The sequence below is a fragment of the Lemur catta genome, chromosome 15 (assembly GCF_020740605.2).
Source record: "Lemur catta isolate mLemCat1 chromosome 15, mLemCat1.pri, whole genome shotgun sequence".
Taxonomy (NCBI): domain Eukaryota; kingdom Metazoa; phylum Chordata; class Mammalia; order Primates; family Lemuridae; genus Lemur; species Lemur catta.
Window position 1 is genome coordinate 23,391,927 of NC_059142.1, and position 121,896 is coordinate 23,513,822.

Here is a 121,896-nt window from a genome sequence, read left to right on the forward strand (position 1 = left end):
ATTGTATTCACAGAGTTGTGCAAACTATCACTACAGTTTCAAAGCATTTTCATCACCCAAAAAAAGAAACTCCATTCCCTTTAGTTAGCACCCCCACCACCAACAACCTTTTCATCCATCCAGTCCTAGATAACCGCTGATCTACTTTATGTCTCCAAGATCTGCCGACTCCGAACATTTCACACAAGTGGAATCATGCAACATGTGATCTTTCGTGACTGGCTTCTTTCACTTAGCATGAAGTTTTCAGGGCTCAACCATGTTGTAGCATGTATCAGTTTGGCCAAATAATATTTCATTGTACAGCTGTACCACATCTTGCTTACCCATTTCATCAGTTGATGGGCATTTGGGTTGTTTCCATCTTTTGGCTATTGTGAATAATGCTGCTATGAACATTTGTGTATAAGCTTCTTTGTGGATGTATATCTTCATTATTTTTGAGTTACATTAATAGGAGTGGAATTGCTGGGTCATATGGTAACCCCATGTTTAACTTTCGAGAAACTGCCAGACTGGTTTCCAAAGTGGCTGCACCATTTTACATTCTCCCCAGCAGTGTATGAGGGTTTCAGTTTCTCCATGTCCTCCCAACACTTGTTATTATCTGTCTTTTTTACACAGCCATCCTACTGGGTGTGAAGTGGTATCCCATTGTGGTTTTGATTTGCATTTCCCTGATGGCTAATGACATTGAACATCTTTTCATGTGCTTGTTGGCCATTTGTATGCCTTCTTTGAAGGAACATCTATTCCAATTCTTTGCCCATTTTTAGATTGGTTTATAAGAGTTCTCTATATATTCTAAATATAAGTCCTTTATTAGATATATGATTTAAAATATTTTCTCCCACTCAGTGGGTTGTCTTTTCACTTTCGTGATAATATCCTTTGAAGCACAAAAGTTTTAATTTTGATGATGTTTAATTTATCAATTTTTTCTTTTGTTGTTTGTAATTATCCTGTTTTATATATCAAAAAAGTGAAGCAGAGAGATTTAGGAACTTACCTGAGAACAAATAATAGTAACTTACATTGGGAGGCTAAGGTGGGAGGATCGCTTGAGACTAGGAGTTTGAGACCAGTCTGGACAACATAGAGAGACCCCATCACTACAAAAATTATAAAAATTACCTGGGCATGGTGGTGTGTGCCTGTGGTACCAGCTAATTGAGAGTCTGAGGTGGGAGAATCACTTGAGCCCAGGAGTTTGAGGCTGCAGTGGGCTATGATCGTGCCACTACACTCTAGCCTGGGTGACAGAGAAAGACTCTGTCTCAAAAAAAAAAAAGTAACTTATAGAACCAAGATTCAAAGATTCAGGTCTGCAGACCCCAAAGCATTTTTCAAGGGTCTGAGGAAGTCTCCTTGAGCAGGGACTGTTTCCCAGGGTCATGACTGAAGTGTCCTTACCAGAACCCCCCAGCCCTGGGGGAAAGTCTACCACTGCCCCTGCCCATGGAGGTCAGGAACGGCCACAGCATCAGGCCCTGGCAATAAAATGGTGCTACCCTGTGCCACCCAGATGCAGGACTTGAACCACCGCCGAGCAAGTCTGCCCCTAAGGGCCACAAAGCACACAAGAGACATTCTCCCTTCTGGAAAGTTCTACACAGTGTGGCCTGGGGCAGGCGATGGATAAAAGTAATCTCTCAACCTATGGCCCATCAACTCACCAGAGGCTGGACGCTCACACAATAAATAATTTTGAGATATTCTTACAAAGTCCTTCATGCTCCAGTTTAATAGTTCCCATACACCACCTCATTTTTCTCAGTAAATAGTCATTCCCTCAAAAACTGTCTATCAGGTGCCCATTCGATGCAAAGCACTAAGTAGAGAAATTGTGAAAGGCACCGTGTTTTTCTCTTTAGATCACCCAGGGAAGGGGGAGGAACTAATGTCTCCAGCTTAGAGATGAGGACTTGGGGGCCCCAGAATATTTCATGACTTGATCAACATGACAAAACCAGACAGTGGGGACCTCACAGAGTACACATCTCTGGGTCCACACCATGCTGACACCTAGTCAATGGGGTCAAAGTCAAGGTTATCCCTGCCTCTGTTTCCTCATCTATTAATAAGAATGGGACTTGCCCGTTAGAGAAATATTACCAAGCCCAGAACACAGGGGCAGAAGCGAATGGGTCTCCCCACAACCCTTCTGTCCACCTCATCTGCTGAGACACAATGGTAACTCCACAGCTTCAGAAAGAAGCTACTGCTGGGTGCTGACTCAGCAACCCAGCTTCCTGCCTCGGAAGATCAGGCCCAAATCTATCTTTTGATTATTATTATTTTATGACTAATTTTCCAGGCAAATCTTTTATTTGTGCAAAAGCCCATCCAGCCTTGAGCGTATTCTTCTTGTCTTTGAATTTTATCTGTCTTTTTAATTAAAAAAAAAAAAACACTCACATAACGAGACACAAATTAGGTCACCATCAAAGACTTCTCTTGGAGCAGCCCTCAGACATTAACCCTGGCACTGCCACTGGCTCAGGGGCTGACCATCCCAGTCGCTTCGCCTCTCTAGGCTCAGTTTGGGGAGTTTTTTTTTTTCTCTCTACAACAAATGTTTTGGGCCCCCCTATCCCAAGGCCCTATCCACCCTTAACACTCCAGGGTCCTCATTTCTAGGCCCGAGTCACAATAACACAACTCCTATACTGAAGACGGATGGTAGCCAGGTTGCGCCATGACCTCAAATGCAAGCCAAGCACACACTCCACTCTCCGTTCTGGAGGACGATGGCCCCATTTGGCGAGCACCTGTTGTGTGCCAGAAAATTCATCTTTAACCTTTGGTCACCATTGTGAGGGAGAAGCCAGAGAAATTATTTTTAAATATAAGTCAGATCGTATCATTTCTCTGCTCGAACATTCCAAGGCTTCCGTTTCACTTGAGTCAAAACCAGAATCCTAACCATGACCTTCAAGGCCCTACAGTCTACGGTCTCCCCATCCCTCCCTTCTCCCACTGTCTACACTCACTCCAGCCAGCCCACCCAGGTCCGCACTGTCCCCTGGCACACCGGGCATGTTCCTGCCTCTGCGGCTTTGCTCTGGTGGTCTCCCCCACCTGGGATTACCTGCCCCCAGACAAGTAGTTCTCAACCAGGGGGCAATGTTACCCGCCAAGGGACATCTGACATATTTGGCTGTCACAACTGGGGAGAGGGTGCTACTGCATCTAAGGGGTAGAGACCAGGGATGCTGCTAAACCCTAAAATGCACAGGACAGGCCCCCACCACAAAGAATGATCCAATCCAGAACGTCTTTAGTGCCAAGGTTGCTAAACCTTCACCTAGATGGGCTCCTGGCTCGCTTCCTCAGCCCCTTCAGGCTCCTGCTCTGCCCTCTTTATACAGAATACAAAACTGCCTATCTCCATAGAGCGTATACCCTCCGACTCCAGTCATTTCTCTTTTCCAGCTAGCACCTAAGTAGAGGCTTTGTTTTGTTCGTGACCATATTCCCCAGCACCTCAAAGAGGCGCTGAACAAATAAATCAATTGTCTCCATTTCACAAGTGGAAGTTGAGGCTCCGTGAAGCTAAGCGCCTCACTCAAGGTCAGGTGGTGGACGCCGAGGTGTGCCGCCCGGGGTCCCCTTCAGGGCCGAGGCTCTCACTCCCCCAGTGCCAGGGCTGAGTCCCTCTCCAGGCACTGCCCTCAGCCAAAAGCTGCCTTGCCCGGGGGAATGCCCCTTCCCTGGAAAGCCCACCCCCAATGACTGGGCAGTGGGGGCTACAAAGGTCCAGCCCCCCTGCCTCAGTCCGGGACAAGGCTCAAGTGCCATTAACTCCCCATGGGACAGCCTGAGGCCTCTGTTGCAAAGGCAGCACGATTCAACTTCTCCCTCCGCCCCATCCTGCTTGCCTCACTCACCCCTGTAAACCTCCTACGTACCCGTTCAGTTCACAGAAGCTGTTTCTAGGAGAAACTGGCCTACACCAGTCACACAGCTTCGACGTGGCGGAAGTGGGATTCTAACTCAAACATGATCGACGTGAACACCCTTACTCTTTCTGCTCTTCCACAACGCCTCTGCCTTGGCTTGGATCAATCACAGGTGGGCCAGGTCTGGAGATACCCAGAATGTGACATGGTCCTCGCCTTTGAGACATCACAGTCCTCCGGGAGAGGCAATTCCCCCAACCAACCTACCGGTGGGAACAGACTGCCAAAGGCAAAGGGGACGAGACACTGGAGGAAGCCATAGCAGCCACACTGGGATACACTGTCTTGGGATCTAGACCACAGCGATGCCTCCTGCCAAAGGTCACCGAGACCTGTCCCCTCCTCCAGGCTCAGCACAGACCCTGCAACCTCCAGAGAGGATCCGAGCCAGCAGGGCCTACAGCAGCCACTGCTACACGGCTCCCTTGGGGTGTCTTGTTTCATGGAAAAGGACCTAGAATTCCCGGTCCCCGGCTGGGGTGTCTCCAGGGTCGGCCTGGCTCTCAGCACAGTGAGGACCCAGGCCCTCCTAAACTCCCCTCCCCCCGCTCTCCTGAGGCTCGGCTCTGATCTCATGAGCACCCTCACCTTTCTGCAGTTTCTCTCCTGTGCCCCCCCAGTTCCCGGGTGTCTCAAGCATTGCCAGTCCCACCTCCCGGTCCTGACATTTGCCACTATACCGTGCCTCTCAGATGCTCAACACATGCCAGGAGAGGAGGGGAGAAAGAAAGGCAGGCAGGGCAGGGCAGGGCAGTTGTTGAGGAAAATGGGAAGAAGAAAGATCAAATGAAAGCTCCTGGTAGTGATGCCCAGTATTTATCCATGCTAACATCTCGGGCCTCCAAAGCATCATCTAGATTTTCTCCGCCGCTCTGAGAACCTCCCAGGCAGGTCCCTCCTTCACTTTACAGTTAGAAACACAGAGGCTCAAGAAAAGGGAGAAAGCTTTCCAGAGTACATTTACAGGCAGTAGCCAGAGATTCGGATCTTGGGCGCCCTAATTGCCTGGCAATGCTGAGACCCTGGGTGAGAAACACTAATGGGCAGATTCCACCCACTCAGTGATCTGGGAGCAGCGAACAGATGCTCACGGATCAGAGCCACACGAGCAGGGGCGGGAGCCACTGGGGCATTCCTACGCCCCCTGCCGGCTTCAGGTAAGGGCCACTGGGCCCCAGGGTAGGTGCAGTTTCTGGGGGAGACATAGTCCCGGTGCCCTCAGGCCGTGCACTCTGTGTCCACGCCCTGCCCCCCAGCACCGGCTTCAGAGGCTAAAGGGCTGAGGCCGAGCTCCAGCTCTGTCTCCTACTGCTCTGTAGCCTCGGCCATCCCTTTTCTAGCCTCAGTTTCCCTACCCGTAAAATGCGAAGTCTGGATGTGACGGTTTCTGAGGGACCTTTCCAGAAGGAAGACCTCCAGGGTGTAAGGCCTGCCAGGTAAGAAACACACATTGAGACTCACCCCCACCCAGTGCCCTCATGGGACTGAACACTGGCCTCCTCTAACCAATCAATTAACGCAGCTGGAGCCCCTCAGGGTGCCTGGCCCACGTCCCAGCCTCCCTTGCTTTCCTCTGGGTCTCTGCATCTCAACTCCTGGTTCTGGGGCTGGGCCCTGAGCCTCTCACAGCTGGAGAGGAAGAAGAGAAAGCCCAACACTGGCTAAGCACCTCCTCTGGGCCAGGCACAGAACCAGAGACTCTTCCAGTGAGTAGACTTATCTCCTCCTAAGAAATCTAAGGCTCAGAGAAGTCAAGTAACTTGCCCAACATCACACAGCTCCTGGTTGGCTAGGTCAGAATTCCAGCCTGGAACAGCACATGTTGCCTTTGCATCCTCAGAGAAGTCACTTGCGGTGAGAGCCCATCCCCTCCCTCTCCCAGCCGGAGAATAGCCCCATGCATTTTGGAAGAGGAAGACAGCATGTGGCTCTGAGAAGCCAGGCTTCAGGGCTCATGATGAGAGGCAGCCAGACATAATGGAAGAAACCCAGAATGTAGGGGCAGCAGTCTTGAGATGGGATCCTGACTCTCCACTTGCTAACTGGGGGAAACCTGAGCAAGTTAGAACCTTAGTTGTCTCATCTGGAATGAAAGGTATTAATATCTACCTCATGGAGTTGTTGCAATAACTGAACCTGACAATGGATATAAAAATATCTCTCATAGAATATGTGTTGGATAAACACAAGCCTCCTTCCCTTTCCACACAGCCCAGCTTCTCTTAGGCTCAAGTCCTGACTCTCTTTCAGATGTTAAGCCCCGAGAGATGGGCATGGGTATGTTGACCTTAGGAAACGTCTCAACCCTAAAGGCAAGCTCAGGAAAGTGGTTTTCCTCCTCTGCCTGTGCCCACAGAGCCTCCTGAAGGAGACACAGTGCAGGCGGCGGCTGCGGCAGCTGAGCCGGCCACTGCAGGCTTTGCCTGCCTCCCCCCAGCCTGGGAGCTTGCCATGGCCACGCGTTCCCTTCAAACTGGAAGTTGGCACACAGGCGCCACAAGCCAGATGTTTGAGTTTTGTTAAGAGCAGCTTAAATAAAGCCTTTAGAACAATAATTCTCAGCCATCAAAGGGACATTTCTCTTCTGGCTTCATCTCCCTGACACACGAGAGATTTTTTAAAAGAAGAAAACAGGAGAGAAAAACAGCCCCTCTACAAAGCAGGAACATTTAAAAAAGCACAGAAAATTTGCCACCATGCTCTGGCCTTTCTGATATCTCCAATGAAAGAGAAAAGGGAATTTGGGGGAACAGCCAATTTTCCCCAGCCCTTGGCACACACCTGCAGCTCCAGAAGGTGTCTGGGGGTCCTGAACAGGCGGTGGCCATCTGATCAAGCCCCCTAAGGCAGAGTTTAAAGAGACACACACATGAACGACACTGGCGAGTTGAGGAGTCTGCCCCCTTCTCCCTCCTGACACCCCTTCTTCTCCCAGGATAGACTTTGCCAAGGGTGTGCTTGAGAGAGGGACAAAGCCCTCCACCTCCATGCATGAGGGCCCCTGGGAGGGTGACCTGAGCCTGGATGCCCCTGCGGTCTAGAGCTCCCCTTCCCAAGGAAGGTGACATTGAAGGGAACCCACATGGGAGGCAGCACCGCCCAGGAGGTTGTCATGGACACGGTTGCACAACGCTTCCAAGGGCCAGTTACAATACATCATTGTCCTAGGATAAATACCTACTATCAAGGGTTGAAGACCAGATTCCTAAAGACTCTGCTGGGCTTAGTATATCTTCAAGAACAGACCCTGCCTGGCAGGAGCCATAGAGAAACCACCTGTTCGAAAGTGAAACGAGGCTTTCAATAACCATCATACTTGACCTGTCCTCCCTCAGATAACAACTAAAAACCCCAGATAAAATATTTTAAAGCTACCTAAAGGTACTGGTAAAAACAAAATGAGGCAGAAATTGACACTTGGAACAACAGCAATGGGTGTATTTCATGTTTTTAAGGCTTTTCTCCCAAGGGCTGTTCACAGTCAGTGTCATACAAGGTGGCTAAATTTACAGGAACCCGCAGCCTTAGTTGCTTGAAGAATCAGAGACAGTGTGAGTGAACCCATCAGCTGGGAAGTGATGTGAGAAATCCTATAAACCAGAGAGCCACAGAGATTAAGCCCCGACCTCTATGTATAAACTGCCCAAATCTCTGGCTGATCCTTCAACTTACATGCACAGGGAAGACTCCAAACAGCCCAGCTATGATTAAAATAACCGAACTGAGATTTTGGCTGCTGCCCACCAGAGGGGAGACAGAATTTAAAGTTTGAGCTTAAACGAATTAAAAAAAAAAAATTAACACTCTTTAGAGGAATATAATAGAATCCAGAATCTCTCCAATATGTCATTCACAATGTTCAGGATACAATCCAAAATTACTAGATATATGATGAAACAGGAATATGTGACCATACTCAAGAGAAAAGGCAATCAATGGACCAATGGTGAGATGATATTGTGACTTTTATGGACATAGAAGTGAGCCTGGAATAAGAAATGTCTTTGCAAGGGAAGCCAGAACACGGAGGTCAGTTAGGCCTGGGTTTATATCCCATCTCCACCCCCCCACAGCTGTGTGACATTGGACAATTAGTTCCTCTATTTCTCTGAGCCTCAGTATTCTCATCTGCCAAAAGAGAATGACTGCCTTTTTTCCATGGTTATTATGGAACCAAGTGAAATAATGAATATAAAAGTACCTGGAACAGCATTTGGTATATAATATGAGATCAATAACCATTTGTTGACTCTAAGTAATGATTTCCAAGTCAATAGTGCATCCCCACCCCTACCTCAAGAGTCTTTAAGCCCCTTGACATTCTACCCCCTTCAGTTCTTAAAATGGAGATATTTTGCATCAAATGCCCTGAGTTCTAGAGAAATCTCTCTAATTCAATCTAGGGACAGCCCCTGCCATCTGTGCTTAGTCATTAAAAAGCATACAAAGAGATGAAAAGTCAATAAATAGAAAGGCCCCCTACATAGAAATCATTTTTGTTAAAAGGCTGTCTGAACTAAGCCCTGCCTCCCCCAAACCCTGGATCCTGGAAGCCCCACGCTCAACTGGGAACATGTTGATCAGGAACTGAGATACCAAGATAGTCCTAGGATCAGATGTTATTCAGAATGGAAGGTGACTGAGAGTTGACTTGGCCTAATCTCTTCCTTTCAGACATGGGGAATCTGAAGCCCACAGAGGAGTGACAATCGTGATAGATTGCCATGTTGCTCCCCCATTTTTGAAATGAGAAAATTGAGACCCTAAGAGGTCCGTGTCACCCTGACAAGCAATGTCTACTGGGAACTCATCCCAGGTCTCTCAATCTCTGATCTTCGGGCATAGACACTTCAGGCATTAGATCATGCACCTGAGAATGCTCTTCTTGGAGTCCACCCCAAGCAGAGGCAACTGGATAGAAGGAGGGACTATCCCAGGAGGATCCATGTTGGGGAGGTGGCAGGGACCAACCTCTGCTGGTTAGCCATTGGCGCAAAGCCAGTCGGAGTCCCACCCAACCTCGGCTGGGCCCATAATCTGTGGGGTCTTGACCTTGGGGAGGGCCTTTGGGATGTCCCTCTTGGCTTCTGAGGTTGGATTTATGTGGAATATCTCACCACCCTCAGCCTGACAGTCTCTCCCCACCCCCCAGGAGACTGGAAAAGCCTCAGGAAGAAACCTGTTGGACACGGTCTCTCTCTCTCTCTCTCTCTCTCTCTCTCTCTCTCTCTCTCTCTCTCTCTCTCTCTCTCTCACACACACACACACACATACCCTGAAGAAGGGCTGTGTTTGCCTCACAGAATCACGTTCTAGAAGGCCAGCTAAGCCACTTGTTTCTGGCCTAATGCCCCCAATACCTGGAGAATGTGCCCCTTCCCTCTGCCCTCACCTCCCTTCTCCTCGGTATCCAGCCAAGGCAGAGTCCACAGGGAGCCTGACCAGGATTTGTGGGGCAGCCCCTCCCTCACTGGGCCCACTTGCCCCGTTTGTCCAGCTCAGACGCCTCCCCACAAAGCCAGGGGTCTGGGTGCCAAGGCCCAGGCCCCTACACCCTCCGCAGCCCCGCCCCCACCCCGGCCTCCCCCAGCTGTGCCCCAGCCCTTCAGACCAGCCCTCCACCCCTTCCCTATCCCCACATGCTGCTATTCTGAGGGGCTCATAAATTGCCAAGTTTGACTCATTTTTCTTCATAAATCCAGAGCTTCTGGCCTCCTATTTGATTTGTGTTCCTGAATTATCCATGAAATTTTCAATGGCTCAGTGAGCAGCCAAGCGGAGTTCCCCCTCAGCCCCTAAGGGAAGCCACCGAGGACGAGTGATGGCGGGGTCACCGGAGTGGGGGGCTCCAGCCTCTGGAGAGGGGACCCACTTCGGGGCATGGCAGGACACTACGGAAAGCAGTGGGGGGGGGGGACACTACGGAAAGCATGGCAGGACACTACTGGCCAGGTCTGGAGAAACCCCTCTCTGCCACCAAGGGAGGTGGAATCAGAGAGGGAAAGGGACTTAGCCTGGCACACAGGCTGTCCCTGGAACGATGACAAGACCCCTCACATGTCTCTGCACCCAGGATCATCAATCTCCAGAGCACGAAGGCTGGAAGGAGACTTCAGATTCACCTGATTTTTTTAGAGGTTTCTTTTTCATTGTGGTAAAACACACTCATAACATAAAATTTGCCATTTTCACCCTTTTTAATTGTACAGATCAGCAGCATTAAGGACATCCACATGGCTGCGCAGCCATCACCACCCTCCATCTCCAGAGCCTCACCTGATTCTACAGACGGAAAACCCAGGTACAGAAAGACGGAAGCACCGGCTGGGGGCTGCACGTTCTGGCAGAGGCCGGCTGAGAATCCGTCCAGCCAAGAGTCCTGTGGCCCAGAGTGGGGACGTGCTGGTGTGTGCTTCAGGGGACAGAGGGCTCCCCCAACCAGTCTTCCCCATCGAGGGGCCCCACCTGGCAGGGATCCCTCCCCTCCCTCCCCCTGCGTCACCTCCCTCCCACCCCCTGCCACCGTCCACACCTGCCCATCCCCTTCCTCCACAAACTTGGACATGGCCCGGCCTTGTCTGAGCCTGGTGGCCTTGTCTGAGCCTGGTGGCAGGGTCGAGGCCCCCAGCAGGTTCATGGAAGCCATCCATCCCCGGCTGAGAGCTTCAATACATCTACATAATAAGCTCGCCTCGACCCACCGCTCCCTCCATTGCTCATAAAACCTCATTGAGGGGCTGAGTCTTTTTCTTTTTTCTTTTTTTTTTTAATCAAAGACATCAATCGACACAGAGCAGGCCGGAAACCTCCTGCTTCCATCGACAACCCCTCCCCTCCCCCACCAAGTGGCAGGGGAGGAGTGGGGCTCTGCTTGGACCTGGGACTCTGGTGTGACACAGGCTGGATCGGACCCTGGGAGGGGGATCGTGCATCTCCCTGCCCAACACACACACACACACACCATACACACCATGTGCACGTCAGCGGGAGCATGTAATTGCCGTGGGAAATCACTTCCTGACAATAAACGCCCCCCCATCCCTCTCCGTCTCTCTGCTCTTGCCAGACGACTTTTACTGGAATATTTGTCCCCATAATGAGCCCTGAGCCTCTACCTGAATAATTCATACCTGGGTAGGACCAGGTCTTTGGGATGAAACGGAGGCGCCAGGGAAAGCCCCCCGGGGCTGACAGAGGTGGGGCTCAGGCCAGTGTAGCAGAGGAGGGAGGGGAAGGCATCCCTCTGAGAAGATGACATTTAAGGTGACAACTGAACATTTTAAAAGACCCCATCATGGTGAGGGGCAGGGGAGAGCATTTCCGCCAGAAGGGGCCACAGGTCTCAGGCCACCCCTCTCCTCGCTTTGCCCAAGCCTATCTCTTCTGGGGACCAGGGGTCGGGGGTGTCCCTCTGTCCCACTCACCACTACCTCCTGTCTGTGAGCAACGCAGTCATCCTGTGACATGGACCAAGCAGACATTTTAGGGATGAGGAAAGTGCAGCTTAGAGACCCTGAGGGACTTGCTTGAGGACATAGTAGTCTGGGACAAGCCAGCCTTCCTCCCTGCAGAGCCGGTTCTCCTTGCTTCCCCCCTCCCCACCCAGGCCCCAAAGAAGCTGCATGGGACAGCTGAGGCCAGCAGACGTCCCTATCCTGCAGGGCAGCCCCGTGGGAAAGGTCCTTCCTCCTCCAGCCAGCATGGGTCCCCTCTCCAAGCCTCAACCTTCTCATCTGTAAATGAGGTCAGCAACGTTCCCTACTTGATAAGGTGGCTCTATAAACACTTGGCACATAATAAAAAAATAAAGACCTAAATCAGAGTAGTATTCCCCAGGTTCAGGCACAAGACAAGCTTGTGTTTCTTCATGGGCCTTAAAAACGAAACACACACAGTCCAACCCTCACAGCACACAGTTCTCATATAAACCAACACTCTCCATCCTATTCTGCTTACTCCCCGCCGCCCATGAATGGCCAGAGCTACTGATCGCTGCCCCCGTGGGAAGAACACACCAGGGTGCTGGGATGGTCATTAAGACACACGCAGAGTGGCTTTGCGCAGCGGAAGGAGCTGCACTAACGGTCTCCGTAATTAACATGCTCTTGAAGCACCAACCTCATTATCTGATGCTCCTGAGCCCTGACAGTCCCTGTACTTTTATTTTTTGTTTGGGAGCAAGCAGCCGTACAGCCGCACCCTAAGTCGTGAACAGACTCCGTGTTGTAATCGAATGAAACAAAGCTAATCAGCCCCACAAGGGTTTTGTGTGTTACGATCATTCTGCTAGTTGGAGATAAGCTCTCAGTAGTAAGCAACGGCTCAGATAAAACACAGGTTTATGTTGTTCTCCTTTGTTGGTTCTTCTGAATCCTTAAATGGCGATCGTGTTAGATTTAAGCCATGTTACAAACACATACACGGAAACTCATTCTCAGGAAGTTCCAAAGGCCCTGGGTCTGCCAGCCAGGGGTCCCTGACGCCCCCACCCCATCCAGCCACACCCAGGTTAAGGTTCCCTGGGCCTTGGAGTGTGTCCCTTCCATTCCTCCCATCATAAGGATGTCCAGAACACTAGCGCATCCATCGGTCTCAGGGAGGCGTGATAGAAAGATCACGGACTTCCAAGTTAGAGTGTCTGGCATTCACATCCTGGCTCTGCCACTCACTAGCTCATGACCTGAAGGGTCACACTAATCTTCTCAAAACCTTGTTTTGCCTGACCACGGTGGCTCGTGCCTGTAATTCCAGCACTTTGGGAGGCTAAGGTGGAAGGACTGCTTGAGGTCAGGAATTCGAGACCAGCCTGGGCAATATAATGAGACCCCCATCTCTACCAAAAAAAGGTAGCTTTTTTTTTTTTTAATTAGCCAGGTGTGGTGGCACATGCCTGTAGTCCCAGCTACTGGGTAGGCTAAGGCAGGAGGATGGCTGAAGTCCAGGAGTTGGAGGTTACAGTGAGCTATGATCGTGCCACTGCACTCCAGCCTAGGTGACACAGTGAGACCCTGTCTCTAAAAAAAAAATTATGTTTCCCCATCTGTGTATGGGGTCTATGTAAAGATAAATGAAAGAGCATAGCATATATTTTAGCAAAGTGGCACACTGTGCACTGCTTCAATTCAAATCCCAGCTCAGCTACTGGTAGCCTGTGTGGCCTCGGACAAGTCATTTGACTTCTCTGAGCTTCAGTCCTCACTTGTAAAATCAGAATAGGAATAGTACCTATCCCACAGGTGGTCGTGGGGATTCATAGGGACATTACATGTAAAGTGCTTAGAAGAATGCCTGACACAGACAGAGCACAAAACGCATTGTTGGAGTGGTTGTTAGCGCTATCTCTTGTCCTGTGCTGGGCACATTTTAAGCACGCTTCTCAAACATGTAGGTTCCCTGCTCCTGCCTGGGACAGAAACCCGGAGTCCTGGACAAGGATAGCCTCGGACCCCACAGCCACAGGTGCATGGTCAGAAGATGCTAGCACTGACCCTGGGCTTCATCTGGGGTCAGGGTGGGGGTGGGGAAGTAGAATCCAGATAGGGTTAGGGCAGGGAGGAAATCAGATTGGTGGGAGGCCAGAGCTTAGGCAAGGCAGGCTCCAGATCTTAGGGCTGTGACTTAAGGGAGCTGATATGCCCAAAAATGTGGGCCTTCACCCTTGGCAATTCTGAGAAGAGATGCCCAGCAGCCTTGACTTTGAAATGTGTTCCATTCAGTTGCAAATGAATAATTTACAGTCTTTGATCTTATATTGCTGAGAAGGAGGGGGAGAAGACCACGAGGGCACTGGGAAGGAGAAGATGAGAAAGTAGGAGAGGAAATAACTTAACCCCCTCTGGCCTATCTGAACTTTCAAGCCTCCCTCAGAGATGATGCTCAGAGTCTGGGCTCGGGAAGGCCGGCTGATTCCTTCCTCGTCGGGGGCCCATGCACCCCAGATATCAACAGCCACGTGAACGTGTTTGGACTAGTGCATCAGTAAGACCAGCGGGAAAGAGAAAGCAGTTGTCAGCGTGTGAGTCATAAAGTTGTGCAGCCTTTATCAGCAGTCCCAAATGACTTCAGTCCCCCCCACTTACGTCCCATCTCTTCTGTTGACAAATCACTCTCTTTATTCATTCAGAAAACACTGATACAGCCCTTTCTTCACCAGCCTGTGGGTGTGAATGGCACTAACAACACCCAAATATTGCAAGCTCCAAGCACCTATCTGCCTACTCGGGGGATTCAATCCTTTGCAAACCGCCCCACTCCCACTTCTGGAAGGCCCAGGAGGTATCTCACCTTGAATCAGTCTTGGTTTCCACTCACTGGATTGCTCTCCACCTGGCTTTGTTCTCCCAAGACCCCTGCAAATTGGAAATGCAAAAATTACTCACTAAATGAGCTTTTTAAAAATTGTAGTATTACTTTATCTGAGTATTTTTGAGCACCTACTTTGCAGCGGTGGCTGTGCTAAGGACTCGGCATTCTCCTCCAAGTTAGGAAGGAGAAGTTTCCCTCAATCCATGCTGTGTCCAAGTGCTGGAAGGAGACCCGCCGCAGTGTTGCTTGGGTGGGCATCAAAAACATAGAGAGTTGATGAAACAAACCTTTCAGTCCACATACGGAGTTTTGTCTCTCTGGGGACACGTGAGCCACCAAAGTCATTGGGTCAGCAGGGATTTTATGACCAATCACACACCCATTCCCAGGACAACTACTCCTCTGGTCCTCAGGCATTCTGCAGCAGCCAGACCCCAAGACCACGCCTCTTCAGCCTCCCATGATGAATTCTCTCTCAGGGACCCCACCGTCCCCCAGCATCCTAGCTTTCACAGTCCCTCCATCTGGTCCAGCAGACACAACTCTAAATACCTAACACCATTCGTAGACAGAGTTAAGTATTTGCCCCCCACCCAAAGTTGTGCTCTCCCATGAAGCAATGAATGCAAGCAGGTCCTTGGGGTAAGAAGGGTCATTACTGCACACACTGGCTCCATCAGAGGCTTGGCTCTTGCCTGGCCGGGCCTGGAGGCTGCTGTCTCCCTCCCCACCAGGGGCTCTGTCCCAACCCACAGCCCTGGGTGGCAAAAAGCCACTGAGGCCCAAGGCTGGGAGGCAAGGCCACCTCGCTGACATTGCCTCCCCTCCCAGAGCTGAGCCTGCTCATTTCTGAGCCTGACCATGCAGGAGCTCAGTGTGGAGGTACCTGGGATGCAGGTGTTCCTGGCATGGCCACCTTGATCTGGCCCTTCTGGGTGAAACTCAAAGTGAGCAGGAAAATGTGCTGAGAAGAGACTGAAGGGGTGGGGTGCGGGTCATGGTAAGCCACAGACAAGCCCTACATTCTTCACACTGGACAACCCAGTCCTGCATCCCGAGGCTAGACAACCCATCCAGGCCTTCGCCTGACCTAGAGGTTCCAACTTTGACCTGGACCCAGGTTCCAACCAACGGTTTCTGTGGCCTCCTGCCTCCTTCCTGAGGCCAAGTCCCACTTTAGGCTCCCATTCCAATACCTGCCACCAAGTTCTTGGGCCTGAGACCCTGCCTTAATAGTAAACTAATAATAATTTAAAAATCAATTAATAATAGCTAACATTATTAAGCACTATGAGCCAGACACTGTTACCTATAATTCTTTTAATCTTCACCCAGTTTTATGAAGTAAGAACTATCGTTAACTCCATTTTGCAGATTTTAAAACTAAGACATATATCCCAAGAGCCAACGACCTTCCTTACCTGGTAACCCATCCACCTGCTAACAGATCTCCCCTCACCTGACACCTCTCTCCCAGCGTGACATCATCTGGGCCAGCTCATGTCAAAGCTGAAGACTAGACTCTGTCAGCCTGTGCTAACTGCCTCATACACATCTTATTTCATCCTTAAAACAACTCCATTACTGCCCCATTTTTCAGATTCTAATACTAAGGCTCAGAGGCTTAAAGGATATTCCCAGATTTGTACAGCTGGTAAGTGGCAAAGCTAGTAAGCCCGACCTCGTGCTTCCTCCCACCCAAATCCTTTTTTAGTACCCATTAGGTAGCTTTTTGCCCATCCCGTCCTGCTTGATTTCCATTGAGTTTTACCTCCATTGAATTTTACTTCCCTCTGTGCACATGTGTGCTCATCCATTTGTTCCAATTTAACAGTGAGTACATGCGGTATTTGTTTTTCCATTCTTTAGATACTTCACTTAAGATAATGGTCTCCAGTTCCATCCAAATTGTTGCAAAAGGCATTAAGTCATCCTTCTTCGTGGCTGCGTAGTATTCCATGGTATACATATACCACATTTTGTTAATCCACTCATGAATTGATGGGTATTTGGGTTGATTCCACATCTTTGCAATTGTAAATTGTGCTGTGATAAACATTTGAGTGCAGGTGTCTTTTTGATAAAATGACTTCTTTTCCTTTGGGTAAATACCCAGTAGTGGGATTGCTGGATCAAATGGTAGGTTGACTTTTAGTTCTTTGAGGAATCTCCATACTGTTTTTCACAGAGGTTGAACTAATTTGCAGTCCCACCAACAGTGTGTAAGCGTTCCTTTCTCTCTGCATTCACACCAACATCTATTGCTTTTGGACTTTTTAATAAAGGCCATTCTCACTGGGTTAAGGTGAAATTTCATTGTGGTTTTAATTTGCATTTCCCTGATGATTAGTGATGTTGAGCATTTTTTCATATGTTTATTGGCCATTTGTCTATCTTCTTTTGAAAAGCTTCTGTTCATGTCTTTTGCCCACTTTTTAATGGGGCTGTTGGATTTTTCTTGCTGGTTTGTTTGAGTTCTTTATAGATTCTGGTTATTAGTCCTTTATCGGATATATAGCATGCAAATCTTTTCTCTCATTCTGTAGGTTGTCTATTTGCTCTGTTAATTATTTCCTCAGCTGTGCAGAAGCTTTTTAATTTAATCAAATCCCATTTATTTATTTTTGTTATTGCTGCGATTGCCATTGGTGTCTTTTTCATAGATTCTTTGCTTAGGCCAATATCTAAAAGAGTTTTTCCAACATTTTCTTCCAGAATTCTTATGGTTTCATGCCTTACATTTAAGTCCTTTATCCATCTTGAACTAATTTTTGTGAGTGGTGGGAGATATGGAACCTGTTTCATTCTTCTGCATGTGGCTATCCAGTTTTCCCAGCACCATTTATTGAATAGGGATTCTTTCCCCTAGTGTAGATTGTTGTCTGTTTTGTCAAAGATCAGGTGGCTGTAAGTGGATGGTTTTATATCTGGGTTTTCTGTTCTGTTCCATTGGTCTATGTCTCTATTTTTGTGCCAATACCATGCTGATTTCGTTACTATAGCCTTGTAGTATAGTTTGAAATCTGGTAATGTGATGTCTCCCAATTCGTTCCTTTTGCTTAAGATTGCTTTGGCTATTTGGGCTCTTTTCTGATTCCACACAAAGCATAGAGTTATTTTTTCTAGATCTGTGAAATATGACGTTGGTATTTTGATGGGGATTGCATTGAATCTGTAAATCACTTTGGGTAGTATGGACACTTTAACAATGTTGAGTCTACCGATCCATGAGCATGATATGTTTCCAACATCCCTTTTACACACACATCCAACATCCGTAGTTGCAGGCAGGCACACCGTCTTTCCCTCTGCTCCCTCCCCAGCTCTGATCCTGGGGTCTCTGTTCTGGGGGAGACACGAGGCAAGAGGAAAAAGCAGGCCCCAGAAAATCCTTCAGGGATGAGGATTTGGGGAAATTCTCTGAACAGCTGAACCCTTTGCCCCTCTACCCCCTCCTTCCCTGGTAAATCTTGGGGAGGAGAAACATTTGGAGGTGGAGGCCTCTTGTAGAACTAATTAAAAGGCCCTCCACACTCCACGAGTGGGTCCTTCACTTCCCTGAACACCAGGCTCCCACCAGGCTCAGGTTGGCAGGTGTCCCTCTGTCACCTGGGAGGAGTGTCTCTTAGCATCTTGCCCACCCTTCTCCCCAGGGCCACAGCCCCAACCAGAGGTGAGGGGTGGGTGGTGCCTGTTAGCCCTCACCCCCGACCCAACACAGGAGGAGGAAGAAGAGAGCACAAGGCCATCTTGTCTTGTCCTCTACCCCCACCTTCCACAGTGTTTTGTTCAAATAAACCTCCTTTTGCCAGGCAGAAGCTCCACCTCCCAAGCTCCCCAGTCCTGTTGCCAATCTTGTCAATCCTCGCCTCCCATTGCCTCTTATAAGAAGCCTTCCCCGAACAGCCCCATGTTACTCTGTGCCTGCAGCCCGGGACGTGTACCTTTGCTCTAGTTGGAGCCTTCCTGAGTGTTCTTGGAAGACTCTCTGCCTCCAAGCCTTTGCAGATGCTGTTTCCTTTGCAGGAAAGCCATTCCACCCACCCTGACCCCAAATCTTCCTTATTCTGCAGTGCACGGTGCAAATGTCACCTCCTCTGTGAAGCCATCAACAATCACCCCCAGGGTTCATCATTCCCTACTCAATGCCCATGAAAATGTACCCCTTTTCTCATTCCCACCACAGAGGGATGAGAATGTGACATACTTGTGGCCCTAGAGACTGAGACAGCAGGGTAGGGTCTCACTCAGCTTGGCACCCACAGCATCTGCACATAGTAGGTCCTCGATAAATACTGGGTAGAGAACTCATTTGCCCTTCCTCTGGGGTGGGAGTCCACAGGCAGGGTGGCTCACAAACCTTTGCAGATCTAGCCCTGACATGGGGCCAAGGGCACAATCTACCTGGAGCTGGGCCCCACATGGGCACGCAGGGAGCACCACACTCATAGCTGATGGAAAGCCAACATCTTTTAATAATTGGGCACTTACAGGGGTGTTGGGTGCTGAGCTAATTGTGTGTACTCTTCACAATAACCATGTTACGTGGATACCATTAGCCCCATTTTCCAATGCGGAAATGGAAGATCAGAGGGGTTAATTAAGCTGACCATGGTGACACAGCCGCTAAGTGGCAGGGCTGGAACTCAGATCAGGTCTGTCTGACCCTGGAGTGCGGGCTCCTCACTGCCATCCACACCACACCTCCACCCACAGCGCCCCTCTTGTTGTTTGGATTTGAGCCCCAAAAGGACTCAAAGCCGAAAGGACCAGAGGCTCAGCTGAGCGGGAGAGTGCCCGCTCCTCCCCACCCCTGCCAGGACTCAGACTGCCGGGGGACACCATCAAAGGCAAAACACCCTGGTCAATTACTGAGTGATTCTCCGCTAGGGGAGATAAGCCTCACCTGTAGTCAGATGAAAGTCCTTACCTGGGGCACCCAGACACCTGCAAATGCTCATTAGACAGAAGTGCAGAAGCCGCTGAAACCCCCTACTCAGCCCCGTGGGCTCAGCTCTCCCCACCCTCCCCTTGCTCCGGCCACCCAGGCCCCCAGCCCCCTTCCTGATCTGGGAACCCTGAACCTGCCTCCCTTGTTTCACCAAAGCCCCTGCACCAACGGCCCTGCCCCAGCCCACCTGGAGGGAGAGAAGCCGCCCTCGCTGGCCCAGTGCTGATGTCAGGTGGGCACTCTGGGCCTGGCTCGCTGGAGGTCCCAGGCTGGGGGCCAACAGGGAGGCTCTCAGGTCCAGGCACATGCTGAAAAGAACTTAAGGGTCACTTTGAAAACAAGGGGAGGGTATGATCCTGAGCAAGTCACTTCACCTCATCTTCTGAGTCTCTGTGTGCTCATCTGTAAAATGGGTAGGACTCCTGGTGGGACTGTCTCTGAGGCTGCTCTGGGGAATTCAAGCAGCTCACTTAGGGGAAAACTTGGGAAGGAGCCCAGGGTTGTGCAGATGTATGGGAACGTGACAGTTAATAGTGACAACACATGGGCGGGCACTGTTCTAAATGCTTTACGTATATTAACTCATCTCACCCTCAGGACACCCCCCTGAAGTGTGAACTCTTATTACTCCACGTCACAGAGCCACGTGAGGTAGAGGGAGGTCAAATCTATTGCCCGAGGATGCACAGCAGGTATGGGCTGCGCCAGGCTGGTACCCGGGCATCTGGCCCCAGGCTGTGTCCTAGCCATCGGGCCTTGCTGCCTCTCTGGAGCTGTGGTTTGTGGGAGGCCGCCTGTCTGGACAAGGTGGCCAGAGGGAGCTGTCCCTGGGCAAACACCTACCACATGCCAAGCACCTCCCTCGCCTTCTTGTTTAATTCGGCAGCCGGGGGTCAGAAAGCCCAAGCAAGGTCTCTGATTCCCCTTTCCCTGTCGCTCCCGCTGCTCCCCAGCCTTGTCTTCCTGAACCCAGATCCCCTCCCACTCCCATGCCTTTCTGGGCACTGGTGACCAGACACCCTGTGGGTGGACAGCGAGGTGACCCCAGGCCGGACAGGGCTCTGCCGAGGGGGCCTAGTGTGGCCATAGACTGTCACTAGAGAGCTTCAGAATGTGGGGGAGGACCTCCCCCCTGCAGCAGCCTGAGGGGTTCTCAGAATCCCCAGGTGCCCACCCACATACCCGCACCCTAGCTGCACCCCCGGCCACCCTCAGGCCACAGTCTTCCCTCATGGCCCCTCCGACAGGGCTGGAGAAGAGAGGAGGGGTCCAGCCCTTCTCCCTCTTTCCCCTGCAGCCCCCACCTGACACTTACTGCAACTGGCCGCCACGGGGCTCTGCAGAGGGTGCATGGGGTAAGGCTGCCCTCAACAGGCAGTCGGAGGAGGAGGCTGCTGTGCTCAGAAAATCTGAACTCCCTTTGCCAGAATGGAGGAGGGGGCCCAGGGCTGGGGTCTCCAGTCTCTTTGCTGGACTGTCTCCAAGACCCGGAACCTTACCCCGACTCTGAGGCTGGCAGAAATCCATTTAAAAGGGTATCAGAAACAGACTCAGTATGGGTCGTGGGGTAGGGGTGGAGGGGTTCCTAGTCCAGCATATGGACTCAGGGGGCAGAGATAACTCCTGAGCCACATCCTGCCCCTAGCACAGGGTCAGAGGGCATGTGCCCACCTCCCCCGTCCACACCCCCTTCACTGTCCCTCCTGCCAGCTCTGAGCCTTAAGAACTCCCCTCCCACCTCCACCTGCCACCCTCCCACAGCCCCGCATTGTGTGGAAGTACTTCCTGGGATCCAACCAGAATCCTTCCTGCTGCAACTGAAGCCCAGGTCCAAATGCTCCAGTCCCGGTTGGTTCAGGGTAGGGGAATATGAGTAAGTGGCCACAGCGTCGTGCCCTCGGGGCAGCCTGGAGTGGAGAAGTGCAGCAAAGCAAGTATTGGACAGGAGCCAGTGGGGCGGGGAAAGCCCCAGAGGGGAGCTGCTGCAGGCCAAGGGCAGCGAAGTGGAGAGCAGAGCATCTCCTTAAGACAAATGTCTGCACTTCCTTCACCCAAAGCCGCATTTCCATAAAGACATTATGTTCACTGCTCTTTCGCTTAATTAGAACATGTCTGTAGCAAGGAGCACGTGCCCGCACCTACCAGGAAAACTGCTAACCAGCACGTAAAAGCTAGCAGAAGCAGGGGCTGGAGTCTGCTCTCCCCTTGCCGGCAGCCCAGCCCAGCCCAGGGTCTTGGCGACGCAGAGTCTTCTTGGCTTTGACCTGGGTTTGAATCCCAGCCCCTTCACTTCCTCCCTGAGCCACCTCAGAATTTCCTCCTCTGTAAAGAAGAGAGAATAGGCCAGGTGGGCGCGGTGGCTCACACCTGTAATCCTAGCACCCTGGGAGGCCGAGAAGGGAGCATCCCTTCAGCTAAGGAGTTTAAGACCAACCTGAGCAAGAGCAAGACTCCTGTCTCTACTAAAAAGAGAAAAATTAGCTGGATGCATGTGCCTTAGTCCCAGCTACTTGGGAGGCTGAGGCAGGAGGATCGCTTGAGCCCAGGAGTTTGAGGCTGCAGTGAGCTAAGATGACACCACTGAACTCTACCCACGGTGACAGAGCGAGACTCTGTCTCAAAAAAAAAAGGAAGGGAAATAATTCTTGCCTCATTTGGTGTTTTCTTTCCTCTGAAGAACACTTACTTTGCTGTCTTAATGTACAAACTAATAAAAAATAGGCAGAGGGAATCTAGACCACTTAGAATTGAGGCATCTCCATACAAAAGTGAAGATGGTACGAGGATGTGACTTCAAAGGAAATGACTAAAACATAATTTCACAAGTATCATCATGTTTGTAATGTAACAATATATTAATGCACAAAATATCAACAATACAAAGTCTGGATTTTTCCTCATAGGTTTATAATAAACTACCAAACTTCTGATTAATGCATTTACTTTTACAAGCCTTCTCTGCTTAGCAGAATATGATATACAAGTACACACATGCTGGTATTTTACCATGAGAATTATAGTTCTCATCTCCAACTAGAGACTTGCCTTTTTGCCCATATTTGTATAGATTTCATTCCATCATAATTTGTGTAATACCTTTTTAGTGGTACATTTTAATCAACATATCGCATTTTTCTAAATCTTGATTTTTAAATAAATCTTTTTAGTGATAGAACATGATGGTTTTAATTTAAGAGTTAAGGCACAATATGGCAACTCTTGTACTATTTAGACTAATTCACAGCTGTAGGGAAATGTTTGACTTTTAAAATATAACCAAGATGAGATTGGACAGTTATAAACGTGAAATACTAGAAGACAGTGAATGACTAAATGAGATGACAATAAGATGATTTTTCAACAGTGGCCATTCATTATTTTGCTTTTAGGAACCTGGAAGAAATGGTCTTCTTTGAGTTTCAAATGTTCTGATAAAATCTAGTCATCTCTTAGCTACCTCAATATCACCTTGAATCACTGAAATAAGTGACTCTAAACAAAGTTCTTGTGTGGTCTGAGGGTGCCAGAGAAGGTCACACTGAGGATTTGCCCATGGAAGTCATCTGAAGGTATGCACGGTACGAGTTTCCATGGACTCTTTCGTAGCCTTATAGCATGGGTTCCATCCTACGTTCCCCACCACCTTAAGGACATCTCCACTTCCAACACTGGCCCAACCGCAACACATGCCAGTGGATACGTCAGCTGGAAGATTATCTGCTACTCATTCAGGAGAGTTAGCTATGGGGATGCCCAGCTGCTTGGAGCCATGGCCAAAGCCCCGCACCACCTGGCCCAGGCAGAAGTATGGCATGTGCCTACCGCTGTCCACTCAGGGCATGTGTTGGTGCCTGGACCCTAGGACCAGCCAAGGGGACACGGGCGTGAGCTCTGCCACGGGCCAGGTGCACCAGGGCCCAGGCAATGCCACGGTGGATGCCTCGTGCCACTGACCCGGCAGAAGCTGCCCAGGGACTCGGGGGCTGCGTCTCCCTCATTTGATGTTTTTAAAGATTCAAATGGGATATTGCTTCTGAAGGTTTTAACACAAGCCCGGCAGACACCACAAGGCCAGGCACACACGCAGTGCTCCACACGTATGCAAAAGCAAGCCCTTCTAGGGGTGGATTTGACCGAGTTCCGCACCTATCTCAGCCCATTTATGCAATGATACTTGGATTGTGTGTGAAGCTCCTGACACACAGTAGGTCTGTGCTGAGCCAGAATCGTTGGTAACCAGATGTCACCCAGAGCGGGGAACCCCAACATCGCAGAGGGAATTCTGCAGCCAGCTGAGGGATTTCCTGCCGGCCCCTCCGATGTGGAGAGTCCCCCATCCATGCAGCCAAACTCATCATGTTTCAGGGCCCTGCATTCCAGGGTCAGAGCCCCTGACCCCTCAGCAGGAGAAGCAGCAAGAAGCCATCCCCCGGATCGATGATAGGGACCACGGGCTCACCTGGTGTCGTGCAGACAAGTCAGCTCCCCGTCTGCATCCCAGACACCTCACCACAGTGTGGGGCTCGCCCCAAGTTCCAGCTCTGAGACCCCTGCGTTAACCACACTCTAATCCGTCTGCTTGAGCCCGGAAACCACCAAGTGGACAAGAGGAGTGGATTTCATCCTGGCTCTGTGGGGACCCTGAGAGCTGGCCTGCCCTTGGCTAGGGAGGTCCTTTGGGCCCCCCTGTCTACAGGAGTCAGGCTACGGCTGGGGACGTGGACCCCTTCCTAGGAAAAACCATGGAGCATCAGCTCGACGGACCATGCACAGGTTAGGACAGGGAGGCCCAGAGAAGATGAGGACCTGGCTAGGGTCAAAGAGAGGGTCATCGTGACACACTTGAGACCAGACCTCAGGCTGCTGAGTCCTAGGCCAGGGCACTGGCCCTGCACCCACCTTTCTCCCGTGGCTGGGCATGGCTTCACCAAGCGAGGGAGCCCCTGCCTCCACAGGTGGTCCTCAGTGCTGAAGTGCGCAGGCCCACCTGAGTTCAAACGCCCAGTCTCCCACTTCCAGGCTGGAGCACCTCAGACAAGCCCCCTTAGCTCTCTGAGCCTCTGTTTTTTATCTGTAAAAGGGGCACGATTGCTTACCTGCCAGGGTGGCTGTGAGCATGCAGGGAGAGGATGGAGATGAGTTACATAAAAGGACATAGCTCGTGCCTGGCACGTGCCTCGCATGCAACAGGGGGAAGCAGTCAGCACAGCCACCCCTCTGTGAGCAGTCTTCTTATACTCACACACATGCATGTGCACACACACGCGTGTGCACACGCACAAACACGCCCACTCACACACACACACATGCATACTGCAAATACTAGTGAAAGGGAAGAAAATAAAAACCTCAAGCCAACAACCTAGGACTTTGTCTCATCCCTGCACACACCCGGTCTCGATGACACTAAGAGGGGAGACAAGGAAAAGGGAGAAGAGAGGGCAGAACAGGACCCTCGGGGGCCAGGAACTCACCCAGAAACTAGCACAAAAAGGGACGGGGTTTTCCAACGCAGTCCTGCTTCACTTCTCCCACCCGGCCCCTGCTGGTCACCTAGCAACAAGCATCTCTCCCAAATCCTTCAGAAATCACCAAGAGCACCCATGGTTCTTGCCTGGAAATCCACACCTCACACATGGTCGAGGGCCAGGAGAACCGTGGGAGGCATTGTTGGGAGCCTCGATGACAACGCGCTCGGGTGTGCAGACAGCGGGGTGTTCCCTGTGGAAAGGAGGGCAGCTGGCTTGGGCTGGGCAGGACCAGGGCATAGGAAGGGGCCACAACCCTGTCCTGAGAAGGGAAAAGGGACAGTGGCTACTCAAAGCCATCCAGGCAGGGTCTAGAGCCGTCTGAGATCACTTTAAAGAAGGCACAGCTTAAAAACCCAGAGTTCTTTAATCCCAGGGACCAATGTTTGGGAAAAGCCAGCAGCAAGCTGAGAAAAGAATTGAAGAGGAATCATTTGCTGAGCCTGAACTGCGTGCTGAGCATTTTATCCGTGATGCTTCAATCTGAAACCCAGTGAGGCTTCCAGGACTGTGAGCTCCATTTTACCAATAAAGCAGCCGAAGCCCAGAGGAGAGAGGGCCTTTGCCCGTGGTCAGAGACAGTATTGCAGCAGCCCTAGGACGGGCCTCAGATCTGCCTGACCCCAGGGCACTGTAATGTCAGGGCTGGTGCCAGGAGCCCATAAGACAAAGCCTGCTCAAAGGCAGGCCTTAGCAGCCAGCCCAGCACCCACAGGGCCGCTGTCACATGAAAAGCCCCTGCCTGGACCAGGGCACATAGCTGTCAGCTCGGGTCCTCTCCCTCCCCTGGGGCTCCTGCTTCTGTCTCCCATAGCCTGGGCTCTGGGCTGCCACGGAGAGTCACTGGGCCCCCTCCAAGTTTCCCCCAAGCCCCAGGGTCTCTGACAGGCCATTAGACAGGCCCCACCCACCCCATGAGGCTTCCATGCCTTCCTGGCAGCCCTGAGCCACCTCTGAGTGCCACGGGCTCTTTATGGCTGATCCAGCGCTGTTCCAAGCAATGGGCTCTGCACACAGCTGGCAGCGTGGCTAACGGCTCCACGGAGAGGCAGTGATGGGAAAAGGAGTATTGGCTGAATCCGTGCCCCTTACCCAGGTGGCTAGCACCCCAGGACGGGTGCGGGGCATGGGGTGGGCTGCCCACAGGGAGGGTTGCTGCCCAGGACAGCTGGGCCCTGGGTTGCGGGGTGTGCCTGAGCGCCCCCACTCTGCAGCCCTCTTAGCTCTCCCTGCTTCATCCATCTGTCCACTGCTGCACGGCCCCTGCCGTCTGGCCTGCAGCCCTGGGCACACCATCCTCCCCGCCACCTTCATGCCATCCCTTGTCTCAGCTCTCTCCTCCCGCCCCACCTGCCTGGAATGCCTGCTCCTCCATTCTCTGACTCAGCAGTTCCCACATTAGAATCAGCAGGGAGATTCCAATCCAGTGGGACTGGGTGGCCCCGGCATCAGTATTTTTTGAAAGCCCCCCAGGAGATTCTACCAAGCAAACTTGAAGACTTCTGGTGGAACAGCTGCTTCTCATAATGCCCCAGCCCAGAAGTCCCCTCTCCTAGGAAGCCTTCGTTAGCCGTCCCTCTGCCCCCGACCTGGGCTACATGCCCCTGCTCTGTGGTCCTAGGGCCCCAGGACCTCCAGCTTACAAGTCTGTCTTGTGAAGACTGAGCAACCCCAGGGCAGTTCATTTCTGCAGCCCCAGCACCCGCACAGGGCCTGCCGTGAAGGCAGAGCCTCAGAAATGTCTGCACCAAACCCAGGTGCCAGCATTCTGCCCACTGACGCCCCTTCCTCTTCCTCCTCACACAAACCCCTAGACTGCTGAGCTGCCCGGGGTCCCCTCTGCCTCATCATCCCTGTCCAGCTTCCCAGCCTTTGCTGTGCAGGATCACACGCCTGGTATGCCCCATACCAACCTGGCTAAACCTCATGGATTATTCTAACTGCTCCAGGAAGTCCCCAGGATTAACAGGATGGACCCCAACAATTCTCTTTGATTCAGGACCCCCTGGTTACCTTCCCACCACGCTTTCCCTCACACCTGGTCTTGGAGGGTCGGCGCACAACCGACCTCACAGATGAGACTTAGGAACAAATCTGGGACTAAGAGTCAAGAGGCTTGAGTTCCTGCACCAACTTCCTGTGTGATCATGAGCCAGTCACTTAACCTCTCTGTGCCTCAGATTTCCCATGTATAAAATGGGGAAAATAATCCTCAAAGAGTTGCTGTGGGGAGCAAATGAGCTGTAGACCTAAGGCACTGCGTAAGTGCTATTAGGGAAGCGTTCACTGGCTACCCTTCTCTAGCAGCCGAGAGGAGCCTAAACCACTGGGTTTGGGCCTTTCCAGCCTGATGCATTATTTCGCTCCATTCTCTGCCCAAGCTGCACCCATGGGCAAGGCCACCAGTGAGGGACAGTGACAGCCCCCGGGTCTGAGTCTGGTGATGTTTCCGTGAACACAGCCACGTGCTCAGGCCTGCCCCCAGCCACGACCAAGGCTGAAGGACGGCCCCACAGGACAGACCCCCCCACCAGGACGGGGAGAGAGCCCTTTCTCAGCCGCTTGCTTGTTTGCTTTTCCGGCTCCACTTTCAGCCCCCACTTTCCGCTCGCTGAGGCCCAGTTTGGTTCCCTCTGCTTACTCCCCCCTCCCCTAGAACAGACGGGAGCATCAAAGCACAAAAACATTGAAATTGCCAAATGCAATTTCTCTCCGGAGACAACAAATTTGCTGCAATTTGTATTTCCAAACAGGAGCTGCAGCTCCCAGGCAGGCAGGATTCCTGCCTCCACCTACCCTCCTCTGGGCAGGGTGCTCCTCCCCCGCCCGCTCCCCTGCAGAGGAGGCAGTGCCCACCCCCATCTGTGCTCTAGGGGTAGGGGTGAGACTGGGTGGTGGGGGAGTCAGAGCAGGGCAGGAGGCAGAGAAGAGAAACAACCACACCTGTCTGCTGAGGTCAGGCAGAGCACCAGCAGTGACCAGCTTCCAAGCCCAGCTCCGCCTGTCACAAACACTAACGACGACAAAGCCCTCTCTGCTGCACAAGCTGTGACAGTCTCATCCCTTCAAAAACCCCACTCCTTGCACTACCCTGAGAGTTGGGTGATCTTCTCCCCATTTTACCTGAGGTAACATGCCTGAGAGGGGCCGTGGGGCTGGACCAAGTCACACAGTTAGTAGGACATAACATTGAACTTGAACTTCCCTGACTCCAAAGCTCAAATTCTTCCCAACCACCACCTGTGACCTTGGGCATTTCTTTAGATCTCAGTTTTCTCATCTGCAAATTGAATAAATTAGACCAATGTTTCTGTTTGGTTTTCTTTTTCTTTTTCTTTTTCTTTTTTTTAGAGAGTCTCACTCCGTTGCCCTGACTAGAGTGCTGTGGCGTCAGCCTAGCTCACAGCAACCTCAAACTCCTGGGCTCAAGCGATCCTCCTGCCTCAGCCTCCCAAGTAGCTGGGACTACAGGCATCCACCACCATGCCCGGCTAATTTTTTCTATATATTTTTAATTGTCCACCTAATTTCTTTCTATTTTTGGTAGAGACGAGGTCTCGCTCTTGTTCAGGCTGGTCTTGAACTCCTGACCTCAAGTGATCCTCCCCCCTCGGCCTCCCAGAGTACTAGGATTACAGACATGAGCCACCGTGCCCGACCTGGACCAATGTTTCTTAACCTTTTTTTTAAAATATATGCCCCTTAAACAGAGTATGATGGTTATTTTATGTATCACCTTGACTGGGCCACAGGGTGCCCAGATATGTGATCAAACATTAGTCTGGGTGGTTCTGTAAGGGCATTTTTGGATGAGATTACCATTTAAATCAGCAGACTGAGCAAAGCAGATTGCCCTGCATAATGTGGAGGGGTCTCATTCAGTCAGTTGAAGGCCTGAGTAGAACAGGAAGGTTGACCCTCTCCCAAGTAAGAGAGGATCCTTCCTGCCTGGCTGCCTTTGAATTGGGACCTGGGCTTTCTCCTGCCTTTGTACTCCAGGGAAACACTGGCTGTTCCTGGGTCTCCAGCCTGCCAGGCTTCAGGTGAAAATTACACCGTGGGCTCTCCGGTTCTTAGGCCTTCAGACTCAGGCTAGAACTACACCTTCGGCTCTCCTGGGGCTCCAGCTTTTGGATTCACCCTGTAGATCTTGGGACTTGCCTCCAGAATTGCGTGAGCCAATTCCTTATAGTAAATTTAAACACACACACACACACACACACACACACACACACACACATGCCCTAGTGGTCTGTCCCTCTGATTAATGCTGATGAATACACAGGGGTGACATTAAAATCTCATACCCCCTAAGGCTGTGGTCTATATTAGGAAAAACATAGAGGATGTTTTTTTGTTTGTTTTCCAAAGGCAAGAGTCATTTCCGAAGATCAAAACACCAAATGTGCTTTGTCACGTGCTAAATCGTCCCTGCCCCAGGAGATTGAGACGTGCCCCAGCCGGAGGACAGGGACTCCACCGCTCCGCCCGCCCCACCACACCTGTTGAGAAGCTCGGGTCTGTCTCGCGGGGGCTGTCGTTGCTCACCGTCTATGAGAGGCAGGAGAACCAAGGAGCGCCCCCTCCACAGCGGGAGCCTGGGCAAAGCACCTCTCTCCAAACCTCCATGTGAAATGCGGGAATTCTGCAGACCTGTCTGCTTACTGCAGCCTCTCACTGCTCAGGGTCATGGAGGATTCCTGCGGGTCCTAGGATCTGTGTGAACCCCTACAAGTCACAGCCTCTCTCCAGGCTTTTGTCTCCTTGTATTTGAGGAACTAGCCATCTGGGAAAAAATTTTAAGTTAGATCTTTACCTCACTCCATACACCAAAATAAATTCCAGATGGATCTCAAATTTAAATATAAACAATGAAACCATAAGTGTACTAAAAAAGAGATAAATCTTAAAGTGAACAAAACACCTTTCTAAGTAGGACACAAACCACAAAACCCAGGAAAAAAAAGAAAAGAAAAGATAGATACATGTAGCCACATAAAACTGTTTAACTTAGCCTGAAAAAAATTATAAACAAAATTAAAAGACAAGTGATAAGTTGACTTTTTAATTCATATTTCAGAAAAAGTACTAATTTCTTAAAGGAGAACTGAAATTTATTGAGAAAATACCAAAGACCCAGTTTGAAAAATGAATAAAGAACATGATCAGATGATTCTCAGAAAAGGAAACAGGAATGGCCCTGAGACATGTAAGATGCTCAATCTCATTAGCAAGGAAACAGACACCTGTGGCTTTTCATCTATCATTTTTTAAAAACTTTGTTTGATAACATTCTGTTGAGGAAACAGGAAGTCTCATACTTTGTTGGTAGGGATGTAAATTGATAAAATCAATTTTATTGATTGCCCCCAAATAGTTGGGGGCAATTTGGCAAAATTTGACCATAGCACTTCCACTTCTATCTAGGACAGGGATCTTTCCACGTGTGCAGTATGTACAAGGATAGCGTTGCTGTACAGTAACTCCCATACCAGTGAGCATAATTAACCAAATGTAGGGTGTTGGGCCAAGTTACTTACTTTCTCTGGGCCTCAGTTTCCTCATCCATAAAACGGGGATAACAACAGAACTGACCCAGAGCTTCTTGTGTCATATATGCATGTAAAGCCCCTAGAACAGTGGCCGGGTGTGTAGTAAGTGTTCAACAAGTGCTACTGTTCATGTCATTATTATAATTAATCTGATCATCAGGGACCCAGCCCAGAGACTGACTCTGACCACAGAGTGAGGAGTGAGGAGGGGAATCCACGCAGCAAGACGAGATTGCAACTGTAACTAAGTGGCAACTCTGCCACTGTGATATGTCTGACGTGTGCAGGCATTTGGTCAGCGGTGGAGACAGAAGCAAATCTTGACGGTGCCCACCCCACCTCTCACCCTGGAAGAGAGCATTTTGGCTAATGAGACTGGACCATTCCTCCTGTCTTGGCAGATCTACCCAAGCGATAGGTGAAAACCCTGCTTAATTAAGACCCTGCTTAATTGTTGCTAATAATCACAGTAACAGCTAACATTGTGCGATGTGTTTTCTAAATTCCAGCCAGCACTGAGCACTCGACGTACAAGAGTTCATTATTCCGCCCAACAGCCCTATCAAGCAGGTATCATTATTTTTCCCATTTTACAGAATAGAAAATTGAGGCTCCAACTCACAGGGATTCACACAGCAGGTAAGAGGCAGAGCCCACATTTGGACCTGGGTCTCTGTTGCATCGCCTGGCCAAGGTGGGCACTCCGTCCTCCCTGCAGTTACTTCTCTGCATGAAGCACAGGGCAGCCTTCTGGCTTGTGTGCATCTGCCTCCTGCAGGTATCTGTCGATGTGCACCAGCCCCAAAGGCAGGGCCTCTCTGAGTGCAAGGACAAAATTGGGTTTTCGGGCCTCTCAGGCCTCAGGCCAAGTCATGGGACCCAGCCAGCCCTTGTGAGTCATGCATCTCTGTCCTTACCCCTTTCTCCAGAAAGGGAAACAGAGGCTGAAGGTGGCTCACCCAGCAATAGCAGAGCCAGGTCTCCGGAGCCGTGTCCTTCCCACTGCATCTCTCCCAGCCACCTCCATGCCTAAGAAACCTAGGCCAGGGCTGCAATGGCTGGGAGGAATTTAGATGAGGCTGTGACCCAGGGTGAAGTGGGATCCCCTGCGTGCTCCTACAGTAAGAGAAGCCCCTGAGCAGAATCAGAATTCCATTCAAAGCCATCTCCTCCAGCACGAGGGTGGGCGCATGTGGACTGCCAGCTGTCCCAGCTAATTACCTCCCCGATAAAGGAGGGCTCGCCACTGGTGGATAGGTGTGCAGTGAGTGAGTGCCCGGCTTCCCGGAATCCTCGTAGTCCCTTTAGCACAAGATAAATTGTTGCCTCTGATTCAATTTCTTCCTCCCTCACCCCCGCCCCGCTCGGTTTCCTAAAACAATAAGAAAACACATTTCTCATCCCTGCATTTAATCCTTCAGACAGGGAGTGGGAGCTACCGGAGCTGGGAATCTGGTTCCAAGCATGAAATGAGGAGGGAGGGAGCCGGCCATCGAGGGGCAGTGGGCGGGAGGTGGGCTCCAGGGAGGAACCTGGAGGGAAGACAGCCCAAGATGAAATTCTTGGGGGGATAGGTGAGCCCGCTTTGCTATGCTTTTAGTGAGTTAATCATCCCCACACTCAACTAGCATCTGTGCCGGCGGGCCGATGGCGTATCGGGGAAACAGCAATGAGAAAGTCCAGGGTCCCCGTGTATTAATAGGTGCTGGGGAGCTGACCTGTGAACCACGCCCTGGACCACAGCACCACGCACACTCCCAGGGGGGTGTCCTGCGGGAAGACTTTGCTCCAGCTGTGGAAGGTTTGGCAGTAGCATTTGCGTTGCCTCTCAGAAATTTGCCAGGTAGGTGACCTGGGGAGGAAAAATGTCATTGCCATATCGGCATTCTAACACTGCAATGGTCCCTACAGAGAACATGTGTACAGGGTTTACAGTTTGCAAAGTGCTGTTGTACACATCACCTTATTTGCTCTTCCCATCATGCCTGTGAAGCAGAGATGGTTCTATCGTACCCATTCTGCAGATGGGGGAAGAGAAGCCCAGGGGGTAAATGTCTTGCCTGGGTTTCCATAGCCAGTCAGTGGCAGAGCTGGAATTCAAACTCAGGTTTGTCTGCCTCTAAAACCTGCGCTCTTTCTATGCCCCTAAGCTGCTGTCCCCCAGGAGAAGGGTGCTGCAGGGGAGCAGTGAGGGCGGAGTGGGCCCACCGTGGGGTTCAGGTGGGCTGGTGGACAGATGGCTGTGGCTCCCTAAGCCGGCCAGCTGCCACCCCCAAGACCTTGTCCAATCCACACACATCATGAGGTCTGTCCTCACCCAGCCACAGAAAGGGACACCTGTTATGTTGGCTTGGATGTGCCCTATAATTATGGACTTATGGATATATAGAGAGACCGTCCCCCACTTACGATGGTTTGACTTACAATTTTTCTGCTTTACAATGGTGCGGAAGTGATGCATGTTCAGTAGAAACTGTACTTCAGATTTTGAATCTTAAACTTTTCCTGGGCTAGTGATACACCACACCATACTCTCTCACGATGCTTGGCAGCGGCCACGAACCATTCTGTTTTTCACTTTCAGTATAGTATTCAATAAATTACATGAAATATTCAATACTTTATTATCAAATAGGCTTTGTGTTAGGCAATTTTGCCCAACTGCAGGCTAATGTAAGTGTTCTAAACACGTTTAATGTAGGCGAGGCTAAGCTATGATGTTTGGTAGGCTACGTATATTAAATACATTTTTGACTTACAATATTTTCAGCTTAGGATGGGTTTATGGGAACATAGCCCCTTTGTAAGTTGAGAAGCATCTGTGTCTGTGTGTGTGTGTGTGTGTGTCTGTGTGTGTGTGTGTGTGTGTGTCTGTAATCGGCTGCTATTTTGAAAGTAGACTGAAGGAACAAGAACATGACCTTCTGTAGCACTAACAATGTGTTGGGTGCTATGCTGTGTTATCCGTCTCATCAGTTCCTCCTGACAACCCTGTCCAGGGAAATACTAAAATACTACAGTTCCCATTATACAGATGAGGAAACTGAGTCTCACAGAGGTGAAGCTACTTGCCCAAGGTCTCTGAGCTGAGCCAATGCTCTTTCCCATCCACCATAAATGTCAGAGAAAAAGCAAAGGCACCCGGGACTTGAGGAGCCTGAGGGTCACTGTGTGGCATTCTCCTATGCCCCAGGGGTCTCCAGAGAGTCCCCTCACCTTCATTTTAAGATGTCAGTAATAATAAGTATTAGTGTTGACATTTATTTATCAGAGCATGTCCACATATATGGTTGCGACCACAAAGTTAAACCAAACCCTGAGAGAGAACTAGAATTCCAAAGGATGGGATGGTAATATCTAGGGAAGTACGACTCGAGGAAAGAGAAAGAATACAAACAGGACTGCAGTATCCCCACCAAGTCAAAGGTTTCTGGAGCCTGGAGACAGGAGGATATTTAAATACCTCAAGAAACCAACAAATGCAAAATCCAAGCCTGCACTGTGATGGGCCGGGGCGGGGTGGGGGCGGGGGCCGGTTCCTGTGAGCAGACTGAAGAACCGAGAAATGAAGGGACTGGAATACTGGGGTGTGAACACCCCCTTCCTTAATTTATGGAGTCCCTGACAGAGCATCAAAGACAGAGCTCAGCGGGTTCCATCAATGCCACTGATAAGAATCCAGGCAGAGTCGTGGCCAGTAACTCTGATTATTATGCAACTTCAGCCATCCAGAAGGTGACCCCCAAAACTACTTGGGAAGGTATAATTATCTCCTTAGTGGTAAGGCTCTTTCATCCTTAAATAGAGAAATGTTTGAGATTCTCAAACCCACAGGATGAATATTTTTAGATGTGAAAGAGTCTGGGCACATTTGGTACTGTAAGTACTTGTGCTGTTTGAGAACTTGGCCTATTTGAGTAACAGGTCAGCCTTTAATTCCAGTCTAAAATACAATTTAGTAATGGAGTTAAATCTGTGATTTTAAGTTAAAAAATCACATTAAATTTATATACACTTAAGTTTATCTTAGATTTAGAGGAATTAATTACTTGTAAAGATGTATCAGTCACATAGTATAGTACTTAAAAATGAAATATGTTAAATTTACAAAATAATATTTTAAATATTTAAAGGTGTTTGATTAACTTTGTAATGGAGCAAACACCATCCAAAAGCCCCTTAAAAATGACTACAAAAATTTGGTAGACTTATGAATAGAATAATAAAAATTAAAGAGCAAGATCCCATCTCTACAAAAAATAGAAAAAATTAGCCAGCATGGTGAAGCGTGCCCTTAGTCCCAGCTACTCGGGAGGCTGAGGCAGGAGGATCCCCTGAGCCCAGGAGTTTGAGGTTGCTGTGAGCTATGAAGGCACCACAGCACTCTAGTCTGGGCAACAGATCGAGACTCTGTCTCAAAAAAAAAAAAAAAAGCAGAAGAAGAAGAAAAATTACATGCTAAATTTTAAAATGTGAAGAAAAACTAGATTTTTATGAAACATATAACTTTAATAAATTAAACATTCCTTTCAAAAACCTGAGTATCTTCTGAATATCTTTCCTGTGCATTAAAACTGTCTTTGAGGACTGAATAAACCTCATACCGACATAGAGCACTTCCTACATGCTCAGAGCTAATGCTTTAAATAAATGATCTCATTTAATCCTCACATCAGTTCTATAAAGTAGATACTATTATTATCTCCATTTTCTGGGGACCGAATGCTGGAGGCAGCTGGAGTTTCAGTCATCTGTCTGAACCCCTGGTCCACAGTTTGCATGTGAGAAAGTGCCCCCACGGGGCTGGCTCGGAGCACTGGTGGACAGCCTGCTGGCTGGCCTTGTCTTCCTGTGCTCACTGGTGTTTGGGCCACAGCTCCCGTCCTCGTATCTGGACTGACTTCTACAGCTCTGCAACTCACTGTGTGCTCTAAGAACTCGCAACGTGGGTGTCACTAGGGGTTTGTTAGAAATGCAGAGTCTCAGGCCCCACCCCAGCCTGTCGGAGTCAGGGGCCCAGAGGAGGTGGCTGCCCACCAGAGTGTGAGAAGCCCTGCTCGGCAGTGTTACCTTGGATAGGTGTCGCCCAAGCTGGCAAAACAAGGTGCTGAGTTGCTGCTCCATTCTTCCTCTCCCCAGAAGACCCCAGCCCCCTGGGAGCCAGCAGAGTGTTAACAAGGGGCAGCAAAGCCACCTGGCCCAGCCCTTCGTGAGTGCAGGAGTGCGAGGTTCTTCCACAACTCAAGGTTCTTCCAAAACCAGCTGCTGAGAAAGGTAAATTTTGTTGAAGTGCCCAAAGCCATGCTAATCTTTAATTATCCCGTTAATGTCTGTCTGCCCCCCAGGTAGCCATTCTACTGGCAGTTACTGCCAGTGCCCTGACTTTAAACAGCTTGCAGATTTCCTGATGGTATTAATGGAAGTTTTGCAAATTGATTTGGGGAGATTAGGTGGGGAGAGGCTGGCCTGACTTGCTGCAAAGCCCATCCTAAGTGCTCACATCCTCCTGTCCTTGATCCTTGCCCAGGGCAAGAGGATAGAGCTCTACCGAAGTGGGCTGTGACCTTGGGCCTGCCACTTCCTCACTGTGCCTCCTCTTCAAAATGAGCAGCTTGAACTAATCTAGACTCGTTAGACAGCCTCTCCTGGCTGATTTCTGAGCCTTAGAGGCTGACAGAACAGCTCACCTTAGAGGGGACTAGCTTCCTTCCCTCCTCCTCTCCTTCATCCACTCATCACTCACCTCTCCGCTCAGAACACATGACGGAGGACCTCTGTGAGGCTCTGCAGTGGGCACAGGGACACAGAGATGGATTAGCTGCTTCTGGCTGGCAATGCAGTCACGCTCAGGAAAATCAAAGGCAAGCAGTGCCCAGCACGGACTGGGGCATCACGGCATCCCGGGTTCAGAGTACACAGGCCCTGCCTCCACCGTCCCTTCTGCTCCAGCAAGACCCAGAGTGGGGGAGGACCAGAAGAGGCAGAGTCATGGAGCAGAAAGAGAACTGGCCTCCGTGCCAGAGGTCCGTGTGCTCCAGCCAGCAGCCCTGGCTCGACTTGCTGTGTGACCTTGAGCAAGTCACTTTCTATTTCTGGCTGTCAGTTTCCTTCTCTAGAAATTGGGAAAAGGGGATAATAATTCCTGTGCTGCCTTGCTAGAGGGTAGTTGAAAAGCACGTCATTAGTGAGCCCGAGGCCTTTTGTGTAGAGAAGGGGAGAAGAGCTGCCATCTTTTCAGTTGCCAAGAGCTTCCCTGTCCGTGTCCAAGAAATCCAGCCATGAGACAGTGTCTGGAGGCCAGGCCTTGGCTGAAATCTCCACCCCACCCAGCCCCTTCTCATAAGTGATGGTGTCCTCAAAGCTTCATAAATATTCCCAGGGAGACAGGAAGGAGAGGGACAATGGGAAAGTGGACCTAGAGCAGGGGGAAGCAGAGTCAGAGCCACAGGAGAGGCCAGGGGTCTGGGCTGCTCCCCATAGAGGGCCCTCGTGGGGACACCTGGACCCTCAAGTGTATCCTTGTCACTAAGCCACCCCACCGCAGAGAGCCAGGGACCCATCCCAACTCTAGCATCCCAGGGAGGGAAAGTCAATAATGTGGGGAAGTGGCCTCTTCCCCACCTCTCCCACCCCATCTCCCCCATCCCATACCTGGCAGAGTTAGGACTCGGGCCCCTGACTCTCCCACGCCCAAGGTATGTTCCTCCAATCTGGGCCACCTTTGTTTCTCTGCCCTTGTCCTCTAGCTGCCAGCTTCTGTGTTTCAGCTCCTCCCCCATCCACTGCAGCCTCTGTGTCTTCACTCCACCAGGAGGGCGAAAACACAAGCCCCCTGCATCTTGCCACCACCACCACCATCCCCGACTCCAGAGCCCCTGTGGGCTGTGGACTCACCAGGCCTACCCTCCACCATCACTGCCACCAGCAGCAAGGAGGGTTTATGGGTCTGGGTTTTATTCTAAAAATCCGTTTTCAATTAAAGTTGAGAAGTATGAGAGAATGCTGCCTCAGGCAGGCCGCCCCTCTCTGAGGTTTCCTCAAACAGATGGCTTGTAGCATTGGTAATTAATGAGAGGTGGTACGGATGGGGCCCCTTAATAGCCTGCAGCAAAATGTGGAGGCTGGGGAGGGAGAGGGGGCGGGACGGTGCTACCCAGGCTCTGGGTTAGGAATGGTACCTGGGCAGCCCCCGGCCCTGAGGATGAGAAGGCCACGCACCCTGGATTCTCCGCCCTGCGCTGACATGTGGGAAAGGAAGGAGGTGGGAGGGCAAGCCGCTCTGCTCTGCACAAATCAAACGGGCCTGAAGGGCCTGTACAGACCTTGCTTTAGGGTATCTTAGGCCTCTCTCTCCCCAGATCTCTACGCTGACCACAGCACATATGTCTCTGAGCCCTGGTACCTTCATGGGCACGGTAGGTCTGGAGAATCATAAACTGGCAGGCATGAAAGCATCACAGAGTCCATGCAACACAACCACCAAATCTCTCCTGCCGAAGAGGCCCCCTGGTCTTGGAGGCCAGGAGCCTCACTACTTGCCCCGTGTGAGTCACACGAAACCAGTTTTACCTGTGCTCAACTCAAAATTCACCCTTAGAATAAGGTAAACTCTGCCTCCCTGCATTAATTGTGATAGTTGTGAAAATCAAGAGGAGACAATATATACGAAGTTGCTTTGAAAACTGATAGCCACTGTCTTTCATTACTGGAGCAGCTCATCTGGGGCCAGGAGAGGAGAATGTAGGGTCAGCTGAGACAGGTCCCCACGCAGCATCTCAACCCTTGCCACTGAAGCCCACCAGCTGACAACCAGCCTCCCCAACCCTATCCCACCCCAGAATTCATCCCCACCTCCTGGGGTCTTTGCTCATCCCTCTAAAAGGGAAACATGGCTGAAAAAGGCATACCTAGATCAGCCTTACCAGCCATTCACTCCGTCAGCAAAAGCTCCCGGCGCTCCCATAGGTGCCAGGGATTGCTCCAGGCACTGAGGAGTCCGCTGGAATAGAGAACATCTTCCATTCTGGTTTTGGGGGGAGATGAACAATAAACAAATCCAGAATTTTATTTATTAACTCAGGTAGTGATGAGTGCGGTCTGAAAAAAAAAAAAAGCACAAGATACACAACATGGCAGGAGGCAGGGCTATTTTTTAAAAAGAAGGTGTGACTCAATTGAGGGAGGGAGTAAGCCACACAGGGTCTGGGGGAAGAGTGTTCTGCGGCTGGAGAGGTGGGGGTAGGGCCCCTGAGGCCATGGCGATGGGTGGGGATGGGCACACAGGAGACCATTCCTGGCAGGAGCCCTCCCTACCCCAGCAACAACCCCCGCCCCAAGCCCATGCTCTGCTGCCGCTTAAGGTTCTGCATGGACATGGAGGTGGCAAACATTTGTCATCCACTGAAAGTGGGATGGGGAGGGAGGAGGTCATGCTTTGTCATTCATAAGAGACAAAAGGATGTGAATTTCAGTGGGAAGGGAAAAGAACACAAAATGTAGACAAAGCAGGCAGAGAAAAGGAAGATGCCAAATAACAATAATAATTCTGTTCTTAATAATGTTATTCTGTTCTTAAAACTTTAGAGTGTCTTCATCTTCTCAACAATGCTGCGAGGTGGATACTATTATGATCCCCATTTTATAGATGAGGAAACTGAGGCATAGAGCAGTTAAGTAACTTACTCAGAGTTAGCCAGTTAAGTGGCAGAGTTGGGATTTGAACCAGGCAGGCTGGCTTCAGTTGTCCGTGCTCCTAGCTATATAGGATGCTCAGGACAGGAACCTGGTCAGAGATGGCTCTAAGAGAAGCAGGCTGAGCAAGGGGTGAAGAGGAAAGCTTAGGGAACAAATTTTGCCTTTCATACTATTTTCTCCCCATAAAATTCAACGGTGGTGCTTGGGAAGTTTACACGGTACCTTCCTATTTGATCCTTTCAGCAACTCCATGGAGTAGGTATTATCATCCCCACTTTATAGATGAGGACATTGAGACTCAAGAGGTTAAGTGACCTTACTGGGGAATGACAAGACAAGATTCAAATACAAGGTTTGCCTAGCTCCAACTCCCATGCCCTTTTATTGATCCAGAAGGTAGTTATGGGCACCTCTTTAGTGGCAGGCACTGAGCTAAGTATTCAAACATGGGAAAGACACTGCCCTTGGAAGGATCCCTGAGTGAGTGCCCCTGTCACCTACATCCTATACACAGCCCTATAAAGAATGATCGTCTTGCTTCTGGCCGAAGCTCGAGAGCAGGGGTTGGGTGGGCAGTGGCAGAGGAAGCATTCATGAGCTCCTGCTCTGGGCTTGGCATTTTTCATGCACATCACTGACTTCCATCAGCTCAGCAGGGTAGATGTAGCCAAGACTGTTTTACACATCCAATGTCATTCTTCCTACCTCCATAGCATAAGAACCCTGGTTTTATTGCCAATGCACCTAACTAAAGACTACATTTTAAAGGCTCTATTGCAATTAGGTGTAGCCATAGAGCTAAATCCTGGCTAATGAAATATAAGAGGAAATCATTCTGTGGGACTTCTAGAAAAGTTCCTTAAAAGGAAGTGAAGACCGGGCGCGGTGGCTCACGCCCATAATCCTAGCACTTTAGGAGGCCCAGGAGGGAGGACTGCTTGAGGCCAGGAGTTCAAGACCAACCTGAACAAGAGTGAGACCTCCCATCTCTACAAAAAAATAGAAAAATCTGCTAGGCATGGTGGTATGCACCTGTAGTCCCAACTACTCAGGAGGCTGAGGCAGGAGGATCACTTTGAGCCTGGGAATTTGAGGTTGCAGTGAGCTATGATGACACCACTGCACTCTAGCCTGGGCTACAGAGCAAGACCCTGTCTCAAAAAAAAAAAAAAAAAAGTGAGAGTGCTGAGGTGGGCCCTTGTTTTTCCTGTTCTCTGCCTGGAACTCAGTAATGACGGCTGAAGTTCCAACAGACATCATGGATCATGAAGGCAATTTTGAGGATGAAAATCATGTGCTCGGAATAATGGAACAAAAAAATTAGGAGCCTGGGGCCCCAGATGATACTGAGAAACCATTATACAAGTCCTGATACCCCTGCTTCTGAAATGGCAGTTGCCAAGCTCTTTCAGGGCTCTCAGAAGATAGTCCTATAAACTTATTCTCATGCAAACTTGACAATGTGCTCTTTTCTGAGGAAGACTTGCATTTATAAATTTCTTAGAATTTTCTAGAGATGGGATTATGTCTGAAAATAGTTGTATTTCCTTTTCTTGTCTGATGGCACGAGCTAAAACCTCTAGTGCTATGTCAGAGAAGTGAGAGTAGGCATTGTCACTTTGTTCCTGATCTCAGGTGAAACACATGCAGGCTTTCCCCCTTAAGTATGACATTTCCTGTAGGTTCTTTGTAGATGCCTTTTATCAGGCTAAAGAAGTTTCCTTCTACTTGAAGTTTGAGTTTTTCTTGTGAGTCTTGTAAACGATTTGTGTGTAGATTGAGACAACTGTGTAGTGTTTGTCCTTTATTCTATTAATATGGTGTATCACACTAATTGATTTTTGCATATTAAACCAACTTGCATTCGTGGGATAAATCCCACCTGGTCTTAGTATATAATCCTTTCTATATGATGTTGGATTTGGTTTGCTAATATTTCATTGACGATTTCTGCTAAGATATTGTTCTGTAGTTTTCCTTTCTTGTGATGTCAGAAATACTTGCTGTGTCAGAGGTCCCCAAGATCACTCCCAGGTTTGATCTTGGAAGACTTAGAACTCAGCATGTAGTTACACTCATGGTTAAAGTTTATTACAGAGAAATGATAAAAAGCAAAACCAGCAATGGGCAGGGCACATGATATGAGTCCAGAGGAAAGTAAGAGCAAATTTTCAAGGGCCTCTCTCAGCAGAGTCAGACAAGATGGTCTTAATTCTCCCAGTAACAAATTATGACGTGTGTGAAATGTGGCCAACCAGGAAAGCTCATTAGAGACTCCGTGCCCAGGATCTTCATTAGAGGCTGGTCACCCAGGAACCCCATGCCTTACATGTACCCAAATTCCAGACTCCCAAAACGAAATCAGGTATTCAGCATAAACCATATTGTTTGACAGTTTAGACAAGTGAGACACTCTTATCAGTTAGGGTAGTGGGAATACTCCCGAATCCAAGTTCCCAGATGCCAACAAAGAACTAACCTTGCAAATGGGCCTTTCAGATGATAGGAGTTGGGCCTGCTATAACTCTTTTGTAGATATTTACATTTAAACAAAAACCCAGAAAGTAGATAATTCTTAATATAAAAGAATTAAATGTTAATGTTGCAATTTTAGCTACCGGAGGTAGGGAGGTTTGAATGTCAGGACATTCTTGGTACCTTCAAACCATACTCCCTTAGCTTACCCACGTATATGTGTAAGGTTAAGCATGCATCTCCAGAAAGTTTAATTTAGTAATAATAAAGTAACAGAAAAGGGCTCAGTTCATGTCATGCAGTGCTTAGACAGAAATATTTTCCTTGCACTATAAGGAAAATGGCTTTTGTTACAAGCCCTGTGGCCTGTCAACATTAGGCCCCCTAAAACTACACAAGTTTCATCAGTCACAGTTCTGGGGTAGAGACTGACAGGATGCCAAAGGGGGAAACAGGAGAGTAAACACTCATTTGGCACACTCCTCTGGCATGCTCTCCAACCTGCCCCCAGGCAGCACGATCCTGGCCCTTCAGCCAAAGCAGTGTTGACACTTCTCCTCCACCACTTAGAACCAGAAGCTTATAAGGTTATTGTCTTAGTTGATTTTGCCCTATTTATGTCACAACCTGCATGTCCAACCCTTCTGTGATGTTCACAATTGATGAATAAAAATAATAGTAGCTAAACAGTTTTTAAGCACAAAGTATGGACCAAACACCATCTGAAGCAATTTACATATACTAACTTGTCCTCACAACAATCCTAGAACATAGGTAAAATATTATCCCCATTTATAGATGAGAAAACTGTGGTTAAGTAACTGGCCCCAGGTCCCACAGTAATAGATGGCAGAGATGGAATATGATCCCACACATTATGGGATAGTAAACACGCTTCACTGCCCACACTCTTCACTGCCAACACAACCCCACCCCACAGGGACAACTCCATGACAGAGGGGATTTCCAGCATTGTCCTCCCCACAGGATGGCCCGTCACATTCTCCGATCTGGATTGAGATGTAGAATAGAAAAGAGTACTTGTGAGACTGAGGTCTAGTGAAGACACAGAACCAAGTAATTCAAACAATGACACACTCACACTCATGGGTAGACTCTTAAACAGTTAAAGTTTCCTTCAGTGGCACCATCTTCCAGAGAACATCTGGAAATGCACAGGCATTTTTGGCTGTCACAAGGAATGAAGGCTGTTACTGGCATTTAGTGCCCGGATGCCATGGATGTGGAACATCCTATGATGGATAAAACGGATCAGCACAATGAATGGTGCCTCCCACATCAACAGCACCCCCACTAGCAAACACCGTGTGACAAACTAGCCCTTGTGTGCAGCTCCAGGGCTACAAAGGAAAGAGACAATAGGACCGATCCTTTCAAGTTCACTGCTTTTAAAGCCTCACTTTATGCATCTTGAACTTTTGTGCAGCACCTGCCAGGCAAGCATATGGCCCAAATCTGTTCCTCAACCTCTGCATCTAGATTTATCTCCAAGACATGGGCAGGAGCCAGATTCAGGTCCATAGGCTATTTGTCCAACAAGACATTTGGCTTCATCCTGGCCCAGACAGCCAGCAGACATAGGGCTGTACCAGCTGATTCTTGGACTAAGCAATTGAGAACTGTTGGGAAAGGCTCAGAAGGAAGGAGACTGTGGTCATTGCTCATTGTGACTGTCATCAGCTCAGTCCTATAATGTCAAGGACTCTGCTGGGCATGCAGAAGATGGCAAGTCAGGCCCGTGGGAAAACCATTCTCACCATCTGTCGGTTCTAAGGAAATACCAGCACCCTGATCCTTCCATTCTGTCTTTGTCCTTAAACATAATATCCCTCAGCAAAGGGCTAACTTGGGTCCCCAAATCTCCTCTTTAAAGAAGGACTAATATTTATGAAATAGCTAATAAAGAGCAGGGTAGTCAGGAATCCACAATCAACTCCATATTGTAAGGCAGTCTTTATAACACACTTAGCAGCATATGTTTATATTTCACTAAAGCCAACTAAAACACTGATCTTCCAGTTTCCCAACTCCGTCCCTTTCCTATATAGCATAAACATTTGGCCAGGAAAAGTATGATTGAGGATTAAATCCATCCATTTCATAGGGTACTAGACTCCTCATTGATAATCTTAAAAACCTCAATCTAGAATGGGATAAGGAAAACAGGACTATTTACAGAGTCACTGGGGATGTCCTTAATGATTATATCCTTGTTCCCCTAGATCTCTTTGACAATTATATAGGCAGCTGTAAAGGAAGAGTGAATGGATTGTTACAAGCCTTAATACCGAGAGATATTAAACTGAATTATGTTCAAGAGCCAAAACCCTGGGACGGCAGTGGTATTGTGGGAGGCTGGGAGGGCAGGAATGTATGACTATGAGACAGGATCAAAACATAAAACAGTAGTGATGGCACCAATAAAGTGATCACAAAGAAATAGTCATTGTTACGGAAAGGACTGTAAAAAAGATAGGTTGGAAACAAGCAGTTAGGAAAGTGGCAGACAGGGGATAGTGATGCTTGGCTCGTGATACTTTAACTGAAACCGGGAGATTTATGAAACAATCTGAGGGTAAAGTCTTTTTTATTTTTAAGGGAACTGTCATGAATATTTTATGTACTTAAAATTTGGATACTCTCCAAAAGATAGACAAATTAGTTAAATAATCTGGATTAAAAATAGATAGGTCTGGCAGTTCTAGCACATAGCAGTTTTAGCTAATGTGGACACCCTCTACCTCACCCCCAATTTGCAAACATAAAAATGCTGGAGAAAATATATGGCTTACAATGAGATAGCACTTCACACCCATTAGGATGGCTATTATCAAAAAATAACAAGTACTGGTGAATATGTAGAGAAATTGGAACCCTTGTGCACTGCTGATACGTATAAAACATGTAGGGCAATTCCTCAAAAAGTCAAAAATAGAATTACCATATGATACAGCAATTCCACTTCTGGGTATACATTCAAAACAACTGAAAGCAGGGACACACACAGATATTTGTACACTCATGTTCATAGCAGCATCATTCATGATAGCCAAATGATAGAAGTGTCCATCAATGGATGAATATATAAACCAAATGTAGTAGATATATGCAGTAGAATATTAGTCAGCCTTAAAAAGAAATCCTGACACACGCTACGACACAAGTGAACCTAGACAGCATTATGCTAAGTGAAATAAGCCAGTCACCATAAAGCAAATAGTATATGATCCCACCTCATGTGCACAGAGTAGTCAAATTCATAGAGACAGAAAGTAATACGGTGGTTACCAGGGGGTACTAGGAGGAGGGGGAAATGGGGAGTTATTGTTTAACGGGTACAGAGTTTCTGTTTTGCAAGGAAGAAAAGTTCAGGAGATGGATGGTGGTAATAGCTACACAACAATTTGTGAATGTACTTAATGCTACTGAACTGTACACTTAAAAATAATTAAAATGGTAAATTTTATGTTATGTATATTTTACACAATTAAATAAGGCCATGTGCAGTGGCTTATGACTGTAATCCCAGCACTTTGGGAATCCAAGGCAGGAGGGTCACTTGAGACCAAGAGTTTGAGACCAGTCTGGGCAACCCAGCAACACCCCCATCTCCACAAAAAATTTTAAAATTGGCCAGGTGTGGTGATGCACTCCTATAGACCCAGCTACTCAGGAGGCTGAAGCGAGGGGGTAGGGGGAATCACTTGAGCCCAGGAGTTTGAGGCTGCAGTAAGCTGTAATCATGCCACTGCAATCTAGCCTGGGTGACAGAGCAAGACTCTATCTCTAAAATAAATAAATAAATAGCAAAAACAAAAATACTATATGGCTAAACTTAAAAGAGAGAAAGGGAAATTTTCTTCAAGAGGAAACCAAAACAGAGTGATAAACTCTAAAGGTGAATTTTAGAAGCCAGAGAAAATAAGAAACTGGACGTAAGGTCTAGTCCAGGTGTCAAGCTTTTAATTCCACACAGAAACAAGGCCACACGTGAAGGACGGAGTTGGAACTAAGGCCCCTAAATAAAATAGGAGCCTTGAAAAGGCACATATTTCATGACACAGAGGCCGGACACACTCTACCCCTCTGCCAAGTAATACAAAAACTTGCTCTGCTCAGGACACCTGTAAGTTATCAAAGCCCTAGGTCTACATCATGTTCAGGTGTGGATGATGAAATTCTACTATTAATACCTGAGGTTTAAAAAAGAAGGTAAAAATGGGTTCCATGCTCTACAAATTGCCAACGAGAGTGTAAACTGGTATAAACCCTATGGAGGGGAATTTGGAAGTATCTGTCAAAATAACAAAACATGTACAATAGCAAAAAACAATGGGATAATATTTTCAAAGTGCTAAGAGAAAAGAGCGGGTAACTTAGATTCTCCACCAAGGCAAATCATCACTCAATAGTAAGGGGCAAGGAAGACCTTTTAAATGAAGCAGAATTAAGAGAGTATGATTAGCAGACTTGCACTGAAGGACAAAGAATATATATCAGTAAGAAAGAAAGTGAACCCAGAAGGAAGAAGACACTTGGAAGAAAGAATGGTGAACCAGGAAATGAGTAAATATATGGAAAATCTAAACAGGAACTGACTTTATAAAACTATTATTATTATTATTATGGCTAAATTAGGGGATTTGAAAACAAGATGGAACTAAAATATTGAATAAGAACACATTTAAACAAGGGAGGAATGACTGCATTTAACATGTTTCAAGTAGTATTGTTAGGGAGGAGCAGGGTATTATTGATTAACTATGTTAAGTATGCAAATTAAAAATTTTAAATTAATCCTTCAGTAATAAAAATAGAATATATACTTTCCAAACCAACAGACGGAAAAGACAAGGAGTAGACAAAATTGAATTGAGCCAATAGAAGGCAATAAAAGGAAAAAAGCATTAAAAAAACAAGGGTAAACAGTATCAAAATTATTATGGTAGAAATATTTAATAAATCCAATATATCGCTAATCATAAAAAAATTAACTAAACTCACCAGTTAAAAGATATTGTCCAAATGGATTTTTTAACATAATAAAATCTAGCCATAGGCTGTTTTTAGAGACACATGTAAAATCTAAAAACAAAGAGAGTAAAAGGATGGGAAAAGACATACTAGAAAAATAGTATCCCTTTCCCACCCCCTGCACCAAAATAGAGCTGGTATCACTATAGTGATATAAACAAGACAAGACTTTAAGGGGAAAAGCATCATTTTATAAAGGATTTCTATAAAAACATAAATTATCAAAACAAACTCAAAAGGAAATCGAAAGCCTGAGACCTAAAACAATGAAGAAAATTGAATCAGTAGTCAAATATCCATCTCTCTCCCATTTAAAAAACTACTAGGCCCAGACCAAGCTGTCAAGAAACAGATAACCTTCCATCTTACTGGCTCAAACTGTTCCAAAGAAACGAAAAAGAGGAATAATTCTCCAACTCATTTTACGAGGCTAATATGTCATTGATACCAAAATTAGACAAGGATAATAGAACAAGTAAAATTATAGGCCAATACTGCTTATGAACACATGTAAAAACCTAAATAAATATTAGCATTGAGTCCAGCAATGTATAAACAGTTAATATCATATTTCATCAAATCTAAAATGTCACTGATTATAAGATGAACCATTAGTCTATATATTAAGAAAGAAAAGTGCTGTCACTTCAACCATGACATAATGCTTTCTTATCACATATACATCTTATTTTATACTTACCTTAGGAGCTTTTTAGACTTTTTTTACACAGATTTTTATCATATATCATTCTTATGCCTTCATAACAAGGAAAACATAAGCTAAATAAATAAGATAAGATACTCTTAAAACTTCAAATTCAGAGTGCAACTCTTCTAAATCACTTTCCAACTCGGAGTCTTTGAAATTCGTACTTGCTACCAAGAGGTAATGTAACATTTCATAAGAGTCTCTACTATCATCTTTGTTATTTTCTTCTAACCCATTGGCACATATTCTGAAAGTTTTGATGCTAAAGTTTTCTTTAACTTACCGAAGATGACAACTAAAAGTCTTTAGACACTAACCAAGATTCATATTCCTTCCTTAAATGGTCCTTACACAGTTGTCTAAAACCCCTAAGGGATTACAGGTGACCAAGTTCAAGCAAGAGGAATTAGAAGATGCCATTGACTGTAAAGTATATTCTAGTTACAGAAATGTCAAAATGCAAAAAAATATGCATCTCAGAATCAATGAAAATGGTATTCACAATCAAATAGAGTTTATACCAGGAATGCAAGAATAGTTTAACATTAAAAAATTGACTTCCAGTTCCAAAATGTTGGTGTAGAAGCAAGCTGGCTTCACTCTTCCCCACAGAAGACCAAAAATAAATATACAGTGCCAAAATATCCCAGTTCTCAAATATAAAGATGAGACAATTCCTAGGGCCAAAGAGAAGTGAAAAAACTCTCAGCAGATGGTAAGAGAATCAGACTTCCACATCCACAATGCCCTTCCCCACATTCTGCCTGGCACCAAGTACATGGAAAATTTTCCCCCAACTCACTGTTTCTGTACTGGAAAAAGTGAGATCAAGGTGTACAACCAGCTTCCTCACCATCCTGGGTTCCCTGGCAGGAGACCCATCACTGCCTCAACCACAGGAAGCATCACAAGAGCCTGAAGGGAGAAATATCCCTGAGGACAGGCAGAGACAAATGGAAGAGGCGGACTGCCATCCCCAGCCCTGAAGACTTAGCTCCGTAACTTGGCCAAAGGAGATGCCAAATCAGAGTGGCTGTTCAGCAGCACCACACTGTAGGAAGTTTGTCCCACAGGTCCCCTGGAAATGAACCCCTAGCCAGCTTTTCCACACTGCTGGGATATCCCCTTGGAAACCTCCCCTCAGGAAGGGCAGCACTCTGATCATTTACTAGAGTTGAGATGAACCTGGGCTTAAAGCACCACCTAGAGCCTAAAAGGAGGCAGTGAACTAGTGGTAAAGAACTTCTAAGCAAATACTTGGTTAGTGCAAAAGTAATTGCAGTTTTGGACCATGAATTTTAAATCATTATAACTACGTTCAAACACATCTTTATTAATTAAAATAGGAACCATTCCAGCAACACATTTTTGTCAACAATAAATAAGTTTGTTTATTCCTGTAACATAAAAATCCATGCTTTGGGATTTGAGGAACTCTTAGAAAGCATTTTCTGCATCCTGCTGGTTGTGGAAGCAATTTCCCTGCAAAAAGTTGGCAAGATGCTTGAAGAAGTGGTAGTCAGTTGACAAGAGGTCAGGTGAATATGGTGGATGAGGCAAAACTTTGTAGCCCAATTCTTTCAACTTTTAAAGCATTAGTTGTGCTACCTGTGGTCAGGCATTGTCATGGAGAAGAATTGGGCCCGTTCTATTGACCAATACTGGCTGCAGATGTTGCAGTTTTTGGTGCATCTCATCCATGTGCTGAGCATACTTCTCAGATGTAATGATTTCACCAGGGTTCAGAAAGCTGTAGTGGATCAGACCAGCAGCAGACCACTGAACAGTGATCATGACCTTTTTTTGGCGCAAATTTGGCTTTGGGAAGTGCTTTGGACCTTCTTCATGGTCCAACCACTGACCTGTGGTTGTCATATAAAATCCACTTATTGTCACACGTCACAATTTGATCGACAAATGGTTCATTATTTTTGCATACAAGAAGAGAAGACAACATTTCAAAACAACAATTTGATTTTCGGTCAGCTCATGAAGCACCCATTTATTGAGCTTTTTCACCTTTCCAATTTGCTTCAAATGCTGAATGACCATAGAATGGTGGACCTTGAGTTCTTTGGCAACTTCTTGTGTAGTTGTAAGAGGATCAGCTTTGATGATTGCTCTCAGTTGGTCGTTGTCAACTTCCAATGACCAGCCACTGCACTCCTCATCTTCAAGGCTCTTGTCTCCTTTGCAAAACTTCTTGAACCACCCTTGCACTATACATTCGTGTTCATTAGCAGTTCCTAGGACAAACGTGTTGTTGATGTTGCAAGTTGTGATAAAAAGTCTCTCATCAAAGAAAAGCCCAGGACCTGATGGCTTTTCTGTTGAATTCTATCAAACATTTAAAGAAGAACTAATATCAATTCTATTCAAACTCTTCAAAAAAACTGAAGAGGAGGGAATACTTCCAAACTCATTCTATTAGGCCATTACCCTCATTCCAAACCAAGACAAGAGCACAACAAAAAAAGAAAACTACAAGCCAATAACACTGATGAACATACATGTAAAAATTCTCAGCAAAATACTAGCAAACCTAATTCAACAATACATTAAAAAGATCATTCACTATGATCAATGGGATTCATTCCAGGGATGAAGGATGGTTCAACATAAGCAAATCAATAAACATTGATACATCACATTAGCAGACGAAGAACAAAAAACATACAATTATTTCAACAGATGGTAGAAAAGCATTTGATAAAATTCAACATTCCTTTATGATAAAAACCTGCATCAAACTGGTTATAGAAGGAACATACCTCAAAATAACAAAGGCACTATACTAGAAACCCACAGCTAACATTGTACTGAATGGAGAAAAACTGAGGCCTTTCCTCTAAGATCTAGAACAAGACAAGGATGCCCAATTTCACCATTTTTATTCAACACAGTATTAAAAGTCCTGGCCAGAGAAATTAGGCAAGAGAAAGAAATAAAGGGCATCCAAATTGGAAAGGAAGAATTGAAATTAACTTTATTCACAGATAACATGATCTTATCCTTAGAAAAACCTAAAGACTCCACACAAAAATTATTAGAACTGAAAAACAAATTCAGTAAGGTTGCAGGATACAAAATCAATATACAAAAGTCAGTAGTATTTATATATGTCAACAGCAAATAATCTGAAAATGAAATCAAAAAAGCAATCTCATTTATTAATATGATAGCTATGGAGAAGATAAAATACCTAGGAATCAATTTAACCAAAGTAGTAGAAGACCTATAAAAGGAAAACTATAAAATACTGATGAAAGAAATTGAAGAGGACAGAAAAACATGGAAAGATATTCCATGCTGATGAATTGGAAGAATTAATAGTGTTAAAATTATAATACTGCCCAAAGCAATTTACATAGTCAATGCAATCTCTGTCAAAATACCAATGACATTCTTCACAGAAATAGAAAAAAATCCTAAAATAGAACTACAAAAGACTTCAAATAGCCAAAGCAATCCTGAGCAGAAAGAATGAAGCTAGAAGCATCATACTACTTGACTTCAAAATTTACTACAAAGCTATAGCAACCAAAACAACATGGTATTAGCATAAAAACAGACACATAGACAAATAGAATAGAGTACCCAGATATAAATCCACACACTTACATGAATGGAACTGGAGGTCATTATGTTAAGTGAAATAAGTCAAGCACAAAAGGAGAAATATTGTATGTTTTCTCTCATATGCTAAAAAGGTGGGTTTATGAAGATAGAGAATATTAATATATTGATGATTACCAGAGGCTAGGAAGTGAAGGCAGGATGAGGGAATGAAAAGAAGTTGATTAATGGGTACAAATATACAGTTTGATAGGAGAAATAAGACCTAGTGTTTGATAGATCAGTAGAGTGACTATAGCTTACAATAATCTATGTATATGTCAAAATGGCTGGACGAGAAGAATTCAAATGGTTCTAGCATAAAGAAAAGACATATATTTAAGGTGATAGATATCCCAAGTACACTAATTTGATCTTTAGAAATTATATGAATATATTAAATTATCACATGTACCCTAAAACTATGTACACCTATCATGCATTAACAAAAACATCTATTAAAGTGGGTCACCACATTAACAGATTAAAGAAAAAAATCTCAGTGTATGCAGAAAAGCATTTGACAAAATTCAACAATCAGGCTGGTGCAGTGTAATGAACTCTTGGAGGCTGAGACGGGAGGATCACTTGAGCTCAGGAGTTCAAGACCAGCCTGAGCAAAAGCAAGACCCCATCTCTACAAAAAAATGGAAAAATTAGCTGGACATGCTGGGAAGCTACTCGGGAGGCTCAGGCAGGAGGACTGCTTGAGCCCAGGAGTTTGAGGCTGCAGTGAGCTATGATGATCCCCTGGCACTCTAGCCCAAATGACAGAGCAAGACTCTGTCTCAAAAAAAAAAAAAAAAAATTCAACAATCATAATTTTTTTAAAAGTCTCTTAGTAAAACAGAAATAGAAAGTAACAGAAACATTTCACAGCAAAAAATAAAGAAAAAAACAAACAGTAAAATGCTAGAAATATCCCCTTTAAAGGTAGGAACAAGAAGAAGGTGATTGCCATCATTGCTTCTATATCCATACAATAATATAGTAAAGGTCATAGCCAGATCAATAAAATAGGAAATTAATAGAGGCAGTAATACAAAGGATTAGAAAAGAAAAAACAACTAAACTGTTGTTATTCTTAGGCAACTTGATTATCAGCCCAGATTATTTCAAAATAATCTACAGATAAACTATTGCACTAATAAGAGAATTCAGTAAGTTTGTGGAATACAAAAGCCAATACAGAAAACTCTATAGAGGGGCTATAGTGCAGCAACAAATTATTAAAAATATAACTTTTATAAAAGGTCCTATTCACAAAATCTTCTAAAACAAGATACATAGGAATAAATCCAACCAAAAATGTAATGCATTTTTATAGGGAACATTTGAATATTTTACTGAAAACAAAACATTTACTAATAAAAAACTGAAGCACTTAGGAAGATATAAATGAAGTGATATAAAATACTTATAAGATACCAATCCTACCTGAAAAAAATCTATAAAATTATTTCAATTCTAATCAAAACACATAGCTCAACAAGCAGGTCATAAAATTCATTTGGAAGAGGGAAAAAGATCAGATCTACGAATAGCCAAAACAATTTTGAAGAAAATGAAAAGGGAGGGATAGGAACACTCACCCCACCAGGTATAAAGACTTTTTATACAGGTTTTAGAATTAAAACAATGTGGTGTGGATGCAATGACAATCTGCCAGAAGAAAGGAACAAAATATTTAAACCAGAAACAAAACAAATAAAGAAAATTTGATCAATCTAATGGAATACAATAGATCTTGGTGTACAATAGAGGTGATATCACAAATCAGTGGGTGTGAGAACTCTTGGTTAGCAATAGGAAAAAAAATTAGATCCATAACACATACCATACACAGAAGTAAATTTTAGATGAATTAAAGGCCTGGCTGGGTGTGGTGGTTCATGCCTATAACCCCATCACACTGGTAGGCCAAGGCAGGAGTACTGCTTCAGGCCAGGAGTTTGAGAACATCCTGGGCAACATAGTAATACTCCGTCTCTTTAAAAAAAAAAAAAAATCCTGGCCTAACCCAAGGTCATAAGGACTTTCTCCTTTGTTTGGCTGGGCATGGTGGCTCATGCTTATAAAGCTGAGGTAGGAGAATCACTTGAGGCCAGGAGTTTGAGACCAGCCTAGGCAACATACAAGACACTGTCTCTACAAAAAAAAATTTTTTTTAAATTAGCTGAGCATAGTGGCATGCACCTGTAGTCCTAGCTACTTCGGAGGCTGAGGTGGGAGGATCACTTGAGCCCGGGAGTTTGAGGTTACAGTGAGCTATGATTAAGCCATTCTACTCCAGCCTGGGCAACAGAGTGAGACTCCATTAAAAAAATTTTTTTAAGGCTAAATGTGAAAAACAAAATTTGAAAACTCATAAAATAAAGAAAAATATCTTCATTATTGAAGTAGGGAAGACTTTTGTGAAGTTGGGGAGAATATCTCATATACATGAGATACATATATCTACATTTTGATATCTCACACCAAATAGAAAGGCAAAACAAAAAATCTCATGAAAAAAACACAGGCAACAATAGAACAGGCAATTTCATAGAACTGGCAATGGCAAACAGATTTATGAAAATGTGTTCAATTTCATCAGTAATCAAGGCAATTGCTATTAAGATGAGATGTAATTTTATATCCTTCAGATTGGCAAAAATTAAGCTTAAAAATACCAAGACTTGGCAAGGTTTAAAGACTTGGGAACTATATACCTAGTTCCCAGGGAAGAATATAAACTGATATAATTACTTGGTAAATATAAAGATGAGGAGCCCTAAACCTCAGCAGTTCCATTTTTAGGTTATAATCCCTAGAAACACTCTCACATGCATGCCAAAGGAGACATGTACAACAAAAGTCATTGGTGTGGTGTTTAAAATGATGTAGAATTAGAAATAACCAAATATACAAATATACCAGAATACTCTAAAACAGCTAAAATGAATGAATGGATAAGTCTCAAAACCATTAAGTGGCAAATAAGGGCAGTAAAAGTATAGCTATATATAATGATATTATTTATACATTTTTAAAGTCCAAAAAGGACATTTTGCATTGTCACAGGTATTTGCTTATATATTAAAAGTTTTTTTTAAAGTGCGTAGGAATCAAAGATTATCTCTAGGGAGAAAGGATAGGAAAAGCATGTGATGTGGAGTAGGTGGAGGGAAGTGGCACTAACGACATCTGTACTTTTGTATTTCTTTAAAGAAAATCTGAAGCAAACATGGAAAATTGTTACTATTTGTCAAAGGTAGGTGGAAGATACAAAAGTGTTTATTATATTATTTTCTGTCCTTTTGGTATATTTTAAATATTTCATAATTTAAACATGTTACTCAGAAAAGGTCTGGCAATATGCATAGTATGCCCGTTTGCTATCCTGTAGAATAGGGACAGAAGCTTAAAAAGGAGATCTTTGTCTATAATGGCAAAAAAAATTGAAAACAAAATTAGTGAAATAAGTTTCAGTATAGCCATGCAGCCATACAATGAAATGTCAGGTAAGCATAAATAAACCACAGTTCGGAAGTGTGATTACTGATTTGGAAAGATGATGACAGCATATTAAGTGGAAAAAAACAGGCTACGAAATTATAGGTTCTCAACTAAGGTATTAAATGGTTAAAGGAACCTTTTCCTATACGTGCAAATAGGCCGAAGTTCCATTAATTAACCTGCCATATTTTAATCTCTTATCAACTAGCACCCATGGAATTAAGTTAACCACAGGGAGCCTAATGATAATAAAAAGCACAATAGATTAATTCTAGAGTTTTGAACAAGAAAGATACTGCTATAATATCTATACAGAAAAGCTACATTCAAAGCCAAAAACAATTATTTCCCAGTGTTGGTGTCAACAATTCCCACCTTTCTAGATAAGACCTGTTTTATCTCACCATCTAGTTATTGAAGAGCTACCAGAGCTAGCACAATAGCATAAATTATTTATCATATATACAAAAGAGCCAGGTAAAATATAATAAACTATATACAAAATAAATTGGGTCAGGTATTATAAACAATGAAGCCCAAAGCTATACTCACAAAGTCGTGAGTATTATTCTTTCCTGAGTAATATTCTTTCCTATTTATAAGACGAAAGAATGGTGGTACGAAATTATTGAAAGAATTTTGAGAGAGAATAAAACATTTTGTCCTCAAATCAATTTCTCATGGTAAAGAAAAAGAAAGAAAGAAAAAACATTTTGTCCTGCTACATTTATGCCCTCTGATAAATCAGAAATAGACTTGGGTGCTCTAAAACATGTACTCCATATTTTGTTAATTAACAGTTGCCCAAAAGGTCTAAGAATCACAGTAGATTCTATTTTTATAAAACCTGCAATATCTTGCAATAAAGGATGGGGTGTCAGGACTCTTAGGGAAAATGTTTCCATTACTATTCCTTTACTGTGAAAATATTTCTTGTGTTCTTTATACCTTGATGAAATATTTTTGAAGCTGTTAAGACCAAAAGACATAAATACTGCATTTATTATGTGAAAATTAAGAATGGCTCAGATTATACAATAGTAGTTGGATGTAAAGTGTACTAAATTTTGCCTTGCAGAAGAGTTGATTTTGAATTCAATCACCCTTTGAGAGAAGACATCCCAGCTTGCATAATTTCATCAACCAGGAGAATGTTGGTGGCAATCACTGTGCTAAGGAAAAAGATGAGAGGGTGAGTAAAGTCTGCTAAGCCACCCTTATCTTTTTCCCCCAGCAATCTTCAGCTATGAAGGGTACTTTGTTCTGCAGTGATGGTAGTGGAGATTTTATGAGACAAAGCTATTATAAATACAAACATCATCCCTTGTATTATAATTCCAACTCCTTTGCTGATAAGGTGGAAGTCTGATTTATATTCCAGCAGAACTGAGCTTATTTGTAGCATATCATTTGATTTTCCCCACTATGCATGTGTTATTATTTCAGTAAAGTTTCCGCTTTCCCTTCTTCCTCAAATAAACAGTAAGATTAACCTTTCCTATAACTTACACTGCTAGAACTAAACTATAAAGAGACTGTGAAATGACAGGCACTAGTCTTAATAACTGAATACTACACCTTTCCACACACTTGACAATTTTTCCACTGTAGGGTGAAAAAAGTAATAGAAAAATTTTAATGTTATTGATTATACCTCTAAACATCTTTCTCTTTATGTTAATACAAACTTACCAAGAGTGAAGAAGTTGTTTTTTAACACAATAATTATCCCAAACTCCTGCGTCTTCTGCCACCATTGGCTCACCTGCATAGTAAAAACAAACAATTCTAATACTACAATCTATTAATATTAATTGGTACATTCTAATAATATTTAGTACACCACCAAAGCTACTTTTGTCGGCCAGGTGCGGTGTCTCATGCCTGTAATCCTAGCACTCTGGGAGGCTGAGGTGGGAGGATCACTCAAGGTCAGGAGTTCGAGACCAGCCTGAGCAAGCGTGAAACCCTGTCTCTACTAAAAAAATAGAAAGAAATTAGCTGAACAACTAAAAATATATAGAAAAAATTAGCCGGGCATGGTGGCACATGCCTGTAGTCCCAGCTACTCGGAAGGCTGAGGCAGAAGGATTGCTTGAGCCCAGGAGTTTGAGGTTGCTGTGAGCTAGGCTAATGCCATGGCACTCTAGCCTGGGCAAAAGAGGGAGACATTGTCTCCAAAAATAAAGCTACTTTTGTCAAGGTCATCAATGACCTTCGTGTTGTTAAATCAATGGTTGATGCTCAGGCCTAACCTATCAGCACTTAACACAGTTGATCACACCTGTTCCACTCTATCGTCACTTGTCTTCCAGGACACCACATCCCTCTGGTTTTCTTCTTTTGCACTAGTGGCTCCTTTTCTGATTACTTTCTTGGTTCCTCCTCTTCCCCCCTGAGCTCTTACTGTTGGAGTACCCAAAGGTTCAGTTCCAGATTCTTCCCTTTTCTCTCTACATCTACCCACTAGGTGATTTCATTCAGTCTGGATTTAAACCATATACACCTGATGATTCTCAATTTTCATCTCCAACCCAGACCTCTTCCTTGAGCTCCAGATCCATATGTCCAACTGATGATTTTACTCGAAAAACTACAGACACTTCAACCTTGACTTTGCCAAAACTGAATGCTAGCGTTCCCTCACCCACAAGCTGCTCTACCCAGTCTTCTCCAACACAGTTGCTCGCAATTAAACCTTCTAGTTGTTCAGCTGACTCATCTCCAGAGTAGAGAGTAGCCAGAGAGATCCTCTTAAACATAATTAGGTCATGTGATACCTCTGCTCAAAATTGCTTCCCATTCTACTACAGTAAAAGCCAAAGTCCTTAGACTGGCCCTCATGCCCCTGCATAATCTGACCTTCAATCACCTCTCTCACACCTCCTTCCTCCTCCTCAGAAACATCAGACACTGGCTGTTCCCTCTCCCTAGAACACTTATCCCCAGTTCCCCATATGACTAACTTCCTTACTTCCTTCGACTTTTTTCAACGAACATCTCAATGGGGCCTACCCTGGCCAACCTCTTTAAGCTGCAATCCTCTCCCCACCCTCTTGTACTAGCATTCATAATCATCCTTAAACTGCCCTTTTTTTTTTAATTTTTAATTTTTTTTTTTTGAGACAGAGTCTTGCTCTATTGCCTGGGCTAGAGTGCCGTGGCATCAGCCTAGCTCACAGCAACTTCAAACTCCTGGGCTCAAGCAATCCTTCTGCCTCAGCCTCCCGAATAGCTGGGACTACAGGCATGTGCCACCATGCCCGGCTAATTTTTTTTTTTCTATATATATTTTTAGCTGTCCAAATCATTTCTTTCTATTTTTAGTAGAGATGGGGTCTCGCTATTGCTCAGGCTGGTCTCGAACTCCTGACCCCGAGCAATCCTCCTGCTTCAGCCTCCCAAAGTGCTAGGATTACAGGCATGAGCCACCGCACCCAGCCTACACGGCTCTTTTTCAAATGAATTTATTACTTTCTAAAATGCTAAAGGAACTTATTTACTATAGTTATTATTTACTGCCTGTCTTCCTCTACTACAACATAAGCTCACAAAGATAGATATTTTTGTCTGTTTTGTTCTGTGTGAACCCCAAGAGGAAAAATAAGCATTTCAATAATTATTCTTAAGTGAATGAATATTTTCTTTTAAGAAGCTCAAAAGTAAAGTAAAAGCACCCAATATTTCAATATTAAAGTCACCCAAACCTCCCCTCCTTTACTATAAGATCTGGATAACTGAAGAGTAACCTTTTTCTTTATTAAGCAGATGATTTTTCTTTACTTTCTTACCTGTATTCAAATCTATGCCAACAAGTTGTTTTGATTCTAAATGCGCAGCCTGAATGTTTACTAGTGTTTCCTGTGGGTCACAACCAGAATTCTGAGCAAGAACCTTTATGAATAAAAATAATAATAAATATATGTGTGGAATACCTTAACATAAATGTTTGAATATCAGATATAATAACAAGGCACTACTCTTTAGTCTTGTGAAAACATATCAATAATACAGTACACATCTCCTTTTGAAGAATTCCATTCTTCATCTAAACCAAATTATTATTTTGTCTATCTAGCAGTTTGTATATTTACTTAAACATTTCACCTATGCACATTACAATAAATTCTGAGGAAATTAGAGTTCTCCCACCTCCACTCCACTCCATTAGTTTCCCTCTTTGCAAAAGCTTTTTTTTTAAATGTGGAAGGAAGCAGAATAGTCTCGTGTTTCTAGTCACACACCCTCCAGTTTTTCCGAGGCACTTGCTAAAGGAAACCAGTGTATATGCAGCACCTTTGCACCTCTCATCTCCACAAGGAGCGTCATGGCCTGTGGTAGCAGGGGTGGAGACACCTGCACTCCAAACCAGGCTCATTTCCAGGTGGCCCCAAATCACCAGCTGATGAGGTAAAAGGTACCACCAGGGTATACCGGGGTCACCAATTTCTGTCAGCAACAGGGTCATTACTTACTGACTTTGTTGCTTTGAGGAAAGAAAAAATAGAAATCCAATTCACAAAGATTCTATAAATTATGAATAACTCTAATAGTAGTTATTAAAGAGACTTTGTTAGTATCGTTAGAATGTTTTAATTTGTGGTAATAGCATATCTGAAGTAGTTTTTCCATGTTTCTAAGTGGTTCATGACAAAAGGAAGGCAAAGAGAAAGGAATGGTAGTTCTCTGTTCTTAGGTCACCATATGGGAAAAATCTGGTTTTTCTCCTTTTCTAGGAATTATAATGACAGTAACAAATGCAAGCTAGTATTTGGGAATGCCAAACAGCCTCAAGACCTCACTTTCCACAATTTAAAATGATTACACTTTGGTTACCACCAACAAAATATCTACCCTAAAATCTAATTACATTTTAAGTTCTAAACTTTTCATTATGATTCGTTAATCATGAACCATTTCTAAATGACACTTCTGGAGCTCAGAGAAGGAAACAAGGGGATAATTTGGCTATTTCATGAAGCTCCTGCAATGATTCTGGGCTGTTATCCCAAAAGTGTCCCTGCTTTAGTTGTAAAACATCTAAAAAAAAAACTGTGTGAGGAAACACAAATAAACACCCGTCTTTCTACTCTGCTAACTATTAGATAATATAAGCAATTTGTAATTAAACAACTTTATGCCTAACCAGTTGTTATTTGGCTGTTAGGATGGCTGTACCTTGGGAATAATGAGTAAGGCATCAGCGAAAGCTTGGACCCCAAGACGAGCTCTTCCTTTTACACTGTGTTTGTATACAACAAGAGCTTCAGCTATTGCCACTTCAACCGCACCAGCCCCTGGAACCACACAACCTATTGGAGGAAAAGAAATGATTGGCACAACATGCCATACAGAAAAAACAGGGAAAAAAGCAATTAGCTATTCAAGTGTGTTCTATCACCTTGCCTACCTCTAAAATGTATTTAAATATATACAGAAGTCAAATAAATTGCACACAGCCCAGTAATTACTCAGTTGTCTCATGAAACATCCTGAAGTTATATGCCATTGAATAATTAAGCATGGTACAGATAACTGGCTACAAATAGCTTATTTCACTGTTTATCCTCTGGCAAATAAGAGTAGACATTTCTTTCACCTTCATCTTACTCTTCTATGATTACATTACTTATAAAAGGCAGTTATTCATAATTTATAGTGGCAGGTAACTGATTGTGATATCTGATCTGAAAAATTTTTAGGCCAAGATAATTTGGCCACAGTTTCTGGTAAGGAATTCTCGGGACTCAATGATGTATTTGTTTTCTGTACTGGAACAGAACCCAAACTGCTACCTGAGAAAAAATTTAGGTGGTCTTATCATTCTAAGGCAAGAGCTTTGGTTAAACACATCAATTTTCACATCAAGATATGACTTCTACATCTGCTTATATAATTATATAAAGTTTATGACTCTTACTTGAATCAGCAAACCTGCTTTAGAATCACCCATCTTTAAAACAAAACAATACAACAACAATCTCTCTTTTTATCTCACATCATTTTTTAATTACTACTCCCTTTCTCTGCTTCACTTTACAACATAAATGCTCAGAGTTGTTTACCCTCAGGTGATTACATCCTTATCTCTCAATCACACTTTTTTTAAAGTTCCTTGTTAAATACAGAATGTACTCAAAAAGAATATTGATATGTATAAGGTATAAAGAATAAATGTACAAATTAACAAATGTACCCATATACCTTCCATCTAGCTTAAGAAAGAGATTACTAGTACCTGTGATAACTTCCCTGATCCCATTCCCTGTGAAAATACAACATATCAAAATTTGTGGGATGCTAAATTGCAGTACTTAGAAATTTACATCACTAAACACCTATATTAGAAAAGAAGAAAGTTCTCAAACCAATGATCTCAGCTTCTACCTTAAGAAACTAGAAAAGGAAGAGCAAATGAAACCTAATGTAAGCAGAAGAAAGGAAATAATAAAGATCAAAGCAGAAATTAATGAAATAAAAATGACAAATATCAGAAATGAGAAAAGTGATATCACCTCAGATTCTACAGCTATCAAAAAGGATAAAGAAATATTATGATTAACTTTATGCCAATAAAGTCGAAAACTTAGGTCAGAGATTGACAAAGTTTCTGCAAAAGGCCAGTCAATAAATATTTTAGGCCCTGTGGGGCCATATCATTTTTTTTCAACTATTCAACTCTGCCACTGTAGCACAAAAATAGCTATAGACAATACATAAACAAATGGGTATGGCTGTGTTCCAATAAAACTTTATTAACCAGAAACAGGCATCAAACCAGATTTAGCTCATAGGCGTGGTTTGATAATTCTAACTTAGATGAAGAGGACAAACTGAAAGATACAAACTCCTAAAGTTCATTCAAAAAAATACAGATAATCTGAATAGCCCTTCTAGTTATTGAAGAGATTGAATTTGTAGTTAATTTAAAAGCCTTCCCACAGAGAAAACTCCAGGTTCATATGGCTTTACTGACAAAGTCTACCAAACATTTAAGGCAGAAATAATACCAATTCAACGCTTTCAGAAATTTGAACAGGAGGAAAAACTTTCAAACTCATTCTCTCAGGCCAGCATTAATCTATTAACAAAAATGATAAAGGCATTATGAGAAAATATATGTACATAGACCAATACCTCTTATGAATATAGAAGTAAAAATTCTTTTTTTTTTTTGAGACAGAGTCTCGCTTTGTTGCCCGGGCTAGAGTGAGTGCCGTGGCGTCAGCCTAGCTCACAGCAACCTCAAACTCCTGGGCTTAAGCGATCCTCCTGCCTCTGCCTCCCGAGTAGCTGGGACTACAGGCAGGCGCCACTATGCCTAGCTAATTTTTTCTATATATATATATTTTTTTTTAGCTGTCCATATAGTTTCTTTCTATTTTTTAGTAGAGACAGGGTCTCGCTCTTGCTCAGGCTGATCTCGAACTCCTGAGCTCAAACAATCCGCCCACCTCAGCCTCCCAAGTGCTAGGATTACAGGCTTGAGCCACCGCGCCCGGCCTAGAAGTAAAAATTCTTAACAAAATTTTAGCCAATTGGGTCCAACAATATATAAAAAGGATAATAAACATAGTAGCATTATTTGCAATAGCAAAAAGGTGGATGCAACACATTTCCATCAGTGCATAAATGAATAAAATATTGTATGTATGTGTATACACACACACATACTAGAATATGATTCAGCCTTAAAAGGAAAGGAAATTCTGGCACATGCTGTAACATGGATAAACCTTGATGACATTATGCTAAGCGAAATAAGCCAGACACAAAAGAACAAATATTGTATGAGTCCACTCATACAAGATACATAAGAGTAGTGAAATTCATACAGACAGAAAGCAGAATGGTGGTTGCCAGGGAGTGGAAAAGGGTGGGGATTGTGGAGTTATTGTTTAATGGGGACAGAGTTTCAGTTTTGCAAAGGAAAAAAGTTCTGGAGATGGATGGTGGCAATGGTTACCCAACAATGTGAATGCACTTATTGCCACTTAAATTGTTAAACTGTAAATTTTATGCTATGTACATTTGACCATGATTAAAAAATAAATTTTTACAAATGTAATCCATTTATTTAAAAAAGTATAACACATCACAACTAAGTAGGGTTTATCCCAAGAATGTAAGGCTGGTTGAACATTTGAATCAATCAATGTAATTCACATGAAGATACTAAAAGAGAAAAACCATATGATCATCTCAATAGATGCAGAAAAAGCATTTGACAAAATCCAACACTTATTCTGGATTTAAAAAAAAAACTCTTAGCAAACTCGGCATAGAAGGGAACTTCCTCAATCTAATAAAATCTTACAGCTAATATCATACATAATAGAGAAAGACTGAATGCTCTCTCCCTAAGATCAAGAACTAGGAAAGGATGTCCGCTCTCATCACTTCTAGTCAACATTGCATTAGAGGTTCTCGCCCATGAATTAAGGGGAAAAAAGTAAAAATATCCAGACTGGCAGGAAAGAAGTAAAACTGTCTTTATTTGCAGACAGTGTGATCATTATATAGATAATTCAATGAAATACATTAAAAAGCTACTAGAACTTAGTGATTTAGCAAGGTTGTAGAATTCAAGATCAACACACAAAAACGAACTGTATTTCTATACATTAGCAACTAACAATCAAAAATTGAAATTTAAAAAATAGCATATGTAACAGCATCAAAATATATGAAATATATAGAAATAAGTATTTAAAAAGATGTGTGAGACCACTATACTAAAAACAACAAAAAGTTGCTGAGATAAATCCAAGAAGGCTCAAATAAATGGAGATATATACAATGTTCATAAATTGAAAGACTCAATATTGTTAAGATATCAATTATCCCCAAATTGATCTATACATTCAATAAAATTCAAATCAAAATCCCAGCAGTCTTTTTGGTAGAAATTGACAAGCTGATTTTAAAATTCATATGTAAATGCAAGGACTTAGAATAACCAAAATAACTTGAAAAAGAACAAAATGTGAGGGTTAACACTATTGGTTTGAAGTCTTATTAATATTATAAAGGTACAGCAATCAAGACAGTGTGATATTAAGATGGACAAATACATCAATGGAACAGAAAAAAGGATACAGAAATAGAACACACAAATATGGACAGCTGATTTTTAATAAAGGTACAAAGGCAATTCAATGGTGAAAGGACAGTCTTTTGAACAAATGGGGCTGAAATAATCTGATAACTATATGCAAAGAAATGAACTTGGATCTATACCTTACCATATGCAAAAATTAACTTTAAATGAATTATAGACCTAAATGTAAAACCCAAGACTGTAACACTTCTAGAATAAAACATAGAAAAAAATCTTTGTGACACTACTTGGGTAAAGATTTCTTAAATACCACACCAAAAACATAATCCGTGAGAGAATAGTCTTCATCAAAATTAAGAACTTTCTTTGAAAGACACTGTTAAGACAATAACAGAACAAGCCACATACAATGAGGTAAATTTACAGATTATATATTTGAAAAAGCACGTGTATCTAGAATATAGAAAGAACTCTCAAACTCAACAATAAGAAAACAAACAATGCAATTTTTTAAAAGGCAAAAGATTTGAACAGAAACTTCACCAAAGATACATGGAGAGCAAATAAGCACTTAAAAAGATGCTCAACATCAGTGATCATTAGGAAAATGCAAATTAAAACCACAGTTCGCAATTTGTAATGCAAATTAAAAGCACAGTTTGTCTTTTTAATTTTAAAAAGGCTAAAATTAATGCTACTAACCACATCAAGTATTGGTAAGGATGCAGAACACCTGGAACTCTCATACACTGCTGGTGGGTGTAAAACAGTGTTTGAAAACCAATTTGGGAGTTTCTAAAAAGTTAAACATGTATACCTATCATAGCCATTGCATTCCTGGGCATTTACCCCAGAGAAATGAAAACATATGTCCATAAAATGACTTCTATACAAAGGTTCATGCCAGCTTTATTTGTAATACCCAAGAATTGTAAATAACCAAATATCCATCAATAGGTGAATAAACTGTAGTATATTCACATAATAGAATACTATTTAGCAATAAAACAGCATCAACTACTGATAAATATAATAATATCAATGAATTTCAAAATAATTACACTGTGTAAAAGAAGCCAGACCAAAAAAGAATACATACTGTATTATCCCATTCATATAAAATATTAGAAAATGCAAACTCATCTACAGTGACAGAAAGCAGAGCACTGGTTGCCTGGGGAGAGGGTGACATGGAGAAGGCAGGAGGGAAGGATTACCAAGGGGCACTGAAGAAACTTTTGGGTGGATGGATATGTTCATTATCTTGATCAAGGTGATGGTCACATGGGTGTACAACTTTAAATATGTGCAGTTTACTGTATGTTAATTATACTTCAATAAAAATTTTTTTAAATCTAAGTGGTTGAAGTGATAACAAAAAAAAATAGTCCATTCATTCTCCTACGTATTCTAACTCTAAGAATCATGTTGAATTATCAAAGGCTTCATGCTTAGATCATATATGTTTATCCTGTTGAAAAAAAAATGCTGCTAGTTCTCATCAAAAGTGACTACCAAAAGTAGGCAATGATCCATATAAACCCCATATTATTTACACTTTGGAACTGATGTGTTTTCAACTTTTCAATAATGAAACCTAAGAAACTGACTATATCTCTTTATATTCTGGTAACTTAAACATTAACAGTGATTAATATATTTGCTATATTTATATTCCTTTTTCCCTAGGTTCTAATTTTCTACTTTAACTTTTATTTTACCATTATTCCACTAATATATTTTTGTTTATCAGGCAAATCTGACCATAGTTTATAATGTTTCTTATTACTCTGCTTTTTGAGATATAATTCACATACCATAAAATTCAGCCTTTTAAAGTGTACTTTCCACTGGTTTTTAGTATATTCACAAAGTTGTGCAATCATCACCACTATCTAATTCCAGAACATTTTCATCCTGCCCACTAAAAGAAATCTGTGCCCACAAGCAATCACTCCCTATTCCCCGCTTCTCTCAGCCCTTGGCAACCACTAATCTACTTTCTGTCTATATGGATTTGACTTTCCTAGACACTTCATATAAATGGACTCATATACTATGTGGTCTTTTGTATCTGGATTTTTTTGACTTAGCACAATGTTTTCAAGGTTTAGCTATGTTGTAATATACATCAGTACTTTGTTTTTGTGGTTGAATACTCCCCCATCACATGACATTTTGGTATGACATACTACATTTTGTTTGTCCATTCACTAGCTAATGGACATTTGGATTATTTCCACTGTATGGCTATTATGAAGAATGCTACTATAAACATTCATTTACAAGTTTCTGTGTAGATATACGTTTTCAGCTCTCGTGTATATATTAATACCTAAGAATGGATTTGCTGAGTCATATAGTAACTCTATGTTTAACTTTTTGAGGAACTGTCTGTCTTGCATCAGTCCCCACCAGCAATGCATTAGGGTTCCTCCCTACCCTTGCCAATATCTACTGTTGTCCAGCTTTTTTATTGTAGCCATCCTAGAAGCTGTAAAATGGTATCTCTTTGTGGTTTTGATTTTCATTTCACTAATGACTAATGATGCTGAGCATCTTTTCATGTGCCTATTATTCTATTTTAAACGTGTGTTTTATTGAATTATCTACTCTAACTCCTTTAGAAGAAGTTCATTATAAATTATCAATAAATAATAAATGTTAATATTCTTTCATAATCTTTCTTAAAATTACACTGCACCTGAGGTAATTCAAAACTGCAAAAGGTTTTTCATGGTTTTAAAAAGAAGTTTTCTAGGCTGGGCACAGTGGCTCATGCCTGTAATCCTAGCACTCTGGCAGGCTGAGGCGGGTGGATCCTTTGAACTCAAGACCAGCCTGAGCAAGAGCAAGACCCTGTCTCTACTAAAAATAGAAAGAAATGAGCTGGACAACTAAATATATATAGAAAAAATTAGCCAGGCATGGTGACGCATGCCTGTAGTCCCAGCTACTTGGGAGGCTGAGGCAAAAGGATTGCTTGAGCCCAGGAGTTTGAGGTTGCTGTGAGCCAGGCTGACGCCACGGCACTCTAGCCCGGGCAACAGAGTGAGACTCTGTCTCAAAAAAAAAAAAAAAAGGTTTCTAAAAACAAAAAATGTATACCACAATTAAGGGCCATGAAAAAAATAAATAAATTTTTAGAAAAATAAAAGAAAAATATGATACTATTGCATTAAATTGTTTTTTCATTTTATAAACAAAGGTTAATTAAAAGGATAGCATACTATTAAGAATATTCCAAAAGAAACACCTTTATATCCAAACTATTAATAAAAATTCCAAAGTAAAATGAGAGAAAAGTAATCATTCATATCTTTTAAAATGCCATATATACCACGACAGATTTATTACTACTTTAAAAATATGTGAGGTTCATCTCCATCACAAAAAAGAGCTTACCATCTTCAATGGCATTTTTGATGGCATGAAGTCCATCTCTTAAGGCATCCTTGATTTGTGTGAGAGTATGCTTATTTGGACCTTTAACCAACAAAGTAACAGAGAGAGGGTTAACACAGTCCTCGATAAAAGTGAACTTTTCTTCACCCTAAAGGATGACACGAAAAGATATAACATAAATATTTAATATTCATTATGCAAGCAACACCTAGTTTATATTAGAATCCAATCTTCATGTGAATTTTTCTTATCAAACATAACTAAAAATATGTTTAAAAGTAAAGTTATGTTTGAAGTCTTAACAAACATTTAGGTAAATAAATTATAAAATCTATCCTAGACAGTCAGACTTCAAAATGCAAAACATGAATTAAAAGATCTAGTAATTTTATTTTTTGAAAAAAGGCTTACAACCACTATTCACAGAAATACTCACTAACGCATACTCATATACAAGACCAGCATGTCCCAAGCAATCTACAGTGAGGTCTTCAAGAGAGTTCACAGCCACTCCACCACAAGCAAGAGAGAGTCTGAAATTACATATATGTCACCATAGCTTTAGCTTTAGTTATGGAAAACATAAACACTAATTTCTTAAAGGTGAAAAGACATCTAATGCAAAAGACTGTATTGTAAGTGTAACGTATTATTTTAGGGTTATGGGTTTTTTAATTGACAAATAAAATTGTATATATTTATCATGTACAACATGATGATTTTAAATATATATATATATATATACACATTGTGGAATGATTACATCAAGCTAATTAACATATGCATTACCTCAAATAGTTATCATTTTAGCGGTTAGAACACTTAAAATGTACTTTTAGCATTTTTCAAGAATACACTATATTGTTATTAACTATAACCATCATGTTATACAATGGATCTCTTGAACTTATTCCTTCTAATTAACTAAAACTTTGTATCCTTTGACCAACATCTTCCCAATCCCCCAGCCCTTAATAACCACCATTCTACTATCTACTTATATAAATTCAACTTTTTTAGAATTCACATATAAGTCAGATCAGGTAGTATTGTATTATATTGTTTTAACATCTGATGTAAGAAGATGAAAACTTTTCTTATACTTCAACAAAGTTCTGAAGTAGTTAATTTTTGACTGTTCAATTATTTACTGTAATTAAGAACAAAATTTGAAATTTGTATGCTATCATATTGCTCAACAACAATTACATATAAACTAAAAGCAATACACATGGGATAATTTCAATTTATTCTACTAAAAAACTTAGGATACATAATTATCTGCAAGTTTACCTTTCCATATTTCTCCTTTTTGCCCTGCGAAGAGCTATTATTCCATGTTTTGCAAGAATATCTAAGGAAAATGGATCAATTCCCTATGATCAAATTAACATAAAGGTTATAAACATGTTTTAAACTGATATTTCTCAAACTTTTTTGTCTTAGCACCACTTTACACTCTTGAAAATTATTAATAGCCCAAAGAGCTTTTGTTTATGTGAGCTCTATCATATTCATATTATAAATTAAATATGAGAAATTTTAAAAAATATTAATTCCTTTAAAATAATAAACCCATTTTATTTTAATATAAATAACATGTTTAATGAAAATTTACTACATTTTTCACAATAAATATATAGTGAGAGCAGTAGCATTGTCTTACATTTCTGCAAATCTCTTTTATATCTTAATAAAAGATAGGTGGATTCTCAGATCTGCTTCTGTACTCAATTTTGCATGATACATTGTTTTAGATCAAGTATATGAAGAAAATCTGGCCCCATACAGATAAATACTGGAAAGGGAGGAATATTTTAATAGCCTTTTCAGATAAGTATGGATATTCTTTGATACTATCCCAAAATTTAACAAGTAGTAGTTTCGGGAAGGTTAGTTTCAATATGGAACCATATTGATGAACTTTTCATTTTCTCTCACATTAAAATCCATTAGTGTATCTTGTACTTTGAGTGGATTATTTATCCATGCATGATTTTATAAAATCATGCACTTTTTTAGTCATTTAGAAAATATTGGTTCACTGAGGAAAAACTTCTTAAATGTTTAACACATGTCATGGTTATACAATGTGAAAAAAAATACATTCGTTAATTTCATCACTAATACTATCAAGAAAAGCCTTTTAAGTACTGGGAAGCTGTCAAGCTCACAGTGGCAGATAAAAGTGTTCTGAAATTCTAATTTTTGTTTGAAAGTTCTAATGTTATTGACAACAAATACTTTCAGTTGTTTTCCTTGAAGTGACAGGATTGCTTCATTCACTTTTGAGAAAAATCTACCAAATATCCATATTTAAATAACAACAGTTTGTCTGTCAGTCATTCTTTCCAAGCAAAAATGGCATTCCATAAAATGGCATTGTTTGGCTGCTCAATTACACAAAAGCTTTCCTCCAAGACAACCATTATATTTTGGTATGCAGCAGAAGTACTTTGTGTGTACTTTATATTTTGTCACATAGAATTATAAAAAGATGCATATTCAGGCCAGGCATGGTGGCTCATGCCTACAATCCTAGTACTTTGGGAGGCCAAGGCAGGGGAATTACTTGAGGTCAGGAGTTGGAGACCAGTCTGAACAAGAGCAAGATCCTGTCTCTACAAAAAATAGAAAAAGCAATATACATAACCTAAACATTTGTACCCCCATAATATGCTGAAATAAAAAAAAAGATTAAAAAAATAGAAAAATTAGCCAGGCATGGTGGTGCCTGCCTGTAGTCCCAGCCACTCGGGAGGATCACTTGAGCCCAGGAGTTTGAGGTTGCAATGAGCTGTGATGATGCCACTGCTCTCTATCCTGGGCAACAGAGTGAGACCCTGTCTCAAAAAATAAATAAATAATAAATAAAATAAGGTAAAATAAAATAAAATAAGAGGATGCATATTTAAAGATAAAAACTTAATAAAATTAGTAAGTTTTACTACTTCCTCAAGACATTCTTAAATGAAACTGCCATTTTTTTCTTCTTTTTGTTTTTTTGTCGTTGTTGTTGTTGTTTTATTTTTTTGTTGTTTCCCACTACAGCCTCAAACATGTAATAAACTGGCATTTTTTTAAAACTGCAAGTATGTGATGGTGCGTCAATAAAGAATGCGATGACGACTAGTGTACTTTGGTGCTGCTGCTTTGATTTGTACTAAGGGGCCAGGAGTTTTACCTACTATTGCTTTTGCATATGTCAGTACAATGTAAAAGGCATTCTTTTTTTTCTTTTTTTTAAAGACGCTTGATAAAGATTTTCTTTATTATGATGATGATGAAGATGATGAAAATAGTTTTGACCTCACAGACTCCCTGAAAAGGTCCTAAGACTCCTAGGGGTCCACAGACCACGCTTTGAAAAATGCTAAAGAACATTTACAAATAATTAAAATCTAAACTTTCTTTCTCACCTTTTGATTAATGACAACAAACCCTTTACTGGATTCAGCACAGACTTTGTCTTTCAGGGCTACTATTTTTTGTACTCGATCATCAATAAATTTTCTTTCAGCTTTTACTAATTTCTCTTTCTCTTCTGCAGTCTTATAAAAGAAACCAGAGTTCACCTCCCTGAAAGATCAATAAAAACAAGCTAGTAAAGGCAGGAGGGAAAAAGAAAAAAAAAAAAGTCTACACTAAACATCTGGGAGGAAAGAAAGAGATTTAAATATATTTTTAGAAAAAACAATTTCAAAAGTTGTAGAGAAACTAACACGTACGTTTTTTCATATTCTAGTGATACATTGCAAGTAAGGATAAATGCGTCTTCCACTCGCTTCTTCATGTCTGGATGTCGGGCACCATGATCCAGAACTAATCCTCTGATCAACCTATTGAAAATATGTAATGTTTTTACTTCGAATATACACTCTAAAGTCTGACGTAAAATTAAAATTATATTCTTGTTATAACAAAAAAAAGTTGTAAAAAAATAAAAAGTTGTAATAAAACTGCCAGAGTACACATTGTTTCTTTGCACCAACTTGTTTGCTTTTAAGACAGGGTCTCCCTTTGTTGCCCAGGCTGGTCTGGAACTCCTGGGCTTAAGTGATCCTCTCACCTCAGCCTCCCAAGTAGCTGGGACTACAGGCACATGCCACTGTGCTTGGCTTGAGAATTTACTTTAACACAGTGTGACTGTGAAGTCACAATGAAAAGTCAAGCCAGAATTATTCTCTAAGTTATGTGGCTCAAAAAATGCACCACGGCTGATCAAGTAATGAAAGGTTAGGCACACAATGAGTTTCTTAGGAACATTTGTTCAAAATAATTATATGGGATTTCTACTTATGATTCTTTTATAACCAGTATTTATTATACATTAAAGTCAAAAAAACTTTTAAGCAGTTAAACATAATTTTAAGGAAGTTTTTGAATTTTTAATCTAACTAAATTACAAATCGTAACTGAAAATGAAGATATCTTATTTAAGAAGAAATAAGTAAACCGTATGTTCAATATTTTTAACTTTTCAAGCCTCCTTCACTCTTCTTTCCTTCCCATTCTCAGCAAGTGACTTTGCTACTTTGAGAAAATAGAAACATTGTCCCATAACAACCTCTACCAATCCAGCAGCACTTGAATTTGAACCTCCTACTGTGAATGAACTGTCCATGTTAAGGTTAACCTCTCCACTTGTGTACTGAATTCCATTTCCTCTCCATGTTCTTGCATTGTCCCCTATTCTTCCATATCAATTCTTGCCTACCAGAGCATCTTCATCAGCATACAAACTTGCCATAATAATTTCCATCTTAATACAAAGAATTCTTCTCTGTAGGCCCCATTCTCAAATTCCCTTCTAGCTACTGCCCCATTTCCCTGCTGTCGTTTACAGCTAAACTCCCCTGAGTTACCATTCTCTCTTGAGCCCACCTTCAGTCTGGCTTTCACTTCCACCTCTTTACTGAATCAGCTTTCATTAAAGCCATAAAAAAACTAAGTGTTTTCCAAATGTAATAATCGACTCTCAGTTCACAACTTACTCAAACTTCCAGCAGCATATGACACAGCTGATCATTCTCTCCTTGGAACACTTTCTTCTCTTGGCTTCTGGGGTACTGCTCTCTCTTGGCTTTCCTGCCTCACTGACCACGCCTTCTCAGTCAGTCTCCTCTACTGAGTCGTCCTCATTTTCTCAAACTCTAAATATTGGAGTTCCCAGGGCTCAAACCTTAAACTTCCCCTTTTCTCTATCTCTAGTCACTTCCCAGATGATCTCATTAACTAACCCTCATGGCTTTAAGTCATCTATAAACTAATGACACTCAAATACATATTTCTAGGCCAGACCTCTTTTCTGAACTCCAGACACATCTCTCCAACTCCTTATTCAACATCCCTGCAGAGGCCTAATAGGCATCTCAAACATAACATTCCCCAACTGAACCCTTGAATTATTTCCCCAGACCTGCTCCTCCCAGTCTTCTCCCGGGGCTCATGCAAGAGATATCCCTGGCTCCTCTGTTTCTGTCATGTTCCATGTTGAACCATCCACAAATCCTACTGCCCCTTCCTTCTAAGTATATCCTGGTCTAAACCATTTTCATTTCTCACCTGTACTATGACAACAGATTTCTAACTGGTCTCCTCTTTCTGCCCTTGCCCCTCCCTTGCCTCCCAGCCTGCTCTACAGTGTACTCCCTGTACGATAACCACAGATATCCTTCTGAAACATGAATCAAGAACGTCTTACCCTCAGCAACAGTAGGTTAATTTGGACCAACCCTATTACTAAAAGCAATTAAAAATCCTAGGTTAAAAACAAAAAAACATTAACATTAGAGAGCTACAAGATAGTAAACAATTACTAGGCCAAAACTGAAATAAAACAGAAACCTCAAGGTAAGTAGAGGTAAGTAAAGAATCGCAGGTACTTTTATCCTAAAGTCATTTGACAATCCAGGCAAATCTGAACTTTGGTTTCAATAACTTCACAATGAGAAGGGAACAAAATTAAAAGCCTGGAGCTCATCCAAGGTAGATAGTCTAATAGGAGACCCTCTTCACATTAAGCTGGAACCCAAAGGGCCACATACTCAGGGTTATCCAGAAGGATGAACTAGAAATAATCAGCTCTCACATGAACTTACAGACAGAATTCACATCAAATGGATATTCCAAAAAAACCTCAAGCTGTGAATTTAATTTAAAGTAGTCCCTAGGCTATCTGCAGCAGCAAATGCAAATCCTCTCTGCAGGAAAGGCACCTTCATTCTAGGTCTCAAATTACTTCTACAAGTACTTTTTTCAAGCACAATGAAAGGCACATATGGAAACAAAGCATGATAAGTGAGAATAAGCAAAATACAATAAACACTAGAAACAGACAAGACAAAACTTTAGCTGTTATAATTATCAGACATGAACTATATGTTTAAAGAAATTAAAAAAGGGCAAGTTTGAAAAGATCTGCAGGGAATAGGAAACCATAAAAACTGATATGGCAGATTTAAGAAAGAACCAAATAGAACCTCTATAAATAAGTAAATAAAGATGTCTACACATATACACACAGATATTAAAAATTCAAGGAAACAGGCCAGGCGCAGTGGCTCACGCCTGTAATCCTAGCACTCTGGGAGGCCGAGGTGGGTGGATTGCTCGAGGTCACGAGTTTGAGACCAGCCTGAGCAAGAGTGAGACCCCCGTCTCTACTAAAAATAGAAAGAAATTATCTGGCCAACTAAAAATATATAGAAAAAAAATGAGCCGGGCATGGTGGCACATGCCTGTGGTCCCAGCTACTCGGGAGGCTGAGGCAGGAGGATCGATTAAGCCCAGGAGTTTGAGGTTGCAGTGAGCTAGGCTGACGCCACGGCACTCACTCTAGCCCGGGCAACAGAGCAAGACTCTGTCTCAAGAAAAAAAAAAGAAGAAGAAATGTAAGTTTCTTAGGAGAGAAATTCTATTTTGTTTGCTTTTCAGTCTCAGCACCTACAACAGTGACTAGTTCATGGTAAGTACTCAATTACTGCACGTTGAATGAATAGATTGATGTTGAATAAAAGTAACTAATGAAATTAATGAAAGAATGTCTGAAGAAAGCCAAATATTCTAGAGCCCATATATTGTCAAAGTTTATGTAATTTACTTTGTATCTGTTTCTGACTTGTGCTTCATTGCCACGATTTCTACCATGAAGAGATCAATAGGGTAACCTGGTCTTCTAATTGCCAAAACAGAATCCACAACAGCCTGAAAAGGAAGTGAATGAGAACAGTAAATTATTTGAACTACTAAAAGAAACCAATGGCCCAAGTATTCTGTCATCACACTAAACAGGTAAAGCCTTCAAGCTGCAAAACTACATTTTCGGCAAGGCCCACAAGAGCTACTTTAATATGGACACTAATAATAATCAATGCCAATGGACACTTTAGAGTCTAAAAAAACTTCACAGATTATCAGGCCCAAACCTTTTATTTTACAGATAAGGAAATGAGATAAGACTTCTAGAAGTTACAGTCTTAGGGCTGGCACCATGGCTCACACCTACAACCCCAGCACATTGGGAGGCCTAGGTGGGAGGATCCCTTGAGTCCAGGAATTGGAGGCTGCAGTGAGTTATGTACCATTGCACTCCACCTTGGGCAACAGAGCAAGACCCCATTTCTTAAAAAAAAAAAATCATAAAAATAAATAAAATTACAGTCTTAAAATAAAATCTAACAGCTGGTAGTAGAGCCAGGCCTATTAATAGAATTCAGGTGTCTTTAACAGCCAAGCCACTGTTCTTTTTACCATACCAGTACTACCCAAACTTTTCCACCAAAGGACACCTTAATGGAAAAGGAGAAAATGTAATCGAAGGGAATAGCTCAAATTTGCTGGCTATCATAATATGAAATTTTAAGTCTTGTGTTTTATCAAGAAAAGCTTCCACGTCATGCCACAATATATACACATTTGTTTCAATGTGAAAATAATGCTTTTCTTCAAAATCGTAAAATAAAATTGACACTTCAGAAAGATATATCTCATTTATTCTGCTACATATCCCCAGGGATATACAATTTAAGAAGCATAACTTAAGACGTCATATTGCTTACCTCAGAAAATAACATGAAATGACATGCTATGGAAATGAAGAGCTAAGGTATCACCGCCTTAAAATATAAATAAAGCAAAAAAAAAAAAAAACCTGAAAAACCCAATAGCTTAGAAAAGTTTACCTAAGGTAACATAATATTTGGTTTTGGAGCCTAGTAAGGAAACAGACAAAGGCCACTGAATAGTGAAAATATTAGTGTTTCTATAACTCCCAAAGAGAACAAGTTACCCTAACCAGATAGCGTGAAGACTCTGGGCCACTTTCGTACTCCAACAGCAGCAAACACAGCAGAGCCTTTCTTCTGACTGTTCAGCAAGAAATCGTCTGATCTTAATCTGATTTGCCAAGCTAGTTTTCCTAATGGTAAGGAGAATTGACCAGAAACAACTCAGGTATTCCAGTTTGGCATTTGTATTTCTCAGAGTAAATTATTAATGATAAGATAGCATTCTGCATTGTACGTCAATGTCTCATGAATTTAGTTGCTATGAATTCATTGTTCCTGATAAAGTATTAATAATATATTCAAGTTTCACAAACTGTAAAGCTGAGGAACAATGATTTCATCAAACAATAGCTATCTGATAAAAGCCTTCCCAAAATATCCAGCCAATCTTGTCTTTATATAACATATTACATTCTACTTTTAGAAGTAAACAAATATGAATTTCTCAGATGTGAATATTATATAGAAGATCAATCATGCCTAATTAAAGTGGTAACCTCATCTACAAGGTATGCTGCTAAAACAACTTTCCATGTGTCACCTCACATAATAAAATATGGACTTCTAGGTTTAAAGAGACTAGTATACTACCAAGGGCTTCTACAGGAGATGATCCACAAGTAGTCAAGCCTCTCCCACCTTTCAAGTCACTTAAAAGAAAGTCTAATGTGACACTTCCAAAAAATTACAAATACTGTTCTGACAAATCAAAGCTAGTCTATAAGTAAGCCTAAACAGTAAAGGCTTGTCTTCCATGTTTTAAGTTCAAAAGAATCACATGCAATACTTGATTATCTTATAGGAAAAAGAAAAATATCACCATGTTTTAGGCTGTACTCATTCTGAATTCAAAAGTTTAATTACACACCTCTGTTAACACATCAGCCAGTTCAGCATGAACTTTAGTTTGTAGAGATGTTCGAGCGACATCTAAGAGGATTTTTCTTTTCATCTCCTTTTTTACTTTAACTTTCTCCAAAACTTCAAGTGCTTTTATCTTTGCAGCTTCAAATCCTTCAGCTATTATTCTAGGGTGCAGACCCTGTTACATCAACATAAAATTATAAATAATAAAGTAACTTATATAGTCATCCAAAGTAAAAGTAACCATTCTCCCCTATCAATAGGTATACCCAGAAAAGGTTACATGAAAGCCACGAAATATAAGTGTATGTATGTAATTTATAAAAGTCATTTTTAGTCATTTTATTTGAAATAATCTCAAACTTTCAGAAAAGCTGCAAGTCCAGTCCAAAAAATTACAAAAGTCCCTTTCTTTCCAAAAATTATGACTACATAGTTGTTATGTTGTTTTGTGCCCTTCCGAAGGAGCACAAAAGAAAAGACTCCTTTCAATGCAGAGAAAAAGAACCAGCATTGATTTGGAGAAAAGGAGTAGACAGACCACTGCAGTGTTTCCCACTTCACCCAGTGATCAAACATCACAGGAATGGGACAGCCAGGCATCAGGTGACATGACGCAGTCAGTAGCATGCGACACTGCTGTGGTATTCCTGCCCAAAATCTATAACCTGAGACTAACTGAGGAAAGAGGCAAATCCAAACTGAGGCACTTTGTACAAAATAACTGGCCTGTACTCCTCAAAAGTAGCAATGTCATGAAGTGCAAAAGGCAGTTCAGGAACTAGTCCAGCCTAAAAGAGACTGGGGACATGACAACTGAATGCAACACATGAGCCTAGATTTTCTTTTTCTATAAAGAACACTATTGGGACAAGTGGTGAAATTTGAATAAAATCTGCAGATTAGATTAGTGTCAATGTGTCAGTGTTAATATTAATTTCCTGGTTTTTTAATCATACTGTATTTATATAATTCCCTGGTTTTATGAAATATATAGTGAAATATTTAGATCATGTCTGCAACTTATTCTCATACCATATGTACACTGATATAAAAATATATATATCTATATCTGAGGGAGAGAGCAAGGAAGGCAGGGAAAGAGAGAAATGATAACAGTTGGAGAATCTGGGTTAAAAGTATACAGAAGTTCTTTGTAACATTCTTGTAACTTTTCCACAGGTCTGAAATTATGAAAAAATAATTTTAAAAAATATTGTTTATTCCACAAAATACACAAACTTTGTGAAAGCTGGCAATAGGTCTAATTCATTGCTTTCCTCCTTTCCTTTACATCAGTCCTATAATAACCTTTCAAAGTTGGCATGTATTGAGCATTTGTGCTGGGCATGGCTTTATGGGCTTTATGTGAATTTCTTAATTTAATGCCCTCATCACCACTATGGAACTGGTGTTACTATTATTCCTATTTCACAGAGGAGGAAACCAAGGCTTAAAAGGATAATATAATTTGCCTTAGGTCACCAAGATAGTAAGAAGTGGAACCACAATTTAAACCCATGAGACCTGACTCTAGAGTCTGTTATTAACCATTTTCAAAAATGTCTTCAGTCTAGGACCTCACAATCTCTCATCTGAACTACTATGAAAACCCCTGGTTTGGACTCCCTTAAAACTGTGCCCCAGATATTTAAAATGCCAGTCTGACCATACCCATCATTAACATGTTGACATGTTTGGACTGCGACACCACAGGACAAAGCGTAAGCTTCCTGGTTAGCATACCGCACGCCCTCTGTGATCTGGCTCCCTTCTCCTTCTCTAGCCTCTTTTCCACCACTGTCCACCTCACTTTAACCTCCAGCAACACCAAACTGCTTGCAACTCTGTGCAATTCCACATTGCTTCTCTTCTCTGTGCCTTTGCTCATGTTGTTCCTTCTGCCCCGATGCCATTCCCTTCGCCCCTTGCTCTTTCATCTGGCTCACTCTTCCTCATCCTGAAGATTTAGCCCAGGCCTTGCTCCCTCCAAAGAGTGCTTTCTGACTACCTGAGGCTAATTCAGGATATCCCTCCAGCCTCAGTGTTTCTGTCATATCCTAGGCCTAGCTCTATCACTGTACGGCCACACAGTTTCATAATTATGTCTGTCAGCATCTCACTCTTCTGAAACTCCTTTCTTTGGGGAATGGCTTTCTCTTGCCCTCTCCTGCTGAGTATTACTAAGGGAAGCAGGTAGCCCTGATTTCCTCTGGCAGCCTTACATTCAGGATGGAAATAATCCTCAGGATGAAACAGCATTACGAGTGGAAGAGCTAAGAGACAAAGGCCCTGGGTACTTGACAACTAATTGAATTTTGTAATCAACCAACCTTGGAGCCTACCTTATCTCCCAGTGTTCTATTATGGGAGATAATAATTTCCTTATAGTTTAAGTGAGTTTTAGTCAAGTTCCTACTGCTTTCAGCCAAAAGTTGCAGGTACTGAATTAATAGACAATTGCCAATACTAAATGAAACACAAGGAAATAATAATTTTAGCACTTGATCAGGTTATGCTTTGCTGAAATGGTCCCTGAAAGAGAGGAAAATTCATATACTTAATTAGAGAAACGAGATAAGTATGCCAAGGAAAGAATATTGAACAAAGGCACAGGGGTAGAAATGTGTATGATGATTTTAGAGGGTAGCAAATGGAGGATTCTGGCTAGAGTAGATGGTTTTTATAAAGGAAAATGAAACTAGAAATATATGTGATAACAAACACATAGAAAGCCATCTTTGCTCATTTCTGCCTGCCAACATAATCTCACAAAGCCCCTGAGTCTGTGACAGCATGCAGCTCTCTGGAGAGATGCTTTAAAGGTAAAACAAGATAGAGCATATGACCCCTTCATGTCTCTTGCCTGAGTCACTATATTCCTTAAAACACACAAGACCCCAGTCCTTGCCTTTTCCTACACATCAGATAACTTCTGATGGGGTTAGTGGCTATACTTCTGTAATCTAAAACCAAGTATATACTCTTACACCCAAACCGTGACACAATTCTACTTTAATGCAACTTCTAAACCAACATAATTTTACACACAGTAAATCTTCAGCACCTGTGTATGAACTGTAAACTGAAATACTACATTAGAGCAGTCTGATTGAACTTCTCTAAGGGGCTGCTCCTGGGCTGTAGGCCTCCGTCTATGGTCCTCAGTAAGACTTCTAAGTAAAACTAATTTTAATTCTTTAAAATATTAATTTTTTCTTCAGTCAACAGGTAGGTAAATTCACAACGTTGAAAACTTTCAATAATTTTTCTCCAGTTATTTGTTGAAAGGTGTATAATTTGGTTTCAACTTTATCAGTGGCGTTTTTTTCCTTAGGGAATTACCCATGGGTACATGGGTAACTTTTTACCCTTCTGTGTATCTTAAATATTTAATTTTTAAAAGAGGTACATAATTCCAATAAAAGTCATTATTTTGGGGAAAAGTTCAATATTATGTCCATTTATAACTGTCCAAGAATATCTTGATGAAAACTAACTTTAGCCTCTAAAATTAAATCATTTTACTAGTAAAAAGAAAGACTTTCCATTCAAAGTAAAATGTGAATTCTATGAAATGCTAATACCTCAGAAACATAAAGATCAGCTTGTTTTAGTAACTCTCCAATAATTAGAACATTTGAAGTAGTACCATCTCCTGTGACATCATCATGAGCTGTTGCTACTTTGGCTATCAAAGAAGCTGTTGGATGTTGAATTTGCTGGAAAAAGTAAGCAACAGATTAAAAAAAAGAGAGGATGAGATAAGGAAGTAGGCCACAAAAAACACGATAACCTAAGGGTCAATAGTAAAATTACGAAATAAGCTTTATTCTGCAAGTTTACAAGTTTTATATTATCAATATTTAAATGTCAAGTTCAAAATTTAAAATGTGAAAAGTAATGAGGTCTGAACACATTAGAAAAGCCTTTGCTTCAGAAGGCAATGGCATTTCTAAAATAAGATTAAATCCTCAAATCTCAAAGATGAATACATTTACTAAAATTGCAAAGGACTTTTTTTTTCCATGGTTACAAAGAACACAATGCAGTGCCCTTAAAAGATGTTATTAATTTGTAAGTATCCCTAAGCTATTACTTGAACAAAGCTTTGGAAATAGCCAAAAAACATTTTTTCTTGAGGTTTAATCCAACAAGCATATCTCCATACTGCAGTATTTAGCTGATAGCCTTGGCTTGAAGAAATACAAGTTACACCATGTTCCTAATTAAGGCTTAAGGTTTATTAAAGTCAACAGCATCAGCTCACCATCTCACGGAGCAGCACATTGCCATCTTTGGTGAGTCTGATGTCACCTGCACCAGAAACAAGCCTGTTCAGAGAACAGTGATGTTATTAGCCTCACGGCAAAACACTCCCAGTGCTTGCCACTCCACTGTCCTTACTACAGGGAACTGGGGTTGGAAAACTTCCACTGTACCATGGGGAGATACCATACCACAGTAATTACCACCATTTGCAGCTCACAAAATCATTTTTCTCCAGATGAACTGCTTATGACAATTTCATCTCAAATGGAGCATTTATAAGTTTAAAGATAAGAGTAGTTGATGAGTTATGAACAGAGGTTTGGTCAAAGAAGAATACTTAGAAGTCTACAAAGCACAAATTTGCAAATTTCCTGTAGGTTTTATTAATACATTTTGGTGAATGTTCTCAGTCATTCAGTCACTCAACTTAGTTTCCCTCATCCCTCATTTATTAGATCACCACGTTCTGTCAATTCTACAACCTAAATATCTCTTCAATCTGCCTCCTTGTCTCCATTCCCACCGTCAGCATCATCTCTACCCTCGACTACTTAAGACAGCATCCTGGTATCTCCAAATTTGAATCTACCCTCCATGCTACATTTATCTTTCTAAAAGACAATGTGACTCAGTCAATTCCCTGATGAAAAATCCTTCAATGATTTTTATGTTCTTCACCATCTTCAAGGTAAAATCCAAACTAATTTAGCAATGCCATACTTGACCTTTCTCAAACTCTCTTGTATCTATCTTCCCTGCCTCATCTACCTTCCCACAAACAAATCTCTTTGGGGTTTTTTTGTTGTTTGTTTGTTTTGTTTGTTTGGTTGGTTGGTTATGAGGAGGATTGTTCAGTTGCCTTGTTTGTGTTGTTTTAGTTGAGACAGTTTCCCTCTGTCACCCTGGGTAGAGGGCAGTAGCGTCATTGTAGCTCACTGCAACTTCCAACTCCTGGGCTCTAGCGATCCACAGCCTCCCAGGTAGCTGGGACTACAGGCATGTGCCACAATGCCCAGCTGGTTTTTTGTTTTGTTTTGTTTTGTTTTGTTTTTTCCTTTCTTTTTGGTGAGATGGGGGTCTCACTCTTGCTCAGGCTGGTCTTCAACTCCTGAGCTCGAACAGTCCTCCCTCCTCTGCCTCCCAGAGTGCTAGGATTACAGCTGTGAGCCACCGTGCCCAGCCAAAACTTTTCATTCCCTTAATACACCACGTTTTGTTTTTTTCTATTGGATTTGCACCATTGGACTTTCTTATTCCTGAAATTACTCTGCCTGCAAGGGTTTTACTCCCTTCTCCAACCGATGAATTCTTATTCTTTCAAGACTGATAAAACATCATCCGTTGAGAGCTTTCTCTTCTGCCGTCAGTCCCTTTCCTCCTCAGTATAATTATATGCAGCTACATATAATTAGCATATCTGTCTCTACCAAATCTAACAACAGAAATTGTATCTTGGTCGTTTCTGTGTTCCCAGCATCTACTACATAAGTGCCCTCTTTTACCACTTTTATTATTATTTTGCTCGTTCCTGTGAGGATGTTATCTCTCCTCTTACACCCTTTTGCCCTCACTAGTCTCTTTTCCTCACTCTTGCCTAAAGAATGGAGCTAGATAAATATATGCTGAAAGGATGAACAGATGGGAAGAACCGTGGGCACAGAGTATTCAAGTGACTTGCCTAAGTACAGCTACAAAGTTATGGAACTTGGATTTGAACCCATGCCTTGCTGGCTTCAAAGCCCGTGCCTCTCCACTCCTACAGACTGCCATACAAAAATAAGATCACCTGTCGAATTTATAGACTAAGGGCGTGCAGTCTTAAAGAGCAGAGCAGTTTAATGCTTTATGCTTCCTGTGAGACACTAAAGGAACTGACTTTCTAATTGTACATGAACATTAACGAAAAGGGGGGACGTCACAGCTTCATTTATGGGGCCCTTTCCTCGGGGAGGCTTTTCTCCTCCTCCCCCAACGAGCTCAAAACGCTCTCAGGGCAGGAAGGAGAACCAGGGAAACTTGGCCCCGGGGGCGTCCACATCGCTCCAACGTCCGCGGCACCTCTGCTTCAGAAGGCGCCCCGACAAACCCCCAGCCGCCTAACCGCCGCCTCACATTTTCATGGTGCCCTTAGGACCCAAGTTGGTCCGCAGCACATCCTGCAGCCCTCGGGCGGCGCATATATTGATAGCCAAGGCCGCCCGCGCCCGCGCCACCTCCGCCTTGGCGTTCACGGCCTTTATCGCAGCCATGGCCTAACGGTTAAGGGCAAAAACAGCCTCAGTTGCGATTCTGAGCAAAAACGCTAGCGCCACGCCCCATTCTTCTGCGTCTCAGCCAATCACCGCCCTGGCAGGCAGTGACGTTATTCCACCGCGACGGAACGGAAACCAGAATCGCCTTCGGTCCGGTCGCCAAGATGGCGTCCTCCGCCTCTGCTCGTACTCCGGCGGGGAAGCGAGTGGTGAATCAGGAAGAACTGAGGCGGCTGATGAAGGAGAAGCAGCGTCTGAGCGCCAACCGGAAACGGATAGAATCTCCATTCGCAAAGTACAACCGTTTGGGGCAACTGAGTTGTTCCCTGTGTAACACTCCGGTTAAGAGCGAGCTTCTGTGGCAGACTCACGTCCTGGGAAAGCAGCACCGAGAGAAAGTTGCCGAACTGAAAGGCGCGAAGGAAGCCGCTCAGGGTCCTTCCGCCAGCTCAGCGCCTCAGTTCGCCAAGAGGAAGGCGCCGGACGCAGACGGCCAAGATGCCAAGAGAGCGAAGCCCTCCTCGGTTCCTCAGGTACAGCCCTCCGCGTCCGCTTTGCCCACTAACTTTGACAAAACAGGAAAGGAGTCCACTAGGGCGACCTCCAGTAAGCCTTCGGGACTCGGTTTACTCCCCGATTATGAAGATGAGGACGAGGACGAGGAGGAGGAGGAGGGAGGAGAAAGAAAAAGGGGGGACGCCAGCAATCAGCCGCCGGATGCGCAGGGCAAGGACCATTCGCTTTCTTCCTCGCGGGAGGTAACAAATAGCGTGCTACCAGACGACTTTTTTAGCACAAATCCTCCCAAAGCCCCCTTAATTCCTCATTCAGGGTCAATTGAGAAAGCAGAAATACATGAAAAAGTAGTGGAAAGGAGAGAAAACACCGCGGAAGCTTTGCCGGAAGGATTTTTTGACGACCCTGAGGTCGATGCAAAGGTACGAAAGGTTGATGCTCCAAAGGATCAGATGGACAAAGAGTGGGACGAATTTCAAAAAGCCATGAGGCAGGTCAACACTATTTCCGAAGCCATAGTTGCCGAAGAGGATGAGGAGGGACGGTTGGACCGCCAGATTGGGGAAATCGATGAGCAGATAGAGTGTTACCGTCGGGTGGAAAAGCTGCGGAATCGCCAGGATGAAATAAAAAATAAGGTTAAACAGATTTTGACCATAAAAGAACTGCAGAAAAAGGAGGAGGAGAATGCTGACAGCGATGATGAGGGAGAACTGCAGGATTTGTTGTCTCAGGATTGGAGGGTGAAAGGGGCTTTGTTATAAGGTTTTAAAGACCCAAGATTTTGATTTTTTAACAGTTTCTGCTATTGCATAAAAAGTGCTGTCTCTCAGTATATCGGTTACTTCATGCCTAGAGATTTGGGTGTCTAACTGTGTCGTTGAGATAAAATGAACCAGTGAACTACAGCACTTTGGAAAATTGGTGTGAAATATTTTTTGACATAAGGTTGTTTTTGAAATTTTTGAAGTGTTACATAACAAAATGCCAACTTTTCCACACGTTAACATGTTTGTATAATTTTGAGTTACAAATACTGTACATAGTGAAATATATATTTACTTAAGTAATTGTTTTGGAAGTTTTTAATTAATAGAAGTTAGACCAACAGGCATTTAGATTAATACTCAGTGTACTATTTGGGGTGTATATGTACCACTAAATCAAACTCAAAAGGTTGGTTTTCTTTTTTGTTTATTTAGAACACTACTCAAACACATAAGTCACTGTAGGTTAATCAGTTCTCTGAGTATTCTGTTTTCAAAAACATGCTTTAGTAGAACATCAAGAAAAATACATGCCAAACATGACCAGCCTCCTTAAACCAAAATTTGCCTTGACTAGACCAGTGCTTGTCAGATGTAGGTGCACATGAGAATCCCCTATGAAGCTTTAAAAAAAATTAAGGTGCCTGAGGCCTTACCTTTCAATAAATCTGGGTTGGGGCCTAGGCAGCTATATTATTTTTGAAAGCTCCCAGGTTATTCTGATGTATGCCAGAGTTGGGGAGTAAATGCCATAAATCCAGAACCCATTTATATCTTTTTGGGCCTTGCTTTTTCTTTAAATAATACATTCAACAAACTTACTGTTTCTTGAATAAAAAAAAAAATTACCTTTTATTTCTGTCTTAGCCAGTCTTAAATTTTATTTTATGGTAAATTAGGGTTCATGGTTTACAGGTTTCATCTATTGTAGGAAGGACTTTTAAGTTTTTCCAGCAGTAACAATTGGCTAGTGCTGGTCATTGATAGTTTAAATCACTCCTTCCTCCTTTGGAAAAGGAGGTTGAGGTATTCAAATAGGAAAAGGGAATTAGCAGTGTTCTGGACATAGAAATGCTTACAGTATATTCAAATAAAAGTGAGCCATAATAACGATAGCTAAGACTTACCTAGTTCTCAGTATAGGCCAGGCAGGCATCTAAGTGCTTTATATATACTAACTCAGCCTAGTTTCACTAAAGCCCAGGTTTAATGGAGGGGAGTACCAAGAGATAAGATCTGAAAAGCTTTGACTGCTAGATGAAATAATTCTTCCTACAGGCAATGTGGAAATAAACTGGAAGTTTTGAATAAAGAATTAACATCTGCAAAAAAATATGGAAGATTAGTTGCAGTATATAGAATGGAAGGAACACAGGAGAAGGAAGCTGGGAGACTACTAGAAAACTACATTTTCAAAAGTGAGATGACTAAGGCTTTAATTAGATATGGATTGAGAGAAAAAGAATATAATTGAAGAATTTCACAGGAAGAGCTAACATTTTAGTGACTAGAAGTGGAAGAAGAAAGATGGGGGATAAAGATGGGACTCAAGGTTTTGTTTGTTTTCAGTGTCAGTACCTAAAAGAAATTAACACTTATTGAGCAGTTGATATATGCCACGAATTATTAATTGTCCTGCTACCTTTGGCACAAAGTCTTTCTTGAGCTACTAGCTTATCAGTGATAGCAACTTCGGTTTGATGACACAGAGTGTCTGCCTCAAATAGATGAACCCACACTCAGAATTTTCTGTTATTCATCACTTTATTATTTCAGCAAGAAAGTACAAATATGGGTTGCAAGGGTGGGCCCACTTCTACCATGGTTAATGATCTGGAGGAGCACTAATGCAAGCCATAGGTATACTTCACATTTTCTAGTAGTCAATTAAAGTAAAAAGAAACAGGTGAAATTAGTTTAAATGGGGGTTTTGTTTGGGTTGTTTTGGTTTTTTTTGAGACATAGTTTTGCTCTGTCACCAGGCTAGAGTGCCATGACATCAGCCTAGCTCACAACTTCAAACTCCTAGGCTCAAGCAATCCTGCCTCAGCCTCCCAAGTAGCTGGGATTATAGGTGCCTGTCGCCAAGCTCAGCTAATTTTTTCTATTTTTAGTAGAGACGGGCGTCTCACTATTGTTCAGGCTGGTATTGAACTCCTGACCTCAAGTGAGGCCTCTCAGAGTACTAGGATTACAGGCATGAGCCACCTCACCCTGCCTGTTTGTTTTCCAAGAGTCGGGGGTCTCTGTCGCCCAGGCTGGCGTACAGTGGCATGATCATAGTTCACTGCAGCCTGGAACTCCTGGGCTCAAGTGATCCTCTGACCTCAGCCTCCCAAGTAGCTGGGACTACAGGCACAAGCCACTGTGCCCAGCTGATGTATTTTATTTACTCCAGTATATCCAAAATATTAACATTTCAATATATAGTCAATATTTAAACATTAATGAGTTGTTTTGGTACTACATTTTTGAAATCCGAGTGTATCTAACAGCACATCCCAGTTTAGGCTAGCCACATTTCAAGTACTCTATAGCCATACGTGACTAGTGGCTACCATAAAGGACAGCACAGATCTAAAGAGAAAGGTATCCAGGTGAAAAAAATTTAAACATACTCAGGAGGTAGTGAGCAGACCAATTTAAGCAGAGCAGAAGTTTCACTCCTGGCAAGAGTGGGATTTATGATTGGAAAGGGAGATTATGGAGAATGTGGAGGGCCTTGAATGCCCTGCTCTAAGGAATTTGAACATTCTCTAAGTTAACAATTTATCCTTGAAGGTTGAGTCCTTAATTGTAACACAGTTAAAGAGCTTAAGAATGGTCAGGTGCGTGTTACTACTCATATGAGCCCCCCACTGGGCTTTTAGGAGGGCCAAAAAGCCCTCAAAATCTGATTCCAATGCTCTATCCCAGAGCAGCAGGGAGGGGCCCTCACCGTAATCAGTGCTCACAGAAACCTTGCTGAATTTGAGATCAGTGTAAACAGCTAAAGCAGTTAGTGCATCCTTCCTGATCCTCCACACGTCGGGAAGCTCCTTTATACCTTCTCTAAGTCAAGTAGGTTTTGGTATTAGACTGATTACCACTAACGTTCCCAAATTGTAAGAATTGGTCCTAAGGACTCCTTCCAGTCACATTGATTTTTAGAGAGCCCCCTAATTCAGCCAACATCACAATATAGAATTATTGTGAATGCTATAAATGTATCCTCTCACTTCACCTACCAATTTAAATCAGTCTCTCTAACTTGGAAGAAAAGAATGCTGATCCAGCTAGCTTTCAAATGTACATTTGTCCAGTGCCTAAAAATTTACAAAAGGTATTTCATTTAATGATGGAAGTAATAATTGCTTTTTACACACCAGGGAACAAAGTAAGAGGCTATGGAATTAAAAGTGTAGGAAAAAGATGTAATTTAGGCATAAAACCTTTAATAGTAACAATCACTGGATTAGTATGTAGTAATAGAAAGAACAAGGGAATTGGCAACACCAGGCCTGCATTCAAGTTCCCACTCTTGTCTTTTTTAATGGTTAATGATCTTGGGCAAGTCACCTCTCTGAACCTTAGTTTGTTCCACTATAAAATGAGGACGTATAATTCCTCACAGGCATGTGGTGGGAGTCCAGTGAGACATGGACTCATTCTAATGAACACGGAATGAAATGTCTTAATGGAAATACTGTTTCCTGTCAATGAAGCGTCAATTGGCTAGCTACTTTTCTGAATGTTGTGCTGTGGTTTTGAATGAATATATGGGTGGGAATGGTGGCTAGATAGATGACCTTCGATTGCTTTTTAATATTAAGAGTCTACTAGCCTGTATGATACCAGGAATTTAGAAGATTTAAATTTGACCACACAGAAAAAACCTGGAACTCACTGCATTCTATTCTATGTCTACATTTCCTCCCTCAATGATCATAAGTATCACCTGTGGGTTTAAGTATCACCTATATACTGAGGACTCTCAAGTTATATCCCCAACCTTGACCTTCCTCCTACGCTGCTGGCTCATCTAACTGCCTACCGAACATTCCACTCACAGGTTTAATAGGTGTCCTAAATTTAATAACTCTCAATCAGCTTTGATTTTCTTCCCCAAACTGTCCTCCCTAATCTTCCCTGTCTCAGCTGTAAATGGTACCACCACCCACCCTGGTGCTCAAGGCAACCCCTGGGAGTCACCTTGCATTCCCTTTCCTTATCTTAATGCATTAGTTAAGTCCAGTCAGCTCTACCTCTAAAATATGCCCAAAGTTTGTCCATATTTTTTCTGTCTCCACTGGCCCTTAGCCACCACCATCCCTTATTAATTGTTGCCTATCCCTGACTCTAGCCACAATGTATTCTCAACAAAGGAGTCAGAGTGACCTTAAAAATTTAGATCAAATCTCTTTCGTCACTTAAAGCCCTTCATTATATGATTCCATCACACAGAAAAAAATAAATCCAAGCCCTTATTAAGCCCACATAGCACTCAGGGGTTGTTAATTCAAATGTCTACTACATGAGAACTGATGACAGAAGCCCCATTAAAGGGGAGTGGAAGGGGACAGGAGAGTATAACTGCTCTATGTTGCAAGCAATTGTTATGCAGGAATAATGGTGGCGTGGCCAAGTTTTTTTAAAATCTTCAGGAGAAATTGCAAGTCACGATTGTTTGTTTTTAGTGAAATCTCAAAAACGCTGTGTAGGCAAAGTGTGATCTGTGGGCACCCACTTTGTGACCTACCACTCTTGACTTCATCTGCTACACTCTTCTTCTTTATTCTTTATGTCCCAGTTCTCACTGGCTAGCTTTCTAGTCCTCAAATGTGCCATTTCAGGGTTTATGCCCTTGTGGTTCTTGCTTGGAACCTGACTTCCCCAATAGCATGGCAGATCTCTCTTCATTATTCAGTTCCCAGCCCTAATGTCCCTTTCTCAGATGGCATGAAAAACAGCCAGCCCCCCACCTCCTGTCACTATCATATGATTTTATGAATTCATTAAGTTTACCACTATCTTAAATTGGCTTGTTTATTTTTACATAAATTAATGTTTTCCTCACCAGAATGTAAATTCTATGAGGGCAGACAGCTTGTCTGCCTTAGCCACAACCTAAAATAACGTCAGGCACATAATAAGGCTTGATAAATATCTGTTGAATGAATAATACACAGCTGGAAGTTGCTTGGGAAAGTGGTAAGACCAAGCTGACTCATAGACATCAGAACCAAAATAAAAGTCAATCAGCAGCTTCAAAAAAGGGCTAAGATATCTTTTCCTGCTGTGTGTCCCCCTTCTCTGGCACATGAAGCCGTTACCTATTCCACAGCAGCACAAGGAGGTATACACAACAGCCTCTAGAGTGCAATGAGCCACCTCTGCATTTAGCAGCCAATAGGAATTCCTCATGGCATCAAATAAGCGGAGAAACGACTCTATGTCAGCAGGAGCTACTAGGCAGCCTTCACGGCCTAGAGACCCCTTAGGTAGAGAACAGGAGGAAGAAAGTAACTCAGTGGCAGGGCAAGATCAAAGAGCAAGCCCAGTCTCCCAAGCTGCACTCAGCCCTCCACACTGCATTTGGCTCGCTCCTCCCTGTCACTTGGCAGTCAAAGGCATTTCAGAGTGAATCTCTGCACTCAGCCGTCCTTCACTGAAGTCACTCCCCGTCTTTCAGAGTTAAGAAGTTCCATCTGGCTCCATTTTGCTAACAGCATTTGGCAGGCTTCAAGCACACTGGGGAGCCAGCGGTCACCTTTAAGGGAACGGGAAGGACCACACTGGTAGGATGACGATGGTGGTGGTAGTTTTCAGTGTGTGTGTATTGTTTGCTTGTTGTTTTGCCAAGTGTGGTTATAACGTAGTATCAATCAAGCCCGATGGTCAGGTTATCAATAATAGCTATCATTTACTGGATACTTACCCGTATCTGGCGCTATGCTAGGGCTTGACATACACCATCTTGAATCCTCTCAAGAACCTTGTAAAGTATGTAAAATCTTCATTGTACAGATGAGGAGACTGAGGCTCAGAGTGGCAACTTCCCCAAGGCAGCAATCCCAAAGCCCCTGTTCTCCATCACTATTATTTAATATTAATTTATATTTGCAGTCTTTTTCTCTCACCAACCTTCACATCAGTTTTCTTCAAGTTTCAACACCCCCCAGAAAAGTAAAACAACTATTGTCCCCTCCATTTCAGATGCCTAATGACTTGTCCAAGATCACTCAGGAAGTTAATCGCCAAGGTAAGACTAGATATAACTTGATTCCCAGACCAACATGCTTTCTTATTTAGTAATAAAGCATGCAAAATGGGAGAGAATTCCTTCCAAATAGCAAGAGTTAAGATTAGGGCAGTTTGCTGTCAAGGTTAAGGGAACTCAGTGCTCTTTGGAAACCTTGGCTGGGCGGGGAAGCCATCTTTTTTGAAGTCTGTTGCCAGGTTCTCTCCACACACTCCCACACTACTCTGCCTTATCCCTCACTAGCAATAAAGCTTACTTCTTAGGGTCTCTTGACGGGAGGAAGAATGATGGCTTCAGTTCCCAGAAATGCCAATGGGAAACAGCAGTTACACAGTGCCCTTGACCCACCACTTTCTAACAAGGTGACCTTGGGCAAGTTACATCATTCCGAGTTTCCTCAACTGTAATACAGGCGGAGTAGCAGTTCCTACCTCCTAGGATTAAATGAGTTAAATGCATGTAAATGTTTTTAGTGTGACATCTGACCCATATAGTAGGCACTCCCTAAGTGTCAGCTGTTATTAATATTACACGGTTTCTATATTCTCGGACACTGCCTTTCCTCCACGTCATCACTCTCAGAGGGCATCTGAGGGAAAATGCAAGGCTGGGGGCGGGGCGGGGGGGACGGGGTGCTCTGTTTGGGATACTCTAGAAGAGGCACTGGATTAAATAGAGGTACTTCCCAAGAAGGCTTAGACCCATTTGCTTCCATTCATTCACTCCCTCTCATCTGTATATTTGATATTTACTAAGAACCTACTGTATGAGAGTTCCTGGGGATTCAAAGATGAATAAAATGTGGTCCTGAACAAACGGATCTCAGTCTAGATCAGGGTTTCCCAACCTCTACACTACTGACACTTGGGGCTGGGTAATTCTTTGGTGCAGAAGACTGTCCTGTGCATTGTAGGATGTTTAGCAGCATCCCCAGCCCCTACCCTTAAATGCCACTGGCATCATCACAACCCCACCACCTCACTGGGTTAACCAAAAAGGGCCCTAAGTTGAAAACTAAACGTATACAGCTAACAATAATATAATGTAACTAAATTAATATATTTGGGAAACTGTTAAGGGGGGGGGCTTGTTGGAAGAAACAAATGACTAGGGGAGGAGGGCTGAGAAAGGCTTTTGAGGAGGTAAAATTTGCACTCAGCTGTGAAGGATGAATAGGATTGTGCCAAGCAGTGAAGGAGGGAATGAGGGGGCAGCAGCAGCACAGAGACATGAAAGCACACAGAGTGTTGGGGAAACATCGCTTCAAGTGCATGGAAGGAAGTGGTAGGGTAGGACAGGGAGTCCACTGGGGCTAGATTATAAAAGCCCTGGAACGTGATCCTCAGGAATTTAGACTTCCACTCCAAAGTAGAAAGCCAGTGTGGGACAGAACAGACAAGTGCAAATTCATTTCTGGGAAAGACTTACCTTCCTCAATTGGGAAAAGTCAGAGATGATGGACAAAACTGAATAATTCTTTCTTTTAATCTGGATTTTCCTTTCAGTGACGGATCAACAACGCTTCAACCCACAGCTCCCAGACACGCCCAGAGGCGGCGGAGTGGGGGGGGGGGTAACTAGAGAAGCCCTTCTCTTTAGAGTACCTAAGACTCACTTAAGAAAAGAACCCTGGAGTTTACTCCTTCAAGTAATCCTTGATGCCACTTGAAAACCTCTTATTGTAGAAAGTGATCTTATGCTTTTTTTTTGATGTCTTTTTATTTTAATTTTCAAAAAGTTTAGTTAGAAAACATAAGCATACAGGAAAGTACAGAATATAACATAACAAACACCCTGTGTACCCATACCCAGAAATGTCTTTTATAATAAAAATAGAAAAGTATAGCAGCAGCTAAAACCCAAGTTAAAGAGTGTTAAGTAAACAGGTTGTGCCTAAGGAGAAACTCTTCCTGACATACCCTCAAGGCAGCTCAGGGTTTTGAAGTAAGAGAGTTTCGATTTCAGAGAGATGCCTGGGCAGGATCATTCATCAGTGTGGATAGATTCTGAGCAAAGGGCTGTCTCACCTGGTCAGCCCAAATGGGCCCATCTCTAAGACAACGGTCCCCTAACTTAGGTTCATCCAATGCCCCATCCTCGCCTGCTCCACATTCTAGGTCAGTGGGTCTAGGTTGGGGCATTTTATACAAGCTCTTCAGGTAATTCTGCAGTGACAGAAACCAATGCTTGAAGCAATAAAGTAACCTGTCAACTTATTTCATCTGTTGAGATAATAACAGAACCTGTCACTTGTTAGGAAAGCAGGTTTCAGGAAAAAAAAGAACCTGTCTCGCAGATTTACTTTGAAGATTAAGTAAACACAGACACACACTGCTTACCACAGTTTCTGGCACTCATGGTTGAGCACAGTGGCTCACGCCTGTAATACTAGTATTTTGGGAGGCCCAGGTGGGAGGATCGCTTGAGGCCAGAAATTCAAGTCCAGCCTGAGCAACATAGTGAGACCCCCATCTCTACAAAAAACAGAAAAATTAGATAGGCACGGTGGTACGCACCTATGGTCCCAGCTACTTGGGAGGCTGAGGCAGGAGGATCACTTGAGCCCAGGAGTTTGAGGTTGCAGTGAGCTATGATGAGGCCACTGCACTCTAGCCCAGGTGACAGCATGAGACCTTGTCTCCAAAAAAAAAAACAAACAAACAAAAAACAAAAAACTAAAACAAAAAAGCACTCTCAATAACACTTATTACCAATAATCAATGTTCACTGAGTACTTCTTTAGTGTAGGCTATGGTACAAGGGTCTACAAGGAATTAAAAGGCATGTGTCAACTGCTCCCTGAAGGCAGAGCCCATGTTTATCTTATTTACCCAATCAATGCCCTGCACAGAACAGACATTCAAATAATACTTTTTAAATAAATAAGTGAATAAAATGACCCGGAACTTCAAGAAAACTACAGTCAGGTTGTATTGTAAACGGTATAAGAAACTGGGCAGGACCCAATTATTTATTTACTTATTTATTTATTTTTTGAAGATGCTGCCCTTAAGACAGCAATTATTTATTAAACCACTGATAGAGGCTGTGGAAAGAGAGCTAATCAAAAGTCTAGGGTCTGAGTCCCACTGCTGCCACTTACTAGCTATGTGGTATCTACCTGGTCAGTTTACTCCTTGAGCCTTTCTGGGTATTAGGCTATGTCTGGGTACTCCCTAAGGACCCTCCCACCTCCGTCTATCACCAAGACTGAGACAGGAGCTGCAGGCAGGGGAGGCAGAGTACAGTGGGCAGCAGCATGGTCAGTCGGGAATACTTCAGGAAGGCTCGGGTGGAACCTCCCAGAGAAGGAAAGTAGAGGGAGAGGGGCTCTCCTGGTATAAAGGAATGGCAGGAGGAACGAGAGGTAGAAAATGTTAAGCCCAGTCTTTGACCTCTGCCACCGAACCAAAGCTGAAAAACCAAGGATCACCTACCTATCAACCAGCCCAGAGTCCAGTAGAAGACAGAGAATTTAAGTTTGCTTCCCAAATGGGCTCATCTCTTTGTAAAATGTATTTTCCTTTGAAAATTAACTTGCCTCCTGAAAAACATAACCACCAGGAAGGACTCCTCGCTAGAAAACCCAACTCAGGAATTCAGGGAAGATGGCAGCCAACTTTGAGTCATTCACACACCACATCTGTGACCTCAACCCTCTTTTTTTTTTTTTTTAAAGTATAGTACACACTCAAAAATGTTAGAGAGTGGACTACTCCAATAAGAAACAGTCAACAACACTCTTCTTAACCCTGCCCCAGAACCTGTTTGTCACGGATCAGCTACTCCGTGTGGCTCCTATCAGCTCTGCCCTACCTTGCCCTGGCAGCTGTAGCACAAAATATTCAAAGTGCAGGCCAAGAAACCCCTCTGGTTAAGTACCAAGCTCCACAGCCTTTATTGAGAATGAAGAATGATGGGCTGATTTGAATTATTATATCTTCCTACAGCTGTTCCCTTTTAAATATTTATCCTAGCAAACATCACCAACGTTTTTTACAACTTATTTTAATTGTGCGACTATTAAGCAAACCAAACCATAAAATCAGCTCTTGCTGCTGAGATTTATGTGATTCATAGACCAGACCTTATTAAAAAAGGGAATCCACGGAGAACAAACTAGCCTCTCGGGTGCCCCTCCCTGGCTCTAGGAAGGTGTGAGGCCTTTTCCTATTCCTGCCTGTGGTTCCCAAGCTCCCATAGTGAGTAGCACAGGAAATGAGCAGAATCTACTCATTTCCCTGTGGTTCTCTTTTCTTCTTAATGATCCTGATGAGTCTAATCTGGAAGTGGAGGGGGTAGTGAAAGCTCCGAGAGGCTCACAAACAGGATCAATGCTCTGGAGGATTTAGGATCAAGGCCTGAGGAAAGAACTGAATGGAGGCCTTTGAATAGCTAGGAACAAGCATGAAGTATCCTGATTGTCTACCACCAACATATTCTTGATTTGTTTGGATCACAGAACTGCTTTGAGACTACAGTAAAAGCTCTCCTCCCCAAAATGCACATGCACACAAACATTTATATAAAATTGCAGGGGGTTCAAGGACACCCCTGAGCCCACCCACAGATGCCCAAGGGGTCCATGAGCCTCAGTTATTTCTTACTACTTTTCACTGTTCCCACCCAAGCTGCCTTCGTCTCTCTCCCAGGTTATTACAGTAGCCACCTAACTCATCTCCCAACTTCTCTACACAGCAACCAGAGTGAGAGTGATCCTGTTGAAATCTAAGTCAGATCACGGGACTTCTCTGTACAATACAATCTACTAGTTTCCCTTCTCACCTGGAATAAAGGCCACCGTCTTTACAATGTCTTCCAAGGCCCTCCAGGATCCGTCTCCTTGCTGATCTCATCTTCTTCACTTCTCAGCCTTAACTCGGGCTGCTCTAGCCACGCAGATCTCTTTGCTGTTTACCCCACCTGATAGACATGTTCTGACCTCTGGTTCCTTATCTGAGACGCTCCCTCTGCCCTCAATGTGCACGTGGCTCTCTCATTCCTTCAAGTGTTTTCTCAGTTGTCAGTGAGGCCTTCCTGACCACTACTTAAAACTGCATGCCATCCCATTCTGACTCACAGCTCCAATTCTCTTCCTCTGCATCCTTTTTCTCCATGGCACCCATCCACATCTTACATCCATTTCACATGCATTTTACTTGTCTATTATCTATCTCCCACACTGGCCTGTTAGCTCCATGAAGGCAGGGAGCTTTGTATCAGCCCTGTATCAGACATTGTGTACAAGGTGAGTCCATGTTGCCTGGTCACTCTTCACTGCTCTAGTTGTTGCTTATAACTTTTTTTCACGTGGTAATCGATTACTGTAAATATACTGCCAAAGCTTTATAATGACATACGTTAAGTATAAACCTTCCATCTGAAACATCACCCCAAATCAGCAGGAAATAGCTTGATGACTATGTCGCCCCTCCTCCCAGAGACATGGAAGGGAAATATTGAGAGTGGGGAATGTGTAACAGAGGGAATGGCCTGAAAAAAAATGCCAAAATATTTTCTGTCTCTTTAAAACATCCTCCACTCCTTTTTGAGAACTAAAACCTGCAACCCTGCCTCAGGCCAGTGGTTGGAAGGGGCAGGGTAAATCCTTTGTTATTTGTACAAGAGAAGGCCCAGCCCAGACCTGGTAAAGGGAGGTCCTGGGTGGAGGTCAGGAGATTGTCTTCAGCAGAGATGAGAATCACCAACTATAGCTGAATAGTAATTGACTATAGCTGAGAACCCATCCTTTAAAAGCTCTGTATTTCTGCTTATTATTAGGATGATGACATTTCAGACTGGAGTTTCGATCCTCTACCTTTGCTGGCAAAGTAATAAAAATTTCTCTTTCCTTCCTCCTCAAGAAAATAAAAAATAAAATAATGACAGAAAATATAACAGAGGCCTGGTATGGTGGCTCACGCCTATAATCCTAGCTTGCACTCTGAGAGGCCGAGGTAGGAGGATCATTTGAGCTCAGGAGTTAGAGATCAGCCTGAGCAAGAGCGAGACCCCGTCTCTACTAAAAAAATAGAAAGAAATTAGTGGGACAACTAAAAATATATAGAAAAAATTAGCCGGGCATGGTGGTGCATGCCTGTAGTCCCAGCTACTTGGGAGGCTGAGGCAGAAGGATTGCTTGAGCCCAGGAGTTTGAGGTTGCTGTGAGCTAGGCTGATCCCACGGCACTCTAGCCCGGGCAACAGAGTGAGACTCTGTCTCAAAAAAAAAAAGAAGAAGATATAACAAATACATAAACCAATAACACAGTTGCTTATTATCAATATGGAGTATCATGTACTACACATCTGCGGCTCCCCAACCCCGGGATGCAAACCAATAGTGGTCTGCAGCCTATTAGGGACTGCGCTAGGGACCAGGCAGCAGAGCTCCACCCCCCTACCCCTCCACCTGTGGGTAGAAAGATAACCTTCCATGAAACTTAGGAAAGGGGGAGGAGGCACACAGCAGGAGGCAACCAGCAAAGCTTCATGTGTATTTACAGGGGCTCCCCAAGCTCCCCATCACGTACATCACAGCCTGAGCTCCGCCTCCAGCTCCAGCCTCCAGCCACCCCCCCTCAGGAAAAATCATCTTCCATGAAACTGGTCCCTGGTGCCAAAAAGGTTGGGGACCGCTGCTATACAGTTATGTACGTGCTATAGTTTTATATGACTGGCAACACAGGTTTCTTTACACCAGCATCACACAAACACACAAGTAATGAGCTGTCATTAGGCAAAAGGAATTTTTCAGCTCCGTTATAATCTTATGAGACCACTCTCTCATGCCACCTGTCTTTGCCCTACAAGTCATTATGTGGTGCATAACTGTATTACTGCAATATTTTACATTCTTTTTTTTTTTAGTATGTTATTTTTCAGTGTGTATTCTTCACTTACAGCACATCTCAATTCCAAGCAACATTTCAAGTGCTCAATAGCCGTATGTGGCTATTGGACCCATTGGGGACAAGACAGATACAGTCAAGAAGAATTTCAGAACAATGTATTATAGTAAATGCAGTTGTGGAGACATGTTCAGGATACCTCAACTACCAGAGTTAGGACTTAAGCCTCCAGGGACCTTCCAATTCCAAAGCTCTTGTTCATTCTGCTGCACAATACAGCAAAGGAAAAGACAAACAGGCTTTACCGCACTTCAAAAGTGGAATCACAGTTGTCCTTAGTCAACCAAACAATACATCCAAAATAAAACTCATCCTTTTACCCCCATTACCTCCTCCTCCCCTCTCATTTTCTGCTTTAGTTGATGATACCATTATTTATCTATCTGCTCACTCAAGTTGTCCTTGTTTTTTTGTTTGTTTTGTTTTTTCTTTTTTGTTTTTTTAGGCAGGATCTTGCTCTGTCACCCAAGCTAGAGTGCAGTGGCCTGATCATAGCTCACTGTAACTACCACCTCCTGGGCCCAAGTGATCCTCCTGCCCAGGCCTCCCAAAGTGCTAGGATTACACGTGTGAGCCACCGTGCCCAGGCAAGTCATCCTTGTTTTAAAGACAGATAAATGAGCACTTTATAGAAGATCATTTAAAATCTAAATTATTTTCAAAAATGGACTTTCCTCTCCACCCCAGCTGAATTTCAGTTCTCACGTGGGTCACTACAAAAGCCTTTTGATATGTTGCTTTTCCTCAGTCTCTCCGCTATCCAGCTTCAACAGTAATTACTATCCCCTACAGAATAAAGGCCACACTCTCCAACACACAGCACAAAATTCCCTCTGGGACCTGTTCTTTCCTTACCTAACCATGCCCAATTGTTTGCCATCCCTACACTGAACAAGGTCACTTACTTTCCCCGAGCCCACTACTCCGGTAAAAATAGCCAAATGCTGAGAGCGGACTTGAGGTTTAAAATGCACTTTAAACGAAATACAATAAAGGGGTTACTTTCCCACCACTCCTTCACACTTGATATCTGCCTGTTTACCTACTACCTAGTGCTTCTTTTCAATTCCATAAAAGTTACTAAATACTATGTGCTAGGCACTTCGTGGAACAAAAGAGAGAATACAGAAAAAAATAGGTTTGCGTTCCCAAGCTCATTACGATATTTTTTTCAACCACTATCTTTAAGGACTAGACAAGCTCTAACAGTAGGAGAAAGTCAAGGGGATCCTCGGAGTCCGGGCCAGGCTGCGTCTGCAGAGCCACCACGTCCCCCCTCCCCGAGCCCCGCTCGCTAGCACACGGGGAACCTCCCCAAGCCCCGCAGGGCCAATTCCGACCACAACCCACGTGGCCCAGGGGGCGGGGCCACGTCACGAGGTTCCGGCCTTGGCTTTTGCGCCTGCGCGCTGCCCCCAGCTCAAGGACCCGGATTTAAAGAGACAGGAGCTCCAACCGTCGTGAGCTGCCTACGGCCTGTGGGCGCCTGGACCCGAGGCCTCCGGTAAGTGCCGGAGCCGGGGAGGTGGGTGAGGGGCGGCGCGGCGGGGCCCGCGGGGTTGGAAGCGGGCCGGGACCTGCAGCCCGGGAGGCGGCCTCCTCTCCTCCCCCGCCCGCCTGCGGAGCCCGGGGGCACACCCTCCGTGACGTGGAGGCCCCCGGGAGTCCGGGGGGGAGGTTCGCGGCTCCCCGGGAGCCCCACGGGGCCGCGGGAGGGAAGGGCCCCCCCCTTCCCCAGGCAGTGCCCCCTTCGGGACCCGCGGGGGCTTCTCGGCCCCCGGCCCGGTGTGCATACTCTCGCGCTGAAGTGGGCGTTTGGGAACCTTGCTCGCGTCCCCGGCCCGGTGGAGGAACGCTCCCTTCCGCAGCGCCGCCGACTGGGCTCGCGGTTCCGCCGGGGCCGGCCGGGCGCAGCGCGAGGACTCGGGGGCCCGGCACCGCCGCCAGCCCCCGCCTGCAGCCAGCTCTCCGCACCCCGGCCCGCAGCCCAGCCCACTCCGCGAACGCGCCGCGGGACGCCTCTCGGGGACGGCGGCTGCGGCGCGGCCTCCAGGCTTCCTTCTCGGGTCCCTGGGCTGCGGCCGTTGGAAGGCGGGGAGCAGACGGGTTTCCTCTAAGCCGCATTGTACCTCCTAGTGGCCCGGCGCCTCCCGAGCCTTCCTCAAGTCCGCCCCTTTCATTATTTGAGGGGGCTGGGGTTTGTTCTGTAAGTCGACCTTCTAAGAAAAGCCTTGAAACTCAACTTGTTCTGACTTCCTCTTATGGTCTGCGATACTTTCACGTATCTCACCTGTGTCGTTCTTAAACTTTAAGGGTTTCTTTGTGAAGGTAACGAAAGTTATGGACCTCCTGTCGCAAAAAAACGTTCATTTTCAAACATACACATTACATACACATTTTTAGGGAGTTCAGAATCGCCCCCCGTTACCCCCTCCACCCCTCACACCAGCCCATTCACGGATTTGTTGTGGTTTTCCCAACCACCCCGTGAAAGGTATTATTCTCCCTGTTTTAGAAATAGGAAAACAGCCCCAGAGAAGTGGAGTTTTCTCAAAGGTAACAGTGGGTAAGCTGTATGGCCAGACTTGCACTCGCATCCCTGATTCCAAGTCCACCTGCTTTCCTCTGCACTACGTTGCACTGCAGTAAGTAAAGCCTGCTTTTTCTTTTAACGCAATAGCAATTTCACAGCTATATGCAGACTGGAAATAATTTCTGCTGTGTTTAAAATTAAAGCTATAAAGATACTTTAGAAAATATGAATGTAAGAAGATGCAGATAGAATCTGTTTTCGCTTGGATTGGTTCATCAGTTCCTTTAAGTTTTGCTATCCAATTACTTCAGCATTCCCTGATTCAAGTTGCTGAATTATGGACAGGTTAGTTGCACAGAGAGTCTCTGCTTAGAAGATAACTTCTTCGCTGATTGTAATAAGAGTTAAGATTTATTGAGCCCTTGCTGTGTGCCTAACTTTGTTCTAAGGGCTTCATGTTTAGAACAGGTGCTTGATTTAAGTAGTTATTGGCCACATTTTACAATTGAGGAAACAGAGGAACAGAGAGGTTAAGTAACCTCATACAGCTAATAAGTGGCCAAGCTAGGCTTTGAACCCAGGCAGTCTGATTCTAGGCTTTGCTTAATCGCCTCTGAAAATAGTGGTTCTGATTAAATCACAAATCTATGTCATGGATTAATTGATTTCTGAGGATGACATATATATTATATTTCACATTGAAAACTTCATAAACAGTGCAGTTTTTCTTGGTGATTAAAAAGAAACTTAGGGATCTTGTAATACTTAAAGGTCATCATCTATTATGCATATATCACGTATTGCTGATGGCCTGAAAAGGCGTTTATGTTATTTGGATTCTCTTCATTGTGATTTACTAGATAGATATACATGTGTACACTGGATAATTAAACACCCTTTTGCAAACTGGATTTTCTTATATTGGAACTTTTCTTCATTCTGTAGACAATGAATCTTTAATACTTTGAGAAGTATTTGATTAGTCAGCATGCACTGTATGAGACTCTGGCCTTTGGGAAATTGAAGGCCTAGCTCCTCATTTATATCTCACCTTTTTGTCTCCTACCTTTTCATGCAGCTGTATGACTTTGGTTTTTAAGATCCTTTTCCCACAAACTCTCCGTGCACTCAGCCGAAAAGAACTGTGTCTATTCCGAGACCAGCATCACTGGCCTGACATAAGACAATTCAGCCAGTGGTCAGAAACAGATCTGCTTCATGGACGCTGCCTCCTCCAAAGAAGAAAGCCTGTTCTGTCATTCCTGGGAGGCCATCTAAGACCACGTGCCACCTGCCTTGTTTTCTTGCCAGGGTCGCATGTGGGACTCTGCAGTGGCCCCTATGAGATGGCTGAGCAACGGTTCTGTGTCGACTATGCCAAGCGTGGCACAGCTGGCTGCAAAAAATGCAAGGAAAAGATTGTGAAGGGCGTTTGCCGAATTGGCAAAGTGGTGCCCAATCCCTTCTCAGAGTCCGGGGGTGATATGAAAGAGTGGTACCACATTAAATGCATGTTTGAGAAACTGGAGCGGGCCCGGGCCACCACAAAAAAAATCGAAGACCTCACAGAGCTGGAAGGCTGGGAAGAGCTGGAAGATAATGAGAAGGAACAGATAACCCAGCACATTGCAGGTGGGGTGGAGAAACAGTTTTCTCATCTTACTAGTGCTGAGAGAAAAACGGCTAAGGAGAGTAGAGGTCAATTTTTTTTAACTTTTTATTTGGAAATAACTTCAAACTCACAGAAGAATTGCAGGAATAAAAATAGTACAAAGAGCACGCATATTCTCTTTACCCAGATTTATCTATTATTAACATTTTACTCTATTTGCTTTAGCATGTTTGTTTATGTATCTTCTCTCTGCACATACATACATGTACACAGTTTAAACCATTTAAGTTGCATACATCATGTCCTTTACCTTAAAATACTTCAGTGTAGATATCTTGAGAGTAGGATATATGACCATTATATGACGATAGTACAGCTATCATCTTCAGTAAATTTATCCTTGATAGAATGCTTTAGTCTACCATCTGTATGCTGTTTTGTCAATCGATTGAATAATATCTTTAAGAGTTTTTTTTTTCTGCAGTATAGGATCTCAGCCTAGGATCAGATAGGGTTTTGTATTTAGTTGTCATGTTTCTTTGGCCTCCTTTAATCTGGAATAGTCTTTCTTTTATTACATTGACATTTTTGAAAAATAGAGTGCCCACTTTTATCTATCAATTATTGCCTGTTACAGACTCAGGGATTACTACTTTCTCCCAGTGGCTTATAGTTAATTACTGTACTTAATTAATTTGAACTTAATTGTCGCATATTTGGCCAATTAGGAGCCCCTTTAAGCTGGACTTTGTGTCCTGTAAACCCTCATTTTGTTTAAAAAAAAAAGTTTTAAAGTGCGTCCTTACTCTAAGATATAACAAAATGCTCATAGTCTTATCTTGTACATGTCCTACCCGAGCCTTGGAACCAGCCATTTGTCTGAGGAGTCCAGGTTCCTGTTAGTGGGGAATGGTATTAGAGACCAAAATTTGGATGCTGTGTGTCCTCATTGTTGTGGCATATCTGTCCCTTTCAGCAGACAGCTAGAAAATATATGCGTGTATATACACAGAAACATACATACATATATAGAGACATACATATTTGCATGCATGTGCATATTTGTGTATATAGGCATATATAGAAATACTTAGAAATCTTATGCCAGTGACCTTCAAATCCAGTTAGTCCTCTTTGACCTTCAGTGTCTATAAAGTAATTGTCATACCTTCAACTAAGCATAGTTCTGGTCACTGTAGGAAGACTTTAAGCAGTGGCTTTAAAAATGGGCATTTCGTTCCTTGAAAGGATAAAAGACTTCTAATAGAGGAAAGTCTACTTCCCATATGTCTATCCTCATGCTCCCCGCCCCAGGGTGCCCAGCCTTAGCCATTGGCCTCAGCCTTTGTTACTTCTTGACCCGTATCATTCAGAGGAAGAGAAATAAAGGTAGAGTTAAATTGTCATGTAAGTCAAATAACTAAGCAGCAGGAAATCTTCCCACCTCTGCTAAACTGACATGCTCTGTGATTCATATTCATTTACTTTTTTGTTTATTTATAAGTCCAAGACTAATTATATGGGGCTGAGGTCTCCAAGTTTTATCTCTCAGAATACGATTTTTGATTTCCCCCAAGTCCTATTACTTCTGGAGATTATTATGTATGCAATAAGAGGTAGAGAATGTTGATGAAAATTTAAGGTACTAATAGAGAAAAATGGTAACTGGGTCTTTTGTCCCCAGATCACCCTTCCCTCCCCTCCACCTAATACCCTATTACCTACTGCTACCAGTCAAAAGACCAGCCAGCCTTAGGTTATTGACTTACCAAATAAGGCTCTGAGAGCAGTTTAAAGATTCTTTGGGAGTGTTCTCAGAGATATTTCACCAAAGGATATTTTCCCTTCTTTTGGGGTCCTACAGATCTGTCTTCTAAGGCAGCAGGTACACCAAAGAAGAAGGCCGTTGTCCAGGCTAAGTTGACGACCACTGGCCAGGTAACATCTCCAGTGAAAGGCGCCTCCTTTGTCACCAGTACCAATCCCCGGAAATTTTCTGGCTTTTCAGGTAAGATAGGGCTATGTTAGCTGTTATGGTGCTCCTTTTATTTGGTATCCTATTTAGGGCTCTGGTTAAGAGTAAAAATTCTGTTTAATCTAGTGTCTTATTAATGACTTGCTTCTACCTGAGCAGAGACAGATAATGGCTAATTCTCACCATTCCACTTGTATAGCATTTCTTTGTATACTTTAATCTGTATTGCAGCAGAAAGATGTTTGTTTTGTCAAGACTTTCTCCCCCTTGGTGGGGCACAGTGGCTCACACCTGTAATCCTACCACTCTGGGAGGCCGAAGTTGGAGGATCACTTGAGGTTAGGAATTCGAGAGCAGCCTGAGCAAGAGCGAGACTCTGTCTCCGCTAAAAATAGAAAAATTATCCAGGTGTGGTGGTGCACACCTGTAGTCCCAGCTACTTGGGAGGCTGAGGCAGGAGGATCACTTGAGCCCAGGAGTTCGAGGTTGCTGTGAGCTAGTCTAATGCAGATGCAGCCGCACTCTAGCCTGGGAAATAGAGCAAGACTCTGTCTCAAAAAAAAAAGACTTTCTTCCCTTGAACTGGTAATAAGTAGTAAAAATCTCTGGGTCAGACAGAGATTTTATAACCTGCCCTTTACTTCCTTGTGTTTTGATAATGAAAGAATTTTGAGAACTGACATCCCTAAACTTGCCTGAACTGGAAGTGAAAGTATGGAAGAAGGGAGATGTCATGCGTGGGTTTCTTTTCTTAATTCTTACAACTATTTGTTCAAAGCATTGAAATATTCACGGAGCACAGGGAAGGTAGAAAAAAAGGATCTGAGTGGTGCTGCTATTTGTCCGGAGGCAATACAGCCTCAGGATGAATCCCGTCTCCTATAGGGGTAGATTGTGGCTATTTATATTGGCAGGATAGACAAGCAGTAAAGTGTTAACTTTTTTTCTTCACTATAATATATACACACGCATATAGTGGTTTCTTTTATGTAAAATATAAAATTACTATTTCATAGACAGGATTCAGGAAAACTTTGCTAGGATGTGGGTGTACACGGGAATTGAAAAGATGAAGATCATTCATTGGTCTTTTGTAACAGATAGTACTGGGCTAGGGGCTTTTACATAAGTAGTTTCATTTGTTCTTTGGGTGAGGAACCTGCGGCCTTCTGATTTCAAGATTGTACTTTTTTTTTTTTTTTTGACACAGTCTTGCACTGTTGCCCAGGCTAGAGTGCCGTGGTGTCAGCCTAGCACACAGCAACCTCAAACTCCTGGGCTCAAGCAATCCTACTGCCTCAACATCCCGAGTAGCTGGGACTACAGGCATGTGCCACCATGCCTGGCTAATTTTTTCTATATATTTTTAGTTGTCCAGATCATTTCTATTTTTTTAGTAGAGACGGGGTTTCGCTCTTGCTCAGGCTGGTCTCGAACTTCTGAGCTCAAACGATTCGCCCACCTCGGCCTCCCAGAGTGCTAGGATTACAGGCGTGAGCCACTGCGCCTGGCCAAGATTGTTCTTTTTTAAGCACCAAAGGAGGCAAGAAAAGTTTCATCTTTCTCTGCTGTACCCCTTTTAATGAAAGGAATTTTTCTGTAAAACTTGGATTCGGTCAAAAGGCTGCACTTAAGGACTTGGAAAGCCACATGTGCCCTTCAGGCTGCAGGTTCCCCACCCCAGCTAGGAAGTACTTTTATGAGGCCCATTTTTATGAATGAGAAAGTTGAAGTTCAGGTTCATTATGGGGTTAGTATTTGCGCTAAAGTCCTACTGCAATACCTGTGCTCTTTTACCCTACACTCTATTGCCTCTTTTATTGTTTGGAGACATTCTTGTCATTGACTCAGTTGAAGAAAAAAAATAAAGCCAAACTGCTTGAACTCGGAAGTTGTCTGGGGATTGAAAGAACCTGCATGTGTTTGAAAGAAGCCTAGGCCCAAGGTTGGAAGACCTGGGTTCTGGTCCCAGCACTATTCCTTGACAGCTCAGAGCCCTGAGCAAGTCTTCACCTCTGAGCCTCTATGGCCTTGTTTGTAAAGCAGAAGTGGCATCTCCTACCAGAATGATATACACAGGCTACTGTGGGTGCATAGGCAGCCATATATAGGTCTCTTTCAGTCTCTGCTCTCCTGACTTTATTTATTTATTTTTTTAAGCTGCATTTCTCCATGCCTTATCCACCCCACAGTGTTCTCATGGGATAATAGGAGATAACATTGCAAAAACAGTGCCCGGCTCTATAGGATTTTTATTATTTTAAAACTCTGAGGCAGCCCAGGCGTGGTGGCTCACACCTGTAATCTCAGCACTTTGGGAGGCCAAGGAGGCAGGAGGATCACTTGAGGCCAGGAGTTCCAGACCAGCCTGGGCAAAATAGCAAGACCCGATCTCTTACACTCCCCCCCCTAAAAAAATACTCTGAGGTTTGTGGTTTATTTTTTTTTCTCTGATGGTAGGCAAAAGATAGAAATACAGGAGAGTCCAGGTGATGGTAAAGACAGCATTTTTCTGGAAGGGCTCTGATGTTGGGGATGAAATTTGGGAGGAGTCTAAAGAAACAGCATGTTCTAGTTCTTGCAACCTGGCTGAACATTATCACTTTGAAGATTTTGTTCCCTAAAATCTTAGTTAGACAGTTAAACTCTAGGTCAGAGATAAGGATGGAATTTTTTTTTTTTTTTTTTTGAGACAGGGTCTCACTCTATCACCCAGGCTGGAATGCAGTGCCACAATCATAGCTTACTGCAGCTGCAAACTTCTAGGCTCAAGTGATCCTCCTGCCTTAGCCTCCCAAGTAGCTGGGACTACAGGCACACACCACCCTGCCCAGTTAACTTCTTAAACAATATTTTGTAGAAACAGGTTCTTACTGTGTTTGCCCAGGCTGGTTTCAAACTCCTGGCCTCAGGTGATCCTACTGCCTCAGCCTCCCAAAGTGCTGAGGTTACAGACATGAGTCACCACATTTGGCCAAGGATGGATTCGTAATTTACAAAGCCCAGACAAGAAGCAGCTTGCATCAGCAGCCAGCTTACTAATGGCTCTGCCACAAGCTTGCAAAATAAAATTGGCTTTGTAAATGATCATAAGGAGGTAAGAGGGAATCACCAATTAGTTGTACATAGTTATTTTCAAGTGTCTGTAGGAAACCCCTGCTGTTTGACTACCTTTTCTTTTGACAATAAGAAAAGAAAGGTTGGCATGGCAAGGGGTGTGAATATTGGCAGTGCACTGGTGAGATCTGACTTTCGTGGTGGTATCTTTGTGCCTGCTCTGTCACCAGGGAGATGGGTGATCCGGGAATTCATCTGCTCTTCTTGGACCTCAGTCCCCTCCTCAACAAAAGAACGTTGAACTAGATAATCTTTCAGGCTTCTTCTAGCTCTGACAATCTGTGATAGAAGTAATTTTAAACTGACTAACATGTGCATTGATTTCTTACCCCTTTCTCATCCCAGCTTCTCTGGGGTCAGCTTTACCATTGCTCTGAGATCCTCCTGACCACTCATGATACAACTGTGGCCTTTGTTCTTCTGTGAAGTGGTATACATATTTTGTGGAGAGATGAACATCAGTCTGGTCCTCTCCCTGGCTGTGAGAAGGCCCTTGTTCCTTTACCATTAAAAGCTGTCAGTTTTGGGGAAACTGCTTGACCGCCACTTCTTTACCTTTAAGACTAGTATAATGATACCTACCCCAAAGGCTATTTGGGGGGATTAAGTGAAGCTAAAACACCAGCAGAATGTCTATTAGTTTCCTTCCTTCCCTTTCTTCCTTCCCAGGAAGGCAAAATGAATTCATCTCTGTTGTTTCTCTCTCCATCAGCCAAGCCCAATAACTCTGGTGAAGCCCTCTCAAGCCCTGTCCGTAAGAGAAGTCTGTCTTCAAGCAGATGTGACCCCAAGCACAAGGACTGTCTGCTGCGGGAGTTTCGGAAGTTGTGCGCCATGGTGGCTGATAATCCTAGCTACAACACAAAGACCCAGATCATCCAGGACTTCCTGCGGAAAGGCTCAGCAGGAGGTGTGGCCATGAGCATCCTGAATGAGCTTTTCTTTTAAAGAGCTCAGGGCTATGGCCGGCTTCATGAGCATGTGAACTGTACAGTTGCACGGGGTCCCATGTGTGGTTTAATGCTTTGCTATTGCTGTCTTGAAATTCTTAATAATTTTGAACAAGGGGCCTTGCATTTGCATAAGCTGGACTTCCCCAGTTACATAGCTGGTTCTGCTCAGAGCAGTTTGGCATCTTTCTTCCTATGCTCTTGTTCTGTCTCTGAGAGGCCAGACAAATCTGTCCTATTTGACCAGTAGGAAAATTCACTATCCTGCATTTTTGATGAGGTTTTTATGAATCATGTGCACAGCTTGGAATAGAAGCTTCCAACTCTGTTTCTTTCATTTATCTAACAAATTGTCACTGAGAATCTGTAATGTGCTTGTCACTGGGCACATGAACTGAAAGTTACAGCTTTGTCCAACAGGAGTTCATCCATGGGCTAAAGGTGAGGTAGACACATAAACCACCAGCCAGCCACCTATCACTGCGGTAGGCCTCTCTCACTGTAGTGACATGCACAGGGTACTGTGGCAGTATAGGCAGCCATACATAGATCTCTTTTGGTCTCTGCTTTTTTGAATTCATGGATTTATTTGTTTAAGCCTCATTTCTCAGTTCCTTTCTTCTGTCTCCAGATGGTTTCCACGGTGATGTGTACCTAACGGTGAAGCTGCTGCTGCCGGGTGTCATTAAAAGTGTCTACAACTTGAATGATAAGCAGATTGTGAAGCTTTTCAGTCGCATTTTTAACTGCAACCCAGATGATATGGCACGGGACCTAGAGCAGGTCAGAGGAAGGGGAGGGCAGGCCACATTCCAGGTGGAGCTGTGCCAAGCCAGGCACCTGTAGCCTCTTTTTTTCTGGTTGGGGCACATACTGTTTTAGGGAACTGAAACCCATTTGAGCAACCTTCCATTATGGGGGGAGCTGAATGTGAGGCGCTAGCTGTTAGTTTCATAAGTTTCTGAGGACTGAAATTCTACCAGTGCTGAACCACAAAAAGCCTGGTTCTCAAAAGTCAGGATTCAAGACTTCCCTCTGTCTCTCCTGGGGCTCTTGTTCTAGACTCTTTTCTTTTCCCCTATAACTTGGGCTTAACATTCAGCTTTGGATTGTTCATGACGGTAGCTGTGGCACCATGGAAAGTTTCCATTCAAGCACCCCCATTATCTGATGATGATAAATTTGTCTGTTCAAATTCTTAAGCAGAATTCAGATTGGCCCAGTGCTGGATTAGTTCTTGCGTCTCTTCTCAGCCAAGGCAGGTGGGCAGATCCTGTGGTAGATAGACATGCCACTTCTAGGAAGTGTGGATGGAGTAGAGTCTCTAAGAACTGAGGTAGATAGGTTGGGTTGGGACAGGAGCTGAGATTGAAATCTCCTGGTTCATCTTTAGCCCTGGGTCATGAGGGATATACTTGGCCACCCTGGGGTTGCAGCAGTGGCGTTTTGGTTTTTGGAGACAGGGTGACGTGTCAGAGACAATCAGAGTCTTCTTTGAGCAGAGCAAGTCTTTCCCCCCAGCTGCCAAGAGCCTCCTTACCATCCAGGAAGTGGATGGATTCCTCCTGCAGCTCTCCAGGCTCACCAAGGAGGATGAGCAGCAACAGGCCCTGCAGGACATCGCCTCCAGGTGGGGGAGCTGCCTCACCATGCCGAAAGGGGAGGGCTTAGGGAGATGGAGTCTCTTGGGAAGGAAGGTTTGGGGGTCCAGAGTCTCCAAAGACCAAGTTGAATGTGCTTCATCCCCCAGGTGTACAGCCAATGACCTGAAGTGCATCATCAGGTTGATCAAACATGATCTGAAGATGAACTCAGGTGCAAAACATGTGTAAGTACCAGCTCCTTGGCAGCCTGAGCTTCATTTGTTCCTAGCTGGTGTCAGGACTTTGAAGTCCTGATCTGATCTGGATTTGAATCCTCATTCCACCTTGTTACTTTTTATGGGACCCTGATCTATCACTTGGCCTATCTCCACCTCCATTTCTCAAATGTAAAGTAGAGATAACAATACCTTTCTCATAGGGTTATTATAATTGAAAGTATGGGTATGTTCACTAAATAGAATATGAGTCTCTCACCCACTGTAGCCCCTTCCTCACTAAGGCAGCATCCAAGTAGGCAGTGTCTCAAATGAGCTGAATTTTCCAAGAGTTTTTCCTCCCCTTGTGAAAGTCTTTAGATAGTAGAACACAACCCCTTCCCTATAGATTGGGATTTCTTCTCTCTGTGAGGACAGGCTGCTATCCAAAGCTACAAGGTCAAAGACAGGGGTTTTGTTTGCTTGCTCCTGTGTGCCTTGGCAGGTTAGACGCTCTTGACCCCAATGCCTATGAAGCCTTCAAAGCCTCGCGCAACCTGCAGGATGTGGTGGAGCGGGTCCTTCTCAACGAGCAGGAGGTGGAGAAAGAGCCAGGCCGGAGAAGGATTCTGAGCGTCCAGGCCTCGCTGATGACGCCTGTACAGCCCATGCTGGTGAGGAACGCTGCCCTGCCCCTGCTCTCCACACCTCTCCCAAGTGTCACATTCTTTGGGGTCAGATCTGATAGGGCATGAATGTTGAGACCTCTTGCACGTTAACTGGATAAGTTTGGGGAAGGAAGACTGGAGGTACAAGAGGGCATTTCTCAATGGGGAACTGAAGGCCAAGGAAAAGACAGGGTATCTAGTGGGAAGACCTGAATTCTAGTCGCAGCTGTATCACCAAAAAGCTATAGAATCATAGATGAGTTACTTAACCTCTCTGGGCCTTTAGTCTCTTTGTGTTAATGATGTCAGAGACTCTGAAGCCTCTGCCTAGAGTGGTTTTTCTGTCATCTTACCTGAAGACAGGTGGATGTATTAAGTAACCCTGAGGTTCTGTGACCTGCCGCAGAATAGCTCTGAGCACTGGTAACAGAGCCAGGCTTCCTATGACAGGGTGACTCGGGAAGATGGAAGAAGCTTGAGGAATGAAGACTAACTCTGACAGAGATCATCTTGGGCCTCTGCTCATTTCATGAGAAAGGGGATTTTCTTTCTGTCATCAGTTTTCCTGTATGACAGCACCCACCACATATGCTGCCATGCCTACTGTGAGATCCTTTGGCTTTTTCCAGTGGTGAACCATGCTTTTTTTTAAATTGTCTTGTGTGTCATACTAAAGCCTTGGTTTAGAGTTCTGTGTTTGGGATAGGGAAGTGTTCTCTTCTTGCTAGGACTGTGGGACAGCCAGCACCAAAATAGTGAGATCTCCATCCCAGGGGTGGGACCCAGTCCCCTTCGGTAGTGGCCTTCCTAGCTTTTATAAGAATTCTTCCTGGAGTCTGTTCTACAGCCTACCAGGTGAAGAGTGGCATGGTCATACAGCTTAATGGTTAACCACACGGGCTTTGCAGTTGAGCCAAGGATTCAGATCCCATTCCTAGTATTTATTAGCTACATAACTTTCTATTTACTAGCTCTGTAACCTTAAACAACTACTTAATCCCTCTGACCTTCAGTTTTCTCATCCATAAAATGAAAACAACAATATTTGTCACATAGGACGTCACATTGAGGATGTAATGAGATTATGTATGTGATCTAACAAGTACCCAAAAAATGGTAGCTGTTATTGTTTGAGTGTGGCTGGCACAGCTGTGTGAGTAAACACTCCTGCAGCTGGATGTCCTGTCCTAGGGATCCCTGATCGCTCTCCCTGCCAGCCTCACTGTCTCGTGCACTCTTCAGTGTAACTTATACATACCTCTTGTGCTGAAATAACTATCAGTATTTAATAATGAACCAGAGGCCCCACAAGAGCATAAATTATTGAGGAAAAAATTAAATTCAGTTTCAGTGGAATTTTATTCTACAATGAACAGCATTCATATTCCTCATAATGCAAGTTCTGTGTCAGCTCTGGTGATTATTTTATAGGCAGAATACCACATGGTCCAGCCCTTTCCATTCCCATACACTGGGGACAGTCAGTCCCCAGGGCCCTGGTGCTGCCCCTGCCTAACCCAGTTCCAGGCTCTTTGGCTGTCCCTGCTAAGCAGCCCCTCACTGAAAGTCTCCAGGCTTTGCTTTCCCCACCCCAAGGCCGAGGCCTGCAAGTCCATCGAGTACGCAATGAAGAAATGTCCCAACGGCATGTTCTCTGAGATCAAGTATGACGGCGAGCGAGTCCAGGTGCATAAGAATGGGGAACACTTCAGCTACTTCAGCCGCAGTCTCAAGCCCGTCCTACCTCACAAGGTATGTGTCCTTTGCCTTTCTGCCTCTTAAAAATCTCAGGGCCAGGGGTTGGGGGAAAAAATTAGGAACAAAAAAAAAAAAAAAAAAAAAACAGAATCTCAGGGCCAGAATCCCAGAATCCCATAGCCATTCCAGCTCTGCTATACAATAAAGGTTTGGTTTTTTTCTTTCCTTTTTTTAAACCTCAACCTAAGTACTTCAGAGACAAAGGGTTTGCTTTTTATTTGCTGAATGAATGAATCAATTCTAATAATGAAGGACTGCTCAGCAGGGACAGCCAAAGAATCCAGACTTAGGTTATTCAGGACAGAGCTCCCTGGGACAGAGATACTTCCATCGCCCACAAGTAGTATAGGGACAGTGAACTTGGTGCATTGCTCTGCATGTCTTTTGCCTTTCCGTGTCCTGAGCATTCCCCCCGAGCTAGACTAAGGCTCATATACAAGGGGCTGTTAGGCTGTCATTCATTAATTTGTTCAACAAATATTTATCAAATGCTTAAGCACTGTTGTAGTCAGTGGCCATGTGGCAGTGAAAAAAAAGGACAAAAGTTCTGGCTCTCGTGAAGTTTGCATTCTGATGTAAACACAATCCCAGGGGACATCTGGGAGCCTAGATTCCTGCCCTAATCAGCAGGGGCATTGAGAACTTCATTCCTCAGCCCTTCTCGGCTCCCAGGGATACTGTGAGCCTTTGGGGTGTCTGCAGTGAAACGCAGCAGGAACATCTGGCTCCAATAGCTTGGGAGCAGATGGAATTCCTGTCCTTGCTATCTTTTTCTTTCGTAACTCAGACTCCGTTTCTCAGAGCAACTCAGTTTTTCAGAGCCCCAAGTGTCAGGGGGCCGTGTTCTGTGGTCCACTTGCTTACCTCAACTTTGCCTTCCTGCTGGAACACTGAAGACAAAACAGTCAGGCCATTTGTTTTAGGTGTTCGAGAGGAGAGCTAAGCAATGGCCTCTGCATGGAGCTTAGTGCAGGTTTACTTTTCTGTGGAGCACTGTAAAATTGCCAAGGAACTGCTTTTGATGAGGTTGGTGTTAAATGGCTACTTCCTGTGACCCAGCAAGAAGTCTGACCACAGCTTTCCATTATTAGTCCTTTTCCTACTCTCTGTTACCCCGTGTTCACTCATCCCTTGCCTCTCCGGTGCTTTTGGTTCTTAAAGGGCTAGGTTGGGGATTGAAGGGGAATGGGATGGATGTGCAGGCATTTCCTGTTCCTGCCTCCGAGCATCCTGGGTAGTGATGGCCTATGTGCCCTGCCCAGGTGGCATCACTTTGGCAGGGGCTGCAGGTCCCTCAGACTACAGAGGGAACTCTCCCTGGCTGGAGTTGTCAAGAGATTAGGGCTATGCCCTTACCAGGACAACTCCAATTCCAAGCACCCTGTTTTACTCTGAAGATGGCTGTGTGTTCAGAGCTTCTACTCAGGGAGGACTCTGCCTCTTTCCACCCGTCTGTTCTCCCCCCATCCAACCCCCTGCCTGATATCCACCCAACTTCTGAACAGGCACTAATCTCTGCCCACCCGCTTTTCCTCCCATACTTGTCTGCCTCCACCTCCTCCCTGCACATGTTCACTCTCTCTGTTTCTTCTTTCTTCCTCCAGAACTCTGCCTTCTCTACAGTCCATAGAAGGTGACTCAGCATGGGCTGACCTCCAGGTCATGACTTCTGACCTGGACAGAAGTACTAAAACACATAGCTTATTTTATTCTTCCTGTCCAGTTGGCCGACAAGGCCTAGCTATGTGTTATGCACATGAGCTGGGCTTCTGTAGTGGTGGTCTATGTTCCTTCGGGGGCCTAGGCTTTGCCCTCCATGGCTTGGCTCTGGTCCCTGCTGCCCATTTGTCCCTCATCAAAGCTACACTTCTGCTTCTAGGTGGCCCACTTTAAGGACTATATCCCCCAGGCTTTTCCTGGGGGCCACAGCATGATCTTGGACTCTGAGGTGCTCCTGATTGACAACAAGACAGGCAAACCATTGCCCTTTGGGACTCTGGGAGTACACAAGGTACCGGCTCAGGGTCATATGTGCAAGAATGAATGTGTTTGTGTGCACGTGCCTGCACATGTGTGCTGCAGTCTGAAAAGAGAATATGTCGTGTAGGGTGGAGCTTATCTTTGCTTCTGATGCCTTTTTGAGTTGGTTTCCATTTAGCACCATCTACTGAGTGCCCTTATGGCACAGGGGCTTCAGAGAATAAATAGGACTTTCCCATGCAGTGCTTCAGAGGGCCTCCAGAAGTAGATCATGTTTTCATGCCCTGTGACTTTTGTCCCTCTTGTACCTAATACCTCATTTTCCCTTACAGAAAGCTGCCTTCCAAGATGCTAATGTCTGCCTATTTGTTTTTGATTGTGTCTACTTTAATGATGTCAGCTTGATGGACAGGTGAGTTGGTTATTAGCATCTTTAAACCCAGGAACTGCCAGGAATCTATATTCATTTCCTGGATGAGGAGGTGGGGGGGATTCAGGTTGGAAAAAAGGGAGGGTAACAGGCGGGCACATATGCCTTTGTGCCCAGGAGCTTGTCGGGGGCAGTGCAGGAGGGAGCTGAGAGGTAGCACGAGTGCTGCAGTCATCTGCCCATTTATATAAGGAAGACCCTGTGTGTTGACTCTGTCTCATCTCTGAGAGCTTAAGTCACGGAGGAAACCTAAAGCCCCAAAGAAGTTTCTCTACTAACTGGTAGTACAGTGGTTGAGAGTGGGGAGATTTTTTTTTTTTTTAAATAAATAATGTTTCTCTACTAAAGCAGAGACCATGAACACAGTAGGGTTTCAGTTTATTTCTCTGGTAACACTCCTGGGGTCGTAAGACAGATGGTTTCAGCTTAGAGGTTTTGATTTCAGAAGAGACTGACAGCACGAAGCTCCTGGTTATAGGGGAGGCTACAGGTGGGACCATCTTGGGGAGAACTGCCAGTGTGCTTGGGCCTGAGAAACCAGTATCGGCCCTTTCCACACCTAGAAATGTATCCCTACACCTGTTCCTCCTGCATCAGCCACGTCCTTGCTTGTGGAAGCGGAAGGAAGCAGAAGAGAGAAAGAACTGGTAGGTTAGGAGTTAGGGTTTGGGTCCTGAGATCCGTCCCAGCGTGCTGACCCAGGGACCAGCTGGCCTCGGGATTGGGGTAAAGCAGGGTGCAGGGGATAAAAACTGAGAGTTGGAGTCATTCTTCAAGTAGGACCAGAATTTATACAATCTGGGCTAGAGGCCAGTTCTCCCTTGGCTTGATAAAGTAGAAATAGGAACTACAGCTATGAACTGGCTGTGTGCCATGGCTCACAACTGTCCATCAATGTGGACACAGGGGAGCCCTTGTAGCCCTTAACAGCAGAACTATTAGACATGAGAGCCTTAATCCGTGGCAAACCCTCTCTATAAGCAGCAGTTACTGTCATTGTACCCCTTACCTCTGAATTCCTAATAGAGGTAGGAGGACCTGGCCTAACCTAAGCTCTCCTGTTCCCCTTAGGCCTCTGTGTGAGCGGCGGAAGTTTCTTCATGACAACATGGTTGAAATTCCAAACCGGATCATGTTTTCAGAAATGAAGCAAGTCACGGTACACGAAGACCCTCCCTTAGGCAGGGTTCTAGTGGTTTGAAGGCAGAGCAAGGAACCCTTTGGGTCAAGTGTGACTGGAAGAATGAGTCTTAATTCTGTTACGGGGGCTGCTGTATTTGCCTTTGGCTGCTGTGTGTGTGCTTCACCAGCCTTCACCCAGGAGGGCAGGGCATGAAAATCCCTCCTGGGTGGGCACCACAGCAGCTCTCCGGGTGGGATGAGAGGTTCCCTGCTTTATACCCCTTTGTCCCTTGCGTTCAAGTTAGGATGTTCGCTCTGGGCACTTGACTAGTGTGCAGAAAGGAACAGGCCCCACCTCACTCGCATGCCACTCTCTGTTCTCTCACACTCTCCACCATCTCTCCTCTCGTCCCTCAGAAAGCTTCAGACCTGGCCGACATGATAAACCGGGTGATCCGGGAGGGGTTGGAAGGGCTGGTGCTGAAGGATGTGAAGGTAAGGTGGCTACACCCTGTTTTCTCCTTTCCAGCCCTGGCCAGGAGATGGTGACAGTCCAAAGTGCCTGGGGACGGGTGCTGAGGGGGGCCTTTCCAGGGTTTGGACAGGTCTGTTCTGGATCTGGAGGACATTTATATGCATCCTATGGTGCCTGGGGGCTGCTCCCCAGAGCGTGCTGGGCACTGTTGCAGACCTAGTGTGCAGCAGTGAAGGGTAAATGCCATCCTCATAGAGTTTTCATTCTGGTCTGTGGTCTCTCTTTTGCCTCCCTTCAGGGTACATATGAGCCTGGGAAGCGGCACTGGCTGAAAGTGAAGAAAGACTATTTGAACGAGGGGGCCATGGCTGACACAGCTGACCTGGTGGTCCTCGGGGCCTTCTATGGGCAAGGGAACAAAGGTCAGGGTAGTCTCCGGCCCCTGGGATGGTACTTCTTTTGGAAGGTACCGCTGGAGATACAGGCTGACCTTTTTACTGGCTTGGTCTGCCAGCATGGCCGTCATGACTTCTGAAGTCCTGGGATCTGGGGCTGCAGGCTGGCCTGAGACGCCTCAGGTGGGGACATACGAGAGCTGCACACAGCAGGGAGAAGTCAGGCAAGAATACCTTGTACTGGGCTGGTGGAAAGAAGCTCCAGTTATTTCTTCAGGGCCTGACAGCTTCCTCCTCAGGGAAAATCTTTCCTGACTGGAGCAAGCTGGTGTCTGAGGAACTAATACTTTTAGGCATCTACTATGTGCGGGGTAGATTCCCCAGAGCTCGACAAGTTGGGTGTGATTATCCCTAATTTTCTGGAGAGGAAATTGGGGCTCGTAAAGGTTAAGATTGTGTTACCCAGCCAGTAAGAGGTAGACCTCAGCAATGAACTCTGGCACTCGGACGCCAAGGCCCAGGCCCTTTCGTCTCCACCGGGCTCCCTCTCCCTGGGCCCTTGGGGCTGGCGGAGGTGGCTCCCTCCAACCCACGCTCAACCCACACTCCCCTCCCAGGTGGCATGATGTCCATCTTCCTCATGGGCTGCTATGACCCTAGCAGCCAGAAGTGGTGCACAGTCACCAAGTGTTCAGGAGGCCATGATGATGCCACACTTGCCCGCCTGCAGAAGGAACTGGACATGGTGAAGATCAGCAAGGTAAGGAAGGGACCTGGCCGGCCCCGGCCTCTGGACTGGCCGTCGTTACTGAGACAGGCTACGCTTTGGGGACTGCAGGTATCGTTTATCTGTCTACCCAGAAAGGGTTGCTATTTGGCCATGGGAGCAGGATTAGGCCTGAAGGTCTCTGAGTGCCTACCTTGTGGAAGATGGCCTGCGTGGCCTCTAGGCCACACTCCCTCTGGGCAGGGAGGATCACATGGGATGAAGGTCGGCCTTTTTAGCTGAGTCACATCTCAGTCTCTTTAGCAAGAATAGGGACTTAGGCCTTGTTCCAGCTTAGGAACACCCAGAGCAGCACCTTTTTCTCCTCCAGGATCCCAGCAAAATACCCAGCTGGCTGAAGATCAACAAGATCTACTATCCTGACTTCATTGTGCCAGACCCAAAGGTATCAACCCAGTGGCTTGGGGTCCTTCAGCCGCAGAATTAGCTTGCAGGTTCTCCCGTGCCACAGAGAAACCATCTCATTCTCAGTGAAAGTCCACCCAGCAATGGGGATCTGGATTTTTCAGCCAAGTGACAGGCACAGGGACGACCAGCCAACACTATAAGAAGAGAATACCCATCCCCTCGGCACAGAGGGTCTGTTCTAGAAGCAGCTTGGCCCAGTCTGTTCTTGTATTGACAGAAGGAGGTACAGAGAGGAGACGGGACTTCCCTGAGGTCACCTAGCATCAGCAGCAGCAGTGGGATTAGAACCCAAGTCTCCCAGCTGACAGCCAGAGCTTTTGTAGTTTTAACTATTCGTATGGCTCCTAGCTTGGTGGGAGATGCTTTCTTCTTAACAGGGATGGTCTGCCTGATTTACTCCTGACAGAAGGCTGCCGTGTGGGAAATCACAGGCGCTGAATTCTCCAAATCTGAGGCTCACACTGCTGATGGCATCTCCATCCGATTCCCTCGCTGCACCCGGATCCGTGACGATAAGGACTGGAAATCTGCCACTAACCTCCCCCAACTCAAGGTACCAGTTCTTAGGCTGTGTGTGTGTTCTCCACCCTGCTCCCCTGGCCTTGGAACCTTGGGCATCTGGACTGTCCACGTGTCCTCTGTCGTCTTTCCCCCATTCCACTGAGACGGCAAGGAGCGCAGCTGGACAGGAGAGCAAACTGCCGAGCCGGGCAGCAGCAGCAGGCCTCTTACTCCTGCCGCCCCCAGGTAGAGAGCCTGGTGTTTGTCAGGCCTCGCTGAGCGGCCTTTGGTCTGGAGAGTGAGGGCTCGCTCTGACCGCCTCCTTGTGAGGGGCTGCCCCAGGCCACAGTACCTGTGGGTACATGGAACAGGGATTTGTACCCTGATTACTCAGGTAACGGGGCCATACTTTGGAATAGTACCAAGGAAGCCCTCGCTTTTCCCCTGCTGTTTGTCTTTCTCACCTTTGTTCCCAGCCACACACACTGCCTCAGAGGCCAGTGTCTAGGAAGGGAATGATGCCACCCAGGGCTCTCCTTCCCTCCTCAGGAACTGTACCAGCTGTCCAAGGAGAAGGCAGACTTCACTGTAGTGGCTGGAGATGAGGGGAGCTCCACTACAGGGAGCAGCAATGGAGAGAACAAGGGCACCTCAGGGTCTGCTGTGCCCCACAAGGCCCCCGGAGCCTCCCCCAGCAAGCCCTTTGCTAGTGCCAGGAAAGCAGAAGGGAAGCTGAGTAACCCCAGCAGCAAAGGCGGTAAGATAAGTGAAGAGGGGTGGGGTGACAAAGAGGGTGGTGTGAGGGGTCGAGACGGAAGGGCAGGGACCCCGTCTCACATTCCAGCTCTGAGATCACATTATCTGTGTCCACTGCAGCTAACATTGACTGAATTCCTGGTGTGTGTCCAGCCGTGGGCCAGAAGCTGTTCTGCTGGGCACCCCGTATCTGCTCTGAATAAAGCAGGGCTCTGGGAGAGCCAGTCTGACCAGGGGATAAGCCACTTTTGATCTCAGGGCTTAGCTGACAGCTCTTCCCTCCCCCTCACCCGTGCTCAGGGCAGAGGAAGGCCCTGGACCTTCCCTTTACTGCCCCTGACTTCAGGGACCATTATCGGCAATTCCTACCCTCTTAGTTCTGATCCCGAACTCTGTCCTGCAGGCAACATGCCGACTGCAAAGCCTTCCCCCGTGAAAGTGGGAGAGAAGCTGACCACGAAGTCGTCTCCAGTGAAAGTGGGGCAAAAGCGGAAAGCTGCTGACGAGACCCCGTGTCAAACAAAGGTGAGGGTAAGAAGAGCAACACGCCAGACAGGCCAGTTCGGCCCAGGGCTTTGTGTTCCCAACCCTCTGCACATGAACTTTGAAAGATGAGCAAAGGTGTTTTGGGGAACACTGGCTAAACGCCCTCCCTGCCTACAGCTGCTTCTCTGTCATGCGCAAGGCCAGCAGTGCTGCTGCTCCACGCGTGCCCTCTTGTTGCCTTGCAGAGGCGGCCAGCCAGCGAGCAGAGAGGAAGGAGAGCTGTGCCAGCAGGCAGGAGATAGAGCAGCCCGCCTAGCCAGGAGAGGCCGCAGGGACCCACCCAGCTGCCGGGCCCAAGTTACAGTTGACATTAAAGGGAGAAAGCCCAGTCTGGGTGTGGGAGTGCAGCTGTGTGAGTTTGTGGTCAGGGCGGGAGCAGGTCAGCCAGCAAGGAGACGGGGAGAGGGCACTGGCTTGATGACTCTCCTCCCACCTGAGCAGCCTTTTCCCTTCCACACTCGCTTGTCAGCCGTGGGTTTGGCAACATCTACTGAGCACCTACTGAGGCCGAGAACTAGGTTTAGTACTGGCTCAACTCTGGGGGAGCTGATGGCCCAAAGTGCAGATAGGGAAATAAACATAGGATCACCACACCATGCCATTGTGCCCCTATCTCCCCACCTCCACCCAAGGAAACACAGAAGTTTCAGTCCCCAGCAGACCGATAGAAACCTCTCCCTTTCCCATCTCCCTCTTCCCTCCCCGAAGCCCTTGAACCTGTCCACAGTAATGAGCAGGACTCCTGGCCCCTTGGTCTGGTGAGCTGTGCAGAGTGGACCATTTGATCTTGGGGTCTGAGAGCCAGCCCTGCCTGACCACCAGCCACTGGATGGCTCTTGGAGACATGTACCTTCCCATCTCCATGTCCCAGATGTCAAGGCCCATCCCTTCTCTCCTTTTCCCCTAGGCAGGGATGGAGGGCAGTGTCAGTCCTGGTTAATTTGTGACTGGAGGGTGGGGGTATTTTATGCGTGTGCCTTTTCTCCAGCAAACCCTGTCTACTTGTGTCTCTAACTCAGGGCTGCCCCCTGCTCTGTCCTGTGCTCATCTGGGTGAAGACCCATCTGCACCCAGTGTAGGCCCGACCCCACCCTGACCCCTCTGCGTTTGCAGGTGCTGTTGGACATCTTCACTGGGGTGCGGCTCTACTTGCCGCCCTCCACACCGGATTTCAGCCGTCTCAGACGCTACTTTGTGGCATTTGATGGGGACCTGGTGCAGGAATTTGACATGGCCTCAGCCACCCATGTGCTGGGTAGCAGAGACAAGAACCCCGAGGCCCAGCAGGTCTCCCCGGAGTGGATTTGGGCATGTATCCGGAAACGGAGGCTGGTAGCTCCCTGCTAGGATCGCTGCCCTCCCTCTCCTTGGGCCACACTCTCCCTCACCACACTGCTGGACGGGGCTCAGGCTGAAGGCAGGCAGACAGAGGAACAGGACAGGGAATGGGCTTGCTTCTTAAACCCGCCAATCCTCCGTGGTGTCTTCTGGACCAGGAATTAGCTGCGGTGGGTACCACAAGTGAAGTCAGTTTCTCTTGCTAGTTTAAATAGATCCTTCAGATCTGGGTGCTGGCTTTGTCATATTTTTGTTTTCTTTGAAAAGAAGGTTTAGTTTTTGTTTAAAGTATCTTACAGGTATCTCTGTCCTTTCCCCACCTAAACCCCTATAATTTCCACAGTGATTAAGCAATAAAGGCTGGGCTGTTGAAGCTCTGTCCACAAAGTCTTCCCTCCCTGCCTGCCCTTTTTAAAAGTTGTATTTAAAAGACAGCCCTCAGCAATCCTTCTTATATTTAGTACAACTTATATTCACCCCTGGCCCTTTTTGCCAGGAGCAAACCCTCATTTGAAAGAAAACAAAATGAACTTTTATGACGATTCTTGTGTTCTCCCATTACAGGGTGAGGGTCCCCAGTTTGACGGGAGGGGACTAGGATCAGGTAGGAAGTTGTGGCCTTTCTGAAGAAAAGGGAGGTTATTTGGGCTGCCCCTCTGGGGGGATAGAGGGCTTCAGGAAGATCTGCCTTCCCAAAATCTGGAAACAAGACTGCTCTTTAAGAATAAAAGCCCACACTTCAGAACAAATCTATAGATACAACCTGCTTACAAAGAACTGCTCCTGTGCCGCCTGAGGCTGATTTATTTGAAGGACAAAAAGAAGACAATTTAGTATAGATACCTGCTGTTCCATAGAATTTTTTCTATTGGCTCTTGCCCAGGCTGGCCTCAAACTCCTGGGCTCAAGCAATCCTCCCACCTCAGCCTCCCAAAGTGCTAGGATTACAGGCGTGACCCACACTGCCTGACCTTCCATAGAACTTTTTGTGGCAGTGGAAATACCCCAACCAAACTACCATGGATGACTGTTGAGTAACTGGAATGTGGCTAGCACAGCTGAAGACTGAAGTTCTCATTTTAATTCAACTTCACAGGATCACATGTTGCTAGTGACTACCACACTGGACAGTGCAGGTGTAGACAGACCTGGTTCAATTCAGAGCCCTGAAACTTAATAGCTGTAACCCTAGGCAAGTTACTTAACATCTGAGCTTCAATTCCTCCTAGTAGAACGGGGATAGGCATTATACCTAAATCATAGCGTTACTGTATATGTCTTCAGACACGTTATGTAAAACACTTAGCACACAGCTTGGCACATAGTTATCTGGAGTTGGGAACATTGCCATTGGTGTGCATGTCCAGACCCTACCCAGGAGAGGGGGCCCTGGCCTGTAACCTCAGAACCTACATCCGCAGGTCTGCATGTTCAGTTCACACTCTAAGCGCAGGCTCTTCAGGACACTATATGGTTATAAACCATAACCTGGCTTCCATGTCCCAGTCCTGCTGACTTCTAAGGGTCAGGGTCAGTGTCAGTTTTTTGTTTTGAGACGAGTCTCACTCTTTTGCCCAGGCTAAAGTGCAGTGTCATCATAGCTCACTGCAACCTTGAACAACTGGGCTCAAGCAATCCTCCTGCCTCAGCCTCCTGAATAGCTGAGATTATAGGTGTGTGCCACCACACCTAGCTCATTTTTCTATTTTTTTATAGAGATGAGGTCTCTTGCTCAGGTTGGTCTCAAAATCCTGACCTCAAATGATCCTCCCACCTCAGCCTCCCAGAGGGTTATTACAGGCATTGAGCCACCATGCCTGGCCCAGG

General features: G+C 44.2%; 3 protein-coding genes and 1 pseudogene across 10 annotated transcripts; 2 read left to right on the forward strand and 2 right to left on the reverse strand.

Moving 5' to 3' along the window:
- Positions 1–22,575: 22,575 nt before the first annotated feature.
- On the reverse strand, positions 22,576–31,325 carry LOC123621152 (annotated as a pseudogene).
- A 24,095-nt stretch (positions 31,326–55,420) lies between these two features.
- CCT6B (chaperonin containing TCP1 subunit 6B) lies at positions 55,421–82,483 on the reverse strand. The gene is made up of 14 exons (XM_045569483.1): positions 82,347–82,483; positions 80,233–80,296; positions 79,550–79,684; positions 75,967–76,140; positions 73,913–74,016; positions 70,539–70,649; positions 70,230–70,389; positions 68,104–68,186; positions 67,247–67,343; positions 66,811–66,958; positions 59,523–59,656; positions 58,136–58,238; positions 56,037–56,109; positions 55,421–55,516 (listed from the first exon to the last, which is right to left on the reverse strand). Exons 1-14 carry the CDS (start codon positions 82,481–82,483, stop codon positions 55,444–55,446), a joined length of 1,596 nt encoding a protein of 531 aa, XP_045425439.1. The 3' UTR covers positions 55,421–55,443.
- A 137-nt stretch (positions 82,484–82,620) lies between these two features.
- On the forward strand, positions 82,621–84,624 carry ZNF830 (zinc finger protein 830). Its single transcript, XM_045569484.1, has one exon. The coding sequence runs from the start codon at positions 82,651–82,653 to the stop codon at positions 83,764–83,766; it is 1,116 nt and encodes a 371-aa protein (XP_045425440.1). The 5' UTR covers positions 82,621–82,650; the 3' UTR covers positions 83,767–84,624.
- A 13,711-nt stretch (positions 84,625–98,335) lies between these two features.
- Positions 98,336–120,818, forward strand: LIG3 (DNA ligase 3). Of its 8 annotated transcripts, none has more exons than XM_045525476.1 (21): positions 98,347–98,424; positions 99,436–99,565; positions 100,532–101,085; positions 102,930–103,073; positions 106,870–107,067; positions 107,739–107,890; positions 108,571–108,737; positions 108,858–108,935; positions 109,411–109,579; positions 111,170–111,325; positions 113,211–113,342; positions 113,644–113,723; positions 114,813–114,900; positions 115,281–115,358; positions 115,637–115,760; positions 116,351–116,493; positions 116,831–116,905; positions 117,335–117,481; positions 117,979–118,186; positions 118,589–118,716; positions 119,845–120,818. In XM_045525476.1, the coding sequence occupies exons 3-21, from the start codon at positions 100,536–100,538 to the stop codon at positions 120,076–120,078; spliced, it is 3,051 nt and encodes a 1,016-aa protein (XP_045381432.1). In that variant the 5' UTR covers positions 98,347–98,424; positions 99,436–99,565; positions 100,532–100,535; the 3' UTR covers positions 120,079–120,818. The 8 variants fall into 8 exon arrangements, with proteins under 8 accessions (XP_045381433.1, XP_045381432.1, XP_045381439.1 ...); XM_045525483.1 differs by having other exon boundaries at positions 118,589–118,710; XM_045525482.1 differs by having other exon boundaries at positions 117,338–117,481.
- Positions 120,819–121,896: the final 1,078 nt, after the last annotated feature.

Bases quoted from the DNA above. Each gene is read 5' to 3' on its own strand.
- CCT6B (XM_045569483.1), bottom strand. From the start codon at position 82,483: ATGGCTGCGATAAAGGCCGTGAACGCCAAGGCGGAGGTGGCGCGGGCG. The intron at 70,390-70,538 runs GTACGTGTTAGT...TTGATCTTTCAG, and splicing joins TCACTAGAATATGAAAAAAC to GGAGGTGAACTCTGGTTTCT. The intron at 66,959-67,246 runs GTGAGTATTTCT...GTCATCCTTTAG, and splicing joins TTGTATATGAGTATGCGTTA to GGTGAAGAAAAGTTCACTTT.
- ZNF830 (XM_045569484.1), top strand. From the start codon at position 82,651: ATGGCGTCCTCCGCCTCTGCTCGTACTCCGGCGGGGAAGCGAGTGGTG.
- LIG3 (XM_045525477.1), top strand. From the start codon at position 100,536: ATGACTTTGGTTTTTAAGATCCTTTTCCCACAAACTCTCCGTGCACTC. The intron at 107,891-108,570 runs GTCAGAGGAAGG...TTTTGGAGACAG, and splicing joins TGGCACGGGACCTAGAGCAG to GGTGACGTGTCAGAGACAAT. The intron at 113,343-113,643 runs GTACCGGCTCAG...TTTCCCTTACAG, and splicing joins GGACTCTGGGAGTACACAAG to AAAGCTGCCTTCCAAGATGC.